Source organism: Cygnus atratus, chromosome 16, assembly GCF_013377495.2.
Source record: "Cygnus atratus isolate AKBS03 ecotype Queensland, Australia chromosome 16, CAtr_DNAZoo_HiC_assembly, whole genome shotgun sequence".
NCBI classification, from domain to species: domain Eukaryota; kingdom Metazoa; phylum Chordata; class Aves; order Anseriformes; family Anatidae; genus Cygnus; species Cygnus atratus.
In genome coordinates this window covers 589,609-727,182 of record NC_066377.1, presented here as the reverse complement: position 1 = coordinate 727,182, position 137,574 = coordinate 589,609, and the positions used below count along the sequence as shown (strand labels likewise).

Below are 137,574 nucleotides of genomic sequence, written 5' to 3'. Positions count from 1 at the left end.
ATGTGCATCTGGAAATGGTTAAAATAATGTGCAGGACTAGCCATGGGTCAGCTCTTTGCATGTTTGCAGTGGGGCAAAATTTCAGTCTCAAATCTGGGCACAGATTTACCATTAACAATCAGATTTCGCTAAGCAGATACTAAAAGTCCTGAGCACCTATAATTCCTGCTAAAGCCTGGGGGAGCTGTGGGCTTGCAGCATCTTTTAACATCAGAGAGAAGAGAAGAGAATGCGTGTTCATCTTCGGTGCTCACAGCATCGCAACCCAGCGTTGTGCTTCAGATTTGTCTTGATTCTGAGACCTGGGTTTTGTCAGCCTCCTTGGTAATTCCTGCCTTTTTCCCTTTCCAGCCTCTTCACCAATTTGGTGAGCGGTTTGCTGAACTCTTCTCTTCGGTATTTCCTACCTGCACTGGTGAGTGCAAGAAATTCTGCCATGTAAGAAGGTTTGACTGAAATCAGTGTTCTTCCCATAACCGTGCAGCAGATTTACATATCCATATCCATATATGTGTGCATGTACAGACACACACCCACGTTCTATAACTGAATTCTGCAAACTTCCTTGATCTTTCTTACAGTCAGAATTTATTTGTTAGAAGCAATTCAAATTCCATCATGCAATGTTACGGGATAATTTGTAACCAATTGCTTTGTGAAATGCCTTTTCGTACAGAGAAGGTACGGTAAACAGAAGTGACAGCCTCACTTAGAAAAAAGGTGCTTGTTAGAAAATCTTTTATTCTGTTAAACAGAAGCTGTGCTGTTTCGAGAAGTAGGCTGAACAGTTTATATTGCTCTTTTTCCGTGGAGGAAACTATGCTCTAGGAGCTGATTGCTCCATCTTGATTTAAAGTCTGTGAGACTCAAAAGCTGTTAGTGAAACGTATTGCTACAACTACGATATTCTCACCAAGGTTGTTCCACTTATTACCATTGCAGTTTTGCCCATTAGTGAATATTTGGTTCAGCATCATCAATATCAAACTACAATTTCTCAACCGTAAGTTGCGAACTTTTCTATATAATTTTTATAGCAACACATGGCTTTTCTGTGACTGGTGTTTCTGCCGGCAGAGAATGCCCTCAGCAGAGCAGGGGACATGGGGAAGGAGCCGCTCTGCTCGTGGCAGGGGCAGCTCTGGTCCCCCCCCACCAAGCAGTGTGTTGGGGTCCTGGCCATGGCTCTGCTCCCGCTGCCCGCCGTGGTGAGAGCGCCACGGACGGACCCTGCTGTCCTTACTGTGAGGTTTATAATTAGGACCAGACCCGGACTGCTGCAGCGAGGCAGCCCCGGCGCGTGGCCCCCAGAGCCATGTCTGTCCCTCCCCAGCTCTGCTCGCCTCGAGCCAGGCACAGGCGCCGTTGCTGCTTCACTCCATGGAAAGTTTTCACGATGTCACCAAAACATTTCATACGCAAGATAACTCCAGAACAGCAGCTTTCACCACCTGTGAACCCAGGGGGTTTGAGACCCACAGGAAAGATGAGAATTGGGAACACCTAGGGGCAGGGACAGCATTTCCCAGGCACTGCACCAGCCCTGGGGGCTCTGGGCAGGACAGGGCTCTGCAGGCAGCTCTGTGAGCCTGGTGGCCTCTGCCTCTCCTTCTCTCTCTCTCTCTCTCCACAGGCTTTGTCTTTTTTGGACTCCTTGGGAAAATCCAGTCTGCCCTCTCCAGTTTCCCGGTGACCTTGGAGCATTCTGTGGAGCTGGACTTGCAGGTGCTGCCAGCGCCAGGTGTAGCCCTGGGACCTGGCTTTAGGGATGGTTCTAGATGCAGGCTCCCGTGCTCCCCAGCCTTCTCCCACACCCTTGTCTCCTCCCGTGGCCGTGTCCCCACCGATAACAGAGCAATGGGACCTGCTCTACCCACATGCTCTGCCGGGTCTGGCCCCGACCCATCCCTCACCTTTCCTCGCCTTCCTGCCTTCCCACAGCCGCAGCACCTGCATTCACACCCGTTAACATCTCCTTCATTTTTTGCAGAATTACCCCTTTCCAGCTGTCTTCATCGACTGGCTCCTGCAGAGTAAGTGCAGCCCCAGGGGCAGCCCTGGGCTCTGCAGGGTGCCAGGAGCGGGGTGGCAGTGGGGGCAGCGGGTGGGATGGGGACATGGTCCTGGCACAGGTACAGCCAGGAGCAGGTCCTGCGGCTATGGGCGGATGCAGTTGCACCGTAAAACGAGGTCTGTGTGCTCCTGCTCATGCTCTGTATGGCCCTGGAAAAGTCACTTCACCTCTCATAAAAGGATTTAATAATATTTACTTAGTAGGAGTGAATAATGGTTCTCAGGATGCTGTGAGGATTAATTAATATTTGCAGAGGTGATTGTAAGAGCTTTAAGCTTCATATGCATGCGAAGTTAATATATAGAGGAGGGAAGAAAGAGTTGGAAGCCATCCCAGCTTCCCCAGAGGTGAATTCCTCAGGGCACTAAATCATCTCTGCCCATAATGCCAGGGCTCCCCGGCACAGGCGGTGCACAGCAGGGCCCCGGGACAGGACTGCGGGGCTCAGCTGGGCCGGGGGCTCTCACATGGCTCCGTCTCTCCCAGTTGCAGGCATCGATGCCAGGAGCATGCAGTAGGCACAGGGCCAGCAGTGCCTCAGGTAAGGATTTGCTCACTGGCGACAGGGCTCAGAGCTGGGCGTGCTGGTGCTGGTGCTGGTGCTGGTGCTAGGCAAGGTGAGCCCGATGGGGTGAGCCTGGTGCCATTGTTGGGAGGCAACAGCGGCTGCTGCACTGAGCTGAGCTGCTCCCGCGCTGCCCCTGAGCTGCCTCAGCTCCAGCATCCCCCAGGTGCCCCCTGGACCATTCCCACTGCTGCACCGGGAGGAGGAGGAGCGAAGGGAGGAGGATGATATGATGCACAGAGAATAGACATGAAAATGGGAACAATACAACCAAGAAAATACGCTATTTCTTCTACCTTACATTTCAGCCTCACCAGGATTTGGTGGCTCTGCCAGGCTGAGCCGTGCCAACTGCAGTGCTGCCGCAGTGCCAGTGGCAGGAGCTGTGGGTCTTGCCCGTGTGATCTCCTGGCTGTCGTGGCCGTATGTTCACCAACAGACAGTGGCCTGATCCACAAGTCCTCCCCAGTCAACTGGGGCTGGGTTCAGGGCTGGTGATAGCCATGGCACGGGGACACGTCTCCAGTGCATGACCGAGGCAGCCGGCAGCTGGCGGCGAGTCTTTCCACATGCACTGGTCCCACGTGAATGTTGTGAGCATGCACCACGTGCACCAAATCCACAGAAAGGAAAGAAAGAAAAGGGACTGACACTGATGAAATGTAAAGTCTTTGTCTTTGCTCTCCTCCTGCTTTGTGATTAGTTGACCACTTGAAAAGGAAATTTTCCTGTTTCCAGTGATTTCATATTGTTAAAAAGTAGGAAGAAAGGCCTACAATCTAATCTAAACGTGTACGTAGCTGATTTGTTCACAGTTACGCTTTGAACTGATCAGAGTACATGCTATCCTGTCTTGTAATCTCCAAGTGGGTTTGGATGTGCTGCATTGTGGGTGAGGCTGATCCACATCCCTTCTGTTACTCCTCGCAATAAAAAGGACTTTTCTTCATCTGCATTCAGCATGTGATTTGGTTTCTTTCCAAACTGCCAAAGGAGTTTTGCATTTGCAAGGGTTTTGTTATTTATCTCCCCTATCAGCTACAGGAGTAACTTGCCTGCAAAGAATATTTAATAGGCAAGTCTGCTGGAAAGGTGGGGAGCCACGACGAGCTGCAGCCCCAGAGTTGGGCCTAAACCCTGCCCAGAGCTGCAGGACCATGCCTCCCTCGCAATTTAAAGTAGCTGCAGAAATGTGGTCAATGAGAGGAATAAATATTCCCCTCATTTGTATTTATGCAGATTTATTCTGCCCTTGTCCCTGAGCTGCTGGTTCTTTTATTCCCTTTTCCTGCTCCCTGCTTGTTCCCAGCGATCCGGCAGCTGTTTTGACATGAACAAACGCGTTCCTCGCATGCTGACAGGGTCGGGGCTGGGACCCCCGGGACCCCCCCAGGCGTGCGGCCGCAGAGTGCAGGGGCTTGGGAGGGGCTCCCTGTAGCTGAGGCGGTTTCCTGGATGCTCGCTGTGCCAAGAGGCTTCGTGGGGGCTGCTGCACTGCCAGCGGGCCCCTGCCCCGATGCGCCTGGTGCCGGAGGATGTCACCAGCTTCTCTCCTGGCAGTTGTGTTCGGCCTTTCATCAGGCAACGTGCCTGCTGCTAGCAGCGTTCTGCAGCTCCAGGCATCGGCACTGTCCCAGGGTGCTGGTGGGACGCATCCTGCACCCAGCGAGCACAGAGGCGCTGGTACGGATGTGTGACGAGCAGGTGGTCCTTCCACTGAGAGGGCCTGCTGCAGTAAATGCTGATGTGCTGGGGGCTTGCACTTCGTGTCAGTGATGTGTGCGTTCAGCAGCAGGATGAACCCGTGCGGCTGGCTGCCCCTTGACAGCGCCGTGAGGAGGCTGCAGAGCTCAGTGGTGCAAGGGAGAGACAGAGCTCACTGCCATGGCCAAATTGCCCAATATGCAACGCCTCGCCAGGTACATTTGGCTTCCAGTCCTAAGGAAACAGGAGGAACAGGATGAAAGAAACTGCCAGTTCTCAATTCAAGCTCACCGTCTGTGAATAATTTCAAAGACAGGTGAAAAGATCTCCTCCATAATCCTAGAAAGAAAATGCCAAAAAGCAAATCCGTCCAGGTGGCCTGGCACAGCCCAGGCTGCTGCTCTCCCTGCTGCTGCAGGGGCAGGGCGAGGGCTGCGGGGGCCCTGCGAGCTGCACGGGGCCGGGGCTGGGCGGGCACCTGGAGCCTGCAGCTGCAACCCCTCTGCAGGGGCAGGAGGGTGGCTTTGTGTGGAACTTCCCCGCCGGCCCCGAGCAGCAGCGATGGAGGGACCAGGAGGCTTCATCTCACCACCACAGCTGGTCCGTGTCACAGGTGACACGCTGCAGATGACACTGCCATTTGCAGCTGCTGCTGGAGCAGTGCTGCTGCCACGTCCCTGTCACTGGCCGGTGCATCCAGAGTCCTCGGGGCTGGCCGTGTCTGGCTGGAGCACGGCTCAGACCATGCCAGCTCTTCATGTCCAGCAGCACCTCGGATGTGCGTCTGAGTTTGCAGGCTTTGCTTTGACAGCGTGCCACCCAGCCTCCATCCGGCTTCTGTTGACACAACAGAGAGACACGAGGTCTGGGACTACGGGTGAAGGTTTCCTTTGGCGCACAGACCTGCAGAGCCAAAACACTGAAGGCAAACAGTGGCCTCAGCTTCTATTGTGTCTCCACTTTCCCGGTTCACAGGCTGGTGTCATTGCACAAGAGCATCCAGTCCCACCGCAACCAGCCAGGTCTGGGCACCGAGGGGGGGCTCTCCCACCGAGCAAGGCGAGGGGACGACCGTGGGAGGGAAACAGGCAAAGCCCTCGCCCATGGCCAGGGCAGAGCAGGGGGCTCCAAAGAGAGCGCTGGCATGGGGAGGGGAGCCTGCAGGCCCTCACTGTGTGCACCCAAAGACTGAAAAGGCTCAGGGTGCGGGGGGGCTGGGGGCTGGGGGCACCCCAGGTGGCGAGTAACTTGGATCTCATGTTCGGGGACACCAAGCTGTATTCGTTCCATTCAGTGGGTGCCACCTCCTTGACTGAGCCCCCCCCCCCGCCGTCCCTCCTGAGGTGCCACCAGCTCCAGGAGCTTCTTGCGTTGTCCAAGCCCTGGACTCTTCCCTGCTTCCGTGGGCAGCGCTGTGCCGAGCTGTGCCGTGCTTCCTTCCAAGCTCCGCACGGGGACAGTTTTCCCACAGTCTGTACAAGGGCTTTTCAAATGGAGCTCTGATCAAATAGTCATGGGAAAGTGTTTTTAATAATGTCAGAAAAATTCCCTTTTTTAAAAGAGAAACTGTTTTTGGAAATGCCTAATGTTTTGTTCTGGTAGCTTCAAAGAAAATCTTTTACTATTCTTTTTTAAACATCCTGTAATTGAATGACGGAAGGAAAGAAAAAGAAAGTAAGAAACAGGTTAAAAGATGAGGCTAAATAACCTGAAGAGAATGGAATATTTTTTTGTAGCTCAAAAACAAACCTGCATCAGCTTGACCAAAAGTGAATCTTGTTTTTGTTTCCTTGCTTCAGCCATTACCCTTGGCATCTTCATGGATGCAGAAAGGGGAGGAGGACAATTCTGTCTGGCTTTTCATTTTCACAGCAGTGCGCTGAATAGTAATCAGCCTAAAAACAGTGCTGTAGGCACTGCTGCAAATTACAGATTCTGCACTTGGTACTAGTTTGCTGTGTAATTTTTGCATGCAAGTCAACAGCAGGGGTTGAGCAAGCTAATTCTCCTTTGTGACCTGACTTTGCAGATAGCAGACATAACACCGAACTTGAGTGTCCCTGAAGCACCCTGATATCTTTATTAGAAATGCCACTGTGCATCAGTTTGTTTTCATGCCAGGGGTTCCTGTCAAGGAACCAGGCACCCTTCTCCTCATTAACGTGAGGACTGCAAGCAGGGAAGCAGGGCTTTCCCCGCGGCGCCTGGCCCAGCCCGGTGTCCTGCCCCTGACCTGCCTTGTACCTTGCCCGTGGGACCTGGGAATGAAACCCAGGCATGGATGTTGCTGTTCTTACGGAGGCTACAGATCAGGCACTGTGGTCTGTGGGCTTCGGCAGGTGAGGGGATGCTCAGGGAAAGCTCAGCCGTCACTTACAGCAATCTAGGCAGAAAACAGTAACTTTTCTGTTTTAATTTCCATCAAACTTTAATCAGGTGAAAGGAGGAGAAAAGTCCTTGCAGGTGTCCAGCTGCCTGATGTAAGTATAAAGTTGTCATTAATTCAGGTGCTCGTTAGTGCCACTCTCAGGGCTGGTAGCAGCCACGCATGCAGGCAGCCCCTGCCGTGACCTACACGGATACAGCCTGGGTATGAAAGCTGTGAATGGTCGCCTGGATGCACCAGCAAGCACGAAGGAGATGCTTTCTGACACCCCCAGGGCACTGTGTGCTGTGGCCTCTGTGCAGCGTGTCGGTGCGGGGCTGAGCAGAGATGTGCCCCCCTTCCCCAGCTCCGCTGGGAGCCGCTGTCCAAGGCTGCCCCAACTTCCTTTCCTCTGTGCTCTTTTGGAAACACAAAATCCTCTTGGAACTGCCTTGGCAAAGCATCCACCTGGCTACACACTCCAGGTGCAGCAGCCGCTTTGGCCGAGCCCCACGGGGACAGGGCGGCTGCTGACGGGGCAGCACAAGCGGCTGCAGTGGCCACGGAGCAGCGCAGCGGGACAGAGCTGTGCCAGACACAAGCGCCTGTCCCAGAGCTGTGCACTCCAGCAGATGGTGCTCCAGAGTGCCACAGCTGCTTTATGGGTGTGCTTCCATGTCCTCACACAAGGACAGGATTTATCTTTGGCTCCACCGAAGGCACAATGAGAGCATCCCAGTAGGCCAAAGCGCTGGAAGGTTTCGCAGCCCTGGGCAGTCTCTGCAGCAGCAGCTCCTGCCAGCCTGGCTGCAGTGAGGTGGTTTGGGTCCCTGCTCACACACAGCCTTGGAATAATGTGAAAGAATTCCCCTTCACTTCCAGTTTTCTAGAGGAAGTCTTGCCAGCAGGGAAGGGAACCTGTCAGGTATGTGAGGCACCGCAGAGCCTCCCTGCAGCCGGCACATAGCTGTAATACAGCACTGCGTGCAGTCATTCTTTGCACAGTTCTCAGTCCAAGAGCGGCTGCTGCCAGAGGAAGATGGCAATAGCTTTGGCCATGCTGTGATTTCCCTTCTGCAGGCAAGCAGCTGACATTGTTTCAGTTAAACGATCATCTGCAATGTTGTACTTTCACCGCACTTTTGTCTTTTCCCCAGTGCAAACAAGTTCCCAGATTTCCCCATTTCCCAGTGACGTTTGCACTGTGGAGAAGAAGCTGCAGTGTCTCCAGCACAGGAAATGTTTGTCAATGCTCTTTGTGTTTCAAAATGCCCCACTGCTGTGTTGACATTTTAGGCAAAATGCTGTTTTGAATCCCACTTAATTGTTTGCTCTCGCAAGTTTTCCAGGTAAAACATCAAATTGCTGTTAGTCCCTGTGCTGGAATCAAGGGGCACGAGGCAGTATTTTTCCCTCCAGCAGCTACGCGGCTCAGTCTGTGCTCCTGCACTTAGCGGCTGCTCCAGCTTTCCCCAGACCCCTGAGCTGTGAGTCCACGCTCCAGGGCCTGACCCCTCAACTGCAAAACAAGACCTCAAATCACACATGCACACAATGCTTCCTTTCCAAACCAGCTTTCCAAAAGCTTGTGAGTGTTCCAGACCTGCTTGACACAGCCCATGCCAGCAGCGTATTTACTGCAGGGGAGCCTGGTACTTCTGCAGCCCCATCTGTGGGAGCTGCAGGGCATCTCCCTGGCTCCATGCAGGGCTTGGTTGCAGGGACCAAAGGGGGTAGAGAGAGTCCAATACGGTTGTCCAAATGAATTGCACCATCATGCCTCACAGGAGGCATTTTAATTACCCTATTGATCGACGTTCCTGAGAGCAACCACCATGACACAGCTCAGCCCAGGATCAAAGGGATGCAGCGAGAGCAGGAGCGAGGGAGCCCGTGGCCATCCCGCTTCACCTCCAGCCCTCCCCTCTGCACACATCGGGCTGGCGGGCATGGGGCTGCTCCACGCACATCTCTTAGCCATGCCTGACGGCTGAATAATGCAGCCAGTGGAGGAAAAACATCCGAAAATGTATGTGGAAGATACAGAGCCATTAATGAAAAACATCAGAAAACAGATATCAGGTAATGACACCATGGCAAGAGCTTATTAATAGGAAAGTCTAAAGATAAAACTAATTTAAACCTGATGAGACAGGACACCTCATCTTCACGAGAATGAGAAGTCAATAGTGAGCTGTCAGTAAAGGAAATAAATTGCTCACAAGGGAGGAGGAGAAGCCACAGGATGCCCAGGCCCCAGAGGATAGCAGGTACTCTGACAGGCTTGTGAGATATGCCAAATCCACAGACCCCTGAAAAATCAGATATGCCACTCAGCAGCAGCCCCTCTGTCATTGAAATGCAGCCCACAGCTCCAGGAGCGCCAGGAAGGCACCTGCAGCGGGGAGGGACTGGCAGCGGGCAGAAAGCAGGCGGGGGGCTCCCGGTGCGGGTGGGCTGAGCAGCCGGAGGGGCGGACGGACTGACAGCAGCGCTGCGACGCGAGGGACAGACGGCGCTGGGAGGTCCCAGAGCAGCCATCTGTCCCCTGTGCTTGGGACCACACGGGACTCCTGCTGCTGGCACCCACAGCAGCCAGTTTAAGAAACAAGTGAACTACATTTACAGCTGATTTTAGAGATGGAAGACACTCCAGAAGTATTGTTGATGTTGTGCTAAATCCCTAGGGTCTACCCAAAAAGCAGGCTCCAGAGGCGATGATGAAAAGCCAGCAAAGGAAAGCCCATGGGGCCTCCAGCCCACAGCAGCAGCCCACAGTGGAGGAGCAGGTCCAGGGACACGGCTCGGCAAAGCTGCCACGAGGCCATCGCTCACGCAGCCAGCAGAGGCGTGAGACCACCGAGAAGGGAAGGAAAAGCCTCACCCTCAGCACGGCCCGGCAGGCTGCCTGGATTGTCACCGGGAGGCAATGCCTCTCGTCACCTGCCACTCTTTTAGCTGCATGGACTCTTCAGCTAACCTAAAGCAAACTGCCTACAAGCTGCCGCTGGGGAAAGCGTCGATTTTTCCCTTCAGCTTCATTGTTATCCAGAGTGAGAGCAGATTGCAGCCTGCTGGCATCCTGGGGCAAGACGCGGCACCACAGACAGCTCTGGCAGTGGGAGAAACCCAACTGCCAACCTTAGCTGCTGAGGAATTCTTGGAGAAGGGAGCAAGGCTGGATAGGGAGGGTACAGATGATGATGGGAAGGTACTGAGATTGTCTTCAGGCTAAAAAACTGCAGTGGTGAGCAGATGAGCACTGGCTCAACACACTCACTGCAGTCTGTCCCTCCTCCCTGTAAGCACAGGCAAGACCCGAGGACAAACAGGTTTGTGCTTTAGGGCTGTTGAGATGTGAGTCCAGAGAACAAGGGTCCTTCTGTTCACTGTGACAGCGACCTTCCTACAACTCTGTAACATCGCGTTTGTGTTCACACCCAGCCTCACTCAACTGCAACACACACTGCAAGCAGAAAGAGTGCAGTTTGCACGTGGCATGAAATCCTCGTGCCAGGAGGCGCCTCATGGCATGGCTAAAACCTGAAAGCAAACATCATCCCAGCACTTCGGGTTTGTGCTTGAAAAACTCATCTGTCAAATGCTTCGTGAGGTGTTTGCCAGCTGATGACTGCAGGGCCTCATCAGAACCAAAGAAAGAATTGCAGCTGTACCTGGGGTACAACCGGCCCCTCAGAAGCACAAAAAGGTCCAGAGGGACCCTAGGACAATTGCTGAGGACCCGCGAAAGGATGAGCTGTTGGAAACCCCGACAGGGCAGGCCACTGTTTTGGTTTGGAACTACAGTTGTGTGATCCCAGCAAATCAAATCGTTTTGATCACTGAGATATACTGAAATACCAAAACACTTAACTTCCAATTCGAGAAGGCCCAAGTCTAAATCAGCATGGGTGATTTAAATTCCTGAGGAGTTCAGGACTCTTGTCCCTGTTCAGGCTGGGAAAAGAAACATAAAACAATGAGCATGAGGCAGAATGACACGAGACAGAAGTTCAGCTTTCCCAACAGCCAAACGCAAGGACATCTTCTGACGTGCAATACAGAAACTGCATAACACCTCTAGTCCCTGAGAGGAAAACAAAAACAAAAGTCCTGCTTTCAGGCAGTGTCAAATGACTAACAGCCTCCAAGGTCATTGTAAGCGCTTCCTAATGGATGCTTTGGTGCCTTAAAGCCTCAGCCTTCATTCCTGAGGCCTATAAAAACTAAGGAGGCAAGGTAAATGGTAAGCACTATGGCTCCTTGGGGAGTCTGTGCAGTGAGCATTATCACCTCCTCATCAAAATGTAAAACCCAGCTTTCCTCCTCGTTAGTCTCCCACTCTTAAAATAATGATTGTAAAAAGACCACAGCTGGCTTCAAAGCTGGATGGAGCGGGGGAGGGCACACTGAGGTCTGCATTTCTCACTTAGCAATAGGTGCTTGTGGGGAACAGCTCAAAACAAGCAGGGAAAGGCACTTGTCAGCCCTTTTCACGGGGTCCTGGCTTGGGCCACGGTTTCAAGACACATCAGAAAGTGTGAGCTGAAGGAGATGCTACAGGGCTGTTAAAACTGGGCCACTTACTGAAGCAAACACAGGTTGGCTTCAGTACCCGTCACTGCTGAGGGATGATGCTTATACATCCTGCCCCTTCCTTTGGTATTTCGAACCCAATAGCTTCTTGCTGCCTCTTCCTTAAGAGCCTGCTGGTCAAAGGCTTACACTCACCGGACAGCAGAGGTCTAAGACTTGATTTGTGAATTTGGGCCTAAGACACTTTCCCACGTGGAGGCAGGATAGCAGAATGACACATTTGTCACCACCTCAAAACCCACACTGATCAGTGCTGACCACGCAGATTCACTTCCATGAGAAGAGAATCAACTCTGAGATAATCAGCAAAACATTTTGTTTCTTAAACTAAGGTCTAACGAACATTCAGTGAACCATGCTGGTTTCAAAGAGATTATATCCCAGATAGTCTTCTCTCCTGTTCAGCTCTATCTAGCAAAATGCCTACATGCTTATTTAAAAATTCTGCAGATTCATGCAGTGACTGCTCTACTGAGTTGATCAGCTGCTCCTTCAAAATCTCTCTGGACAGTCTTTTACAATAATTTTTTAGTTGCATGATAATCAATATTAAAAGTTGTGATTCTGTCTCACGTCTCAGAAGAGAGTTTGCTTACAAGTGTAGGTTGCACACACTTGCTTTAATTTAGCAGTCCAAGCTGGAATACGACACAATGCAGCCACAGTTAACCGCAGGCTCTGATAAAAATAAGGAACTGTAAGATGCACTTATGAAGTTATTGGCCTTTTAAATCGGCACAACAATTTCTTCCTTCTCATGAACCAAAGGGAAGGACGTACCACAGGACAGGAGTACAATGCTGTAGCTAAAGATTTAACAGGCTAGAGAGATAATGCTAAGGTGGAAGCTATGTCCTTCCAGTGCATTCCCTTAGGCCTGGAGACAGGGAAAACCTAGAATCAAATAACACCAGAGCAAGGGCAAGGCTGCATTCCTTCAGCCTCAGATACAACAGATTAACCACCACTCATGCTCATTAAACATCATTTTATATTCCACAGTTTGGTGTTACATTCCATCATAAAGGCACAGTGCAAGTTCTTACTTCCCCCTTCCAAACATTTTGCAGTTGAGGAATTTATTATTTGGAAAGAATTCATCACAATCTTCTCAACGATCTTGTTCTTCAAGTTGTTCATCCCTTTGGCAGTTCTCCTCCGACTCTCCAGCAGTTACTAGAGTTGTGTTTTCTAGGTTCTCCCAGTTTTTGCAGCTCCTAAATTCAGCGGAGCTATTAGGAATGATCTGCCCTGCGGACATAAATTTCTCAGGCTGGGCTGCGTCAGAGGACAGGCCTGCAGCACTTCAAGGGTGGGCCAAGCCTGACAGCAAGTGAAAACACTAGATCACGCAGTACTTGGCTTTGGCGCATCCATGCACAGCTTCCGTCCCTTTTGTCTACAAACTTGCACAGATCTACGGGGGCAGGTTGTACCCAAAATGTAGATATACCTAATATGCATAGATAAAATACAACACATCGCTGTTTCTGCCCCATCTCCACCTGTCCAAACTTTGTTGTCTCCTCCTGGGGAAAACGTGCTACTTTTGAGTTATCCCTGCTGCCACTGGACAGTGTCAAGCTGTAGAGCAGGCAAGGGTGGTACGACAAAGCGGAACTCCCTTCAAGGTCTGAGAACTGGCAGAGGTTACCTGAAAGAAACAGCACAACATTCCTCAGGAACAAAAAGGCTGAGGAGGATCCATTCTAATTTTAGGCTCTCTGGGCAGCAGCTCTTGTATGAAACAGCACTGCGCAGAAAAAAGAGCCTAAGGAAACAACAATTACGGGCAGGTCACCTTCACCAAAACATAGTCCCCTGGCTGGGCTCTGACCAGAGCCTTGCAGCCTGCGGCATCCTTTATCTCAGCATCAGGGAAGATCACTTTGATGTTGCCATCGTTCCTCCCACACAACTCCGAGGCAGAGCGCTTGCTGGGCTGGAGGGAAGACAGGGAACATTACCTGCATGGCAATAGCTCTGATTCACTGCAGGGTTTTATTGTATCAGAAATTAATTGAGCACTATTGTCAGTATTAAAATCCACGTTCCACACTTAAGCATGACATGTAACAAAGGCCTATGGCCTGAGCCGTTGCTAAGAGCCACGCAAAGACAACGTTTGAAAGCCTACACTAATTCCGTGCTTGGCCAGACATGTCCCTAACCTATCCCACCCCTTTCCAGGACTGCCAGGCCTTCAGAAAGGAGCCTCACTTTCACAAGCGCCTGAAAGACCCACTGTGTTGTTTGTGCCTAGCTATCAAGCCGTAATTGATCAGCCTCATCCAGTTACCTCTTTCGAGCGTGTGCTATACAACATTCCAACTCTGGTGACTTCCCCGATGCCTGCCTTTGTATTTGGTCCAAGGATTTTAGAAGCAAAGTGGCTAAAGCCCTAAACCAAAGGGACTGCGAATTTACTTGGCACCACTTTTTGCTCAGCTCAGGGCTCTGGAAAACCAGGCTGACCACTTAAGTGTGTGCACGTGGTCTTGGAGTCTCCGGATTGTGTGGGGAAAGATGAGAAGTGAAGGCAGAAGTGATGACTGTGGTCTATAGCCTAAGAGTCTCTTGTACCACAAGAGGGGAGAAAGACAACTGTTTCAGGCGTGCTCACCCCTTCCACCAGCACCAGCTGAGACTGGCCCACCATCGCCTCATTCACTCTTGCAGCCTCCTCTCGAAAGACAGCAATGAGCTCCTCCAGACGCCTCTGCTTTACATCTGCACGCACATCGTCCTGCAGCCGGTGATACGCCCGGGTTTTCTGCAAACAGACAAAGCAAGCGCGGCTTTTCAACAACTAGACAATCTGAGATCAGAGCCATGTCTAACCAGTAGATATACAGAGAAAAGACTCTTCTTCGCCAGGTCTTGCACTCACCTGTCTCATGCTGTAAGCGAACAGGAAGCCTACGTTGTAGCGGACTTCCCGCAGCAAGGACACGGTCTGCTGGTGATCTTCTTCTGTCTCCCCACAGAAACCCGCAATGAAATCGCTGCTTAAACTCACTCCTGTCACAGAGACACAGACCTACAGCTCACTCGAGGAAGAGAGGAACATTTCACTCAAGAAAGGACAGTAAGATACAGCCGTGCTGAGCTCAGATCAACCCAAAGGGAGCCCCTACCTGGAATGGAGTCACGCACGTGGTGTACAAGCTCTAAATACGCTTCCCTTGTGTATCTACAATGAACAACACGCGGATTTGCTGATCAGAAAACCCAGATGTTGGTGAGGAGAAACCAGCACCCTAACTCAGGGATCAGCTCATCGGGCTCCCCGTGGCCATCACTCACCCTCGTCGCATGGCCTCCAGGACTCGTGTGCTTCCACTCTGGGCTGGGAGATGGAGCTGTTTGCAGATGTTGTGTCGCTCCTGGATAAGCTGCAGGACCTGTGACGGGCATTCAGGAGACAACGTCACGGACAGCTCAACTCTACCAGAATGCCAAAGCGAAGAGTCTCCCCCAGGTAAAATTCAGCAAGTTGAAAACCTGCCAGCTTTAGCACACACATCCCCCTTCCCAGGAGCTGCCGTTCCCATTCTGTGACTCTCTGGTTCCCTTTGGCAAGGAAGCACAGCCCACGTCTAACGGATCACAGATGCCTGCCTGCAAGCAGAGGTCCAGGTATTTATTTCACACTTGCCTCATCAGGAAAATCCTTGGGGTGTGGAGAAGTGAAACGGATCCTCATTTCTGGATCAATTCTGGAAACCTGGTCTAGAAGATGTGCAAAACGCAATCCTCCTGGCTTAGCTTTGTAGACGGTGCTAAAGCCACGACTGAGGACAGGGGCAGCGGCTGTCTGAAACTGCACCTCAGACATATCTCGAAAGCTGTTGACATTCTGACCCAAAAGAGTCACTTCTTTCACCCCCTATAAAGATAAATAGAGAGGGAAAAATATAACCATACAGGACTGCACTGTTTGTCCATACAGGAGCTGCAATGGCAGCCATGGTTCTGCTTTTACTTGAGGAAGAGCCCCCAGGGGGAACCCTCCCCTGCCCTGTCTGTCTCAGAGCACTGCAACGGAAATCAAACAGCAACTGGAGGAGCCCTACAGCAACGTTACCTCCAGAGGCGAAGGCTGTGTCATCAGTCACAGGTATCACTGAAAATACGGTCACTGAGAACCGGCCCACGATTTGGGACGGGTGGGAAGCGAGCTCTGCCTCACCTGATCTGAGAGCATCTTCACCTCCTGCAGAATGGAAGCAATGGGGCGGCTCCTTTCGCGGCCACGGGTGAAGGGCACAATGCAATAGCTACACATGTTGTCACAGCCCCGCATGATAGACCTGCCGGGAGGTGAAGCACAGGTCACAATACGATCTCTCCGGAAGAGTCATCCACGTTGCATCCTGCCCTGCTTTGGCCTGGCCCAGCACTGCTGCCTTCAGCCAACTTACTTGTCTGCAGCACACACAGCACCAACTCTGAACGCAGCTTTGCAGCTCTCCCTTACGCACCATTCCAATCAGAGCTGGCTTCTACTTGCCCCCTAGCTGACACCTCCTGATTTTCCATGCACATTTCCAAGAAACTCGGAAAGCAACTTACGGGATGCAGACTTGCACTGCAACCTGGCAGTGATGAAAGATCCTTCCGCACTCTGCTCCTCCAGAGGGTGACAACTGTCCCTCTGTACACTATGGCCACACTGAGCAGAATCTGACTTCATTGTTTGGGAATCTGACTATCAAATCCAGACAAATGGAAACAAACCCCACAAAAACTACAACGCACGGAGCATTAGAAGAGTTATACATAACCTGGGACAGCACATAGCAGAAGGCAGGGGATGAGAGAGGCACAAACGTCAGTGGGACAGAAATCACTCGGTGCAGCAACAGGCTTAGACAACCAACATCCTCAAAGGACGGTGAGAGGAGCCTGCAGCCAGCCAGAGCACAGGGCAGTCTCTCCAGGGCTCAGTCACACAGCAAAGAGACAGCAAACAGAGTCTAGTAAACCGCTGCCTCTGGGAGTGAGTGCGGCCAGGCATTGCCTGCTTTGGGTAGCTGCTGTCACTGGCATGTCTGTTCTGGACAGCAGTATTTCCAAACAAAAGAAAACACAGAAATGTGCACAGGAAATAAGGTACTTACACAAATGCTGTCGTGCCACCTGCGCTAGTCTGGACAGGCAGAATATCTGCGTAAGTCTCATCTAGCGACAGCAGGACGTTAGCAGCTTGCTGGCCAGACTCAGCCACGGCCAGCAGCCGAGGAAGGTCACGGTACGCATCGGGGCCTGCCACGATATCGACTAGCTTCTCCCTGTGCAGAATCTCCTCCTTAAGCCTCTCAGCCATGCATCCTGCCACCAAAGGAGAAGGGTCCTTGTGAGGACGTGCCCACCCTCAGTTAGCCTGCTGCACCCCTTCGCTAGCTGCTTTCACCCCGTGGCAAAGGCCTGATGCCACCAGAGGCGAAGAGGAAGCGCAGCATAATGGGATGTGGCACAACAGCGTGCGCTCCCCACCGCCGCACAGCCCAGCAGGTACCTAGGATCCCGATGCGGAGAGGCAGGCGACCCTGGTGCCGCCGCGCTTTCAGTGCCTTGAGGTGCCGCAGGCGATTCCAGATAGCCTGCTCAGCCTTCTCCCTGGGAAACAGGAAAACAGGGGTTATTCCCATTGCTGCACTTCAACAGTCCTCCAGCTCAAAGCAGCTCAAGGGCTTTCAGGGGAGAACTGAACTAAAGACAGGGAACCAAGAATCATCCTCCTGATGGATCTGATGGTACATGGACGCGCTTTCTGTGGTGTGTAGATTACGTCTTGACTCATCTGCTGCCATTTTGCTTGCCTAGGAACCTCAGCACTTCAGAAACAACTCCCAGACTAAGCTCTCGCAGAGAAAAAGTCTGCCTTAGCCAGCAAATATCAGCTACCTTGCGAGAGACAGTGCACGTTCAACATCTGCATGCAGGAAAAAACCAAGCAAAGTTCCCTATATAGTTTATCCCAAATATACCCTAAATGGGTTTCCCTATTTTTTGCAGTACAGGCCTTGTACTAAAGAGACAGGCACTTCAACCGAACACAAGAGTCAAAAAGTAAAAAAGCAAAAATCATCCAAGCACAAGTGTGTGTGAGTCTCTCACTGCCCATGAGATACAGACACAGCGTACACTACCAAGGAGCTTTTTCTCACTCTACAGTAATTAACTGCACAATTAGCGTTACGTATCATAACATCAACTAGCTCTAGCCTAAGCTAAATGGGCAGTTTCACATCTGCCTGCTGTTTTCATTACACGATGTATTTATCTCCTCAGTTTTCAAATTGCAATTCCTTTAAAACCATCCAAAAAACAGCAGTGACAAAAGTTTCCTTACCTCACAGAACAGGTAACAAGCAGAATCACATCGGCCTAAATTGAGGATGACACAGAAGGAAGGAGAAATTGTAAAAACTGCACACACAACCTGAACAGGCAGACCACAAAACTCACTTAACTTAGCAAAAAGGATCTGTCTAAAAACACTCTGGGTTTCAACGACCAAAGTTGCAAGAAACCTTAGCAGAAAACAAGCAGAGCCTTCCACAAAGCAGCAGAAGTAAACTCAGGTAAGGGTAAGTCAGGAGCATCCCACTGTGCCCAGTCCCCCCCCAGCTGAGAGGGAACCCACCAGTTTAAAGGAGAACAAAACAAAACAAAAACCCTGCAGCTTTCTCGCATGCTTGTTAAGCAGCTTCCTTCACTGCACACAACTCATACTGCACAAATCCCACCAGCCTGTGGGACGGCACTCCAGATAAAACCTGGGACTTGGTGGTGGTGTGAAGCTCTCCCAGGCCTGCTTTACAGAAGAGCTGCCAAGGCACCTCACCTCATCCACGTCCTTCGTCCTCGTGTAGCCGTTCTTTTGCAGGATAGCCCAAGCGATCTCTGTGTCACTGACGTTCATCTGGCACCCATAGGTCTCCAGGTACACTGCAACAAAGACAGATGTGGGGGTGACACAGACGTCTGCCTTGAATCAACCTCTCATTTACAAGCTCTTTCCGCGATCTCCTCCACAGGAAGGAAGCTGCAGTCCCGCAACAGGCGAGCTGCAGAAAAGGCGCTTTCCCTTCCAGCCCATACAGAAAAGGCAAGCCAAAATTAAAGGCAGGCTCTGCTAGCGGCACTGGGAAACCCGAGCGCCTCCGAGCACGCCATTCCAGCACCAGAGGTCTGGACGGCGGCTTGCGGAGAGGCTGAAGCTACTGTGCTGCTCAGACACAGCACTCGGTGCAACAAACGCCCCTCTCCTCCGGGCACCGCAGCCTGGAAGCTCTGCCACAGCTGCTGCTGGCACCCAGGGCGTCACGGGAGGCACGGCGCAGGCCGCTGCCCTGTGCACCTCCGTGGAGCGGGGAGGCACGGCAGCGAGCATGCGGCCGCCGAGCTGGCCTCCTCCTCGCGCCAGGGTCGCTCTCAGAGCCCCCAGCCCCGCAGCTCTTCCGCCGCGAGCCCCACCGGAGCTTCAGGCTGGCCTTGGCCTGGCTGGCAGGGCCGCAAGGCGCGGCCGGCCCCGGCGGCCCCAGGGCTGGCGGTGGTGGCAGGGCAGGGCAGGGCAGGGCCCGGCGGCACCGACCTCTGCCGGGCCCGGCGGCAGCGCCCCGCTCCGGCTCGGGCCGCGGCTCCCCGGCGGGTGGCGGCACGGCGGCGGCTCTCAGGAAGTGCCGCAGGTCCGGCCCCGCGGGCAGCGCGGCCCCGCGCCCCCCCGGCCGCTCGCCGGGCCCGCAGCTCGCTCCGCGGGCGGCCCCGGGGCTGGCAGCGACCGAGCGGAGGCGCCCGGCCGCCCGCAGCACGCGGCCCCAGCCCTGCATGGCCGAGCCCGGCGGGGAGCCCGCGCTAGGCCGCGGGGCCGGGGCCGGGGCCGGGGCCGGGATGGGGACCGGGACCGGGACCGGGACCGGGACCGGGAGCGGGACGGGGCGGAGGCGGCGCGGGCCGGGCCGGGCCGAGCCGAGCGGCCCCGGTGCGCGCCGCCAGCAGCGGCCCCGCCGCGTCCCCGCCCCGCGGCCCCGCGTTCCGCGCCGGCACCGTTCCGGCGGGGCTGGCCCGGTCCCTGCGGCGCTCCCCCCCCGGGATAGAATAAATAAAGGGAAAAGCGTGCTTGTCCGCCGTGTTTTGTCGCGGCAAGGGGGATGAAGGTGTCCTGAAAGGCCCTCCCGGCCGCCTCTCCGCCCCGGTGGGAGGTGCACGAAGGGCGTTATAACAACGCGGTAACGGGAGCGATTTCCATGTTGCATTTTATATCAAAGGCTCAGAGCGGGGCGCAGCCCCCGCGAGGGCGCTGGAAGCCCCCCGACTGAGCAAGGCTTTGTACAGCACCGCGGGGAAGCGCTCGGTGAAGGTGAAGCACGTGCAGGAGGGGAAGCCGCCGCCGCCAGGCCTCGTCCCGAGCCTCGGCTCCGTCGGCCCCAGCAGCGTGGTGGTCGGTGGCCCCTCGGGGCCAGGGCAGGAGAGGGCCCAGGACCCGCAGCAGCGGCGATTTGGGGTGGGCAGGGACCCCCGGGCTCCCGCGGTCCCCTCAGCCCAGCCCGGGCCGTGGGGCTCGGCCCCTCGGGCGGTTCTGGCCCTGGCCTGCGCGTCTGCGGTTTGTCCTCTGGCTGCTCGGGCTGGGGCGGCCGATGAGTCACGTTCTGGCAGAACCGTTTGTTTGCCGTCTCGGCGGCGGGGACGGCGGGGGGGAGCCGGGGTTGGGAGCCAGGGGTGCGGGACGGGAACCGGGTCCCCTCGGAGGGGCAGCACGGGGCAGGCGAGAGGGGGGCGTTGTCGGTGCTGAAGGTCGCTTTGGTCATCTATCTGCCTTGCCTGGGCTGGTAGCGAACGTTTGCTCCAAACAGCAGGAAATTCTAGGAGAAGGAGAGGGGAAGTCTGTGATGCATCCTTGCAGCTGCTTTGCTGTTAGAGCCAGCCCTGCTCATCACCCGCCCGCTTTGGGGAGGGAGCGTGGGCATTGTGGTTCTGCCATCCTTGGTGGCTAATTTTAGCTCCGGAAGGGCTCCGAAGATGTTTCACAGCCACACCCCGCCATAAACATCCAGCATCCAGTCAGTGGCACTCCTCCGGGGCCTCCCCAGGCCCCCCGAAGCGCAGGATTCCTCCCTCCTGCCTGGGTCCCACCGCACGCAGCCGCATCCTGGGCTGAAGCTACTCAGCCGCCACACGCAGAGCCCCGTCAGGCTTGGGGCCGAGCTGCCGCAGAGCTCTGCTTACTATAAAAAGCGTCGTGGGAAATTCAGGCCCCGGTCTTAAAATCTGCAGAACGCAGCCCTGCCTGAGCCACTGCTGTGCATGAAATTTGCTTCCTCCCCCTTCTCAGGGCACCTCGCCTGACCCCTGCCTCTCGGGGACGAGTGGCAGGACAGGCTCCGGACCCTCCACTCACCTCATGAAACTGCACGAGGAGATCGGAGAGCTGTACTTGGGCTGGTAGTGGCAGAGGGAAGCCCTTACCTAATCTCTCTGGAAGAGAAAACACACACAGCTGTGTTGGAACGAGAAGCAAGAGGGAGCAAGGGGCTGTGCAAAGCAGGAGGCCACTTCCTACCCCCGGCCCTTCCTTTGCCCCCCCATGCCCTGGGAAGGCAGAGGGAGTTCCTCCGGGCTACGCTAAGGTCTGGGGGCTTCACGTTGTGCTGGGCCCCTGGGGCCCCTGGCAGCCTCCAGCCCAGCTCTGGGCTGATTTGTTCAGCTGTAATGAGAAGCAGCGAGCGGGGGAGAGGGCCTGGAACGCATTAGGATGTGTGTCAGGCTCATTTTTTCCATTGCGTTCACTTCTGGATGCGTGTCACAGTGCGGAGAGGCTCCCGCACTCAGTTACCCACAGCCCTCCTCTGCCAACCCCAAACACGCCAGGCGCTGCTGCCTCCTCTCTGCAGGTTTTACCTTCTGAGCAGGCCTGGCAACAGGGGCTTAGTTAACAAACTGGGCCTGCCCTGATAGAGTGACCTGACTGGTGTCTGTTCCAGCAGCCCCTTTCCCCTCAGCAGGTTATTACCATTAAGACGTGGGAGCAGGATACTGGAGGCAACTATGTTCATTATTGACTGCATCATTTTCACCTGGAGATGCAGAGAGAGGGAGAAGGAAAAGAGCCTTAGTCTGTGGGAGAGCAGGTGACCAGATCCCAGAGGTTAATTAGGAAGAGTAAAATAAAGGAGAAGCTGGGATGGGTGCACGCTTCACCAGAGACTTGTGGTTTTGCCTGTGCCATGCTGGTGGAGTAGGAAGCATAGGGGTGAAAAAGGGGATAGTGGCCGGCTCTGCTCCCTCGCCCAGTCTCACAGGCTGGTACGGGAGGTGCCCGTGGGGTCAGCATCCCTTGGTGGTGCGTGTGAGGGGGTGAGTCCCTTCCTCAGCACCTGGCAGGCTCCCACCTCCATGCTGGGGTCTCTGGTCGTGGTCAGGGACAGCTTACCTTGAAAGTGCCAGTGCCGACATCTGAATGCTTCAGCGTGAGCTTCATCCTGTGCGGAGAGAAGCGGTGCTTTGCAGTGCCTGTGCCCTTCCCGCTCCCTCCAGCCCCAGCTCATCCCCTCTGCCCCAGGTCCCCATCCCCGGCACCCCCCTCAGCAGCAGCTTCACCGGGACCTGCAGCTCACCTGCCCAGGGCCAGGCTCCCAACCATGCGGCCGGACCTCACGTCCGCGGTGGCAGACACGTTGCCTGTCTGGGGAAAGAGGCGGAGCTCTGGCAGTGCCCACCCGGCTCCCCCCGAAACAGGCACAGGGGGAATGGCTCAGAGCAGCCCAAAGGCAGCCAGACCACCCTGCAGTCAGGGCCCCGCTCGCACCCAGCGTGAAAACCGGCGTTTGTGAGCTCGGGCATTTCTGCTGGGGTGCTCCATGTACCCGACTGGGCTGGTTTCAGGAGGCACCTCTCAGCAGGAGCACGGCACGGATGGCACAGGATCGCCAAACATGATGGGAGGGTGCGGCACAGCTCGGGAGCTCCCACCGTTGCTCACTGAGGTGCAGGCAGTGCTCATGGGGCACCACAGCAGACTGAGGCTGTGCGAGGGGCTCCCAGCCGGGACCAGTGACCCCACCGCAGCCCTGGACCCCAACTCACCAAGCTGAGGAGGAAGAGGGGGGCCAGGTTGCCGTTGGGATAGATGGCGTAAGCCTGGATGTCCACAACAGGCTGGAGCGAGACCCCGTTTGTTCCAATGCTCAGGAACGGGGCGGAGGGAGCGGACAGCCTCAACTTCATCGGCATGTTGGGGTACATCTTGTCCAGCTGCAAAGGAGCAGGGAGAGGGGAGGAACCGCAGCACAAAATCTCCCGTGGCTCTGCAGCCTGCTGCTGCCGAGCTCCTTCCCATGCCAGCAGCCCACGGAGTGCAGGGATGCAGCACCCAGAGCACGGCCCCGCTGCGGCTCCCCCTCGCTGGGAACCTGGGGCTGGGCTCTCTGGAGGGCCGCCTCGCACAGAGCCTGTGCCGGGCAGGGCTGGGGCTCACCTGGGGAAGGAAGGCCGCAAAGGTGGAGGTGTTCAAACGGAATTCGATGTCCTTCGGGATCTGCGGGTGGAGGACGGTTACTGCCCGGCAACGCAGCATGGCGCTGGGGCAGGATCAGCCCCTCGTGCACCTCGTGCGTGCAGCAAGGACACCTCAGCCCCTGCTCTGCGCCCAGAGCAGCTCCGTTGAAAAGTGTGGAGGAGACGGTGGCAGAGGAGCCCTGCGAGTCTGCCAGCCGCTGACCCCATCCCACCTCGCCTCCTTACCATGGAGTCTGTGATTTCAAAGACCAGTGCCCCAGCCGTGTGGTAGGCGAAGCTGGCGGTGTTGAAGAAGTAGCTGGAGACCCCGAAGTAAACCATGCGGCTGTGATCAGGAGGAAAGGCCAGCGCTGGCGGCGTGAAGGGGATGGCGGTGTGTTGTGCCAGGGAGAAGCATTCGCCCTGGAAGGACGGGAGTGGGTGAAGCAGGGCTGGTGGGGCTCAGCCAGGCTGGGGAATGGCATTTGCAGGCGGTGACTGACCCCCGCCTCCCTCCTGCCCCCTGCAACGGCATCAGCCACACTGAGCTTCCCGAGGGCAGCCTCTCACCTTCAGGTCCGCATTGAGGAACTGGGCAGTGGCAACCGGGGGTGCTGTCAAGGAGTAATCGATCCCAGCCACGGCATCTATCTTGGCTGTTACTGCAAGACACGGGGCAGAGGGTGAGCGAGAGCCAGGAGCAGCTTGCCTCCGCTGACGCCTGGGCAGAGCCTTGCCCCGGCTCCCTGGTACAACAGCACTATAGCAGTTTCACGTGCGTTTGCTTCTGTTTGGAAATAAAAATTGCATTTTCCTCTTCACTCTGTTTCTCAGCCATGCAAACTAATTCCTGGACCTGGGACACCATCCGGGTCCCCTTGCCGAGGCAGCCCGTGCTCCACCAGCCCTGGGGCACGGCTCAGGGGAGGCTGCGTGCGGGTGCCCTGTCTTGGCACCGTCTCTCCCTGTGGGAGGACTGAGTGCATGGTGACAACTCTGCTGTGTGGTGCTCCCCAACTCCCGGCACGTGTGTGGAAATACAAAGAAATGGAGAGTGGGCACAAGGTAAAACACCATCCCCGTGGCCAGGAAATGCTAGGAAAAAACGCTCCCCAAGCCCCGTGCAGTGCTCGTGCAGTACCTGGTACGGTCTGGAGGTAAGGCTGTAGGTATCTTCTGACAGAGCTACTCAGGCTTTCGCAGACCTGCGGAAACAAAGGCAAGGGAGCTCAGCAGCCTGGCTCTGCTGGGGCACACAGCCCCGGGTGGAAGCCTCGGGCACGTGCTCTGCTGCCCAGTGCTGTTTGTGTTCTTTGCCAAAGCCTGCTTAAATAAAAGAGCACACAGTGATGTTCTTCTCTATTCATCAGACAGTACTTAAGTATCTGAGATACAGGCAGGGTTTATACCTGCAAACATCTGCTTACAGCAGGTTCCCCACATATTTTAGCTGCATTGAGGCCCTTTGAAGGATTCTCAGCTGTGCCCTCAGACTTCCTACAGTCTCTGCTGGAATGCTTTGTGCTGAGCGGCCAAGACTTAGCAGAAGCAGAGCAACTGGAAGAGTTAATCTGCCCCTGAAGGGCAGGAGCACTCCTACCTGTGCACCCACAAAGCACAGCTGTGGAGTTGGGGCTGCGTCGTGCTGCCAGGGGAGCAGAGCAAATGCCTCTGCCACTGTCATCCACAGGCAAAGCCTCAGCATTAGTGGAGGATTCAAATGCAGTCTAAATGCTGGCTCAGGAATTTACTGCAGGGGGCAGTCCTGTAGACGGCCGAGATAATCTGCACAATCTCTCTTCCAACGCCATACTGGCACAAGAACCCCCACGCAGGATGAGGCCATCATCTGCCTGACCAGGCAGCCAGCTGGCAGCAGCTGACAGCGAGACGCGGAGCTCTGGAGGAGCAGCGGCCGCGCTGGCAACACCCGGTGGCTGGCTGCACTGCCGGGAGGAAGAGGAGGGATGGAGCCTTGGGCATGACTTTACCAGCAGAGGCTTGCTGGTAAGCTGCTTGTCCCCCTGCCTAGTAGAATAGAATCATAGACTCATAGAACAGAACTGAACGGGACAGAACTGTTCACTTGGAAGGGACCTACAGAGATCATCAAGTCCGTATTTGTCTGCAGGTGCTGGACCCCCAGGTCCCTCCTGGCCCCTGGGGCAGGGCACTGCCCAGCCCCGCAGCAAGAGCTGCAGGTGCCCACAGGTGGCTGGAGCAAGATCGGGGCAGGGACAGGGCTGAGCAGGGTCCTGCAGCACTCCCAGCCCTGGCCTCTCCTCTGCTCCATCTCAAGCAGGGAGAAAGCCCCTAGAGAAACGCGTGTCTGGCAAAGGGGCTCGGCCGGGCTGCTGGGGCAGATTCCCCGGCTGCCTCCTTCCAGGAGATACCGCAGCATGAAAGCCTTTCTGCCCGGCCCCAGCCTCGCTCCTGCTGCCAGCCCATCTGCTGCCAGGGCTCCAGGTGGCCCCCAGGCAGCACGAGATGGCATCGGCCAGAGCCAAATGCGCCGCGGCCGGGACCCGACCTGCGGCAGGGTGGGATTCGCCTGCTCTCCAACTGCCTCCTTCCTGAGCAAGGTTCACGGCCGGGGAGGTTGTAGCTCATGCCAGCGAGCCTTGTAGTAATTATTGCTAACAGCTTGTTTCCATGTCTTGACGCGAGTCTCCTGCATGTAGGCTTTTGTACAGGGCTGAAGGTACCAGGGCTTCCCTGGTGCACCCCATTACAACAAGACGGCAAGCAGCTGAAATCCAGAGAAGAGGATGTCTAACCTGTTGCTCCCAAAAGCACGTATGCGCGCAGGCCATTTCAAGGGCAGCTCTGAGCGGGTTTCCTCTGTTACAATGAGTTTGGCCGAGGCATAAGATCTAACTAACTGACCACATGGAAAGAGAAGCATTTGTTAATTGGGAACCAATTATACTGGGCTTTGGCAAACGCTGCAGGTTTAGAATCCAGCCCGAGCCACATGATGCTATGGGGGCTGCACTTAGCATGTGCCCATTCCTCACAGCTTCCACCAAATCAGCAATGTGCCCGCACGCTCTGGCCCTGCTTAAATCCGTAGGTGTGACCTGAGCCCTTGAAACACCTGCTACAAGTGAGGGCTACAGATCACCAGAAAGCCTGGAGCTCTACCGAGCTTCTTTCACGTACCTTGTCCTCCAAGTTTTTCTTGAATTTGGACTCAATGGTTTTGTGGAAGAGGTTGTAAAGCCAACTGCAGAGAAAAACAGAGAGGGAGTCATTTTTGCTCTATCTCAGAGGATGCTGCAGAAGTATTTGTGCAGGAAAGGGAGACACTGGAGCTGTGGGACACTAGGGAACGCCATTCCCATGCCAGCCTGGAGTCAAGCTTTGACTCAGGGTTTACATTTGCAAACAAACCTGCTCGTAAACAACATGCATACAAGTCTCGTGACTGCCCCAGAACTTCTCCCTTAAATGTGCAACCACAGCAGGACAAACTCAGAGCAGATTCAAGCACCTACTGCGCCTGGCAGCCACCTTCCCACCTCAGCTGGGCTAACACGCAGGATTTCTAGGCCTTCACGGTGATGTTACCTCAATTTGCCTGAAAAGCGTACGCGGACATTGGAGATACTGGTGCTGCAGGCAGAGACATCAATCGTTGGCTTCCCAGAGGCATCTCTGCCCAGCTTCAGGGTGGTCTTGATGTATATGTGCTCCACGTTCAGGTTGAATGACCCATGGTGCCGGCTGCAGGGAGAGGGAGGACAAGAAAGGGGACAGGTGTCACCGGTGGGTCCTGTTGCAGGGACCCGGAGCTTCCAGAGGGGTCTGTCTGCCTCAGGCTCTGCTTGCAGTGAGCATCCGGAGGAGACCGAGAAGGCTTTTAAACTCAGGGAAACTGAATTTCATTGCAATATAAACTAGGCAAGGGAGCCTTTAAACAGAAAGATCTGAAAGTAAGCAGGGGAGATGGCAGAGAGCGGGAGAGTTCACACACAGCTCTCAGCATCCGCCTAGCTCTTCCTTCCCAGCCCGTTTCATCCATTTCCACAGCTTTCTGAGCAGCAGTACCCTGTGCACAGGCTGTTCCCGTGGGTGCTCAGGGGGCTGCTTCCCAGCCCCAGCCCAGCTCAAACAAGCAGGAGGGACCAACCCCATGTGCCCAGGTGCCATGAGAGGGGAGATGGCGCTCACGTTATCTCCCCGACCATTTGCAAGAGGCATGACTGCTGCCTGGCCAGCCGCGGGTGCCCTGGCATGGGGAGAGGGACCTTGCGGTGCTCCCCCACGGCTAGGGGCTCACAGGCGGCGGGACTAAAGCAGCTGCAGCCCAGCTGGGGGGGTCAGGACATCTGCAGGTAACAAAGCAAGAGTTGCCCAAACCACGAAGGAGGCAGAGGAGGGAAAAAAGCCTGTCCAGATTCAGAGAGGGAAATGCAGAGTGAGGTGCCTGAGCCAGGGAAGCGGCTGTGCGCAGGGACAGCCGAGTACCCACAGGAAGCGCAGCTTCACACGCCAGTTCCCGTCCAGCTCAGCAAAGGCGTTGGAGATGGAGACTTGCAGGCCCTGGTTGGGGACCAGGGAAATCTGCGAGTGCGGCAACTGGAAATTGCGAAGGTTCAGTCTAAAACATAAAAAATAAAATAAAAGTAAAGGCGTGTGAGAGGGGGTGCCTCACGCTGGGTGCCCAGCTGGGGAGGGCAGGAGTGAAGGCACTGTGCCAGCAGCATCCCCAGCTCCCATCCTGCCAAGGAACAGCACTGCGTGGGCAGAGCAGTGCCTTTGGGAGCACGGTCCCTGTGGCACCGTGAGAGCAGCTCCTCAGTGCTGGAAACCCAGGGCAGCAGCGGGAGGAGAGCTGCAAGGGGGTGGCAAGGAGCTGGGACCCCAGGACCCCGCAGGCTGGGCTCATGCTAGGTGGGTTCCTGAGGTGAGGCATCCCTTCACCGAGGACAGGGCCAACATTTTGGGAGCTGCAGGGCAGAGGACAGCCCTCACTGCTCCGGCACCCCCTGCTCCCCCGAGGCCCTCCAGGCTCCCCGCAGGGCTGGGAGGGCAGCAAGTCGCTCTAAGCCACTGGCAGGGCTCACCTGGAGATCTCGTAGCGCACCTTCCCCAAGATCCGGATTCGGGATTCACCTGAGATGTCTTGCAGCTTCAGCTGGGCCAGCTCCTTCTCCAAGACAGCAACCCCGTGCTGCTTGGCTGCGGGGGCAAAGGGACAGCATCATGGTCATGCGCCTCCCAAGGGAGCCAGGAGCGTGCAACAGGAGCATGGCAAAAGGGTTAAAGGAAACACCAGTGGCCTGGCTGCTCTCCACTGTGCAAGCTGTTGCTGAAGCTAATCTTGGTGCAGCACAGAGCCCTGCAAGTGTGCAGGCATCGCCTGGTGTCTGCCCACTTGCAAGCCCTGCGGAAGGTGGCAGCTGGGCAGCCCGGTGTGGCCAGGCAGCAGGAGAAAGGAGGAGCTGGTCCCGTGCAGGAGGTGCCCAGGCTCTGTGCTGCTCCGTGCCCGGTGCCAGCGGGCAAAGCCAGGTGGAGCCCCTGTCCTGGGGTGTGGGCGAGTGCTGCAGCCCTGCGTCCATCTGGGAAGGGGAGTCACGTCCTCCTCTCCCGACAGCTAGCAAAGCCGCTGGGTAAATGAGCTGTTTCTCACACAGTGTATTTCAATCCATAACAGCGCTCCGCTGGAGCCTGGGCCCTGCCTGCCTCAATAAACCCAACACAGAGCCCATCCATCTCCGTCACCGCCCTCCTGGCACCTCCCCACCGCCTCCCTCCACCGCAGCTCGCTCCTCCGGGGCTCGGGCTCGGCTGCCTGGATGCGTGCCATGAGCACAGCACCGTCCCGCCCCGCCAGCCCTGTGCCTCCTCGAGCCGGGGTCTCCCCCATCGGCACCTGGGTGCAGCCCCCAGCCCCCCGCAGGGTCTGGCTGCTCTGCACAGACTCGATGGAGACAGCGGCAGGGGCAGATGGGGACATCAGGGCGATGCTGCCTTTGGCACGCATGGCCGAGGCTGTCTCTGTCCTGCCCTGGAACTGCACGAGCACCCGGCTCTGCACCTCAGCCGCCAGCACCTGCAAGAGAGGAGGGAGATCAGGAGCCGAACCCACCGTAGTCCAAGCCTGCCTGGGTGATCCTGACCACAAAGCCAGGGTTGGTGGCCCCAGTGAGCGCCAGACCCAAAGCCAGCACCGTGCTGGCCACCAAAAGGCTCCGCACTCCCATCCTGGCTGCCCGACGCTGCCGTGCTGCTGCCTGGCTCTCTCTGCCCACACCGCCTTTATATCCACACCAAAAGGGGAACTGCGGACGACGCAGGATGCAGATCCGCTTTTGCAGCCCACACGGGGCATCCCCTCAGCCTGGTGCTTCCTGCTTGGCCGCTGCCCCGCTTCCAGAGCAGCAGGGAAGGCCGGCAAGGACCAGGAGGTAACGGCCCCAGCCCCGTGCCAGGGGCACACAGCCCCTCCCCACAGCAGCAGCCACCCGGGGCACAGACGAGCCGCTGGCTTCGGCTCCCTGCTGCTGGCCTCAGCTCCCTGCTTCTGGCTGAGTTGATAAGGCAGTTGTTTGCTTTTTGCCCTGCCCGGTTGCTTTGCCCTCTACCCAGCAAAGGCTGCCCCTGTCCTGCCCCACGGGGCCCCTACTCTGCCCTAATAGCTGCCACCAGCACGACCCAGACCCGTCCAAGGCGCTGGTTGTAGCATTACCAGTGGAACAGCCTTGGGGCACAACAAGCGCTAAAGTTACGTCTTTTTGCCTCCTGCAAGAAAATCCCAAGTCACCTCACACCCAGGGGCTGGCCAAGAGGCCCTCACCTCAGGTTGGGTGGCCACAACGGGGCCGAGGGGTGACGAAATCGAGCATTGAAGGGTGCCCGCGCACCTCCCGACCCCAGCCCCAGAGCTCTGCCCAGCAGCAGCCATGCCCAGGAGATGTCTCTTGTACCACAAATGAGCACCAGATGCAAAATTTCTGGGGTCCCAGGTGCCACAGCTCTTGGGCTCACGACGGGCGCACGAGGGGGTGCAGCGAGGCGGGGAGGCAGCAGTCTGTGGGGCAGGGGTGGGCAGGGCAGAGCCCCCCTGCTGCCTTGGGCTTTCTGCAGAGCCCAGCAGCCCTGCTGCTCCCTGGCCACCACTACGAGAGCTGGTGGAAGAAACAGTGATTTAGAAGTGTTTTGCTTTTATTTTCCTTTCTGGAAGCAGCAAAGGAAGTCCTCAGCAGCTGATGCGGGCAGATCTCTCCCTGTATCCAGGGAAGTCCTAGTTCACAGAATCATAGAATCACAGAATACCCCGAGTTGGAAGGGACCCATAAGGATCACCAAGTCCAACTCCTGGCACCGCACAGGTCTACCCAAAAGTTTAGACCATATGTCTAAGTGCATAGTCCAATCTCTTCTTAAATTCAGACAGGCTTGGTGCAGTGACTCCTTCCCTGGGGAGCCTGTTCCAGTGTGCGACCACCCTCTCGGTGAAGAACCTCTTCCTGATGTCCAGCCTAAACTTCTCCTGCCTCAGCTTAACACCGTTCCCGCAGGTCCTATCACTGGTGTTTATGGAGAATAGGTCACCTGCCCCGCAACCCCCCCTCGCCACGAAGCTGTAGGCCGCAGTGAGGTCTCCCCTCAGCCTCCTCTTCTCCAGGCTGAACAGGCCCAGTGACCTCAGCCACTCCTCTTATGTCTTCCCCTCTAGGCCCTTCACCATCTTCGTCGCCCTCCTCTGGACACTCTCCAACAGTTTAATGTCCTTTTTGTACTGTGGTGCCCAGAACTGCACACAGTACTCGAGGTGAGGCCGCACCAGCGCAGAGTAGAGCGGGACAATCACTTCCCTCGACCGACTCGCAATGCCGTGCTTGATGCACCCCAGGATACGGTTGGCCCTCCTGGCTGCCAGGGCACACTGCTGGCTCATATTCAACTTGCTGTCAACCACAACCCCCAGATCCCTCTCTGCGGGGCTGCTCTCCAGCATCTCGTCTCCCAGTCTGTACGTATAGCCAGGGTTACCCCGTCTCAGGTGCAGGACCCGGCACTTGCTTTCGTTAAACTTCATGTGACTGGTGATCGCCCAGCTCTCCTATCTGTCCAGAGGCAACATCCCTTCATTAAGCACTTGTGAAATCCAGCTATTGCTCAAGCACAGCGGCCTGGCATGACTGTGCCACGGAGCCTGGAGAGCAGCTGCCTGCCCAGCGCAGCCCAGGCAGGGCCGCAGAGCCTGGGATGCCTTTGCTGGAGGCTCCGGCACAGGGAGGCTCAGCGCTGGCGAGACCGGGACCTCAGATCCTTTTGTCTTTCTTCCCCATAGTTGCAGGCTGCCTCGCCCGCGCGCGACAAGCGCACACCAAACTTGCAGACGAGGCTTTGGGGAGCAGGACCGCAGTCTCCGTGTCCCCGAGCCGCCGGTTTGGTGAGCGTGATGGGCCAGCCCTGCCCCTTCGGGTCTGGCTGCTGGGGCTGTGCCACAAGGCAGCAGCAGCAGCAGGAGCCCACACGGGACCCAGTGGCCCGGCAGGCCGGGTGGTGACAGTGCCTGCCAGCACAGGGCACACGGCCTGGGGGAGAGCCGCGTCCCACGGGATGCTCCGTGGGCTGCCTGGAGCCATCAGCACCGGCCCCAAGACATCCCTGGTGCCCAGGAGCCCCAGGGCAGAACTCGTTGTACACAAAAGAGGAAGCCTAGAGCAGAGGAGAAGGTTCAAGAGCCAAAGCCCTATTTCAGCTTTTTGCTGAGTCTTGCTCGCAGTGAAGGAGGAACTCCCCGGAGCTGCACGTTTGTGGCACGGCATCTCTGCGGGGCAGTTTCAAAATGATATTTAAGACACTCAGGGTGAGCATTAAGGAACCAGAACCTCTTCCGTGAGGAGAAATGAAATTTCATGGGGGGCAGCATGCTGAGGAAGCACAAACACGACGTTTTCCTTCTGGCTTTGAGCAAATTTTAAAGTTGAACTGAAAAAACACAGCACGAAGCCTGACCAAACAATCCCGTGTTTGTCAAGGAACAGTTGGAACCACTTCTAACACCCAACACCAAGGGCTAGTCCCAGCAGTGCTTCCTGCTGGGGGTGACAGCAGTGAATTAACTGCAAAACCCGGCCCAGGACCCTCTGCCCAGGACCTGGGGCCACCATGGATGTCCCTGGAGCTGCAGGGATGTCACCCACACCTCTGCGAAATGCCGTCAGCATTGGGGTGCCGGGGGCTGTGGCTCCAGCCCGTGTGCCAAATCACCGCCACTTCCCACCCTCACCTGCTGCTGTGAGCCCCCCGCAGCCTTCAATCCAGCAGCACCTAAAAATACAGTCAGGCAGCGTGGGGGCTCCCCCGACACTGTTTTCCCAGCTGCAGGACCGGCGTGACCCAGCTCCGGCTGTTCCTGGGAGGCAGGGAAGGCTCTCAGCCAGCGCAGGGTCACCAGCTGACGCCAGCCCTGACGGCTGCATCAAAGACAAGTGACCGGACACGCTCGGGGACACAAGAGCTAAAAACGGGGGGCGCAGCGAGAAGTGTCAATTTGCAGATGAGGACCCTGGGTGCAGGGGTTTGGCCGCAAGCAATGAGGCTCCCAGCGGGAGCTTGGCCCCCGGGACCTTCCCCACCGCCGGGCTCACCACCCGCGCTCTGCCTCTGCCCCAGCGTCCTGGTGCTGTCCCAGGGCCCCCCAGAGCAGCTCCACAGCCAGGGCGTCCCCCACCCACCGGGGGCTGCCAGCACCCCAACACGCTGCCCCCCCCCCAGGGCACGCCACCTCCCGGCACGATGTCTGGGAGCCTCGGGGAGACAAAAGGGGACGCGGAGAGCAGAGGGGGTGATTTTGCAGAAAAGTAAAAATAAAAATGCAGGAATGATGACCTCGGGCAGAGCCAGGGCTGGGGAGGGGGGGTCTGAATGGTGGCTCTGTGCCGCCAGAGGGGCAGGGCGAGAGGCCACATGCAGCCTGCCCCAGCAGCTGCTCGGGCAAAACAGGAGGTGGAGAAAGGGAGCCGAAGAGGAGGGTGAGCTCATGGGGCCAGGGGTCCCGGGAGGCCCCCAGAAGCTCTGCCCTTTGCTGGGCAGGCCTGGCCCCTGCCCCCCTGCCCCCCACCTGGCCGTCCCAGGGCAGCAGGAGGGTGCAGGGAGCTGCTCTGCGGGGTGCGGGGCCAGACCCTGCCATGCTGGGGGCATTCACAGGGCGAGCACCCCAGAAAAGAGGAACCCACGGCCAGGCAGGGAGCTGCTGGCCTCAGGGACGCTGCAGGGCCCAGGGTGGGAGTCCCACCAGGGTGGGGGTCCCACCAGGCTTCACATCAGGCCGTCCTCTCCTGCTCGCCCCAGTTGCTGGTGCGGGACCCCTCAGCCACCCCCCGCCTGCGTGCAGCAGCTTTCAGAAGGCACAGAAGCCAAAGCGAGTTCTTGGGCTCGCTTCAGAGGTAACCAGGCAATTAGAGAAGGCCAGAGCATGATCTCATGCTCCCTCCTACCCCACGCTCAGGGAATCTGTAAAAAGGCTGAAGCAGAGTATGTGAACTAACGCAATTAAAGGAGCAATTGGCGGCTGGTGGGGAAGGGAGGAGCTGGCCCAGTGGGCCCCAATTGGCGTGAGGGTTCCTGGGCAGACGGCTGGGGCCGTGGGCCAGCTGTGTGCCAGTGTCGATGAAGCTGCGGCAGTGCCTGGGGGTCTGGAGCCGAGCAGGGGGCTGCAGGGGGCTGCAGCGGGCGCCCCGGCCCCGCTCCCCACGGCTGAGCCGCTGCCCGCACACAGCCGCTGGCGCCTGAGCCCTGCAGCACTCGTGATCTGCACTGGCGACAAAAGGGCTCTCGCTTGCTCCCACGGAAATGGGAGGCAAACGCAGAAAGCCCTCCCTCGCACCGTTCCTCCCTTCAAGCTCTCCAGCTGTACCTCCTCCCGCCTCGGCTTGTTTTCACAGCGTGTCCTTCGGCTGCTCGCTAATCCCTGGAGAAATCTTTGTTACCGAGACTGCCCCGGCAGCCCACGGCCCACGCTGCAGCCGGCCCAGCCATCCCCGGTCTCGTCTCCATCCCAGCCCTGGCCAGCCCTGAGCCTTTGCCTGCAAACACGAGGGTGGGCACGGCTTCAGCCTGAGCGGGGAGCAGAGGGCAGGTGGGCACCTGGTGCTGTGCCTGGGGGACTGGAGAGCTGTGCCAAACGGCCGTGCTTTGCACTGCGAGATACCAGACCTGAAGCTCTGGCTCTTGCACTGATTGGTTTTGTACGACTTCTGGCTGCCTAATCACCCGCTCTGCTCTGCCCCCAGATAGGTACTTTCCATTGCTGAATCATCCCAAAGAGCTGTCAAAGGCACTTTGCTGCTGCTCTACCTTTGGGCCAATCCAGAAATAAAAACTCGGAGTGCTGCGAAGTGCTCTCTTTGGCAGCCACCAGCCCGTATTTATTTAAAAAGGGGAAATCCACCACAATCAGCGTACGCCTGCACGTATGAACACTCGCACACACGCGCTGTACGCATGCACGTGCACACGCAGAGACTTTTGCAGGTCCCAGGTGCTGGGAAGGACGGCGATGTGCAGCGGGACGCAGCCGGGCACGGGGCTGGCCGGGGGCTTTGCAGCCCCGCTGCCCCCCGAGCTGCGGCACGGAGCAGCCCCGGGCAGCGCGGCCCCGCAGTGGGGGCTCGGTGGGGGGGGAGCGGAGCGGGTGGGAGCGTGGCCCCCGTGGGCACCTTCGCTCGTCGGGGCTGGCACCGGGACAGCTCTGCACCGGGACTGTGGGCGTCCCACGGCCACCCCAGGGCCACCCCACTCGGCGCCCCGTGGCCGGGCAGCACTGGCAGCCGGAGCCACCGAGCCCGAGCGCCGCGTCCCACGGGCAGCCCCTGCTGCGCCCCCTTTCCTTTCCTTGCCTTGCCTTGCCTTTCCTTGCCTTGCCTTGCCTTGCCTTGCCTTCCCTCCCCTCCCCTCCCCTCCCCTCTCCTCCGCTCCCCTCCCTCTCCTCCCCTCCGCCCTCCCCTCCCCTCCCCCGCCAGCGGGGCTCGCTCTTTTTCTTCTTCTTTTCTTTCTTTCTGTTTTTTTTCCCACATTGACGCGGCCGGTGGGAGGGAGCCTGCCCGGCCGACGGCCCGGGCGCGCCGATGGGGCCGGGGGTGGCGGCAGCCCCGCAGCGCCCGCGGGGCACCGGGACCGCGTCGCGGGGCACCGGGACCTCGTCGAGGAGCCACCAGCCGGGGAGAAGCCGCAGCGGAGCGGCGGAGCGCGGCGGGAGAGCCGCGGGCAATAAGGCAGCGCTCGGGCCCCGAGGAAGGAGGAGGGAAGGGACAGTTATTGCCGCGGTCTCCCCCGGGCCCTCTGCCACTTCCCATTAAGCATGGTAATGCCTTCTGCTTTCCTATCCTTTACGCTGCCGCTGCCCCGAGCACCTGCTGCCCGCGCCCCGCGCGCCCGAGCACGAGGCTGGCACCGAGCGCGGAGGCGTCGGGTGGCAGCGGGCTCGAGGCGAGGCGTGCGCGGGGCCCGAGGGCTTCAACGTCCCCGCAAAACTTGGGGTGCAACAAGTGGGTGCCGCTGCCCGAGCCGTGCCGGCCTGGTGGGCACAGGGACGTGCGGCACATGCCCCCCGGGCCGTCCGTCCGTCCGTCTGTCGCCGCAGCCGCACGCGCCGTTGCCTTGGGCTCCCGGGCGATGCTGCGCTGAGCGCTGGCCTGCGGCTCCTCCGTGCCGGGGCTGTGGGTGAGCGTTTGCATCCTGCCCTGCCAAACTCGCCGATGGGGAGCTGCGGAAGAGGGAGAGGAGTTGTTATTCGCTGCCGGCCCTAGTGTTCAAAGCTCGCTCCCTCCTGAGCTGGGGAGAGGAGAGGGAGCGGAGTCACCCCGTGGCTTTGGGTATGAGTTAAGCAACTTTCCTGCACCAAAACACCAAAGCCCAGCTCGCCGTGTCGGTATAAACCACTTCTGAAAAATATGGGTATTTGGGGAGAAATATCAATCTCTATTTAACAGCACTTTGGCTTATTAAAATGGAAATAGCTTCGCAAATGTAAATCTCCTTATGCTCCCTCATGCCTTTTGTTTCATTTCTGCACTCCCGTGCAGCTGGTGGAGGGAAGTGGGCTAATCGGTTCCTTTTTGATTTCTAATCACTCCCTGGCCAGGCTCGCCTCAGCCTCTCGCACGAACACAAAGCTGCTGCGCCGTGGTTACCCCAAAAACCTCTCGCAGTGATGAAGTGCTTTGTGACACTTAACAAAAACATTTCTAGGAATTCGAGGCCAAAATATTCCTCAGCGCAACCCAGGCTGTATCTGGTGCCTCCATCAGTCAATACTTTTCTCCTGGCTTTGGCTGACACCGTCCCTGCTGCTTTAGGAGGTTCTGTGCGTTTTTATTCCATTTGCAGGAAAGTGGCTCTGTTTATTCAGTGGATCCGTCCCGTAGCAATCCACCTTGGCGCTGGGTTTTGTTGAGGGCGATGAGATTGCCCCCCCTTGCAGCGGGGCTGTCCCCGCTCTGACGCCCCACTTTACCCTGGCTGCGGGTCCACCAGTGACCCCCACTCTCCACTGGCTCGGCACCTTCCCCGCAGCGAGTGGCAGCCTGGCAGGACGGGGAGGGCAGCGTGGGTCTCAGGGGACGGCACTGGGGTGTCAGTGGGTTTGGGACAGGGCTGCTGGCAGCGTGCACGCCCTCGCCCCTCCGGACCACCGCCTGCACCCCCCGCCCCTCAGAGACCCCCCTGCGGCTGCGGGGGGAACGGCCGGGCTGGGGGCTGCCCGTGGCACAGAGCAGCCCCGTGGCTGAGCGGGACCAGGCTTCTCTTTCTGATTTCTTTTGCTTTTTCATCAGTGCCAAATGAGCTTGGCCAGGGAGATTTGGTTTGGTTTCAGAAGAGCTGGTTTTGGGACGTGCCAGGGCTGTGCAGGGCTGGCCCATCCCTGGCCCCGCTCTGCGCCGCCACAGCGGGACGGGAAGGAGCCGAGCTCGGGGTGTTGGGGCAGGAGGCCCCCTGGCCGAGGTCCCCCAGGAAGGGATGTCGTGCAGGCAGACCAAGCGTGAGAAAAGTGGCGTTCAATGGCACGTGCTAGGGGAAATCCGCAGGGAGCGCACATGCAGACCACGCAGTGAGCAGGGCCTCGCTTTCCTCCCTCTCTGCCCTGGCCCCTGTGCAGAATCTCCTCCTTAAGCCTCTCAGCCATGCATCCTGCCACCAAAGGAGAAGGGTCCTTGTGAGGACGTGCCCACCCTCAGTTAGCCTGCTGCACCCCTTCGCTAGCTGCTTTCACCCCGTGGCAAAGGCCTGATGCCACCAGAGGCGAAGAGGAAGCGCAGCATAATGGGATGTGGCACAACAGCGTGCGCTCCCCACCGCCGCACAGCCCAGCAGGTACCTAGGATCCCGATGCGGAGAGGCAGGCGACCCTGGTGCCGCCGCGCTTTCAGTGCCTTGAGGTGCCGCAGGCGATTCCAGATAGCCTGCTCAGCCTTCTCCCTGGGAAACAGGAAAACAGGGGTTATTCCCATTGCTGCACTTCAACAGTCCTCCAGCTCAAAGCAGCTCAAGGGCTTTCAGGGGAGAACTGAACTAAAGACAGGGAACCAAGAATCATCCTCCTGATGGATCTGATGGTACATGGACGTGCTTTCTGTGGTGTGTAGATTACGTCTTGACTCATCTGCTGCCATTTTGCTTGCCTAGGAACCTCAGCACTTCAGAAACAACTCCCAGACTAAGCTCTCGCAGAGAAAAAGTCTGCCTTAGCCAGCAAATATCAGCTACCTTGCGAGAGACAGTGCACGTTCAACATCTGCATGCAGGAAAAAACCAAGCAAAGTTCCCTATATAGTTTATCCCAAATATACCCTAAATGGGTTTCCCTATTTTTTGCAGTACAGGCCTTGTACTAAAGAGACAGGCACTTCAACCGAACACAAGAGTCAAAAAGTAAAAAAGCAAAAATCATCCAAGCACAAGTGTGTGTGAGTCTCTCACTGCCCATGAGATACAGACACAGCGTACACTACCAAGGAGCTTTTTCTCACTCTACAGTAATTAACTGCACAATTAGCGTTACGTATCATAACATCAACTAGCTCTAGCCTAAGCTAAATGGGCAGTTTCACATCTGCCTGCTGTTTTCATTACACGATGTATTTATCTCCTCAGTTTTCAAATTGCAATTCCTTTAAAACCATCCAAAAAACAGCAGTGACAAAAGTTTCCTTACCTCACAGAACAGGTAACAAGCAGAATCACATCGGCCTAAATTGAGGATGACACAGAAGGAAGGAGAAATTGTAAAAACTGCACACACAACCTGAACAGGCAGACCACAAAACTCACTTAACTTAGCAAAAAGGATCTGTCTAAAAACACTCTGGGTTTCAACGACCAAAGTTGCAAGAAACCTTAGCAGAAAACAAGCAGAGCCTTCCACAAAGCAGCAGAAGTAAACTCAGGTAAGGGTAAGTCAGGAGCATCCCACTGTGCCCAGTCCCCCCCCAGCTGAGAGGGAACCCACCAGTTTAAAGGAGAACAAAACAAAACAAAAACCCTGCAGCTTTCTCGCATGCTTGTTAAGCAGCTTCCTTCACTGCACACAACTCATACTGCACAAATCCCACCAGCCTGTGGGACGGCACTCCAGATAAAACCTGGGACTTGGTGGTGGTGTGAAGCTCTCCCAGGCCTGCTTTACAGAAGAGCTGCCAAGGCAGCTCACCTCATCCACGTCCTTCGTCCTCGTGTAGCCGTTCTTTTGCAGGATAGCCCAAGCGATCTCTGTGTCACTGACGTTCATCTGGCACCCATAGGTCTCCAGGTACACTGCAACAAAGACAGATGTGGGGGTGACACAGACGTCTGCCTTGAATCAACCTCTCATTTACAAGCTCTTTCCGCGATCTCCTCCACAGGAAGGAAGCTGCAGTCCCGCAACAGGCGAGCTGCAGAAAAGGCGCTTTCCCTTCCAGCCCATACAGAAAAGGCAAGCCAAAATTAAAGGCAGGCTCTGCTAGCGGCACTGGGAAACCCAAGCGCCTCCGAGCACGCCATTCCAGCACCAGAGGTCTGGACGGCGGCTTGCGGAGAGGCTGAAGCTACTGTGCTGCTCAGACACAGCACTCGGTGCAACGAACGCCCCTCTCCTCCGGGCACCGCAGCCTGGAAGCTCTGCCACAGCTGCTGCTGGCACCCAGGGCGTCACGGGAGGCACGGCGCAGGCCGCTGCCCTGTGCACCTCCGTGGAGCGGGGAGGCACGGCAGCGAGCATGCGGCCGCCGAGCTGGCCTCCTCCTCGCGCCAGGGTCGCTCTCAGAGCCCCCAGCCCCGCAGCTCTTCCGCCGCGAGCCCCACCGGAGCTTCAGGCTGGCCTTGGCCTGGCTGGCAGGGCCGCAAGGCGCGGCCGGCCCCGGCGGCCCCAGGGCTGGCGGTGGTGGCAGGGCAGGGCAGGGCAGGGCAGGGCAGGGCAGGGCAGGGCAGGGCAGGGCAGGGCAGGGCCCGGCGGCACCGACCTCTGCCGGGCCCGGCGGCAGCGCCCCGCTCCGGCTCGGGCCGCGGCTCCCCGGCGGGTGGCGGCACGGCGGCGGCTCTCAGGAAGTGCCGCAGGTCCGGCCCCGCGGGCAGCGCGGCCCCGCGCCCCCCCGGCCGCTCGCCGGGCCCGCAGCTCGCTCCGCGGGCGGCCCCGGGGCTGGCAGCGACCGAGCGGAGGCGCCCGGCCGCCCGCAGCACGCGGCCCCAGCCCTGCATGGCCGAGCCCGGCGGGGAGCCCGCGCTAGGCCGCGGGGCCGGGGCCGGGGCCGGGGCCGGGGCCGGGATGGGGACCGGGACCGGGACCGGGACCGGGACCGGGAGCGGGACGGGGCGGAGGCGGCGCGGGCCGGGCCGGGCCGAGCCGAGCGGCCCCGGTGCGCGCCGCCAGCAGCGGCCCCGCCGCGTCCCCGCCCCGCGGCCCCGCGTTCCGCGCCGGCACCGTTCCGGCGGGGCTGGCCCGGTCCCTGCGGCGCTCCCCCCCCGGGATAGAATAAATAAAGGGAAAAGCGTGCTTGTCCGCCGTGTTTTGTCGCGGCAAGGGGGATGAAGGTGTCCTGAAAGGCCCTCCCGGCCGCCTCTCCGCCCCGGTGGGAGGTGCACGAAGGGCGTTATAACAACGCGGTAACGGGAGCGATTTCCATGTTGTATTTTATATCAAAGGCTCAGAGCGGGGCGCAGCCCCCGCGAGGGCGCTGGAAGCCCCCCGACTGAGCAAGGCTTTGTACAGCACCGCGGGGAAGCGCTCGGTGAAGGTGAAGCACGTGCAGGAGGGGAAGCCGCCGCCGCCAGGCCTCGTCCCGAGCCTCGGCTCCGTCGGCCCCAGCAGCGTGGTGGTCGGTGGCCCCTCGGGGCCAGGGCAGGAGAGGGCCCAGGACCCGCAGCAGCGGCGATTTGGGGTGGGCAGGGACCCCCGGGCTCCCGCGGTCCCCTCAGCCCAGCCCGGGCCGTGGGGCTCGGCCCCTCGGGCGGTTCTGGCCCTGGCCTGCGCGTCTGCGGTTTGTCCTCTGGCTGCTCGGGCTGGGGCGGCCGATGAGTCACGTTCTGGCAGAACCGTTTGTTTGCCGTCTCGGCGGCGGGGACGGCGGGGGGGAGCCAGGGGTGCGGGACGGGAACCGGGTCCCCTCGGAGGGGCAGCACGGGGCAGGCGAGAGGGGGGCGTTGTCGGTGCTGAAGGTCGCTTTGGTCATCTATCTGCCTTGCCTGGGCTGGTAGCGAACGTTTGCTCCAAACAGCAGGAAATTCTAGGAGAAGGAGAGGGGAAGTCTGTGATGCATCCTTGCAGCTGCTTTGCTGTTAGAGCCAGCCCTGCTCATCACCCGCCCGCTTTGGGGAGGGAGCGTGGGCATTGTGGTTCTGCCATCCTTGGTGGCTAATTTTAGCTCCGGAAGGGCTCCGAAGATGTTTCACAGCCACACCCCGCCATAAACATCCAGCATCCAGTCAGTGGCACTCCTCCGGGGCCTCCCCAGGCCCCCCGAAGCGCAGGATTCCTCCCTCCTGCCTGGGTCCCACCGCACGCAGCCGCATCCTGGGCTGCAGCTACTCAGCCGCCACACGCAGAGCCCCGTCAGGCTTGGGGCCGAGCTGCCGCGGAGCTCTGCTTACTATAAAAAGCGTCGTGGGAAATTCAGGCCCCGGTCTTAAAATCTGCGGAACGCAGCCCTGCCTGAGCCACCGCTGTGCATGAAATTTGCTTCCTCCCCCTTCTCAGGGCACCTCGCCTGACCCCTGCCTCTCGGGGACGAGTGGCAGGACAGGCTCCGGACCCTCCACTCACCTCATGAAACTGCACGAGGAGATCGGAGAGCTGTACTTGGGCTGGTAGTGGCAGAGGGAAGCCCTTACCTAGTCTCTCTGGAAAAGAAAACACACACAGCTGTGTTGGAACGAGAAGCAAGAGGGAGCAAGGGGCTGTGCAAAGCAGGAGGCCACTTCCTACCCCCGGCCCTTCCTTTGCCCCCCCATGCCCTGGGAAGGCAGAGGGAGTTCCTCCGGGCTACACTAAGGTCTGGGGGCTTCACGTTGTGCTGGGCCCCTGGCAGCCTCCAGCCCAGCTCTGGGCTGATTTGTTCAGCTGTAATGAGAAGCAGCGAGCGGGGGAGAGGGCCTGGAACGCATTAGGATGTGTGTCAGGCTCATTTTTTCCATTGCGTTCACTTCTGGATGCGTGTCACAGTGCGGAGAGGCTCCCGCACTCAGTTACCCACAGCCCTCCTCTGCCAACCCCAAACACGCCAGGCGCTGCTGCCTCCTCTCTGCAGGTTTTACCTTCTGAGCAGGCCTGGCAACAGGGGCTTAGTTAACAAACTGGGCCTGCCCTGATAGAGTGACCTGACTGGTGTCTGTTCCAGCAGCCCCTTTCCCCTCAGCAGGTTATTACCATTAAGACGTGGGAGCAGGATACTGGAGGCAACTATGTTCATTATTGACTGCACCGTTTTCACCTGGAGATGCAGAGAGAGGGAGAAGGAAAAGAGCCTTAGTCTGTGGGAGAGCAGGTGACCAGATCCCAGAGGTTAATTAGGAAGAGTAAAATAAAGGAGAAGCTGGGATGGGTGCACGCTTCACCAGAGACTTGTGGTTTTGCCTGTGCCATGCTGGTGGAGTAGGAAGCATAGGGGTGAAAAAGGGGATAGTGGCCGGCTCTGCTCCCTCGCCCAGTCTCACAGGCTGGTACGGGAGGTGCCCGTGGGGTCAGCATCCCTAGGTGGTGCGTGTGAGGGGGTGAGTCCCTTCCTCAGCACCTGGCAGGCTCCCACCTCCATGCTGGGGTCTCTGGTCATGGTCAGGGACAGCTTACCTCGAAAGTGCCAGTGCCGACATTTGAATGCTTCAGCGTGAGCTTCATCCTGTGCGGAGAGAAGCGGTGCTTTGCAGTGCCTGTGCCCTTCCCGCTCCCTCCAGCCCCAGCTCATCCCCTCTGCCCCAGGTCCCCATCCCCGGCACCCCCCTCAGCAGCAGCTTCACCGGGACCTGCAGCTCACCTGCCCAGGGCCAGGCTCCCAACCATGCGGCCGGACCTCACGTCCGCGGTGGCAGACACGTTGCCTGTCTGGGGAAAGAGGCAGAGCTCTGGCAGTGCCCACCCGGCTCCCCCCGAAACAGGCACAGGGGGAATGGCTCAGAGCAGCCCAAAGGCAGCCAGACCGCCCTGCAGTCAGGGCCCCGCTCGCACCCAGCGTGAAAACCGGCGTTTGTGAGCTCGGGCATTTCTGCTGGGGTGCTCCATGTACCCGACTGGGCTGGTTTCAGGAGGCACCTCTCAAGCAGGAGCACGGCACGGATGGCACAGGATCGCCAAACATGACGGGAGGGTGCTGCACAGCTCGGGAGCTCCCACCGTTGCTCACTGAGGTGCAGGCAGTGCTCATGGGGCACCACGGCAGACTGAGGCTGTGCGAGGGGCTCCCAGCCGGGACCAGTGACCCCACCGCAGCCCTGGACCCCAACTCACCAAGCTGAGGAGGAAGAGGGGGGCCAGGTTGCCGTTGGGATAGATGGCGTAAGCCTGGATGTCCACAACAGGCTGGAGCGAGACCCCGTTTGTTCCGATGCTCAGGAACGGGGCGGAGGGAGCGGACAGCCTCAACTTCATTGGCATGTTGGGGTACATCTCGTCCAGCTGCAAAGGAGCAGGGAGAGGGGAGGAACCGCAGCACAAAACCTCCCGTGGCTCTGCAGCCTGCTGCTGCCGAGCTCCTTCCCATGCCAGCAGCCCACGGAGTGCAGGGATGCAGCACCCAGAGCACGGCCCCGCTGCGGCTCCCCCTCGCTGGGAACCTGGGGCTGGGCTCTCTGGGGGGCCGCCTCGCACAGAGCCTGTGCCGGGCAGGGCTGGGGCTCACCTGGGGAAGGAAGGCCGCAAAGGTGGAGGTGTTCAAACGGAATTCGATGTCCTTCGGGATCTGCGGGTGGAGGACGGTTACTGCCCGGCAACGCAGCATGGCGCTGGGGCAGGATCAGCCCCTCGTGCACCTCGTGCGTGCAGCAAGGACACCTCAGCCCCTGCTCTGCGCCCAGAGCAGCTCCGTTGAAAAGTGTGGAGGAGACGGTGGCAGAGGAGCCCTGCGAGTCTGCCAGCCGCTGACCCCATCCCACCTCGCCTCCTTACCATGGAGTCTGTGATTTCAAAGACCAGTGCCCCAGCCGTGTGGTAGGCGAAGCTGGCGGTGTTGAAGAAGTAGCTGGAGACCCCGAAGTAAACCATGCGGCTGTGATCAGGAGGAAAGGCCAGCGCTGGCGGCGTGAAGGGGATGGCGGTGTGTTGTGCCAGGGAGAAGCATTCGCCCTGGAAGGACGGGAGTGGGTGAAGCAGGGCTGGTGGGGCTCAGCCAGGCTGGGGAATGGCATTTGCAGGCGGTGACTGACCCCCGCCTCCCTCCTGCCCCCTGCAACGGCATCAGCCACACTGAGCTTCCCGAGGGCAGCCTCTCACCTTCAGGTCCGCATTGAGGAACTGGGCAGTGGCAACCGGGGGTGCTGTCAAGGAGTAATCGATCCCAGCCACGGCATCTATCTTGGCTGTTACTGCAAGACACGGGGCAGAGGGTGAGCGAGAGCCAGGAGCAGCTTGCCTCCGCTGATGCCTGGGCAGAGCCTTGCCCCGGCTCCCTGGTACAACAGCACTATAGCAGTTTCACGTGCGTTTGCTTCTGTTTAGAAATAAAAATTGCATTTTCCTCTTCACTCTGTTTCTCAGCCATGCAAACTAATTCCTGGACCTGGGACACCATCCGGGTCCCCTTGCCGAGGCAGCCCGTGCTCCACCAGCCCTGGGGCACGGCTCAGGGGAGGCTGCGTGCGGGTGCCCTGTCTTGGCACCGTCTCTCCCTGTGGGAGGACTGAGTGCATGGTGACAACTCTGCTGTGTGGTGCTCCCCAGCTCCCGGCACGTGTGTGGAAATACAAAGAAATGGAGAGTGGGCACAAGGTAAAACACCATCCCCGTGGCCAGGAAATGCTAGGAAAAAACGCTCCCCAAGCCCCGTGCAGTGCTTGTGCAGTACCTGGTACGGTCTGGAGGTAAGGCTGTAGGTATCTTCTGACAGAGCTACTCAGGCTTCCGCAGACCTGGGGAAACAAAGGCAAGGGAGCTCAGCAGCCTGGCTCTGCTGGGGCACACAGCCCCGGGTGGAAGCCTCGGGCACGTGCTCTGCTGCCCAGTGCTGTTTGTATTCTTTGCAAAAGCCTGCTCGCTTCCAACGCCATACTGGCACAAGAACCCCCACGCAGGATGAGGCCATCATCTGCCTGACCAGGCAGCCAGCTGGCAGCAGCTGACAGCGAGACGCGGAGCTCTGGAGGAGCAGCGGCCGCGCTGGCAACACCCGGTGGCTGGCTGCACTGCCGGGAGGAAGAGGAGGGATGGAGCCTTGGGCATGACTTTACCAGCAGAGGCTTGCTGGTAAGCTGCTTGTCCCCCTGCCTAGTAGAACAGAATCATAGACTCATAGAACAGAACTGAACGGGACAGAACTGTTCACTTGGAAGGGACCTACAGAGATCATCAAGTCCGTATTTGTCTGCAGGTGCTGGACCCCCAGGTCCCTCCTGGCCCCTGGGGCAGGGCACTGCCCAGCCCCGCAGCAAGAGCTGCAGGTGCCCACAGGTGGCTGGAGCAAGATCGGGGCAGGGACAGGGCTGAGCAGGGTCCTGCAGCACTCCCAGCCCTGGCCTCTCCTCTGCTCCATCTCAAGCAGGGAGAAAGCCCCTGGAGAAACGCGTGTCTGGCGAAGGGGCTCGGCCGGGCTGCTGGGGCAGATTCCCCGGCTGCCTCCTTCCAGGAGATACCGCAGCATGAAAGCCTTTCTGCCCGGCCCCAGCCTCGCTCCTGCTGCCAGCCCATCTGCTGCCAGGGCTCCAGGTGGCCCCCAGGCAGCACGAGATGGCATCGGCCAGAGCCAAATGCGCCGCGGCCGGGACCCGACCTGCGGCAGGGTGGGATTCGCCTGCTCTCCAACTGCCTCCTTCCTGAGCAAGGTTCACGGCCGGGGAGGTTGTAGCTCATGCCAGCGAGCCTTGTAGTAATTATTGCTAACAGCTTGTTTCCATGTCTTGACGCGAGTCTCCTGCATGTAGGCTTTTGTACAGGGCTGAAGGTACCAGGGCTTCCCTGGTGCACCCCATTACAACAAGACGGCAAGCAGCTGAAATCCAGAGAAGAGGATGTCTAACCTGTTGCTCCCAAAAGCACGTATGCGCGCAGGCCATTTAAAGGGCAGCTCTGAGCGGGTTTCCTCTGTTACAATGAGTTTGGCCGAGGCATAAGATCTAACTAACTGACCACATGGAAAGAGAAGCATTTGTTAATTGGGAACCAATTATACTGGGCTTTGGCAAACGCTGCAGGTTTAGAATCCAGCCCGAGCCACATGATGCTATGGGGGCTGCACTTAGCATGTGCCCATTCCTCACAGCTTCCACCAAATCAGCAATGTGCCCGCACGCTCTGGCCCTGCTTAAATCCGTAGGTGTGACCTGAGCCCTTGAAACACCTGCTACAAGTGAGGGCTACAGATCACCAGAAAGCCTGGAGCTCTACCGAGCTTCTTTCACGTACCTTGTCCTCCAAGTTTTTCTTGAATTTGGACTCAATGGTTTTGTGGAAGAGGTTGTAAAGCCAACTGCAGAGAAAAACAGAGAGGGAGTCATTTTTGCTCTATCTCAGAGGATGCTGCAGAAGTATTTGTGCAGGAAAGGGAGACACTGGAGCTGTGGGACACTAGGGAACGCCATTCCCATGCCAGCCTGGAGTCAAGCTTTGACTCAGGGTTTACATTTGCAAACAAACCTGCTCGTAAACAACATGCATACAAGTCTCGTGACTGCCCCAGAACTTCTCCCTTAAATGTGCAACCACAGCAGGACAAACTCAGAGCAGATTCAAGCACCTACTGCGCCTGGCAGCCACCTTCCCACCTCAGCTTTGCTAACACGCAGGATTTCTAGGCCTTCACGGTGATGTTACCTCAATCTGCCTGAAAAGCGTATGCGGACATTGGAGACACTGGTGCTGCAGGCAGAGATATCAATTGTTGGCTTCCCAGAGGCATCTCTGCCCAGCTTCAGGATGGTCTTGATGTAGACGTGCGACAGCTTCAGGTTGAATGACCCATGCTGCCGGCTGCAGGGAGAGGGAGGACAAGAAAGGGGACGAGAGGGGAGATGGCGCTCACGTTATCTCCCCGACCATTTGCAAGAGGCATGGCTGCTGCCTGGCCAGCCGTGGGTGCCCTGGCATGGGGAGAGGGACCTTGCGGTGCTCCCCCACGGCTAGGGGCTCACAGGCGGCGGGACTAAAGCAGCTGCAGCCCAGCTGGGGGGGTCAGGACATCTGCAGGTAACAAAGCAAGAGCTGCCCAAACCACGAAGGAGGCAGAGGAGGGAAAAAAGCCTGTCCAGATTCAGAGAGGGAAATGCAGAGTGAGGTGCCTGAGCCAGGGAAGGGGCTGTGCGCAGGGACAGCCGAGTACCCACAGGAAGCGCAGCTTCACACGCCAGTTCCCGTCCAGCTCAGCAAAGGCGTTGGAGATGGAGACTTGCAGGCCCTGGTTGGGGACCAGGGAAATCTGCGAGTGCGGCAACTGGAAATTGCGAAGGTTCAGTCTAAAACATAAAAAATAAAATAAAAGTAAAGGCGTGTGAGAGGGGGTGCCTCACGCTGGGTGCCCAGCTGGGGAGGGCAGGAGTGAAGGCACCGTGCCAGCAGCATCCCCAGCTCCCATCCTGCCAAGGAACAGCACTGCGTGGGCAGAGCAGTGCCTTTGGGAGCACGGTCCCTGTGGCACCGTGAGAGCAGCTCCTCAGTGCTGGACACCCAGGGCAGCAGCGGGAGGAGAGCTGCAAGGGGGTGGCAAGGAGCTGGGACCCCAGGACCCCGCAGGCTGGGCTCATGCTAGGTGGGTTCCTGAGGTGAGGCATCCCTTCACCGAGGACAGGGCCAACATTTTGGGAGCTGCAGGGCAGAGGACAGCCCTCACTGCTCCGGCGCCCCCTGCTCCCCCGAGGCCCTCCAGGCTCCCCGCAGGGGCTGGGAGGGCAGCAAGTCGCTCTAAGCCACTGGCAGGGCTCACCTGGAGATCTCGTAGCGCACCTTCCCCAAGATCCGGATTCGGGATTCACCTGAGATGTCTTGCAGCTTCAGCTGGGCCAGCTCCTTCTCCAACATAGCAACCCCGTGCTGCTTGGCTGCGGGGGCAAAGGGACAGCATCATGGTCACGCGCCTCCCAAGGGAGCCAGGAGCGTGCAACAGGAGCATGGCAAAAGGGTTAAAGGAAACACCAGTGGCCTGGCTGCTCTCCACTGTGCAAGCTGTTGCTGAAGCTAATCTTGGTGCAGCACAGAGCCCTGCAAGTGTGCAGGCATCGCCTGGTGTCTGCCCACTTGCAAGCCCTGCGGAAGGTGGCAGCTGGGCAGCCCGGTGTGGCCAGGCAGCAGGAGAAAGGAGGAGCTGGTCCCGTGCAGGAGGTGCCCAGGCTCTGTGCTGCTCCGTGCCCGGTGCCAGCGGGCAAAGCCAGGTGGAGCCCCTGTCCTGGGGTGTGGGCGAGTGCTGCAGCCCTGCGTCCATCTGGGAAGGGGAGTCACGTCCTCCTCTCCCGACAGCTAGCAAAGCCGCTGGGTAAATGAGCTGTTTCTCACACAGTGTATTTCAATCCATAACAGCGCTCCGCTGGAGCCGGGGCCCTGCCTGCCTCAATAAACCCAACACAGAGCCCATCCATCTCCGTCACTGCCCTCCTGGCACCTCCCCACCGCCTCCCTCCACCGCAGCTCTCTCCTCCGGGGCTCGGGCTCGGCTGCCTGGATGCGTGCCATGAGCACAGCACCGTCCCGCCCCGCCAGCCCTGTGCCTCCTCGAGCCGGGGTCTCCCCCATCGGCACCTGGGTGCAGCCCCCAGCCCCCCGCAGGGTCTGGCTGCTCTGCACAGACTCGATGGAGACAGCGGCAGGGGCAGATGGGGACATCAGGGCGATGCTGCCTTTGGCACGCATGGCCGAGGCTGTCTCTGTCCTGCCCTGGAACTGCACGAGCACCCGGCTCTGCACCTCAGCCGCCAGCACCTGCAAGAGAGGAGGGAGATCAGGAGCCGAACCCACCGTAGTCCAAGCCTGCCTGGGTGATCCTGACCACAAAGCCAGGGTTGGTGGCCCCAGTGAGCGCCAGACCCAAAGCCAGCACCGTGCTGGCCACCAAAATGCTCCGCACTCCCATCCTGGCTGCCCGATGCTGCCGTGCTGCTGCCTGGCTCTCTCTGCCCACACCGCCTTTATATCCACACCAAAAGGGGAACTGCGGACGAAGCAGGATGCAGATCCGCTTTTGCAGCCCACACGGGGCATCCCCTCAGCCTGGTGCTTCCTGCTTGGCCGCTGCCCCGCTTCCAGAGCAGCAGGGAAGGCCGGCAAGGACCAGGAGGTAACGGCCCCAGCCCCGTGCCAGGGGCACGCAGCCCCTCCCCACAGCAGCAGCCACCCGGGGCACAGACGAGCCGCTGGCTTCGGCTCCCTGCTGCTGGCTGAGTTTATGGGGCAGTTGTTTGCTTTTTGCCCTGCCCGGTTGCTTTGCCCTCTACCCAGCAAAGGCTGCCCCTGTCCTGCCCCACGGGGCCCCTACTCTGCCCTAATAGCTGCCACCAGCACGACCCAGACCCGTCCAAGGCGCTGGTTGTAGCATTACCAGTGGAACAGCCTTGGGGCACAACAAGCGCTAAAGTTACGTCTTTTTGCCTCCTGCAAGAAAATCCCAAGTCACCTCACACCCAGGGGCTGGCCAAGAGGCCCTCACCTCAGGTTGGGTGGCCACAACGGGGCCGAGGGGTGACGGAATCGAGCATTGAAGGGTGCCCGCGCACCTCCCGACCCCAGCCCCAGAGCTCTGCCCAGCAGCAGCCATGCCCAGGAGATGTCTCTTGTACCACAAATGAGCACCAGATGCAAAATTTCTGGGGTCCCAGGTGCCACAGCTCTTGGGCTCACGACGGGCGCACGAGGGGGTGCAGCGAGGCGGGGAGGCAGCAGTCTGTGGGGCAGGGGTGGGCAGGGCAGAGCCCCCCTGCTGCCTTGGGCTTTCTGCAGAGCCCAGCAGCCCTGCTGCTCCCTGGCCACCACTACGAGAGCTGGTGGAAGAAACAGTGATTTAGAAGTGTTTGGCTTTTATTTTCCTTTCTGGAAGCAGCAAAGGAAGTCCTCAGCAGCTGATGCGGGCAGATCTCTCCCTGTATCCAGGGAAGTCCTAGTTCACAGAATCATAGAATCACAGAATATCCCGAGTTGGAAGGGACCCATAAGGATCACCAAGTCCAACTCCTGGCACCGCATAGGTCTACCCAAAAGTTTAGACCATATGTCTAAGTGCATAGTCCAATCTCTTCTTAAATTCAGACAGGCTTGGTGCAGTGACTCCTTCCCTGGGGAGCCTGTTCCAGTGTGCGACCACCCTCTCGGTGAAGAACCTCTTCCTGATGTCCAGCCTAAACTTCTCCTGCCTCAGCTTAACACCGTTCCCGCAGGTCCTATCACTGGTGTTTATGGAGAATAGGTCACCTGCCCCGCAACTCCCCCTCGCCACGAAGCTGTAGGCCGCAGTGAGGTCTCCCCTCAGCCTCCTCTTCTCCAGGCTGAACAGGCCCAGTGACCTCAGCCACTCCTCTTATGTCTTCCCCTCTAGGCCCTTCACCATCTTCGTCGCCCTCCTCTGGACACTCTCCAACAGTTTAATGTCCTTTTTGTACTGTGGTGCCCAGAACTGCACACAGTACTCGAGGTGAGGCCGCACCAGCGCAGAGTAGAGCGGGACAATCACTTCCCTCGACCGACTCGCAATGCCGTGCTTGATGCACCCCAGGATACGGTTGGCCCTCCTGGCTGCCAGGGCACACTGCTGGCTCATATTCAACTTGCTGTCAACCACAACCCCCAGATCCCTCTCTGCGGGGCTGCTCTCCAGCATCTCGTCTCCCAGTCTGTACGTATAGCCAGGGTTACCCCGTCTCAGGTGCAGGACCCGGCACTTGCTTTCGTTAAACTTCATGTGACTGGTGATCGCCCAGCTCTCCTATCTGTCCAGAGGCAACATCCCTTCATTAAGCACTTGTGAAATCCAGCTATTGCTCAAGCACAGCGGCCTGGCATGACTGTGCCACGGAGCCTGGAGAGCAGCTGCCTGCCCAGCGCAGCCCAGGCAGGGCCGCAGAGCCTGGGATGCCTTTGCTGGAGGCTCCGGCACAGGGAGGCTCAGCGCTGGCGAGACCGGGGACCTCAGATCCTTTTGTCTTTCTTCCCCATAGTTGCAGGCTGCCTCGCCCGCGCGCGACAAGCGCACACCAAACTTGCAGACGAGGCTTTGGGGAGCAGGACCGCAGTCTCCGTGTCCCCGAGCCGCCGGTTTGGTGAGCGTGATGGGCCAGCCCTGCCCCTTCGGGTCTGGCTGCTGGGGCTGTGCCACAAGGCAGCAGCAGCAGCAGGAGCCCACACGGGACCCAGTGGCCCGGCAGGCCGGGTGGTGACAGTGCCTGCCAGCACAGGGCACACGGCCTGGGGGAGAGCCGCGTCCCACGGGATGCTCCGTGGGCTGCCTGGAGCCATCAGCACCGGCCCCAACACATCCCTGGTGCCCAGGAGCCCCAGGGCAGAACTCGTTGTACACAAAAAGAGGAAGCCTAGAGCAGAGGAGAAGGTTCAAGAGCCAAAGCCCTATTTCAGCTTTTTGCTGAGTCTTGCTCGCAGTGAAGGAGGAACTCCCCGGAGCTGCACGTTTGTGGCACGGCATCTCTGCGGGGCAGTTTCAAAATGATATTTAAGACACTCAGGGTGAGCATTAAGGAACCAGAACCTCTTCCGTGAGGAGAAATGAAATTTCATGGGGGGCAGCATGCTGAGGAAGCACAAACACGACGTTTTCCTTCTGGCTTTGAGCAAATTTTAAAGTTGAACTGAAAAAACACAGCACGAAGCCTGACCAAACAATCCCGTGTTTGTCAAGGAACAGTTGGAACCACTTCTAACACCCAACACCAAGGGCTAGTCCCGGCAGTGCTTCCTGCTGGGGGTGACAGCAGTGAATTAACTGCAAAACCCGGGCCGGCCCGGCCACTTGGCGGGGAAAGGCTCGGGGGGCTGCTCTGCTCCCCAGGGCTGCCAGAGCTGGGCCTGGCCACCCCACGGGGGCACGGGGCTTGCTGGGCAGTGCACAGCATTGCCTGGCAAAGCCAGGAGGTTCCTCTCTGCCAGCTGCCCTGGGACACGGCTCAGGACCTGTGTGCTGCCGTCCCCCTGCCATCCTTCTCCCCCATCACGTTGTCCTATGGCCGCACATGCTCCTTGCCACGTGCAGGCAGTTCCCGGTCCTGCTCACAGCTCTTTCCACATCTCCTACGTGATGCAATGGCCAAACCCATCCTGCAATTGTGTCCTTGGGCTCTCAGAGGGGACCCGGGCTTTGGCTGCGGCCCTGCTCCATCCCCAGCATTGCTGGTGTGGCCACGGTGGGTGCACGGCCTGTGCCCCACTGCTGCTGGCAAAGGCAGCATGTGCGGCCAGGCCACCACTCTTTAGGCAGCGAGCAGGACACCCAGGCACGAGACTTTGGTGAGGAAACCCATCCACATCTATTGTGTGCGGTGCCACAAACACCACGGGACTTCCCCGTGGCGATGGCTCTCTGCCAGCACCCGGTCACCAGCTGACGCCAGCCCGGACGGCCACATCAAAGACGAGCAGCGCTGGTGCCAGAGGTATCTCTGCTGCTGGCTTATCTGGCTTTTATTTGTGGCCACAAAGCCCAGCTGTGGTCTGGCAAACGCTCTAATGGGGAAACTGTGGGGAAACCCCGGGGGCACTCAGCAAAAAAGTGAGAGCAACCCAGCCAGTTTCAGAGGGAACCTGGAACAAGGGAAGTCCACAGCCAGGAATAAAACCCTCCCTCTATCCACAACTCCCCTTTGCCACCAACAGGGCCAGAGGGCTCTGCCCAGGACCTGGGGCCACCATGGATGTCCCTGGAGCTGCAGGGATGTCACCCACACCTCTGCGAAATGCCGTCAGCATTGGGGTGCCGGGGGCTGTGGCTCCAGCCCGTGTGCCGAATCACCGCCACTTCCCACCCTCACCTGCTGCTGTGAGCCCCCCTCAGCCTTCAATCCAGCAGCACCTAAAAATACAGTCAGGCAGCGTGGGGGCTCCCCCGACGCTGTTTTCCCAGCTGCAGGACCGGCGTGACCCAGCTCCGGCTGTTCCTGGGAGGCAGGGAAGGCTCTCAGCCAGCGCAGGGTCACCAGCTGACGCCAGCCCTGACGGCTGCATCAAAGACAAGTGACCGGACACGCTCGGGGACACAAGAGCTAAAAACGGGGGGGCGCAGCGAGAAGTGTCAATTTGCAGATGAGGACCCTGGGTGCAGGGGTTTGGCCGCAAGCAATGAGGCTCCCAGCGGGAGCTTGGCCCCCGGGACCTTCCCCACCGCCGGGCTCACCACCCGCGCTCTGCCTCTGCCCCAGCGTCCTGGTGCTGTCCCAGGGCCCCCCAGAGCAGCTCCACAGCCAGGGCGTCCCCCACCCACCGGGGGCTGCCAGCACCCCAACACGCTGCCCCCCCCCCCAGGGCACGCCACCTCCCGGCACGATGTCTGGGAGCCTCGGGGAGACAAAAGGGGACGCGGAGAGCAGAGGGGGTGATTTTGCAGAAAAGTAAAAATAAAAATGCAGGAATGATGACCTCGGGCAGAGCCAGGGCTGGGGAGGGGGGGTCTGAATGGTGGCTCTGTGCCGCCGGAGGGGCAGGGCGAGAGGCCACATGCAGCCTGCCCCAGCAGCTGCTCGGGCAAAACAGGAGGTGGAGAAAGGGAGCCGAAGAGGAGGGTGAGCTCATGGGGCCAGGGGTCCCGGGAGGCCCCCAGAAGCTCTGCCCTTTGCTGGGCAGGCCTGGCCCCTGCCCCCCTGCCCCCCACCTGGCTGTCCCAGGGCAGCAGGAGGGTGCAGGGAGCTGCTCTGCGGGGTGCGGGGCCAGACCCTGCCATGCTGGGGGCATTCACAGGGCGAGCACCCCAGAAAAGAGGAACCCACGGCCAGGCAGGGAGCTGCTGGCCTCAGGGACGCTGCAGGGCCCAGGGTGGGAGTCCCACCAGGGTGGGGGTCCCACCAGGCTTCACATCAGGCCGTCCTCTCCTGCTCGCCCCAGTTGCTGGTGCGGGACCCCTCAGCCACCCCCCGCCTGCGTGCAGCAGCTTTCAGAAGGCACAGAAGCCAAAGCGAGTTCTTGGGCTCGCTTCAGAGGTAACCAGGCAATTAGAGAAGGCCAGAGCATGATCTCATGCTCCCTCCTACCCCACGCTCAGGCAATCTGTAAAAAGGCTGAAGCAGAGTATGTGAACTAACGCAATTAAAGGAGCAATTGGCGGCTGGTGGGGAAGGGAGGAGCTGGCCCAGTGGGCCCCAACTGGCGTGAGGGTTCCTGGGCAGACGGCTGGGGCCGTGGGCCAGCTGTGTGCCAGTGTCGATGAAGCTGCGGCAGTGCCTGGGGGTCTGGAGCCGAGCAGGGGGCTGCAGGGGGCTGCAGCGGGCGCCCCGGCCCCGCTCCCCACGGCTGAGCCGCTGCCCGCACACAGCCGCTGGCGCCTGAGCCCTGCAGCACTCGTGATCTGCACTGGCGACAAAAGGGCTCTCGCTTGCTCCCACGGAAATGGGAGGCAAACGCAGAAAGCCCTCCCTCGCACCGTTCCTCCCTCCAAGCTCTCCAGCTGTACCTCCTCCCGCCTCGGCTTGTTTTCACAGCGTGTCCTTCGGCTGCTCGCTAATCCCTGGAGAAATCTTTGTTACCGAGACTGCCCCGGCAGCCCACGGCCCACGCTGCAGCCGGCCAGCCATCCCCGGTCTCGTCTCCATCCCAGCCCTGGCCAGCCCTGAGCCTTTGCCTGCAAACACGAGGGTGGGCACGGCTTCAGCCTGAGCGGGGAGCAGAGGGCAGGTGGGCACCTGGTGCTGTGCCTGGGGGACTGGAGAGCTGTGCCAAACGGCCGTGCTTTGCACTGCGAGATACCGGACCTGAAGCTCTGGCTCTTGCACTGATTGTTTTTGTACGACTTCTGGCTGCCTAATCACCCGCTCTGCTCTGCCCCCCAGATAGGTACTTTCCATTGCTGAATCATCCCAAAGAGCTGTCAAAGGCACTTGCTGCTGCTCTACCTTTGGGCCAATCCAGAAATAAAAACTCGGAGTGCTGCGAAGTGCTCTCTTTGGCAGCCACCAGCCCGTATTTATTTAAAAAGGGGAAATCCACCACAATCAGCGTACGCCTGCACGTATGAACACTCGCACACACGCGCTGTACGCATGCACGTGCACACGCAGAGACTTTTGCAGGTCCCAGGTGCTGGGAAGGACGGCGATGTGCAGCGGGACGCAGCCGGGCACGGGGCTGGCCGGGGGCTTTGCAGCCCCGCTGCCCCCCGAGCTGCGGCACGGAGCAGCCCCGGACAGCGCGGCCCCGCAGTGGGGGCTCGGTGGGGGGGGAGCGGAGCGGGTGGGAGCGTGGCCCCCGTGGGCACCTTCGCTCGTCGGGGCTGGCACCGGGACAGCTCCACACCGGGACTGTGGGCGTCCCACGGCCACCCCAGGGCCACCCCACTCGGCACCCCGTGGCCGGGCAGCACTGGCAGCCGGAGCCACCGAGCCCGAGCGCCGCGTCCCATGGGCAGCCCCTGCTGCGCCCCCTTCCCTTCCCTTCCCTTCCCTTCCCTTCCCTTCCCTTCCCTTCCCTTCCCTTCCCTTCCCTTCCCTTCCTTCCCTTCCCTTCCCTTCCCTTCCCTTCCCTTCCCTTCCCTTCCCTTCCCTTCCCTTCCCTTCCCTTCCCTTCCCTTCCCTTCCCTTCCCTTCCCTTCCCTTCCCTTCCCTTCCCTTCCCTTCCCTTCCCTTCCCTTCCCTTCCCTTCCCTTCCCTTCCCTTCCCTTCCCTTCCCTTCCCCTCCCTTCCCTCCCCTCCCCCTCCCCTCCCCTCCCCTCCCCTCTCCTCCGCTCCCCTCCCTCTCCTCCCCTCCGCCCTCCCCTCCCCTCCCCCGCCAGCGGGGCTCGCTCTTTTTCTTCTTCTTTTCTTTCTTTCTGTTTTTTTCCCACATTGACGCAGCCGGTGGGAGGGAGCCTGCCCGGCCGACGGCCTGGGCGCGCCGATGGGGCAGGGGGTGGCGGCAGCCCCGCAGCGCCTGCGGGGCACCGGGACCGCGTCGCGGGGCACCGGGACCTCGTCGAGGAGCCACCAGCCGGGGAGAAGCCGCAGCGGAGCGGCGGAGCGCGGCGGGAGAGCCGCGGGCAATAAGGCAGCGCTCGGGCCCCGAGGAAGGAAGAGGGAAGGGACAGTTATTGCCGCGGTCTCCCCCGGGCCCTCTGCCACTTCCCATTAAGCATGGTAATGCCTTCTGCTTTCCTATCCTTTACGCTGCCGCTGCCCCGAGCACCTGCTGCCCGCGCCCCGCGCGCCCGAGCACGAGGCTGGCACCGAGCGCGGAGGCGTCGGGTGGCAGCGGGCTCGAGGCGAGGCGTGCGCGGGGCCCGAGGGCTTCAACGTCCCCGCAAAACTTGGGGTGCAACAAGTGGGTGCCGCTGCCCGAGCCGTGCCGGCCTGGTGGGCACAGGGACGTGCGGCACATGCCCCCCGGGCCGTCCGTCCGTCCGTCTGTCGCCGCAGCCGCACGCGCCGTTGCCTTGGGCTCCCGGGCGATGCTGCGCTGAGCGCTGGCCTGCGGCTCCTCCGTGCCGGGGCTGTGGGTGAGCGTTTGCATCCTGCCCTGCCAAACTCGCCGATGGGGAGCTGCGGAAGAGGGAGAGGAGTTGTTATTCGCTGCCGGCCCTAGTGTTCAAAGCTCGCTCCCTCCTGAGCTGGGGAGAGGAGAGGGAGCGGAGTCACCCTGTGGCTTTGGGTATGAGTTAAGCAACTTTCCTGCACCAAAACACCAAAGCCCAGCTCGCCGTGTCGGTATAAACCACTTCTGAAAAATATGGGTATTTGGGGAGAAATATCAATCTCTATTTAACAGCACTTTGGCTTATTAAAATGGAAATAGCTTCGCAAATGTAAATCTCCTTATGCTCCCTCATGCCTTTTGTTTCATTTCTGCACTCCCGTGCAGCTGGTGGAGGGAAGTGGGCTAATCGGTTCCTTTTTGATTTCTAATCACTCCCTGGCCAGGCTCGCCTCAGCCTCTCGCACGAACACAAAGCTGCTGCGCCGTGGTTACCCCAAAAACCTCTCGCAGTGATGAAGTGCTTTGTGACACTTAACAAAAACATTTCTAGGAATTCGAGGCCAAAATATTCCTCAGCGCAACCCAGGCTGTCTCTGGTGCCTCCATCAGTCAATACTTTTCTCCTGGCTTTGGCTGACACCGTCCCTGCTGCTTTAGGAGGTTCTGTGCGTTTTTATTCCATTTGCAGGAAAGTGGCTCTGTTTATTCAGTGGATCCGTCCCGTAGCAATCCACCTTGGCGCTGGGTTTTGTTGAGGGCGATGAGATTGCCCCCCCTTGCAGCGGGGCTGTCCCCGCTCTGACGCCCCACTTTACCCTGGCTGCGGGTCCACCAGTGACCCCCACTCTCCACTGGCTCGGCACCTTCCCCGCAGCGAGTGGCAGCCTGGCAGGACGGGGAGGGCAGCGTGGGTCTCAGGGGACGGCACTGGGGTGTCAGTGGGTTTGGGACAGGGCTGCTGGCAGCGTGCACGCCCTCGCCCCTCCGGACCACCGCCTGCACCCCCCGCCCCTCAGAGACCCCCCTGCGGCTGCGGGGGGAACGGCCGGGCTGGGGGCTGCCCGTGGCACGGAGCAGCCCCGTGGCTGAGCGGGACCAGGCTTCTCTTTCTGATTTCTTTTGCTTTTTCATCAGTGCCAAATGAGCTTGGCCAGGGAGATTTGGTTTGGTTTCAGAAGAGCTGGTTTTGGGACGTGCCAGGGCTGTGCAGGGCTGGCCCATCCCTGGCCCCGCTCTGCGCCGCCACAGCGGGACGGGAAGGAGCCGAGCTCGGGGTGTTGGGGCAGGAGGCCCCCTGGCCGAGGTCCCCCAGGAAGGGATGTCGTGCAGGCAGACCAAGCGTGAGAAAAGTGGCGTTCAATGGCACGTGCTAGGGGAAATCCGCAGGGAGCGCACATGTAGACCACGCAGTGAGCAGGGCCTCGCTTTCCTCCCTCTCTGCCCAGGCCCCGCAGCTTCTCCTTCCAGGCCCGACGGCGGCAGATTTCTGGGTACAGACACAGAAAACGTCAAGGAGAATTAACCAAAGTGTGACTGCAAAGTGCTTTAGCTAAAGCACATTAAAGCTAATTAAGCTGCATTAACCTACGCCACGTTGTCTCTGGGTGGGCTCCCAGACCCGCCGTTGGCTGCCCAAAGCCCATTCCCAACTCCGGCTCGTGCCCAGCCCCACGGTGCCATGGAGCACACCTTCTCTGTGCACTGCAGGGCCAAGGATGAGCTGCAGCTGGCCAGGGAGGGGATCTGCCCTGCTGCCCGCCACCGGGAAACATGCTGGTCCTGGGGGCACTGAGATCTCCCCACTCTTACACCTGGAGCCCAGCCCCGGGTCAGGGGCTCAGCTTCACCATCGGCTGAGCCTGATGCCAGAGCCTGGGTAGCTGGGCTGGGCAGGGCCACACGCGGCGCTGGACACACAGAAGGAGCAGGGGAAGCGTGCAGAGGCAGAGGGCAGAGGACAGACCCCCCCAAAACAGGCTGGCCGGCCCCTATCCCGCACAGAAAGGCACAGCTCGCCCACCCGCCGGCCAGGATCGAGCCCCCACCAGCCTTGTCTTGGTGCTTCTTGGAGCCTCTCCGGCAGAAATACCCCCAAACGAGCTGGTGACATCGACATCTCTGTCATCCTTGCTCACTGGCACAGCGTTCTTTTCTGCAGCCATGTTTATATTCACCCTTGCGCTCTCTGTGGTGCAGCTGAGATTTAATATGAATGCTCTGAATGCTTCCTTCCATGTACCATTGCATCCGTGAGCTCTGTGTAACTAATGTCTTCTGCAAAGCTGGGAGAGCAAACTCAGGCGATCTTACGCACGGCACAAAACCTGGCGTTCTTGACCCAGTCTGGAAGTCTTTGGCAGGATGGGGCTCTGACCCAGCAGAGCACTTCCCAGAAAACACTCTGGTGATTAACTTTGAGTTCATCGTATCCAACAACGGGTCTGAACTGAAACACTCCATCCATCTTCAGATGTTTGTCCTTTCTCCATCTCCCTCCGGCCACTGCATTCCTACAAGTTGCTGAGTGCGGCACATCTCCAGGGCTCAGCTTAACCCCTCAGCTGCTGCGCGGCCGGCTGTCTGAGCAGGGCAGCGGGCTGCACTCGGGGCTTCTCTCAGGCTCATTAAACCACAGCCAAACCCAGAGAGCTCCAGGAGCTTGTGCCCCCAGCTCTGCGGTGCTCTGTGCGCTGTGCCCGCTTTCTCCCCAGCTCCCAGCACAGGAAGGGTTTGAGCCTCAAGCTCAGCCACGCTGCAGGTGGATGTGGCATGGGATGGTGGCACAGGCTCCGAGGGGTGACGGCATCCCACCCCGGGGCCGCTCTCCCCATCAGCGACATTTTCCTCCCGCAGGACGCGCAGTCCCTGGACGCAGCGGTGCAGGGCGCCCTCCGTGCCCTCTACCCGCCCTTCGAAGCCACGGCCCCGACGGTGCTGGGCCAGGTCTTCCGCCTGCTGGAGACCAGCTACCGCGGGGACGGGCTCTGCTGCCTGCTCGAGTTCCTCATCCCAGCCAAGCGCCTCTTCGAGCACGTGCGGCAGGCGGCCTGTGTAAGCTCGCGCACCGCCCCACGCCTCGCTTCCGTGCCCAGTTTTGCCCTCATGCATGATGCCCTGTGGGGCTGGGCCCTGCCCCGAGCTGTGCCTCCCTGTCTGCACATCCCCATCCCTGCCCCTGTGCCCTCCCCACAGAGCGGGTGCTGTGGTGTGCCTGGCACAGACCCCAGCACGCACCGTCCCCCTGACACTGCAAGGTGGCCCTCCAGCACTGCCTCGCCCCATTAGCATGGGGGGAGCGCGCAGCACCCCCCGGAACGGCCACAGGCTGAGCATTGATGGGTGGGCTCCGCTCAGGGGCATCCTGGTGGGTCTGTGGGTTCTTCAGTCTCCATCCCAGGAAGAGCACGCGGGGCCCAGCTGGGAGGGCATGGGAGCAGGCGGAGGCTCTTGCTGATGCCCTGTGTTCTTCCTCCCTCCCAGGCTCCCTACTTTAACTGCATCTTTCTCCATGAAGGCTGGCCCTTGTGTCTGCACGAGAAAGTGGTCGTCCACCTCGCGCCGCTCAACCCCCTCCTGCTGCGCTCCGGGGACTTCTACCTGCAAGCGGAGCCGTGCGAGGAGCACTCGGCGCGCATCACCGTCAAGCACCTCTCGCAGGACCTGCGCAGCGTGGAGGAGACGCCCATCCCCGAGGCCACCTACGCGCTGCTCTTCACCAACGAGTGGCTGGAGGAAATTAATTGCGACCATGCCGGGCCCCCCCTGCACACCTGCCTGGTGGCCACTGAGAATGGCATTGCCCCGCTGCCGTGGAGCAAGATCGCCACGCCAGAGTTCATTGACAAGCCCAAGGCTGGACCCGACACCGTGCCCACGGGTGCCCCAGATGTCCCAGCTCCTGAGCCTGCAGCAGCAATCACACCCGTGCCCCGCGGCACGGCAGGCACCCCCGAGCCCTACAGCAACATCACAGGCACCATCCCAGGCTGCAAGGACGCCTCCTGGAAGTCAAACCAGGGGAGATATCCGGGGCTGATCAAGGTGGACCAAGCTGGTTCGCGGCATACGCCAGCCACGCTGGCTGTGCCAAGCCTCCAGGAGATCGTCAGCCAGAACCTGGAGGGGGAGTACGTGGACCTGCTGGACCTCTCCCAGGAGAAGCTGGACCTCCTGGCCAGGTCCCTGCCGCCCGCCCACCCAGTGGGGCAGGGGGCTGCGGCGGTGCTGCCCTGGGCGAGCGGAGGCCCAGGGGTGGGCTCCTGGCCCCGTGGGGGGTGGCCGAGCTCGCCGGAGGGTCCCTGCAGCCCATGCCAGAAGAGGAGGCTGAGCGGGGAGCCGGGGCTGCACGGCCCACGGTGCCGCCACCGCGACTCCTACCTGGCCGCCCTGCAGAACCCGGTGAGCTTCGGCCCCGGGCTGATGGCAGCCATCCTGGAGGAGCCAGACAGCCCCGTGCCCCCTGCTGCCCCATGTAAGACCCCCGCACCAAGTGGCAGCAGGGCTGGCCACCCCAGCAGCCCCCCGCTGCTCACCCACCGCCCCCGCGGGGCCAGTCCAGGGGTGACAGGGGGAGAGGCGGCCGGGCCGGGCAGCCCCCGGCTCCCCCCGGCCCCTGCTCGCTCAGAGGCGGCAGGCTCTGGCCACAAGTTCTCCTTCCTGAAGGGCCCGCGGCTGGGGACAGCACCCGGGGACGGCTCCACCAGCCAGCACGAAGGGGGCTGGAAGAAGGTGTCAGCCATTTACTCGCCCAGGATGGGCAGAGCCAAGCCAGCTGGGAAAGGTGACGACCGAGCGGGACGGCGGGCTGCGCAGAGGGGTTGCATCTCATTGCCCCACTGCACTTTGCCAGCTCCTCTCCTCTCTTCCCACGGGCAGGTACGGATGCAGCGGCTGCAGCCCCCACGGAGGACGGGCCCCTGCAGAGCATGGGCAGCCAGAACGGCCCCTCGGTGCCACGGAGCCGGCAGCCACCAGCCTGGCAGGAGCTGCACACCGGGCTCCTGCGCTCCGGCATCATCTGCCTGCCAGGTACCGCCAGCCGCGGGGGCTGGAGGGGACTTTCTGCTGGAGAGGGGGTCTGGAGGGAGGTCTCAGGGCTTTGCTAGAGTCCAGAAAGCCCCCAGGTGGAAAATTTCCTTTCAGCTGGGAAAAAAATAAAATAAAATAAAAAGACGTTAAAAAGGCAGTCTGCTCTGAGCAGCTGACACTGTGCTCAGCTGCACGGAGCCCTCCCACACCATTCCTCAGAAATGAAGCTTTTCAGCTTTTAGCTGCCAAATGCCAAATGTTTGGATTCTTCCTTTTCCCAAGAGCTGGAATACTCTGGCAAAACTGTCTTTTTTTTTTTTTTTAAGGAAAACCATCCCCAGCAGCTCAGCCCTGGAAATGCCAGGGCTGGTGCTGGTGCGAGAGCCCTCGCGGGCTGGCATGGCTCTCGCTGCCCCTGCTGAAGGGCTGGGAGGGAGCTGGAGCCAGGCAGCCACCGCACCGGCTGCGGGAGCCCCTCGGTGCCGACCGGGCAGAGCTGTCTCGGTGTGGGCTGTGCACCCACGGAGGGGGTCACTCACCCACCTTCCCCCGCAGGTGGCACGGACAAGCTGGGCAGGGCCCTCCTGCAGGTGACCACCAGCGGCAGCGCCTGGGGGGCCGCCTGGTGCTCTGCTGCTGAGCTGGCGAGGCTCCTCCTCTGCCTCTGCTCCCTCCCCAGGTAAGGGCCGCGCGGACCTGATGGGACCCTCCTGGTTGCTTCCTGGCTCGGGGGCTGCAGCAGCCCCAGGACGCAGCTGGGACAGGTGCCCTGTGTCCTGCATGCTCTGCTTTGGGCACACCCTGCACACACTCATTGGGCACATCCTGCACACTCATCATCGTGTCCTCAGTCCCCACCACAGTCCCCCTGGGGCAGGGGTGAGGACCCTGTGTCCCTGCCGAGGGCTGGCGGTGCTGGCCATCCAGCGCTGCCCCGGGCTGGGGCTCAGCCGCAGGGATGAGGCCATGGCCCCCGTGCTGCTGTTCCTCCAGGGGGATGTGCTGCCATGTTTCCAGTGGGTCTAGTCCAAGGGGAACACCCACTGCCGACCAGCAGAATTTGCCCCCTTGTCACTGTGCTTTATTTCCCTGGGCTAGGAAGGATGCGAAGGACAGCGGGCTGACAGCCGTGGTGGACGCCAGGAGGCAGCCTCCCTCCCCGGCTCTGTTCTCTGCTCTCCGCTCCATCCAGGTACGTGGGGCCGAGCGCTCGGTGGCAGGTAAATGCTGGGAGGCCCTGTCCCTCGGGGGCCAAGGTGCCAGCCCTCCTATGATGGGATCCTGAGAGCCACATACAGACCCTCCAGCTCAGAGCAGCTTTGCTGGCAGCCCGTCCCTGGGATGCCCGAGGTCGTTTTTGTATCTCACTCACAGATTTTTACCTGTAAGCACCATGGTGCGGGCTTACTGGGACAGATCTCAGCTGCCTGCTGCTGCATCACAATATATTTATCTAGAAAAACCACATCTCTCTTGCTGCTTTCTCCCCAACAGACATTCTCATCTCCTGCCAGGCTGGCGACACTTAAACAACCGCCCCTTTGTTCCCAAAGTTGCTGTTAAGTCTCTAATTTCTGGGCACGTCCACAGCAGCGCGGACAGTCCCCGACCAGGACAGAGTCCCCTGCTCCCAAAGAGAGCCCACACCAGGCACTTGCATCTCTGTGACCCCAGAAATGCCAGCCCCGCTGCCCCAGCCGTTCAGGATCAAAGGTCCCTCCTCAGCCCTGGCAGGATCCATCCTCTGTGCCCGCACAGAGAAGCATCGCTGGTGCTAGGGAGGGACTTGCTGGCTGGTTCCTTTCCATGGGTCCTTTCTGCCGGGGAAGCTGCCATGCTGGCTGGGGACAGGGCTGTGCCCTGAGCAATTGGTTGCCATTCCACGTGCCAGCGAGCCCGGGAGCCTTTTCCTTTGTTTCCCCATGGCTTCAGCAGACCTGGGCCCTGGCATCGCCATGGGCAGCCCGCGGGCAGCGCGCTGGGGTTTGCCCCAGGTCACTCTTCCCTGCCTCCGCAGAGCGTCTCGCCAGGCTGCATCCACAGCGTGCTGCTGCTGGCCGACAAGGAGCTGGGTGCCCACCGCGAGAGGCTGCCCGGCATGCAGGTGAGGGCCACCCGTCCCCATCCCGTCCCTGTCCCCTCCTCAGGGTCCCCCTGCTTGGGGACCCCAGGCAGGTCCCCACCACACCGGGGCTGCTGCCCTTGGGTCTGCCGGGCAGCGCTAGCAGGTGCTTCCCCAATCACTGCCACTGGCCGGACACAGGTGTCAGGATAATAAATCTAAGCTTGTCAGGGCTTATTCTTCTTCTAGTGCTGCTCTGTTTAATTAATACAATGTGAAATATTAATGAGCTTGATTACCTAGCATGGCTGTCGTGGCAGATTATTGCAGTCCTGGTGATCTCCCGTGCATCCAAACGCGGCGGAGCTGCAGGGAGATGCAGCCGGAGCTGCTGCTCAGCGTGCTCAGCCCCGCGGGAGCACCGAGCTCATGGCTTCGGCCTCCAGCTCCATGCTGTCCCTGGGGATTCTCAGGGGAAGGACCCAGCATGGTCCTGCGGCGCTCACGAGCTTCCTGCCCCGCAGGTGGAGACCCTGACGTCGCTGAAGGCCCTGGGCCGCTACGTCGACAGCTCCCAGGTGACAGCGGAGCTGGACGGCACCTTCCCCTACTGCCACGGCGAGTGGGTTCAGTTCTTCCAGGTGTCTGTGATCACGCCGTCAGCTGTCTCCTCACCTTCCCGCGGTGCCCCTCTGTCCCCGAGGCTCAAAGCACGGAGCAGCTTTTGTGTCTCACGGGCATCCCCAGGAAAGCAATAGGAAAGCTTGCTTTTGGCTTCGCACCCACATCCACCTCCACTCCCTTCCTCGCTGGCCTTCATGCAGTGTCCCCAGAATATTCCCCACTGGCCTGGTAGTGCCGGTCCTCCTCCTTCTGCACCTCCTCCTCCTCCCTGCAGCCTCTGCTCCTGTCCCACCACCCGTGCAGCCGCCCAGCCCCGCTCACCCCGGTGCTTCCCCCCGCAGAAGCTGCATCCCTTCGCGGCCAGCCTCAGGCGGGCGTCGGAGCTGCTGCAGAGCTGCATCCAGGAGCTGCGGAGCGCCGACGGCCTGGCGGGGACGCAGGTACCGGGGCTGTCCCCATCCCTCTTCCCTCATGGCACAGCCCCGAGCTGCCCATCCCGAGGCCCCAGGTGAGGCCCATGTCCGTCCCTTGGCAGGATGCGGCCACATGCATCGGGCGGCACCAGGAGCTGATGCGCAGGGTGCTGAGCGACCCGCAGCTGGTCCTCCTGCAGCGCGAGGGGGGGGCCGTGCTGGCACGGCTGCGGAGGGAGGCCGCCCGGCTCAGCACCTCGCCCCACGTCAGGTAGGAGCGGGGCGGTTGCGATGGCGAGGTGGGGGACTGGGACCCGTGGCCGGCAGAGCCACCTGCCCGGGGACAGCCCGGGCTCCACCAGCCCCGGCATCTTCCCAGCGCGTCCCAGCGCTGGCTCCGTGCCCGCTCCTGCCCCGCAACCTCCCTGCGGCCTGCAGCTGGACGGCACTTTGTAGGATTTCCGCCGTCATCCCACGGCCGTGGGACCGGGCTCTGGGCTGTTCGACGACGCCTGCAGCGAGCCCCGCGGGCTGGTCTCAGACAAAGCCGCTAGATGGGGCCAGGCCCCGGCGGTGCCGCACGTGTGCGTGGTGCTGCACACATGCAGCAGCGCCGTGTCCAGGAATGCTGGTCTCGCTCGGCGGCGCACGCACGCCTGCAGCACTGATCCCACTGCTGCCCCCTGCTCCCTTCCCTCGGCTGGGCCGGGCAGCCCCGCAGCAAACCCCGTCCCGTCGCCTGACGCCGTCAGCCCCGTTCGCCCCGCGGGACGGGGAGCTCAGGACGCGGCAGTGCCCCTCGTGCTCCCCTGCGGCACGCGCGGTGATGGGGCTGGCGCGTGTTGCCCACTGCCCAGTGCGCCCCCAGCCTGGGAATGCCTTTGTGCGGGTCCCACACGTCACGGGTGGGCTGTGAGGGGGCTCAGGGTCGGGGTGAGGAGGCAGCTTGCCCGGCTCCTGCTGCGGGCACCCACTGGGCTCCCACCAGCCGCACGTGCTGCGTCGCTCCCCGCCTGCTCCACGGGTGCCGGCTGCCCAGGGCAGTGCAGGCAAAGGCTCCTGCCCAGCGAGAGCTGCCTCGGCCAGAGGCTTTGGGAGGCACGGAGCAGCCGAGGAGCCAGCGCTGTGCCTGGGGCACCCAGCCCTGCACCCTGCCACAGGGCAGAGGCAGCACCACCGCCCCCCACCCACCAACAGCCCCATCTCCCCATCTCTCCCCCCAATCAGGGCCAGCATGGAGGCAGCCGAGGGGCTGTACAACCAGCTGGAGGAGGAGGTTCACGACCTGGTGTCGCAGTCCAACAGCTGCCTGGAGCGCCTGGAGTTCCTCCGAAAGGTCCGGGAGCTGGAGGCCGAGTTCGGCAAGGTGAGCGGAGCAGCCCCAGAAGCTGGCCGGAGCCAGAGCCCCCCCAGGCACAGCACATTAGAGCTGTCCAGCCAGGGGAATGCCACAGAGACATTTTCACATTTCCTCAGTTTGATGATGAAGGAAGTGCAGATAATAACAGGATTGCCTGAGCTTTGATTTTAATTGCGGGGCTGCCACGCATAACCAGTCTGTGAGCTGGGTGGTGCAGGGAAGGAAAGGGAGGTGCCGGGGGGGCCGGTCCCGCCTGACCCCCGCCCGTCTCCCCTGCAGCTCGGGCGCTGGCTGGACGGGGAGGGAGCGGCACGGCTGCAGGAGATGGGTGCTGAGGAGTGGAGCCCCGACAGCTTCGAGAAGTCCTTCGAGCGCTTTAACGAGTTCCTCCGTCAGGCCACAGTATGTTGGGAGGGGGTTTCCATAGCACTTATCCATGGATCATTGATTGCTACCAACAGTGCTGGTACCTGGCCCAGGTGCTCTGCCGGGCACTTGGCAGAAATCGGAACGTGCAATATTAGAAGTGTTCAAACATCATTGCAAAGTTTGATACACTGAGCCCAAGTCCTCCCACTCTTGCCAGCCCCTTTGCAGCCTCGCTGCCCTGGGGGTGCTGCCCGCTGCTCCCTGCTGTGGGTTGGGCTGAGGCTGCTGTTCCTGAACCCCGAAATCCTTCCTTCACAGCCCCCTCCCCTGCAGGGCCATGCTGCAGAGCCCACAAGTGCATCTGACAGTGATGTGGAGACAGATTTGTTCTTCGCATCCCCTGCAGTGTGAAGGCCCTTTGGGTACATGCACTGCATGGGGGAAGAAGCAAAGCGAATCTGCAGGGGCCAGGATGATCCACGTTGTGTGAGGAGCCAAGCCAGGGCAAAGCAGAGATTTTGGGAATCCCCATTTTCTTTGCTATTTCTCACATGCCCAGAACAGTTTTGGCACGAGCACTGAGCACGCAGCTTTGATGGCGGTGCTGTGACCCGCAGAGAATCTCACCCTGAGCAGCCAGGTCCCGGGCAGCAGGTCAGCGCTGTGCTGCGAGCGGGCACCGTGCTTCCTTCCTTCCTTCCTACCACCCCGCAGGCTCAGTACCGGCACGGCCTGGCTCTGTGTCAGGAAGCGGCTGAGGTCCAGGATTCGGTGTTCCCCGAGGCAGACCCCTTCCAGGTGGCTGCAGCCCTTTTCCAGACGAAGCTGGTGAGCTTCTACAGGCACGTGGAGCGGCGGCAGGCAGAGCTGGAGATGCTGCGCGAGCTCTGCAGGTTCTCCAGCAAGGTGGGTGCATGGCTCCTCTCAGGGACCAGGCATGGGTGGGCAGCAGAACACCAGCGGCTCTCGTCTTGTTTCCTAGATCACGTGGCTGAACGTGGGCTGCAGGCAGTGCTCAGCACGGGTGAAGCATGGGGGGAGCCCAGCAGGGTGCCCGGAGGCTCTGCAGTGCCTGGAGAGCTCCTTCCAGAAGCTGTCGGTGGAGTTCTCCATGGAGAAGCTGCAGGAGATGCAGGCGCAGGTGCGCAGGATGCAGAGCAGCAGCGGGCTGGGAGCCTGGACTGAGGCGTGGCACAAGTACCAGGAGACCCGGCAGATCCTCGAGGAGATGCTGGCAGAGCTGCGGGAGGCCTGGGGAGCACAGGCTGATGGGCAGGGGGGTGCCCCCGGCTCCTCGGGGTCTGCAGCCCCAGCCCACCCAGCAGCTCCCAGCCCTGAGCGAGCTGCGGCCGAGGGAGCGGCGCAGGACTCGGGGCAGCCCACAGCCAGCAGCGCTCCTAGCCCTGCTGTGGGCACGGAGCCAGGTGAAGCCACCTGCTCAATGCCGAAATCCCCGCAGCCACACTGCGAGGGGGTGCAGGAGGGCGAGCACACATCGCGGTGCCGTGGGGCGGCAGGCGGCTCCCTCCCAAAATGTGACAGCAGAGCCCGGCGGGGGACTGGAGGAAACCCGTCCCAGGAGCTCAGCCCACCCCGTCAGACGCATCCCTCCACGCCTCCTCCCCAGGCGGGTCTTCTGGGTGCTGCCCGCTTGTGTCCCCCCCTTCCAAGCAAGACCCTGGGGCATGGGACGGTGGCAGCCCCCAGCACGCGAGGCCAGCCGGCGGCTCAGAGGGCGGACACCACCCAGTACTTCCAGGTTTCCAGCCACAGCAGTTTCTCCTCCGAAGACTCAGACTCACAGACCTCCACCGAGGAAGCCCCAGCGGCGAGCCTGGCTGTGCCCCGGGACCTGCCGAGCCCCCGGCTGCCCAGCGCCTCTGAAAAGCCCCCCCAGATTGTTTACCTGGAAAACCACTGCACCGAGGGGCTGGGTAAAGCAAATGCCAAGTAAAAGCAGTCCCTTTCCGTCCGGGCTGTCTCTGCCCGGCTGTGGATATCTCGATCCCTGACTGGGGCGTCCCCTGCTTGGAGCTGGGGCACTGGGACCCACTGCCCAACACTGAGTCTCAGATTCCTTCATTTTTTTTCAGTTTCTCAGCATTTAACACTCACCCCTCTGTGAAACAGCAGTAACCTGATTTACCAGAACTCACAAGATTAATCAATAATCCTCTAGCTGTGTAGCAATCATCATGTAAAGTGCATTTATCCGTGCAAGGGCCGGGTTTGCATCATGCCAGCAGCCCAGGTGCCCAGCAGCTGTGCCGGGGCACTGCGGGGGGCCCGTGCCCAGAGCTGCCGTGCAACCCCCCATGTGCCACTGCTGCAGCCCAGTCCCAGCGACGACAACGGGCACTTCGTTTGTGGGCGTTCGTTAACACGCGACTAACTTCATTAATGGTAATAAACCTGCAGAGCAGTGCCCAGAGTGGTCGTTGTGGAGCACGTTGGGAAGCTGCACCCCACTGCCAGCCAGGCCACTCACCCGAGCTCCCCACCATGAAACCCAGGGTGCCGGTGCCCTGCAGCAGCTTGCAGAAGAGCCCTCTCCCTTTTTTTAAGGGTTGAGAGAAATGCCTCTGTCTGCAGCCTCAGCGCCGTCCCACCCACTCCCCTGGTACGTGGGAGAGGTTGGTGTCATCCTGCTCAGCGGCCCCTTGCTGGGAGCGCGCTGCCCAAAGCCCCGGGGACCTGGCGGGGCCGGGCGCGACCCATTCCATCACCATCCCAGTCGGCCCTCGGGATCCCATCCTCAGCTGCACGGCTCGCGTCTCGCCTGCTGAGACGCCCTGCTGCGGGTGAGAGCAGGCAGGGACGGGCTGTCTGGGACGGCAACCCGCTGCCCACCCCCCGGCAGCCGCACCATGAGCTAATCGGGAGCCATCTGACAAAATGCGCTATTTCACGTCGCAGACAAGCACTGCCCTACTCCCAGCCGTCATGCGGGCACGGCTCGCAGTCCCACGCGGTGCTGCTCCGCAGCTTAAAGGGCACTTGCCCATCCCAGAGTTTGTAAGCATCAGTCACACCCCCTCCGGCCTTGTTTTTGCCAAATTCACCAAGACGAGCTTTTCTGACCTCGTCCCTTGGGGCAGGCCCGGCAGCCCCCCGCCCACGGGCAGTGCTCTGACCCTCTGGTGCTGGCACCCGCCGCCAGCCTGCCGTGCGCTGCCCTGCGCTCCTCTCGCAGTCGTGCTGGGTCCCCGCTCCTACTCGCAGTCCTTTTAAACCCCATCTGCTCCTGCTTAAATGCTAATTTCCCTAGTAGCACTTCTATCTCTGCCTTTCTGAAACCCAGATAGCTGAGGTCTGTCCCATTCCTTTTGGCTTAAAAGTAATTATCATGCAGAGATACCGGGTGATGTCTGCCTGACCCATTTTGGGTTAAACCCAGACAATTTTGCTCCATTTTCCAATTATCTCCATGTCCTGAATTTCACTGAGGTCACACCAGCCAGGCCACTTTTCTACTTCTTCGTATTATGATATTTACCCTTTCCCAATCATCTGGCCCTGGACCAGGTCTGAGGGCTTCAGAAAGCCCTTTACTTCAGAGCTGACTCAGTGCATAAATGAGGGCACGGAGAGCAGCGGCTCTCACCGTGGGCTCTGCGAACTCTGCCCCCACCTATGCTGTGAAATCCTACTCCGTGCCCTGCTTTACCCGCCTTGCACAAACACTGCATTTCCCTCAAGTGTTTCCTACGAGCAGCTGGCCAAGACTTTGTGGATGTGTGGGTGCCCGAGGGCAGAGCGGCCCCGGCCCCTTGCTCAGCTCCCGCAGGGGCAGCCCCGCACCCTGGGCTGCAGGACCCCGTGGGACCGGAGCGAGGCAGGGCAGCTGGCAGCTGCACCCAGCCAGCGGGATGCCCGGGGCCGCCGCTGCACCCTGCCCAGGCACACACGGCTCGTCCCTCCCGTGCCAGCCCCGTACGGGCGCTGCCCGACCACCAGGACTCCCTTCTGAAGACTCATCCCAACCAGGAGGGATCAGCTTGGCCCAGCACGGTCTGTTATCGAAAATGAACCACTGAGTACGTGAAACGAGAGCAGAGAAGAGGAATTAGAATATTATTACTGAAATGCTATAACGTGGAAGCATTTGGGCGATGCCATCCTTGCACATAGCCCCCTCGATGCTGCGCTGTCACACTGTGTCCCTGGGTAAGCGTCCTCCCTCCAGAGCAGGAGCTGCTTTTTATCACTTTTGCAATACTGCTGGAGTCACAGCCCTGCCAAGCTGTGAGGAGACAAAAATGCTAATCAATACTTTTGTCATTTTTAGGATTGATTATTCTAATTAATTCTGGGAGCCTTTCAGCCCGGCTGTGAACAGATAGCTGTGGATACACGAGGTGGCAGCCGGATTGGGATCTCGTTTATCCCATCATATAATTCAAGAGATGAAATCTCTCTAGCGGCCACGAGTAAAACTCCTTATTGATTCTGAAGTGCTTTGCTTGTTTATAAGAATAACACCTACAGTGCTCCAGAAGATGCTTTATGCTTTGCTGTTTCCCTATGCCATTTCCAGTGGTTATATGAGGTCAGAGCACCGAAACAACCCAGACACATGAAGGGCAGAAATGATGAGGGACAGAGCCTTGGGCTTTATGACCCTCTTTTGGAAAGTCGCCTCTTTGCTTATCTGTAGCAAGCAATGTCTGTTTTAGCTTCCATGTTGAAAAGAAAAAGATGCTCACCATTTTTCATTTATTTTCCTTGTGTTTAAATAAATAGTTTCCTGGGAGCCCTTTGAAAAGGCACTAAAATCCATTCTGTTGTTCTTTATTATCATCACATGAGGAGCAAAGCCATTTTCTGCTTCTGAGTGTCCCTTAACCTTGCCTAGAGAGATGCTGGTGCCCGGCCCCCAGTTTGGCAGCCAGAGCACGCACTTTACACCCATCATGCAGGCAACAGCCGGGCCTCACCTTTAAAATGAGCCTGTGGGGAAGGGAGGGAGAGCACAGGCTGCCCGAGGAACCAGAGGCAGGTCCAGGGAGTCCCCAGCCTGAGATGCAAGAAATGAGTGCAGGCAAAGCAAGTGGCGGAAGGCTGGGATTGGTGATGGGGAGGGAAAGAGAAGAGTCGAGCTGGAGACCGAGAGGCACAAACCCTGCAGCAGGACGGGTGCTGGGGGTGATGCTGAGCCCCTGACTGCAGCATCAGGCCGGCACAGCCTGGCGATCGATGGCTGCATTGGGACAGAGCAGGCAGTGAGGGGGCTGCAGGGGGCACGTGGGGAGGTGGGGGGCTGACCGTGGCCAGCCCAGCACCTCGGGAACCCGTCAGCCAGGAACGTTTTCTACTTTGCCATTGTGAGGAGCAGCAGTGCGGCAGCGGTAGTGGGGATGTCTGGAGTGTCTTTTCGCGATTCCTCATATTAACATCCTAATTCCTCAATAGAGTGCTGGGGAGAATCAGAGAAGAAATAACTACCGACTTCAATAATACATGCCTCACAGCTGTGCCCGTCTCCCCTCCCCGCTCCCCGCGCTTGGCCAGCGGAGCCGCCGCACGCCTCGCCCGCCGCACGCTCAGGGTCCCACGGGCACCTCGCACTCCCCTGGGGCTTTGGTTCCCAGGGATGGCAAGAGGCCAGCCAGGTTCCTCACCCCGTGCTCGCAGCCAGCGGTGCCCATCACAGAGCAGCGAGGAAGAGGAGGAGGATTTCAGCCTCACTGCAACACGGGGCGATCTGCCCCAAATTCCCTGCAATGCCCGGCGGAGGCGGGCTGCCCGGTGCGAGGCATCCTCCCGCGCCCCGTGGGATGCACGGCACCTTTCCGACCGGCCTGCAGCAGGGAGGAGCGGCCGGTCTGGGTGGCCTTTTCCACTGCTTGGGAGTACAAGCTGTGCTCTGCCCTGGTGGGAAAAGCCTTTTTCTTCCTTCTCCACTCCTTCCTCTGCTAGGAAAATGTTGTGGGTTTTTTGGTTTTGTTTTTTAAGTTAGAGGGGAGCAGCATTTCCCATGGAGAAAGAGAATAATCTTCCAAAATGGGGTTAAAATCTCTTCTTCTGAATCAAACAAACAATGGCTTTCCTGTTTTTCTTTTTTTCCAAAAGAAAAGAATAATAAAAAAAATATATTTTGCAAATCCTGAGATTAACTGATAGCAGAACTGAGAATTTCCTGCTCCTCAGCAGACGGAAAAAGTTTTCTCCTGATGCTCTCGCTGCCCTTGGCACCCCAGCCCTTCATGGGCACAGCTGGATGCATCCTACCAATAAGTGTTTTTGCAACATTCTGCAAAACTTTTCTTAGCTATGCTGATCCTTCAGCGCCTGATTTATGACTCTGAGTCTGACCAATTAAGCTATAACCTTTCCAGAAAGGCAAGTGCAGGAGTTAATCAATGTCTCTTTCCCACCCATGAAATGGCAAAGCCATTTGTCAGGGAACGCAGGGGGTCCCTGTGGGGCCGCGCTCCCACGCGGGGCTCCTGGGGCTGCAGCGGCTTTGTCAGCCCATGAGCACTGCTCCCGGGAGGCCTTCTGAAAATGCTTCTTTTCCAAACCCAAAAAGCTAATAAATTTTACATGCAGAAGGAGACAAAAACAGCCTGGAGACAGAAATGGGTCACTTGGGTCAGACAAAGCAGCGGGGCAAGAACTCCCCGAGCCTGGCATCGGCTGCAGCAAGTGGCTTTTAATAGAAAGCACCGCACGTGGGACAGGAGAGGCTGTGCACAGGGCTGGGAGAGCCACCGGGTGGCCCTGCTCAATCCTCCCATCCCACGCCAGCCTCGCCCAGTGCTCAAGGACCCCCTGCTCCTCCTGGAGACCCGGCGGGATCCCCAGGGCAGGACCAGGAGCAGCCGCACGAGGAGCACGGATGCGCACACAGCAGGACCTGGGCGCGTGCCCCGGCTCAGCTTGTGTGCGTGTCGGTGTGCTCCGCGAGGGGCAGGGCTGGCTCGGTGTCCGCATGTGGTGGTGGCCAGAGCAGAGCCACGAGCTCCCTGCCCCGGCAGAGCAGGCAGCACCAGTGCCAGAGCTAAGCAGGGGGCTTGGTCTGCAGGTGGGGTCCTCCTCCTCATCATCATCTTCCTTAATCACCATCGTCATCATCGTTATCCTCCTCCTCCTCTTCCTCTTCATCCTCCTCCTTCTCTCCACCCAGTTCTCATGATCCCGGCCTTGCAGACTGCGGGGGCGGGAGGGATGTTGAGTTATCAACCGCAGAGAGACAGAGGGAAGAGGAAGGAAGAAAGAGGCAGAGCAAGAGGCACCGGGGCTGGGAAGCTCTCCAGGCAGAGCTGCAGCTGTGCCCTTGTCCAGGGCTAGGAGAAATGCACCAGCTGAGGCAAGGCAAAGGCTCAAGGACAACAGCTACAGGCACAAGCCCAAGCCCCTTCTGGACCAGGGCGCAGCTCGCTGGTGCCAGTGGAGCTGCCACGGGCTCCATTCCCATCACAACAGCCTCTTGGCGCTATGTAAGCTGCTAATGGCCAAAGGCATTTTGAAGCATGGGGGAAAAAAAAGAAAAAAAAAAAAAAGAGAACAAAACTAGAGTGAAGGACAAACAAATCCCAGAAAACAGGGCCATAGATGGTTCCAAAGGGTTGAACACCAAGGCCCAAGCACAACTCAAGCCTGACCCCCGCCAACCCAGGGACTGAGGGACCGGTGGGAACCTGCATGTGATGGCCCTCGCCCAGAGCCCATGGCTGGGAGCTGCCCCGGACGGGGCGGATGGGGCAGAAGGCGCTGAGCCTGCCCCGGTCACCGTTTGCCACCAGAGACGTGAGCACGTCACTCGTCCTGCAGGGATCCTGCAGATTCGGGTGTTTAATTCTGGAAATTTGCACTCTGAGAGGTGCATGAGCATTGTTACAAATCAAAGCCATGAACGAGGCTGAGATACCATCTTGATTTCCTCATGAGGACACCCATCAAAATTCGTGTAGGTGTAGGATTACTGGGGAAATGCGCCTCAGCGACACAAAGGCCCTGTCAGGGAAGCAGGGTTGAGGTTTTTCCAGCAAGATGATTGGAAATTACATTTGAAGACTGGAATTCAACTCAGATCAGGGTGAAGCAGTTCAGTTTGCAAAAGGAATGCTGTGCCCCGCTCACGCTTCCTCCTGCCTGCGCAGCCCCGCTGCCCGGGGAGCCCCTGCTCCGCACCGCCGACACCCAGCCCATGCTGCCCACCCGGCCCCATACCCCGGTCCCAGCCCAGAGCTTGGATCTGGATAAATGGTGATGTGAAAGGTTGGCTTCTGCTTTTCTTAAACGGTAAACACAGGCTCGGCTTGAGAACAAAGGCTGTGAAATCATGAATTCCTCTTCATACTTCCCTCTACAAACATGGCAGAGCGCTTTGCCCCCAGGTTTTCCAGACAAGCTGCTTATCATCTGCCTGCCTCATCACCTCTGAGGTTGATTCCACATTTTTGCACTCGGCAATTCTCAGAAATATCTTCTCTTGGCTGATTTTATGCCGAGAGCCTGATTCCATGTCTGATGTATCCAAAGGCATCCTCCTCGGTGCGGGAGGGGATCCAGGCAAACATGCAGATCGGTTAGGAGTCAGTTGCCGATTTAGCATCAGCTCAGGGGAAGACACTGTCCCTTTTCATGGGCTTGTTTATTTGCCTGCACAAGAAAGAGCCTGAGTCAGGGTGTGCTGGTGTGCTTGTGCAGCTGAACGCCTGCAAGCTGGTGACCAGCGCACACACCCAGGAAAGCAAACAGCCCGGCTCTGCCTGTGCCGTGACCTCGGGGGCCAGGAACCAGCCCGCTTTGAAGCTGCTCCAGGACCAGGGTGGGAGCAAGGGAAGGCTCAACCCTCCACTGAACACCTTGAGCAAATGAGTTATTTTGGGCATCCAGCAGTGCAAATACCCTCTTAATGCAACCTTGTCTTGCTAAAGAGAGTAAAAATAACAGGATTGGTGTGGCTGGCCTCCTATGTGCAGCATTTTCCAGTGCCTGGGCAGACAGAAGCCTCCCCTGTATGCGGTGTAAATGGAGCAGGCACCGGAAACAAGGGGGGATTCCTTCTGCTGGGATGCTGGGATCAGACCTGGACTCTCTGTGCCTCTTGCTCTTTTCCCACAGCAAAGAGCTGCAGAGGAACTGGCAAAAGCTGTGGCCAGCACAGGCTCAGCCCAGTGCTGCTGGCTGAGACTCCTGGTGTCTACGCTGAGCCTTCAGACTGCCTCTGAGACCCACGGCCAGGGCCAGATGCTGCCCAGCATTCCTGCTCCGTGCTTGGCCTGAAAACCAGACAAAAACCATGTCAGTCCCTGAAGCCCCACCAGCCTCAGGCCCCACTTGCCTGGCTTCTTGCCCCCAAGGGCACAGACCCACTGCAGGCAGCAGGCAGCTCCTGCCCCCGAGCCAGGGGGAGCTGGGTGAGAAAAATGTTTCAGACTGCTCTGAGAAGGCAGTGCCGTTAAGTGGCTATTTGTCACACATTAACCAGAGCAAATTAAGCACTTTCAGAGAGCAGGACCTGAGGACCTGAGGCTAACGAGTTTATCCAAAGTTCACCTGCGGTAAGACAGGAAGAGAGGGCTTGTGTGGGCAGAGCTGAGCCTGGCACCCCGAACGTGAGCCCAGACATGTTTGCACGTGTCACCGCTGGTGGCAAAGGCTCCGGTGCCCCGGAGGCAGAGCTGGGAGCAGGGCCAGCAGAAACCACCTGCTGCCAGGGGGTCTCCGGGCCACCGGCACGGGTCCCAGCTCCTGCGCGCAGGGCAGCACGGGGCAGCGCTGCTGCAGAACCGTCCCCATGCCCCTGGAGCCCCGCAGTGGGGCCACAACCAGCCACACCGTCAGGCTCTGGCTCCTGGGGGTTTTCCCAGCTCCGCTCTGCCACAGAAAAAGGCTCTTTGTGGAGCTGGAAGAGGCTGCATGGTTCGTTGCAACCCTTCCCAGCACAAACACTGCCTGCTGCCAGGGGCCCCTCTCCAGCAGCGCCCCAGTGCCGGGGCCGATCCGGCTGTGCCGGGGGCAGCAACAGGGCCGAGCCCGGGGCTCAGCACCGCAGGACACAGCAGGAGCTGGGGGCCGGCATGGTCCTGGGGTGGTGGTGGCCCTGAGCTCACCAAGTGACGGAGCCCAGCAGCTCTCAGGACATTGCCACCCCCGGGAAGATCCTTTTAGCCCCAGCAGCTGCCGAGACGCAGCGAGCTTCCAGCCCCGGGCACTCTGGAAGGGGAACGAGGGAAGGCTCCGGGGGCGGGCAGCCCCCCCGGCCCCGCTGGCAGAGCGGGACAAGGGCTGCAGGGCACGGGGCAGCGGTCCGGGGGGGGGCAGCAGGCTTCCAGCACGTTTGCCTCTGGCCGGGGCAGCGCCGAGGGATGCGCTTACGGGAAGGGGGCTGGCAGCTGCGGCCCCGAGGCAGCCTCGGCCCTTGCCAGAAATGGCCGCGGACGGAGATAAGGGAAGGGGGAAGAAAACTTTATAAGGAGAAAGCATTCCTCAAACTTCTGGCATCTCGGTGGGAACTGCGCGGCCCCCTCCCCTCCCCTCCCCTCCCCTCCCCCGCTGCTTCGCTCCCGACCCAGCGCCGCCGCTCCCCGGAGGCTGCTCGGGGGGGGCGCACGGGGGGGCTGCGGCCGCAGGTGCCGGGACCAGCCCCGCTCCTGCCCCCGCGGATTTTTTTTTTTAATTTATTTTTCGGTTGTTGTTTAAAATAGGTGGGACCAGAACCGCTGTTTCCTGGAAACTTTGTTTTTCCTTTCTTTCCCCCCAGCCGGCCCCGGCCGCGGGGGGGGGACGCTGCGCCCGCTCTATAAAGGCAGCGAGCGGCGGGGCCGGGCGGGGGTGGTCGCTTCGCCCGCACCGGCACCGGCACCGGCACCGGCACCGGCACCGGCACCGGCACCGGCACCGGCACCGGCACCGGCACCGGCACCATGGCCGAAGGTAAGGGCCCCGAAGCTGGGAGCGAGCCGAAGGCTGGAGCGGGTGGCGGGGGCAGCCCGGGGGCTGGGGGCAGCGTGAGCCCCCGCCTCGCCCCGCTGCGAGGGCTCCTGGAAGCTCGGGCCGAGGCGGCGAGCATCCCCTGCCTTCGGAAACGCTCCTCGCGGGGGCTGCTCGGGGTGGGCGGGGGGCAGGGGTAAGGCGCCGTCCCGGGGGGAGCCCCCGGCCGTGCCCCGGGTGCCCGCGAGCGGAGGCCCCCGGGAGAGCTGAGCCGAGCCGAGCCGAGCCGTGCTGGGCACCGCAGGCATCCCACCGCCCTCCTGGCGCTGACCAGCCGGGGAGGAGACACCTCCGCTTCGAAAGAGTCGCTGCTTTTTGCTCGGACCGCCGAGGATGGTAACCCTCACGGAGACATGGGGGGACCTGAGCTCCTGCTCCCGCACGCAGCTCATCTCCAAAGTCCCAAACACAACTTCTCACGTAGCTCGGTGTCAGCGAGGCTCGCACTCAGTTTGCGTGGCGTAGCACCGAGCAGTGTTTCTGCTCACAAAGCTGGACGTGACAAGGACAAGGTCCTTTCTGTGCTCTGTCCCCACTGCAGGGTCCCAGGGGACCAGCTGGGTGAGCCTTGCCCTCATTTACAGGCAGGCGGCCCCAGCTCTGCATCTGCACGCAAGTGTGCGCTGCGGGCTGCCCGTGCCCGGAGGAGCAGGCATGGGGATTGCATTTCGCTCCGGGAATGCAGGGCTCAGGGTCAGCTCTTTGCATCCAGCACCAGCCCAAGGAGGGCTCGAGAGCACCGCTCCCAGCACACGGGCAGTGGGAAGGGCACAGCCAGGGAGAGCTGCAGCAAGCCCAGCATCGCCCCAGCCACCCGCCCCACGGTTCCTGGCTGGTGCTGAGCTTGCACTGTGATCTCCAACGTTAAATGCTTTCATTTATTCTGGCAACTAATCAGTCTGCCGCCAGAGCGTTCAAGGGTCACTGGTCTTGAACGATGATGAACGATATTGCATTGCTGCAGCGTGCTGCCTGGGGCGGCGGGGCTGCGGCCGCTGGCCCTCCGGCACAGAGCCCTGCCTGCATCAGCGTCTCAGCTGGGAGGCAGAGCGGAGCTGAGCGCCCGAGGCCAGGGAATCGAACGCTGCCTCTGTCACTGAATTTATGCTTGGTCTCTCCAATTTCTCAGCAATCACAGAGCAGGAAATCTGCCCAGCGCCTTGCTGAAGCACAGAAACATCGCTGGCATTCCCCAAGCTCAGCAATGTTCCTCTTCTGAGGGGTTTGGAGGGGACAGACAGCAAACCCCAGCACACAGGCCCAAAGCCTCCCAGAACGTAAAAACGGGCACTGGGCTTTTCTCTGGTGTTGGATGCTGTCCCTCCTCCATGCTGACAGCATGGATGGCAGCACCGTGGTGTGAGAAATGGGGCACAGACCTGGGCCAGCAGAGCAGCGCTTCACTGGGAGCTCGGCTGGCTGCAGGGCTTCTGCCCCCATCCCAGCTCGCTCCCAGTGGCGATCCCGCTCCGTCCGGTGCAGCCCTCCAGGAGGGGTGCTTGTAGCCCGGGCACGGATGTGCTGGGCACACCAGGGGGCACGGGGCTGGGTGGAGGAGGCTGCCGGAGCCCCATATCAAGGCCCCGGGCTCAGGGTGAGGTTAATGAGAAATCACTCCCAGACTGAGCGCAGGGCGATGTGCGGGGCACATCCACGTCCCGGGGCCGGGATCTCTCTCTCTGCAAGGGAAGACGCTGCAGAGGGGAAAGCTTCACCCACTGCTGCCTCTGCAGAGCTGGAGCTGGAGACGTGGGACCTGCAGTGCGAGAGCAATGGCCGGGAGCACCGGACGGCAGAGATGGGCTGCCAGCAGCTGGTGGTGCGGCGGGGGCAGCCCTTCACCATCACCCTGCACTTCTCCGGCAGGGGCTACGAGGAGGGGGTGGACAAACTGGCCTTCAACGTCGAGACGGGTGAGTACCGCTGCGCCCCGCGGGAGAACCCCCAGCCGCACACAGCCCAGAGAGGGGCCTTCTGCCTGAGCCTTTCCCCGCTGCAAGCCCCCGCTTCCTCCCGGCAGAGGAGGTGGCAGGGAAATAAAGCAAGAAGAGGGTCAGGGTGGGACCCTCCTCCCTCAGGCTGTGCTGATGATCATCTGATACTGCCCCCCCACATCACCCCGGGGTCAGAGGAGTTTCCCACCGCTGCTTTTAGCTCCAGCGAGAGCCTGCTCAGGGCAGCAGGGGACAGGGACAGGGACACTGCTCCCATGGCCACCAGCTGGGTACAAGCACCCTGCACAGGGGTTAGGCCAGCCACGGGCAAAAGAAGAGGAAACTCTTTCTTGGACAAGAGCTATTTTAGGGAGACCGTATCCTGCTGAGTCAACCAGGCCAGAATTCAAAGCAAAAGTGCACCAGGGGTTCCCCACAGGGTAAAGCATTATTTTTCCGGGAAGCTGAGCTCCTCCCTTGGGGTGACGGAGGCTGTGAAGCCAGGACCCCCAGCTCCCGCACCGCTCCTGGCACGCTGGCACAGGCTGGCGGAGCCGGCTGCAGGTGGGACGGAGCACGGCTGCAGCACTTGCAAAAAAAAGGGCAAAGGAGCTTCAGCTCCAGCCAAGACACGGCCGCACAGCCCTGCTGGCAGTGGCCCCAGCCAGGACGCTCACCGGGAGCTGGACCCACAGCCCCGTGGGGCTGGAGAGGAGCAGGGAGCAGGAGCTGCCAGGCCTGACCCATCCGCATGGGACAGCGAAACCGCCCGAGGACACGTGCCACCTCCTGTGCCACCTCCGGCAGGAGAGAGGGGAATGGCTCGGTGCAAAAATAGAGCCTGTATTTTTAGATTAGCTGCATTTTAAGAGCCCTGCCCTGGCCCCTGGGGCGCAGGGATGCTGCTGCAGGACAGCAGGTTTCGCAGCGGGGAGGAGGTGGAGGCAGGCTCCCAGCAGGGGCCTTGCCAAAAGGACACGGATAGCTCAGCCTGGCCTTCCCTAAAGGACACGGAGGAGAAGCTGTGTCACTCTCATGAGTTCATGAGTATTTTTGGTGGCTCGCCTGGTGTCCCGCCCTCGCTGTGGGCGCGGGCTGGCAGGGGCCCAGCACACGGCCGCTCCCCGGGGAGGAGCAGGCGGCACCGGCCCTGCTGCCTGGCTGCCAGCCCGCCCCGTGCAGGCACCAGCATCACCGGCGGGGCCAGGCAACCCCACTCCCAGGGGAGCGGCGTTTGGAGCCGGCCTCGGCACAGGTGGCTTGGACACACGCGTGAAGGCTCGTGGCCCCACGCAGCCGAGGGCTCGGGGGGCCAGCGCAGATCGCTCTGTCCTCGGCTCGAGCGCCGCAGCCGCTGATGTAACGGCTAACTGGGGTGTTTGGAGCCGCGCCTGAGGCTGCGCGTGCTTAGCAGAGCTCCTGCTGAAAGTAGCCCCGTGGTGAGGGCTCCAGCTGCGTGCCAAGGGCTGTGGCAGGACCCGTGCTCGCACCAGGACCTGGCTGCTTGGCTGGGGAGGAGAAGCCCAGCAAAGCCTCGCCCTCCTCTCCTCCTGGGCTGCATGCGTGCCCCCTGAAACAAAGCCTGCTGTCTGTCCCAGGAGGGAGCAGGGCCCCCTCCATCCCAAAGCATCCCAGCTCAGGTGGCTTCTGTGAGTTTTTTCCATCTGCCCAGCTCGGCAGGGCATCGCCCTTGGGTGAGCATCTCTGCCACCATCCTGGCCCCCAGGGACCCAATGGGTTGAGTCCCTGTCCCCTCCCAAACAGGGACAGAGCCACCCCTGGGCTTTACCAAGCAGGGCACTGCACACCCCTCTGTGTGGGAAGCCAGAGCCTGGGTTGAGCTGATGTCTTCTTGCTTGGCAGGGCCCTGCCCCATCGAGACGTCGGGAACCAGGTCCCACTTTGCCCTGACCGACTTCCCCGAGGAGGGGGCCTGGAGCGCCGTGGTGCAGCAGCAGGACGGGGCCGCGCTCTGCGTCTCGCTCTGCTCCCCTGCCAGTGCCTGCGTCGGCCGCTACAGCCTGACGCTGGAGGCCTCCACCGGCTACCAGGGCTCCAGCTTCCGCATTGGGGACTTCGTTCTGCTCTTCAACGCCTGGCACCCAGGTGAGGCTTTTGCCTTTCCGACACCGGAGCTTCCAGAGCTGAGTTTCCCTGCTCTGTGGGCCCCCGTAGCAGGCCGTGAGCCCCGTCCCGTGCCCCAGGACACACAGCTCCTCTGACCAGCACCCCGAACACCCAGTGCCCCATCCGGGAAGCCCCTGACAGCAGCTCCTGGCTGGGGAGAAGCCCCCAGCTCCCCCCACGCTGCGCCTCCTGGGCTGGTGCCTGCTGGGCACGCTGCAGTGTGCGGGGGCTCAAAGTTGCTATTGTACAGGTGAAATTCGGGTGGCAGGACACAGAAGGGAGAATGTGTGCTGCAGTGTTTAATTACAGTTGGGCAAACAACAGTTGAGATTCTCATCTGTTCAGATTCTCATCTGTTCACGTCCTTCCTCTGCCCCGAGGAGCAGCCCCACGCTGTCCTGCTCCCGAGACCTTGGCTGAAACGAGTGATTTCCTGAATCCCAAACGCTTTGTGCTGGCTCCAGAGATAAGGGCTTTTAGGAAGCTTCACATACCCGGGGCTGTGCTGAACGCTGATGCTGGAGATGTATGGTTTTGGTCCCTGAAAACATTTCCAGTAAAGAGCATTTTTTCCAGCAGTAGTTTCTATGCGAGTCGTGACCTCAGCCAGCACTCCCAGTTCCCACTGCTCATTTCTCAGGCCAGGGAGATTTCCACTCCTGGGAAAAAAAAAAAGCCACTACATAAAACAAAAGGGGAGAGAAATAAGAGAGTTATAAGTAAAGAATGAAAAAGGGAAACACAAGCCCACTGAAATTTTCCCATCTTCTCAGATCTAACCGGGTCAAAAGCTCTTCAGGCAGGAGCAGCTCCAGCCCCAGCCCCTGCTGCTTCCTTCCCCACCAGCTCTGTCTCAGTGGCTGCCCGTGGCATGTCCTGGGGGGGGCTCTGAGTAGGGAGCACCAGAAGGTGTGTGGCAGAGTCCCCATCCCCGTCCCCATCTGTTTTTCCCCCTGCAGAGGACACGGTCTACCTCCGAGACGAGGACGAGCGCCGCGAGTACGTGCTGTCTCAGCAGGGGCTCATCTACCAGGGCGCCCGGGACTACATCACCTCCACCCCCTGGAACTTCGGCCAGGTGCGTGGGGCACGGCCCCCCAGGACCCCAGGCTGCCGCAGCCCTCGGCTTCACAGGGCACGGGAGCCACACGTGCTCCCCAGACGGCACGCACCCTGCACCCCAAACCCAGCCAGCACTTTGGGGAGGAAGCGGTGCCACTGTGTGCCCACAGAGCAAATACACGAAAATCTCATTTCCGAGCGGGAATGTGCCAACTTCAAAGCCTGGAAGAACATGGGGAGCGTTGCTGCCCGGCTTGGGGCCGCACACTTCTAATCGGTGCCGCCGGGGAGCTGCTGCTCGATAAAGCGCTCCCCAGAGCCGTGCCGGCCGCACAGATAAGACAGCGCCTGTGCCCCGAGCTGCATCACCCAGAGCCAAGCTGCGGGCCCTGGGTGCTGGGGGGGGCCCAGCTGCCCCCCAAGCTCAAGCTGGGGCTCTATGCAGCACCCCCATGGGCTGTGGGGCGGGGGCTCACGGCTCTCAGGAGATCCACATCTCAATTCAGGGAAGCCCTGACTCATCGGATGATGGGGAAATAGGTGGTTTTCCCCCAGAGATTTATTTTCTGCCCATGCCTGACCTCTGTGCAGCAGCAGCTGCAGGAAGCAGGATCCGGCCCCAGCATGAGGGCGGGAGCTTGCTCCTGAGCCGAGCCTCCTGCTGGTGTCAGCCCCAGCCCCTTATCGTGGTGCCACAAACGGGACAAAGTCATCTGGCCGCTGCCACGCTGCCCCCGCCACAGCTGCACAACCTCACATGTGTTTTCTCCCCTCCCTCTGCACCAGTTTGAAGATGACATCTTGGCCATCTGCCTCAACCTGCTGGACACAAACCCCAAGTTCCTGAGGGACCAGAACCGGGACTGCTCCCGCCGCAACGACCCTGTTTACATCGGCAGGGTGGTGAGCGCCATGGTGAGTCCCACAGGGCTCTGGCCAACACGACGCCTCCAGGCTGGCCACCAAACAGCCCCTCCACTGCAGCCGTGATGCATAAGTGCACTGCGATGCATCAGTTGTGCACACTTCAGTATGCCCATGCACCCCGGTGTGCCCGTGCACGCCGCTGCAGCACCAGCACTGTGGCCATGCACGTCCCGCTGCAGCTCTTGCATCCCTACCTGCTGAGGGTGGCAGCCCACACGAGCTGGAGGAAGGCATTCCTTCCCCTGCCACGGCAGCCTGCTGCTGCCCCAGGGAGCTTTGTCCCTTCGTGCCAGGCCACCCAGGGCTGTCCGGCGGCATTTCCTCCTGTCGCAGCCCGCCCTGTCGCACCGCAGGTCAACTGTAACGATGAGGACCGCGGGGTGCTGCTGGGACGGTGGGACGATCATTACGACGACGGGATGAGCCCGATGGCCTGGATTGGCAGCGTGGATATTCTGAAGCGGTGGAAGAAGTTTGGGTGCCAGCCAGTCAAGTATGGCCAGTGCTGGGTCTTCGCTGCCGTGGCGTGTACCGGTGAGAGCAGGATCCCACCCGGCCCCTTCACTGGCTCCCGTCTCCCACCCGTGGGAGGGGGCAGCCCCGTGCCCCCAGCCTCGTGCTGCAGCGGGGGAGCTGCCCGGGCTGGCTGCAGTCAGCCTGCAATGAATGCTTAGCAATTAAGCTCTGTTATTCCAATTTGTCAGGAAAGGGAGGGAAAAAATGATAAAGAACCTCTCTGGCTTTTCAATTAGCTCTCCGTGCCCTGGCAGGGACAGCCCAGCCAGGAGGGAGGGGCTGAATTCACGGCTTGGGAGAAGGAAAGTGGCTTTAAGGTCAAGTTTGCAATGAAGTAATGAATCCACTCAGATCAAAATAATTTCACTGCCACCAAGACAGTCAATCTGGGGCAAAAGCAAAGAAAAATTCAAGGCTATCCTCTTGTTAAGGAGCGCACAGACACACGTGCGTGCTTGCGCAGTTTTGCCCTGAGCACAACGCTTGGCCTTGCTCTCTGGGTTGCACGAGAGTGTGTGCGTTCATTTATATATTTCATGTGTATGAGGTTCTTTTTAGAGGAGAGAAATAGCAGAGAACTTAAGTGGATTTTCTGTGAATCACAGAAGTTTATAGCCTTCCTTTGAAACATTATAACTGCCTCCCTGCTCCCCAGGGTGCCCCGCTCGCAGTAAAAGGCAGCTATGAGATTAAATATGAGGCTGCTGCGTGCTGCCTGGCTGTGCACTCCCTTAAAAGCACTTCCAGCCTCTTTTGTGCCTTTTTTCTACTGCGACATCAAACTGACTGTCAGTGCACCACCCGTCTCGCCCGTGGCTCGCCAAGACTGGCAGCGTCTTGCAGGGTCCCAGGGCTGGCGCTGCAGAAGGGCTGAGCAGGGGCAGGGGCAGCGCCCCGGGGACCCGCAGCCGACTCTGCCCCGCTTCCCCGCAGTCATGCGCTGCCTGGGCATCCCCAGCCGGGTGGTGACCAACTACAACTCAGCCCACGACACCAACGGCAACCTGGTCATCGACCGCTACATGAACGAGACGGGGGTGGAGGAGAGGCGCTCCAAGGACATGATATGGTGAGCGGCAGCGGGGACCACAGCCCACCCCAGCACGCCCTGACCCCGCAGAGTCCCCGGCCACCAGCTCTGCAGGGCTGGAGCTGCTCAGCCCTGTGCCCGTGCTTCCCTTGCAGGAACTTCCACTGCTGGGTTGAATCCTGGATGGCCCGACCAGACCTGGCAGCTGGCTACGACGGGTGGCAGGCGCTGGACCCGACCCCCCAGGAAAAGAGCGAAGGTGCGATGCGGCCGCGCGCCCTCCCTGCCCTCCCCGTGCCCTGCGCTCAGCAGGGGCCGGTGGGGTCTCCCCTCCGGGTCCCGGGCAATAGCAGTGACCCCGCTCCCCGCAGGGGTTTACTGCTGCGGGCCGGCCCCCGTCAAGGCCATCAAGGAGGGCGACCTGCAGATGAAGTACGACATCCCCTTTATCTTCGCCGAGGTGAACGCCGACGTGGTGTACTGGATCGTGCAGCGCGACGGCTCGCAGAGGAAGAGCACGCACTCCTCGGTGGTGGGGAAGAACATCAGCACCAAGAGCGTGGGCAGGGACAGCCGCGAGGACATCACCCACAACTACAAGTACCCGGAGGGTACGGGGGCCTGGGGGCAGCCAGGAGGGAGGGGGCAGCCGTCAGGGGTCGGGGGGGACATTTCATTAGCGCAGCAGCCACGCCAAGACAGCTCCAGCAAGGAGGGTGAACACCAGCCAAAGCCGGCCCCGCTGCCTCCCCGCTAACAGGATGTTTTTCTTGCACCCCAGGGTCTGAAAAGGAGAGAGAAGTGTTTGCCAAGGCAGAGCACGAGAAGAGCTCCCTCAGCGAGGGCGACGAGGGGCTGCACGTCAAGATCAAGCTGTCGGAGGGCGCAAACAACGGCTCCGACTTCGACGTCTTCGCCGTCATCAGCAACGACACGGACACGGAGCGCGTGTGCAGGCTCATGCTGTGCGCTCGCACCGCCAGCTACAACGGCACAGTGGGCCCGCAGTGCGGCATGAAGGACCTGCTCAACCTCACCCTCGGGCCCCGCACGGGTAAGAGCGATGCCGGCGCTGAGCTCAGCGGTGTTCCCAGGCTCAGACAGAGCCGCGGGGCTGTGAGGCGGCGGTGCCGGGCAGGGGTGGCTGTGCCACCCGGCAGAGCCTCGCCGTGCCTGCAGCGCTCACACCCCGCCTGAGGGAGCTGCCAGCTCCAAGTCCATGCTGGCAGCCTCCCAAAGAGGAAATTCTTCATCCCAGCTGCCAACCGCACGCTTTGTGCACACAATGGCTTGAGCAAAAATAATGCCTGTGCAAACCTCGTCCCTGGATGCAGGCCAGGGCACAGCGGGACAAGCAGAAACCGCTGCAAGCACGCGCAAGGCACCGAGCCGCTACGAGGCCCTGGGTGCCTATGCTAGCCCCCAACACACGAAGCATGAGCCACGGGCAGGGTTTCGCCTGCAGCTCTCCCCCTCCTGGCTTTTCCAGCCTGCTGAGAGCACTGCCTGACCCTGCGCATGTTGTACCCACCCGCGTTATACAACCACCCGGAGGGTCACCAGGTCCACACTGGGGCTGGCACAGCGCAGCGCTTTGAGCTTTGTTTGATCCCATGTTATCACGGCGGCATTAAGGCCCCGCTTGGGACCGGCTGGCAGAGTGGGGGGCAGATATCCCACGGGCAGCCCATGGTGTGCTCACCCGTGGCACGTCCCAGTGCAAACCGCGCCACACACGGGAGCCTGTGCGAGCTGCAGCGCTGTCACACGGCTGCGCAGTGATCGATGCCTCCTTCGGGGGCTTTGTCCTTATTTATTTACCACTGTGGGTTTTTAATCTTTGATGAAAGGATAAAGAACATTACTCAGGCAGGGGGCTGGAAATGCATTCAGAGCAGGACAAAAGTTACTGCTCTTGCATTCTTTATGCGGAGGAAGCAAGCCGTGCTATAGGCAGGGCTCTCCTCCCAGGGCTGCACCGCACTCATCACGTCCCCCTCGTACCGCTCAGTGCGAGATTGCACAGTGGAGGCCATGGCTTCTCCCACAGGGCTGTGCAGGATTTCCCCCAGGGAGGGCAGCGCCTGGTCCCGGACGGCTCCGTTACTGCCATCCCCGGGCTGGGGGGCCCAGTGCCCAGCGCCGCAGTCCCCCACTGCTGCCCGCAGCGCTGACATTCCCAGCCCTCCTCCTGGGGAGGGCACGGCCGCTCCCACCCTCGCGTTATTTTGGCCCCTGAGCTGTCCTGGCACCAGCCCAGCGCACAAAAACCTGAACCTTGGTTTGCGGTTGTTACAAATTAACATTGCTGCCTGGTAATTAAACAGTTTAGATTTAGATCATTTTTCTACAAACCTTCAGGGCCTGGAGATGTAGTACAGCTGATGTGCTGGAACAGACTTATTTTTAGCCTGAGCCAAGCTCTGATCTCCTAATGGGGCCCATAACAAATGCAGCAGTCAGCTGTGTGCTGTTTGTTAAGCGAATAAGGGACGGGGCTGCTCTCCCTGCCTCGAAGGGAAGCGGGGCGCTGCCTTTGCCCTGCAGGCACCTTCACACTTGCAAAACCTCCCACAGCACCAGCACTGGGCACTTAGCAGCTTCTCTGGGTGCCTACAAAGCTGCTCCTGAGCCTGCTGCCTGGGCTGGATGGGAGCAGCGTTCGAAAGCCTTAATCCAACCTTCCCCGGTGCGTGCTGGGCTCAGGGGGCAAGCGCTGACCCTGCTCTGCTTCGCCTCCCAGTGCAGAGCGTGCCCTTGCGCATCCTCTACGAGAAGTACGGGCCGTGCCTGACCCAGGACAACATCATCAAGGTGGTGGCCCTCCTGACCGAGTATGAGACGGGTGACGTTGTGCTGGCCATCAGGGACGTCTACATCCAGAATCCGGAGATCAAGATCAGGGTGAGGGCTCGGCCCCGGGAGGGTCGGTCCCAGGGAGCGGGGCTGGGACAGTCCCAGCACGCTGGTGCTTGCACAGCGCTGCCGGGTGGCTCAGTGCCCTTTACTCGCAGGTTTTAGGGGAGCCGATGCAGAATCGGAAGCTGGTGGCAGAGATCACGCTGGTGAACCCCCTCGCAGTCCCGCTGAACAACTGCGTGTTCGTGGTGGAGGGAGCTGGCCTCACCGAAGGGCAGAGGATCAAGGAGTTGTAAGAGCTTTCTCTCCCATTCCCCAGCCGGGCAGTGGGGAAGGGGCTGGGGGGGTGTGGGGGGATTGCACGTGGAGACTCCAGGAGAGGCAGCCTGGGGCCCAGCTCCACGTGGGCATCGTGGGAGCAGGGGGCTGAGCTGGTCAGGGGGCGTGGGGGCTCAGCCGTGCTGCAGGGGGTCCCATGGGTCCCACAGCACCGCCACTGCCCTGTGTCAGCACCAGCACGGGGCAGGTGGTGGCACGGGGAGGTCCGTGCCCCACTGACCCCCCCCCGCCCCACAGCGAGGACCCTGTCGAGCCCCAGGCAGAGGCCAAGTTCAGGCTGGATTTCGTGCCGCGCCAGGCGGGCCTGCGCAAGCTGATGGTGGACTTCGAGAGCGACAAGCTGACGGGGGTGAAGGGCTACCGCAACGTCATCATCGCACCCCTGCCCAAGTGAGGGGCCCTGTCCCCCCCCAGGCCATCGCCACCCCTCACACCGAGCCCCTGCCTCCCTGCTGCAGCGAGGGCTGGCCGGCCCCCCTCAGTTCAGCCCAGGACGATGCTGCGGACCCACAGAACGACTGCAAAACCCTGCCTGAGCCACCCCAAGGCTGCAGTGCCACGCTCCTGCCCGGGAGCGCTCAGTGCTGTGGGGGAGGCAGCAGGAGGGGAGCAGGGCAGAGGGGCCAGGGGCTCCTGCAGCAGCCGCCCACCCGCTGCCCACCACCCTGGTGCCCACTGAGCCCCTCTCCAGCCACTGGCCTGGGCCAGCGCTGCCAACCCCACACCGTGGGGAACGGGCAGGCAGACATTGACATGGCCCAGGCGGGATAACAGTGATAACCCCGGCTGAGTTCCCCTGGGGAGCAGGGTCTGAGCCCCCCCCCTCACCACCTCTCCCTCACCGTGCAGAGGTGGAAGCGTCCCCATCCACCTGTCCCTGCTCAGGGCGTAGGGGAGCCCTGGGGTCCCCTCCCGCAGCAGCCAGGCGGCAGCGAGGCTCGCTCCTTTTTCTGCAGCTCTAAACATACCCCTGGGAAGCAGAGCACATTTTATAAAGCAAACAATAGAAAGACAATCTTCTCCAGCACTGATTGCGCAGCAGCAGCGTTCACACGTGCCAGTTAAAACTCTCTGAATGCAATTTGGTAGAGAAAAGATTGTATACTGTGAGCACAAGGCTGCTTATATGCTATATAGGCATATGGCATAAACCTATTTATGGCTATATAAATACATACTGCATAGAGCCCTACTGCATAGGTAAAGCAGGTTATTTGCTTTAACGACTGTTCCTGTCACTGCAGAGACTGTGTGGTGAGGAATGGGACGTTACCTTTACATGAATTAACTATGCAAGCACTGAATAAAAACTCTATTTTTCACTTCTAAAGCCAGACCTGGCTCTCGAGCATCCTTTCCCCAGGGAGGCACCCAGCAGGTCCTCGCCCAGTGCTGGGGCAGGTGGGGGTGAAGCCCTGACCTCCGCCAGGCTTCTCCGCATCCATGTCCAGCCCAGTGCCAACGCTGGGGATTCAGTTTGGCGCTTTGCTGCACAGTGCCTTCCCGGGGTCCCAGGGCCATTGGGGCTGCATCATGGCCAGGGCCCTGCAGCTCGCCTGCACCCATCACGTGGCTCCCAGCAGCACCTGCCACAGGGGGTAAATTGCAGCAGAGACAACCCCGCAGAGGAAATTACAGGAATACCTTCTGCACGGTACAGCTCTTGGCCAGGCCAGGCCAGGGCTGCTGGATGCTTGCACTGCGCTGCGGGGGCAGCGGCCAAGCTCCATCTCCTGCTGGAGCCTAAGACCAGGCTCTGCCCTGCAGCGTGCTGGAGAAGCTCATCAGCATGGTCCCGCGGGTCCAGCTGGCTCCGGCAGAGATGGGGAGTGCCCACCCCACCGTGCACGAACCAGACAGGAGCTCTGGCATCCATGGGATGGGGATTTTGTCCTCCCACAACCGGGAGAACCAGCAGTGGATCTGAAGCCAGCCCCCAGCACCGCGGAGCCTCTGGGCCGGGAGCCGCAGAGTTCAGCCCCGAGGAGCAGCGGTGCCACACAGGGGTTAACAGGCACCAGCCCCACGCTGCTTTCCCTTGTCAGGAATATTGCTCAGAGCCAGGGATGATGCACAGCCTTACTTTAAAGAGCATTTGTTACACACAGCTCTGCTGAGCCAGGCTTCAAGCTGCTCAATGCCTGGTTTAAAAATAACCATCTCCTCTGGTTCGAAGCTGGGTCCTGATAAAATAAACATTAGCACAGCTATTTCTGAAGGTCACTCCTATCCATCTGAAGCATGGTGGAGCAAGGCTGCTTTGACAAGGAACAAAGCTCGTATGACAGACACCAAATGCTGCATTTATGATCTCGCTCTGGGGTTTGGCTCTCTCCAAGGCTGGTTTCTCCCACATTAACCCCCACCCCACCCCACCCTCCTTCCACACTGTTTGTAGAGCCCAATGAATCACTTAAGGCACCTCTGAGCCCATGGGTGTTTGCCCCACACATTTTCTAAGATGTTTTCCATGGACCGAGAGCACTGCGACCAGCCCTGAAGCTCTGCTGGGGGAGCACGCCACCGGCCGCAGGCGCCTGCCCGAGCTTCCCTCAGCACCTCCCGGGGACAAGGCTGCAGCCCTGAGACTCCTTGCATTAGGCACTGCTGCTATGCAAGCAATAAATTATGAAATGAACATTTAAAGCACTCTTTGCGCAGGAAAAGATATAATTCAGCATTAGCCCAAGTTCCAAAGCAAGGCGAGACTGTTTACATGTGGAGGAGAGGTTATTAATACATCTCAGCTGGCTGGAGATGCTGACTTACCAAGAAACAACTGTAAACTCATTTTAGACTTGAGGACCTCCAATTTACCTTTGCTGATGGACCGAGACTAGGAAAAACCTACCTTAAATTAGAGTGCGCACACACACACTTCTGTGAGATTTTCAAGTCTCACCAAAGGTCTGCCCCCTCGACAAACACAGATGCATTTTTACACTCCCCGAACAAGCCGGGTACCTGGGGCCTGGCAGGGGAGAGAGAGCAGCAAACAAGAAGCCACAGCTGGCGAGAGCTCCTCGGGAAGCCGGCCTGCGTTCACGGGAGCCACAGGGAACGGCGCTGAGCAGCCCCTCTGTCAGCGCGGCCGTTTCGGCCAGGTGACAATGGGGACACACAGCCCGGTGCCTGCCATGCCCGCCCTGTGTGGCCCTGGGAGGCAGAAGCCGACACGGCGGTGCCGGGGCTCGCCCCAGGCTGTCGGTGCTGTGCCCCGGTTGTGCTGCTTGCAGTGCCGCAGGTAGCGCTGCTCTCACAGGGCCGGACTCAGCCCCAAACCAGCGAGGACCCTGTGGGAGCCACCCAGCACCCATGGACAAGGTGAGTGTCTCCTGTCAGCCACTCGTTCGTCCCCAGAAAGAAACAGCCCCAAATCAGCTTAGGATTGATCGTCAGCTCCCACACTGACCCATTTCAGCAGCAGCACCGAGCTTGACTATAAGGAGCCGGTCAGGCTGCAGTGCCACGTTAATTCCACGAGCAGAGGAAAACTCAGAGGTGCATTTACAATCATTTTCAGGGCTTCGGGCTCCAGCTGGGGCCGTAAAACACCTGCAATCAGACTGGTGCGTGCTGGGCACCGTTCAGGTGCACAAAGTGCTCATTCCCCCACGCAAACCTCTGCAGACAGCGCCGCCACCACTGCCAGAAGCGGGGCGGGCACGGGGAGGCCGAAGGAGGCCAAAGGCTGCCTCCGCTCACCAGCAACCGTGCAAGGCTTCGAGAGGCCCGTAGGCCCCGGAGCACCACGCTGCTAGAACCTGCGCGCTGGCTGTCGCGAGCCACCTGCTCTGCTGCCACAGCGGTGCCAAGCAGCGGCCGCGGTGCCTGCGGGGCTCTGCCTGGCCAGGTTCCTCCCCAGCACCCCCTCTGCAACCAGGTTGGAGCCAGGTGTGGGTTTTGCTCGCCCCCCCCAAGCTGCTGGCAGTAGAGCTAATCCAAAAGAAAACAGGAGACCTATCCGAAGCCATCCAAGTCCCAAAACAAACGTTAATCTTCCCTAGCCCCAGAGCATCACAGAAACTAAAACACTTAAACAACATTAGGTGAAGAAAACCATTTCATAGCCTCTGCCAAATTATACGCAAGGCAGGTGCGGGACAGTGCAACGTGGGTGTCCTATACTGACACATGCTTTCCCCTCAGTTCCCTGGACAGCACACAAAATATCTCTAAAACCGTATTTGACTACTGCAGTAGAGTAGATGATAGTCATCTGCTGTAGCAATTACAGTGGCAGATGTCCCACCATCTCGCTGGAACGGCCGCGTCATTGATTCGCACAGCAGAAGCCTGCTCAGGAGCAGGAGGAAGGCAGTCACAGACTCGGGCATTCTCGAGGCCGGGCTCCGTGCTGCCTCCCGCACCCCGCGGCTGCGCAGGGCTCCTGCGGCCGCCAGCCCCGTCCCCTCCGCACGGACACTGCTGGCAGCGTCCTGCGTTCTGCTCCAGCACAGCCTCGATGTTTCATCTGCTCCAGCATACGCCAAGGAGAGGCTCGGTATGGTGTCAGCCTTCATTAAGCTTGTCACTTAGCGGTGCTGTGTGAAGCTCCTACTGAAAATGCAAATAAACAAACAATTTGCTGCCTACACCAGACGTTTCACATGAAGTGGAAAGAGAGAAAAGGAGCAGGGTACTGGGAACTGCAGCAGCTCCCTGCAAGACACAAAAAGCATATATGTTATAATTTGCACCCCTTTCCTTTCAATCCTCTTTCCACAAGCACTCGCTCTTCGCAGAATAATCCCTGCAAGAAGCTTTCTTGCTTCTTGGACACCCTCGAGGGGCCCTGAGCTGGCCGCCTCACCAGGACTCGCCGTGGCTCAGCCGCTCTCCCCTGCAGGGCCTAGCACTCAGCAGCACAGTAAATCCCCCAAATGCAGGCCTGCAGGTAGGCAGAAGCTCAACCATGATTATTCCATCCCAAATCAGGTGCCACTCATCACAACCAGATTCCTTCACTCCCAGCCCTCCCTGCCATCCATCAAACTGCCTTCTGCATTGTGAAACCCTCTGGTATTTCCTGCATCACAAAGCTGGGAATTTGAAACTCTTTACTTGCCATGTTTGAGGGGGAACATTCCATTCCTTCTTCCCTGTGAAGAACTGATTCCATTTTACTCGGCTATTCAAACAAGAACTTTCTAAGATGATACAAAGATAACACATTCAGTGCTAACGCGAATTTAGTTATCTTTTTGTTGCAGTAAAACTAAGCCTCCTGTTCTTCCAGCTTCCCTGTTCTTCTGGATATGGCTCGCTCTCCTTCCTTGTTTATCCAAAAATCTCCAGCTAATTAGCCCCAGGAAATTTGGTGGGTCCCAAACTTGCAGGTGATAGCAAAGTCCAGGTAGGAAAAAAGCAGCTGATGCCTCTGGCACTTCCCTGAAGTGGAATTATTGGAAAATGCTTATCCCGACCTCACTCCTCTTAAGAGGCCGTCAAAACTCAACACCTACGTGGTGTTTCACTCAAGTGGTTCATGAGGCCTTTTTTTTGTTTTGTTTTTGATGGCATGAGGTACATTTTATATTTTTTCCATCTAGTCTTAAAGACTAACATCCACAGGCTGTAGAACTGACAGGCAACTGTCAGCAGCCGGCCCAAGCAAGGGGCTGGGAAGAGGCTGCAGCCCTTGTGCCCTGGGCAGGCAGCCTACGGCTCAGCCCTGCGAGGGGACGGGGAGCACATGGTGACGCTCACAGGCACAGCATGCCTCGCCACTTCTCTCACCAGCTTTCTTCTGAAGCTATTTCTACAGCCCTGGACAGGCTCTGACCTATAAAACGTTGCCCGAGGTATGAAACCTGTTGATACATACCAACCTTGTGAAGTATTTAGGGCATTTTCTTGGCCTCCAGTTTCCAGAGAACTGCCTGTCTCCGCGATTCTCCCCTTGTAGGCACCTGGCAGCAGTACTCACCTTCCTTTTGGTGCCACAGCATTCACTTCTCTCAACACAGATTGTCAATTTACCCCCCCGCTGCTGTTCATAATGAGATTAATTTCAACTCTTTAATACACAAGAGTCAAAGCTTGCAGTTATCCCCAGGAGTTTTTTTGGTTGCTTTTAATGCAATCCAAAAGTTACAACTTTCATTCCCTCTGACGATTATTTTTTCACCTCTATTTCATGTTAGTCTTTCCTTCATCCCCTGAAAGTAAGATGTTGCTTCAGCTGTATTACAGACAAGCCCAAATCTGAGGATCTTCCCTTACACTCTCTGCAGACAGTTTTCACAGAAGACTGGTAGGCAGACTGGCACAGGCTATGCCAGCATTGCTTTATCCTCATTATAACCTGTCATCCCACAGACTTGAGCATTAGCTAACTAGGATCAAGTTTTCACCTTCTACAGATGTGTAAGCTGCCATTAATTCATTATACAGAAATACCTCGAGCACGCAGAGTGAAGGGAATACCCCAATGCACTTAAGTAGGTAATTGCATAGAAAGCTGAAAAATAGGCAGATAATTTTGGAGGAATTTGTTTCGGTTCCGGAAAAAAAAATCTCAAAGGCAAGAAAGGACATCCAGTACCTAGTCATGTTCTAGGTCATCAAAAACCCTACAAACCCCATACAAAGGTTTTTCACTGGAAGGAATTGCATCAGACTCCCTCCTACTCACAGAACGCTGTAGATCAAACTTCCTGCAAGCTTCTTACAAAAGTAGCGCTAAATATAGCCTCTGTAATGGAAGATTTGTAAATTGCTATGAAAACGTACACAGCTTTACTGATACTCTCCAGGGCATAAGAAACAATTACCAAGTTCACCCAGAGACTATTGTATAGTAGTTAATTGGAGCAAAGAACTCAAAAGCCCTGCCCTCCCTCCCCACCCCCCAAAAAAATACTCTAGGAGAATTAATACATAAGATGCAAAGATCCTTGTACTCTAAAGCAGAAATACTTCAATTATACAGCATCAAAAACGCTGCTGTAAAAGCAGCCCCTGATGCTTGCACAGGAAAGCCAGCTTCCTGGCTTCTAGGTTTGGCATCTGTTTGACCATTTCAAGACTAATTATTTACTTGTCCTCCATAAAACCTAAATTAATTCACAAAAAAAAAAAACACAAGAAACTAGTATTCTATATCTTGTGCCCCTCACATCTGAGGTTAGTCCTGGGGAACATATTTTATTTTTGTTGCAGAAATGACCTGAGAAAGTTGTACATTGATTTGGTTTATATGCTGTTAGAAAATGTAACTACCAATTTGACAAATGATAACCTACAGCTACAAATATTAACATACGGTCTGTTCAGCAGTCACTACTCTCTTTATTGCTTAAAAAGAAAAAACCAGAGCAAAACCCACGGCGTGCCAGAGCAACACCTGCATTGTGAATAAAAAAGTAAAACCACTACTATTCAACGACACCCTCTTTATTCAAAAATATATATCTATGAGACATTTCAGAATATACTGCTGTCACAAATAGCAGCCTATATGTCTAAATTCCTAAATCAATTAATATACAGATTTAAACTTTTGTTAAAAAAGGACGCACCTCAGGGAAATCTGTTTTAACCTTGAGAGAATGTTAACCCACTTCACCAGAGGCCCTTTGCCCCAAAAGTAAAACAAATAAAATTAAAAACCATGAGACTTCTTTTAAATTAAGCAAAATAAAACACACACATATATTTGGAAAAAAAATCAAAACATTTCAATTAAAAAAAGAAAAAAAAAGACATACAACTTTCTCACACGAGATCTGCCCAAAAAAACAGCATGAGATGTCAACACGTCTACATTTTTTTTTATAACAGCTTTTTTTTTTTTTCTGTCTTATAATGGACACATTCAATCCATAGTCAAAACAATAACTGGTTAAAACAATCTCAGGGTAACTCCATGAGTTGATACAGGATAGAAATTAATCTTTTTGTTTGGGTTTGATTTGGGGGGGGGGGGTTGTTGTTTTTTGGCAAAAGCAAAAAGAATATACAGTGCTTTATCTAAATATTGTTTGGACCATAAATGGTTTTATGATCAAACCAATTCATGGAAAAAATAGTTTTGCCACTAGAAAATTTCCTGTAAACTAAAAAGAAAAGCACGTTTCTTGGCTGGGCAGTATGGATGCAAGAAGTTTCTTTTTTTAAAAGAAAGAAAAGAGGGACAGTGAAGTGTCGGTAAGAAAAAGCACATGAGCTTTTTAACAATTAAATGATCAAAAATGTATTATTTGCTTTAACTGAATGCTGAATAGGCGACTGAATACCCTGTAAAATAAATTAATGCGAACACAGAACAAGATTTGCATTTCTGTAGGTTTCCTCTCATGTCTTTGAGAACAGCAGCTTAAGACTATAGGGAGGCACAAACACAGCACATCACTTTGACTAATTTCAGCCTCTGTGTTACAGAGCCTGTGTTGTCAGATCAAGTGTTTCCAGAAGCTTAAGGTGTTTTAGAGTGACAGATAAATTTAAGCAGAATTGTTATCCAAATTGGAATGCTTTTCAGTGATCAGAATCCAGCTTGATAGACCTAACACACAAACCGAAATTTAACTACATCCATGGCAGCTAAAACGTTAGCTAGCAAGTTAATGGAATTAAGAGTATTTTAAATTTTCTTTTCCCCCTAGTATTAAAATCAACTCACAATAATCTGTGACACAAAATTAAGTACATCCTAATATCTACATGCATGGACATGGCACATGTGCATGCAGGGTATGTGCATATATATGGGTCTGTTTTCTATATAAATATTTATAACACATTTAACTTCTGTTCATCAAATAAAATCACTAAAGCTACAGAGAGCAGACAGTGCCTGTCACTGGAATATCACCAGTTGCAGTCCACCATTCTAACCTCTCAGGTAAACCAAAGCTTCTGTGACCATTTACGTTTGTGTAATGAAGAAGAAAAATGTGGTATAAATCTAAGGTAGCTAGAACAAAATCTACTTCCACTCTTGTTTAGGTAATATCCAGTTCTGCATTGCTCAGCAGAGTGTAAATTATGAAGCTCTCTAATTCACAAAGAAAAGCTGTTTATTTTTATTGCCTGTGGTGAGTTTCAATTTATGTTCATGCCAAATAGGCACTACCTTTTATGTCAGGCCTAAAACAGTATGAAGAACTGTAGATTTAAGAAAAATATTTCTGTGCTATTGTTCAGTAGATGCCTTCATCTTTCACTGACATGGTACAGTACCTGCATACACACACACACACACGCACCCCTATGAAGCCCACTAGCCACTCTACTGCTTTCAGATATGAGGTTCAGAAACCCAACTAAAACAGACAAGACATTCGGAAATAATACAATACTTTTACAGAGAAAAATGTTATATGGTCAACATTTCCTTGAAAACTTTCCAGATATATACGTACATGATTCTCATGACTTTTGTGGGGGTAACAAGTGCTAAGAGCAAACAAACTAAAGGAGTATGGAAAAAACATGAAAAAGGTTTGCCTATATGGACTGTCCCCACTCCCTTCAGAGCTCACAAAAGCTCGCTCTTTATCCTCCCCTCAGTGTGAGCCAGTGTACACAGAGAGAGTGTGAGCACGAGCAGCCAAGAGGTTCAAAGCAGGGTCTGCAAGTTCCTTCCTACGGTAGATCTTGGAAGACTGGATTTCAAGCCAACACCAGTCTTCTTACTTTTGCTGGTAATAATGGAAACTGGGGGACATCATTTGTTCTAGTCTGTTGAAAACAGGTCACCAGCAGATGGCAGAGGTGCCAGACCTCCTGTGACATTGGGCAGCAGTGACAGATCTGGAAGGCTCTGGATGTGGGATTTCAGCTCCTTGCGGACCTGGGTTACCCGAGCAAGCTTCTGTTTATATTCCTGAGGAAACGAAGAGAGAAGAGACCAAAAATTAAAAACAAAGTTAATTTACAGTGTTTTTAGCTAAGCATGGCACACCTAGCATCTGCACCCAAATTCATAACCTGGTATCAACGGGAAGTCCACAAGCTTTGGCATCCCAGAACCCTTATTCTTGATGTGTTACTTCAACAGAAAGCATGTAAAGGCTCAAAAATTTGCACCCACTGGGGCCTGGTAGAATATTTGATAGAACTGTCATTATATAGCTGCTCTATTCTTATGTTCTTCCCAGACAACTGACTTTTGCCCACAGCCAAAGGAGCAACACAGACATACCGCTGCTCAGATACATCCTACTGACAAAGGCAGCAGGATGAGGAATACCAGAGGTATTACTATTATGCTGAAATGCTCCCCCCTCCAACTTGATCAATTTTGAATATTCAGATAATCAGATCTTCTATTTTCAGTCATTAAATCTAAAACATTTGTTGTGAAATACGGTCTCTTCTTGCCATCAGATAGAAGACTCACGTTAGCAACCACAACGGCTCTAGCATTAGACTGGCACGTTAGCAAACAACACAGAAATAAATGTATGATCACAAAATGTAAATCAGAGAAAGATATGTGCACACTAGGTTAAAACCAAGCAAAATATACTCGCCAAAGTTTTCAGAATTCTACTACAAAGAGAGAAAAGCAGTAAGTTAAAGACCCCTGACAAAACTTGCAAGCATTTTTTTTTTTCCACAAACAAGGTTTGGATTGAACATTCAAACTCCCATTTTACATCCAGTGCTCCTCACTGTTTTTATAAACAACCTGGACACAGGACCCAAATGCACACTAAGCAAGTTTGTGGATGATGCTGAATTAGGAGGAGCTGTTGACTCCCTCGAGAGTAGAGAGGGCTTGCAGAGAGATCTTGATAGATTAGAATGCCAGGCAATCACCAACCGCAGGAAGTTCAACGGAGCAAGTGGTGAATTCTGCACCTGGGACGGGACAGCCCTGGGTCTATGTTCAGACTGGGGAACAAGAGGCTGGAGAGCAGCCCCACGGAAAGGGATCTGGGGGCTCCGTCAGGCAGTGAGCTGCAGGGGTGGCACCCCGGGACAAGGACATAAAGCTGTTAGAGAGGGACAGGACCCGAGGGAACGGCACGGAGCTGCGGCAGGGGAGGGTCAGGTGGGTGTCAGGGGAAGGTTCTGCACCCAGAGGTGGTCGGGCACCAAACAGGCTCCCCAGGTGACAGCACCGAGCTGCCAGAGTTCAAGGAGCGTTTGGACAGCGCTCAGACACGGGGTCTGGTTTTGGGTGGTCCTGTGCGGAGCCAGGAGTGGGACTTGGTGATCCTGGGGGGTCTGTTCCAACTCAGGACATTCTATGGTTCTATGAAATTTCTACCTATTCTCAGAAGTCTCTACAATCTAAAAGAAACCAGATAACAGTGATCTGTATTTCATAATGAGAAGACAGAGGAAGAGTTTGGACCCTGAAAATGAAAGAAAGTATGTTACCTTGTTAAATTATGTTTAAAGGCAGTTTAAGAACAGGCAAACACATACTCAAGTTATCAAATACAGAATCACAATTAAAGATTGATATTTGTATCATTTTCAAAGTTCTGAAATATTTTGAGTTATGTAAGTGTTTGGAATCACAAAAAACAGCTCTTTAAATAATTAAAACAACAGTATTACGTCATTTCTTCTCGAATGCACCAGCTTTTACTTGATTAGGCATGTCATTTGGCAGGGGGCATCCCCAAAATGCAGGAAACAATGAAACTAAGAAAAAAGTACATAAAATGTTTCCATAAAGCCAGTTGTAGCATTAACATACTTTATTTCTTAGTTATTTGGCAAAGAGAAGCCAGTTTACCAGAGAACAAAATTTCATCTTTGAAGATCAAATAAAACTAGGTGCACATTTAATCAAAACGTCTTTCTGAAGGGTTTACAACTTTAATCCAATCTTTCTAACCTTCTCAATGATGGAAATTCTCTTCACCTCCTCCCAAATATCAAAGCGAGCAGATCCTGCAGGGTTACAAGCAATGAGTTTACATTCTCTTTGTTTCATTACTTTGAATTAGAATAGTGAGAAGCAAAACCGATTGCAACAACTCAGAATACACCTGGAATGGCTATGTAAATACATTCTGTAAATTCCCAGCCAGCCCCACATAAGAATATCCTTTAACAGCCTATTTCAAACCTATATCCTACCAGAAATACCTTCTTACTTTGAACAGTCTTTAATACATATGATGACAAAAAAAATCAAGTCACCTTGAAAACCACATCTGTGCGATTCTACCTTACGAGTTGATTAATGCAGTTGTTAACTAGTCTACACGAAAGCTTTGGTTAAAGCAGGAAGGCCTAAATCCTTTCAAGAAAAACAAACTCACAAGAAAGTAGTAGCACCAGCCTCAAATACATTAAACACTGGCTCAGGAAAAAGGTCACTACATTCAGGAATGGGAACAACGTTCTAAGGGAGTAATCCAGGAATCAAGATTTCCTAGCAGAGATGAACACTTGCTGGACAGATCTGATACACACCACAGACTGCGTTCTGAGAACTGTCTCCTATGTGCTTAACACTTTCCATCTACTCTGGTACCGAAACGTGCTGACAACCGCAGAGCGGCGAAGGAGAGCGGCTGGGGAGCACCCCTGGGCCAGGGGCTGCTGACTGAGCTGAAGCACCTGGGAGGAACAGAGCAGGCACAAGGCAATGACCTAAAGGCAGGGTGTCAGAGACAGAGCCCAGACGCAGCCATTGCTTCTGGACAGCTGCTCGCTGAGGTCCCTCTGCGACATGGAAGAAATGCTACCAGCAAGATGTTATCCTGGATCCTGTTATCTCCGTAGGCAGAGCAAGGCACGCTCATCTGCATTTGCCATTTGTCATCTTCAGGAGCACGCGTAAGAAGCAGGGACACGTAACCTCCTTTCAGGCTCACGGGCTTTTCTTTTTCCACAACCCAAGTCGCGGCCAGATTCTGCAACACAGACTCTGGAAGCAAGTTTAAATTCAGCCACCTTACATGACATGCTTTGAAACTGCACATTGCAGATTTCTGCATAAAGTCCACCTAGCCTATAAACCCCACCCAAAAATGAAGTGCACTTAGAAGAAATCGCTGCTTTCTGAGGTCTTAGTTTGTCCTCCATGAGTCTAGCTAACTGCCTTGCTGCGTAGTAGGCTTTTATTAAGATTAATAGTATTTGGATGCTGTTTGCCTTTTTTAGGCAAAATAATGAGATCTTTGCTGTGAGCAGGACTTTGATACAGAAAATCTGGCACTGCGCTACATGAATGCCTTCACTAATCAACACTCCCTTTCAGTATGCTGGATTCTACATCCCCACTGTCCAAGTGAATTAGATGCTCAGTCCTTGAAACAATCACAAAATCAGAATTAAACACCCCTGAATGAACCTGAGGGAAGCGTTTCATTCAAAAGCCGCCTTACTAGAACACTACAAAACTGGCTCATATCAACATGACAGAAAAAAAAAAAAAACAGCATTTTCCACATCAGTTATAACCAACCAAACCTCACAGAATGCAAATTTTAAAGGGCTTGTCTGCAAGCAGAGGAGACATGATTTTGCCTCGTACGGAAACCCTACGGTCCTAGGGACAGAAGCAGTCTTAGTCAAAAGAAGGTAGCTGACAAGCATTTACACAAAAATCAAGAGAGAAAAGAACAGGAAACAAAACATGAATTACCCATAAACTTGCTTATTTCTATCCGAATCCAACTGCACAGCAGTGAGAGATGAGACACATTTAAGGTCTGATCCAGAGCCCAAGGTCCTCAGGCACAGTTTGTCTGGACACTACGAAACAGCCCTCCCTTCTCATCCCACACCCACACCCATGACCGTGGCTCACAGCTCGGAGTACCGACACACCGTCAGTCACTCCTGACCACGTTACCCAGGCAGTTCAGTTCCACCAACTCTAGCACAACGCTGCCTGGGTGTTCCTCTGCACTGCCCTCTCGCCCCAGCAGGGTGCAGAGCAGGGGACCTCTCTGCTGCCTGGCTCCCACAGCCACCTCCTGCTCCTCGCATGGATGCCAGATGCTGACACCCGTTTCCCGGTCAAAAAACTAAAACTTCGACATTTGTTCCCCGCATAGACCACTGAAATTAATACACCACAGCCCAAAATTCTTGTCTGCGAGGAAACAAAGACGTGGCAACAGTGACAAGCAACAAAAACCTAAGCACTGGAAGCAATACGACAATAAATTGCATATTAACCTGCAGAACTAAAATATATTCCAAGAAAGCTGTTGTGCAGGGTAGTCCAGAGAACCCTGAGACTGCTGAGGTACTTCACCCTTCAGAGGTCCATTAGCAAAGAGGATTTGGAAATTCACGTGGGCGCAGCTCAAACACCTCAAAGATGCCTTGAAACCATGACCATTAAGAAAAGCCCAAAACTAAGAACACCCACAGCTCTAAGCAAGATTTTAAGTCACAATTTTTCTGGTGTAGTGAACTATCAAAAATATTCCTCTAAACTGGATTTTAAATACGCTATGTTACACTATGTTCTTTTATATTTATATTTCTATGTATACACACATACACCCCCCTATATACCACGGCATGTTCCTCACTTCACCTTTTTTTTTTTTTTTTTTTTTTTTACAAACACAGGCACAGAAGACATGTGGAAGGCCTGCAGAAAAAAAAAAACAACTCAGCACCACTGGCTGCAAGCCAAAGTAAGAATTCTGAATGCACATGCTCCTCTCTCCTTTTTTCCTTCTCCCCATAAGACTGAAATACCCATCTTCGCCTACTCTGAATTTTCTATTGTCAGCAGTTATTTCAACTAACCACCAGGCTTCCAGGATTTGCCATGTTCTAGCACTACTTTCACTTGAATCTTCCAGTCCCATCTATTTAGTTGACTTAATTTCAGTCATTTGGTACAGCATCATGGGAGTGCTCTCAGATCTCCCCCACATTTCAGCTCTTACACAAACTGATTCCCTGGATTTTTTCTATTTGCCTGCCATGCATTTACAAAGAATGCACCAACTTCATTTTTCCCTTATTCTCCAATCAAATCACCACAATCTTTTTTCAATAAAGCAACCCTAATTATTACACTTCCAAGTTTTCAGCTGCACCCTGGAAATCGCTATCTCAAAAGCAGAGTTCGTATGTAAGTTATGACCTCCAGGCTCTGCCTTAGATTTCTCCCTTCAAACTACCAGTGTTTCTTAGTGCTATGCTGGTTCGACCCTTACTCATGGTAGTCTTCATCTATGCTGCAGAGTGATTCATTGTCCAAGACCACCTTGCTCAGCATACTGTCCTTTGATAATCAGCTTTGCTACAACTGATGACAAGAGCTCTGCATCTCAGCGTTTTGGCATCACACAGTATTTTCAGCACTAGCTCAGTAGGCATAAACATACTGAGTTTATGTATATGCTTTGAGAATTTGCTGTGTTTCGTGAGGGATAGCATTAACAGGATTAGTGAACGACTGCAGCTCTTTATACAGCAAAAGCTGCTTTTCAATAGATAAGGATTACCTACCTTCTTTACTATCACAGTGAAAGACTTCACTGTGCATGCAAATAGAATGCAAGCAATATCCACGGTGATTTTTGAATCAGGCACTTACATACCTTAAAATAAAACCCTGAGTCACATTAACACCAGAAACCCCCATTCCCCAACTAGCAGCCCTGACTAGATTTGGATAGTGAAGTAAACAATCCACTTTCTATCTGAAAGTGCTGTCTCATTCGAGAGTTAGGAAACTTACTTCACAAGAAGCAAAACTTACAGTCAATAGCACCAAAGATTCTGGGAAAGATATCTTGAGAGCAAGCCATTCAGTAAGAAGATATTTAAAATTAGAACGTTTTAAATTATTTCCTTATTTCAGCCTTTCCTTAAAAAAATGTTTGGGGTTTTAATACACTCCCTAATTGCTGCAAGAATTTTGGTACTTCTATTAAAATGCTTATTAGTGCTACAAAGAAAAATCCAGGCCCTTATCAATTGCGTTTCCGTGAGAACATCAAACAAAACTGATAAGTAGATATGGCCTGCCACATCTGTAACCAACACTTTCCGTTATTTATTAACCCTCCACCACTCAAGAACAACAGAGTGCTTTAATCAGGCAATATGCCTCAGCTAAGATATGAGATTTGACATGAATTGTGCCCTCATGCTGAATAAATACTGGAGTTGCATTTCTTGCAAAGAATTTTAGACTTCTACAGTACTAAGACCACCTTGTTTCAGCAGAATGACAGACTATCCGAACGATTTAATAAAATCATTCTTTAGTTTCCAACATAGTAAAAAATGTGTTTTTACTCAAAAGGGTACAAGCAACCCATCCCGTTACCACCCACAGGATTATTCCTATCAACAAAGCAGCTTGCTCAGGGAACTGCTAAATTTTCAGGATTCCATTTCTGCCTCTGCCAGAGTTACGGTTTTCAAATAACAACAGCACCAACTTACCAACAGCACATTTTCAAAAACAAACAAAAACCAACAATTTCAGGTTGTGCACTAGAGAGTTTAACATTGTACCAAGCCAACTCAAATGTATGTACAGATTGTTTAGGGCTTTTGAAAACATTGCTGCGCATTAGGTTGCCATTTGCCTTTAAAAAAATAAACAGCAATATGTAGCACATTTTCATTTATGTATATAAAAATAAAAAAGTTTCTATTAGCCAGGTGTCCTCCTTTCAGCAAGGAAATAAAACTGACCCAAGATTTCCACTAGTATTCAGCAAATCTGTGCCAAAAAGTATTTGTTTTTATGGCATCTTTCTTATCTGTGTCTGAAAGTGCCTTTTAATATCTCAATCATAAGACAGATGCTACAGTTGAAGAAATTCAAGCTAACAGAATTATTAACCATCAACTCTAATTCTGAATACAGCATCAGCACTTGTTTGGCTGATTTGGAAAAAATGTTGCTCTGGAAAAGCAATGTTCACAGTCATAAGACATTCAGAAACTGTATAACCACACATGACAAAGAATACATTCAAAATGAAGTTTACCTCGGAACAATGTTGCCTAGCTGTTACAGAATTAGGTTTGTCATGACAGTAAACAGAACTTGCAATTGCTACACAGTCTCCTTCCAGAAGACTTTGTCCTCTACAGCAACTCATGTCCCACCCAGCAACAGCTGTTCCTAATAATCAGCAGCCGACAGTGTAGAGGAAGCCCTTAATGTGTCGCCAAGGGGCAGTTTAACAGATGGTAGAGTGACATACAACCAAAATCATTAATTAAACTTCCATACTAGTCCCAGGGTGCAGTGCTGAAAGAACTTCCTCTGAGAAAGAGCATTCAGATAAAATGTCTGTCAGCTGCAGCCTGTGCACGCTCACTCTAGGGCTTGTAGCTGATGGCCAGGTCCAGCCAGAGCAGTCCCATTTTTAGTTTCATGCCCTCTTTACTCAAGAGAGCTGCGGCAGGAAATGCAAGTCATCATCCTTTGGTATCAGCCCAATTTATATTCTACCATAGAAGCTGTAGGTAAAAGCGTCTGTTAAAGACTGGAAGAGCTTGCTTAAACTGCGCCTCTTTTGTCAAGTCGAGGCTAGGAAGGCAGATGAAGAGCATGCAGTCATAAGGAAAATAAACAACACACCAACCAAAAAAACAGCTGATTACGGCAAAGATCTTGGCTTCTTGGGAATGGGGGTTTCATTTGGAAAGGGGGATTTCATTAAAAAATTAATATACCTGAAAGAAAAGCACTGTTAAATGAGCCTACTTTTCTTGATCGGTTTTTAAAGTTCTGGGCCTCCCAAAGTCGATGTGTAGTAAAACATTAATAGTGTGAACATCAGAACCAATATGTTTTCTTCAGAGTTTTCACACCACTTTCCTCCCAGTTTTACTCCAAATGGAAACATAACACCTACAATTATCATCCTTTAGATACACACATACATTTGGAGTCAACTGGGACTATTTGGTGAGACAATCGGCTTGCTGGCGCTGGTTTAACCCGTACTCACTTCTAGTTTCTTCTCCTTCTCTGTCAATACATCCTTCTGATTCTGCGTGTACTCGATCAGCATGCGTGCCAGCTGGCGCCGGTCCTCCAGCTCTGCTGCCAGCCGGCCATTGTACTCCGCTAGTAACAGACATGCTTCATCCACAGTCTTCGAAAGACGTTCGGCTGCCTCTTTGTCTACATGAAAAAGTGTTTGGTAATTTAGAGGACAAAGTTAAAACCTTCTGTCTTTGGAAGAAGGGCCACAATTCACCAACAACACGCACATTAACATTTCATTCAAACACACTTCTGGCTTGATAGGAAAATAAGAGTTCTAATCACAGGGGATATAAAGGAAATGGGCAGGACTAGAAACTCAAGAATGGTGGGTTTCAGACACTGATGCAATCAGGTGCATCTTGCAGAGATGTCAATGATATGGGGTGGGGAAAAGCTATGAAGTTATTCTCTATAACCAGGTTAATTAAACGCTTCAGGCTGTACTTCTGGAAATTAAATGAGATGGTATGCACATTTTAATTCCTCTTTTCTCTGAATAACTCCTAATGAGTCAATACAAGCAAACATACGAATTGCACACCACTCTTCACTGTTGGGACACAGTAAGATTATATTATAAAGGACTGAAAAAGTGACAGTTCATAATGAGTTCTGAATTAAACTACTTCCAGGAATAAAGTCAAATCAGTTCAAGATTACTTTTCAAATAAAATTGCAAAAGTCAGTTTAAATAAAGACTGACTAAATAAAGACTTATGGGAGTAGTGAGTTTCCTTTTCTGTAACAATCAGTGAGTATGTGTACACTAGGATAGTCTGATAACACTCAAGAATATTTATTTAACAGTCAAGGTGTTCAATATCAAACACATCCATTTGAGAACTCGGGCCATATTTCCCTTACATTCTTGCAAAATGCTGTTGATGTTCTCCGAGCACAAAAATCTTGGTCCATGCAGGAAAAAAAAATTAGATAAGCTTCATTTAAAATCCTATGAAGTAAAATCAAAAGCCATTAATTACCCAAAGAACTACAAAACAAGGACATAAAAGCAGAAGTTTGCTCCCTGTATACTGTAATTCTTTAGAAATCAAAGATTTTCTTACAGTTATTCTTTGGATCCATTGCTCTTCCAGTTTCATACCTGTAATTTTCTCCAGTAATGAAACGTCTTGAACTTCCTGAGGCAGGGAAGCAATTTTTTGCCGCACTGTTGCGTCTCCTGATGCTGCATTTTCCAAGTCTTGTAGGGCTTTGATCAAATCCTCAGTCTACAAGGCAAGTTAGCTAACATTAAAACCAGGTTTACTGCTCTGCCATTTCCTGTGCATGTAGCCACTCCATGTGAAGTCACCTACTTTTAAAACCAACCATTTTCAGAATATTTTTTGCAAGTGACTTTTAAACAGGTACTTCCTTAAAGAGAGGATATTCACTAAGTTTACAATATTCTAGCGTTTAGTGACATGCATAATTGGAGTAGGATCATCTTTTTCAAGATTCTGCAGTGGAAAACCTCTCATTCTAATTAAGAGCAGTGACCATTCAAGACATAGCCTAGAAGTACACCATCAGGCCAGTTTGAGGAACAACCACCTGACTTTCGTGTAGCATGAAATGTGGACTATTTCTGTTAGCCGAACATCTTTTTGACACTCTCTTAAACTGGCTGGAGCATAAATGCACCTTGTTGTTAACTTCCACAGGTGCATTACAACTTGGAAAAACACAGCTTTGTATCAGTCCAAGTAAAACTGTGTCAAATGCCTACAGCTACAAGTTTTAGAATTTCGTAACTGGTTACTAACCAGAACTACAGCTACAATGAAAGACATCGCTGTTAAAGCACACTTCATACTGTCCCTGTTTTGCAAAGACATCACTATCCTCATTTAGCAGAACTGGCTCCTTGGAAGCACGCTACACTCCACTGTATCCCTCAATTTCAGTTCTCAACTGTTTTAATGCATTGAGAAAAACATCAGTTTAAATGAATACACTCAAAAAATATCCTAGTTTAAAAAGAACATGGATGAGGACAGCATTAAGAGCACCTCCCCTGACCCAACATATCTCCTCTATGCTCTGGAATGGTGGGGGGAAGATTCCATAAGCAGAAATAAAAAGCACTCCATTTCTTTGTTTAATAGGAGGTTTTTGGATTTGGAATGCCTGCCCTGTAAACAACACTGATGTTTAAACAGCTTTTCAATAGTTAGTTTGAAAAACTAATAAAAACATTGAAAAAAATTAAATAAATATTTATGGGAGTCTTACAGTTTCATCTGAACATTAGAGTCCGTTGCCTAATAGTTACTACTAATTTGCAAACTACTAATGCTTTCCAACAGTAACAAATACAATGTTTATCATCAAAAGAAACCATAAGCTGTAATGCATCTGGAGGTAAAAACAACAAAAAACACTCGCTCATTTCTTTGACAACCATGATTTATTTTTATTTTTCAAAGTTTACAGTCTACCAGATGGACGGTGTAATTTCTTGCATCCTTCTCAAATAGGACAAAGATTTAACATATGTTCATTTTGCAGCCGTAAATGGTCAGAATGATCCTCTCATTCCTATTATTTCCACACCACTAATAAGTCAGCCTCAAAAAAGTCTTCAAAATTGATTTTCCTAACCAACTTCCATAAAAATCTATCGAAGGTTGAGCTTTTTAATACACACCTGGAGAGATATGTCCTACCCACCCCACCCCCAAAAAAAAAACGTTCTGTGTTACAGCTTTGGCTTTGAGAGATTGCACTCTGATCTTAGAAATAATTAAAAATATAGTTTGTTCTACCACCAGTCCTTTGAGATTCTTTACTGGCAGCAATATTCAGACCTTAGTTTGGACTACATGAAATCACTCAGAACTGGCAGTTTCAACATGAAAAAAGAATCTGTTCCATGTCACACTGATGTCTCAACCCCCAACAGAACTTCTCCATTAAACATTTTACTTGTTGGCAGCTCCACCTGGTGGTGGTACCACACAGGAGGTGGCTCTCAGAACTTCTCCCACTGTCCACCCCGTCCTACATACCAGCAGTGGCCCAGCACTAGGGTCTTGGGGTGAATAGCTCCCAGGGTAATCATCATCTTCCTCCTCTTGTATTTGCTGAAAAGTCCGCTTTAAAGACTTCTTCTCCTCTGCAACTAAAGACACACATAAGCAACTCATTTGGACACGAGATCTGCCCACCGTAACCATCTCTACTTCAAATAAGCTGTACCAGGTGCTCTGATGATAAGGCTCCTCTAAAGTGAAAGATGACCACGGATGGACTCTAACATTGGCATCATACTCCAAATAATCAAATAAAAAACAGCAAGAAAAGGCTGTTTTTGCCCACACAGGTATCTCTGTGCATGCATGTACTCTAACTACAAGGATACAGTCTTCATATCAGTATGCACTGTACACAGCTTTGTGTCTTCTACAGTGGAAGTAGGAAAGACAAGTAAATGTCCTAACTTGTCAGTAAATGGCAGGTCTTCAACGCTGCTCGGATTCCCTGGTTAATACCCTGCATGCAGGTAAGGATTTTCTACCAGTAGAAATGAAGCAAGGATCTAGGATACATATGGACAGAAGAATTTCAAGTTGTTTTTTGCACCAAGCATATGCTTGCTGTAGTCCCACAATGAACTGAATAGCTGCTGGTTATTCAACCTTTTGCTCTTCCATCAAAATAGACTTCAGAACAGCTTTGTCAAACTAAAGCTCTGTAGCATGGTGTGACAGCAGCAGCAGTTATGGACTGAGCATGAACCAGTCTCCAAGGCAACCCATAACACTTCAGAAATAAATTCCATAAAGCAAGACAAAGTATGAATGAACCTTAGTATACTGCATCTTAGCTTGAAAGAGAAGACAGTTTATTTAATGAGTCAGAAGTCTTAACACAGCCTTTGATCCAGTTACAGAGCCTTCAGAAGACAGACCATTGTCCAGACTTGCCACCACAATTCGTAAGAGTTGGGGTAAATTGGAAAAAAAAAAAAAGCTGAGTCCTGAGAACATCTCTTGAACGGAATCAAATCTCACCAGGATAATCACAGAGTTAAAGAGAAACAATCTGTATACACTTTGAACCACAGAAAGATCTGAGATCACTTAATTCAACACGAAATCAGTCTGCCTAGATATTAAGGAAGCATAGAAAGGTGCCTTTAATGCCAAATTTTGTGTGCCTTGTCATGTGGGACATATATCTGAAAAACATTACTTTAATGGAGGGAAAGTCAAAGGAAATCCTGCTCGTGTGAAAAAGGTGAATGACCTTCATGAGGCAAATATAAATGCATCCGTTAGAGAACATATTAACTGTTTTCTGTGGTTCTTTACCGTCCATTGAGTTATCTTCAACCAAATTAATTTTTAATGTATGCTAGAGCAAAGCTACCTAGGCTAGAAAAACCAACCAGTCTAACTACTGTGTGCGTACAACTGATGAAGAGTGCTTGGTAATATGGCCAACAAGCAAGATACCAGATTCACAAGAGAAATGGCTGTTGGCCAGATGCACAGAGCTGAACAGAAGATGTGCAGACAGCAAAACGGGCAAACAGAATACATGAAGTTACACAGCCCAGTGCAATGTGCCGTCAGTACTTACACACACTTACAAGTGCACTTGTATGCACTTAGCACAAAGTAATTAACCAACAGAAGATAAACACACGATAACCAATATAGGAACGCATGACCACAGAGAGCACAGAAGAGAAAACATGAATGAGAATTGGGATTCAAATTGCTGAAGAACTGTTCCTGCTGTGCTGCCAGCTGTCCTACCACAAGACAACTTTATGCTCGCTTATGACTAACAGAGGATCAGGCAGTCCATTGAATTCTCTGTCTCGATGAGATCAAACGAGTTTGATTGGAAAGACTTTGCAGCAGAAGATAGGTGCACAAACACCTGCAGTCCTATGCGCCAGCAGCCAGCGTGCCCAAAAAACAGCCGCTCCCCGAGCATGCGAACGGCAGCCAAGGGACTCGGCAGCCGGAGGAACAAGGAGCCCAGAGCGAGCAGGCACTTTGGAGCAGAAGTTGCATGAGGCCGATGTGGACTGTGTCATCCCTGGCACCGGTAAACATGGGCAGCAGAAGACCTCCCTGAAGAATCCTGCAAACACCATCTCTATTCCTTAAAAATAGGAAAAAAAATCTATTTTCAAACTCACGAGCACACGGTAGAAAGGGACCACTGAAATATAATTTACGTCTGGCATCCTGTTCTAACGTACCCTGCCTGGGTGGCAGTCAAAAATCTACTAGCCAGAAGTAATTTAACCGCTGCTACACATCTGAAAGAGCCTGTCAAATCCAACAAGAGAAGAGGAAAGAAACATTAAGAGCATCTAAAACTGATCAGAATTCAACAGTGGTATATAACAGCTTCTGAAACAACCAAAATACCCTCGGAGAAGATGGACAGCTTCCTCCAGGAAAATCAAGAAAACGCTCCTGACACTGACATAAAAAAGATAAAGAAGCCACTACTAGAGTGGAAGTCAGCTTTCCTGCTTCCTTTGGGGTCTTCTTCACAGTTCAGAAATTGAACTGCTCCCTAAAAGCCTTCAAAGAGTAAAGCACCTTTTTTCTCCACAACAACTGACAACTGCTGACATAACAGCTTTGCAGTGAAATGCCAGCTTGTTGTTGATCTTGTTGCTGCTGCACTGTCAGGAGCATCCAGAGAGAATCGTAAGGATATTTCTCCACTGACTGACTTTTCAGTCTTCAAACTGCATCTGGTGGCTTGAGAAGATGTATAGTGTCAAATACTTTAGTGATAAAGTGAGTTTTCCTATAAGCTGGCAAAGGGGGAGATCTTCCCATCTAGGGTCTTCACCGTGTTTTCATTTCTTGCCACTAGTTTTAGTTGTAAAGAAGCTTCTTTGATTTGACTCCAGGATCAAATTCACGGTAAAGAGGAACTGACTGTGGAATCTGTGTACATGTATTCACAAGGAGAACTAGGAAGTTCAAACTTTGTTCTAATAAAAACATTAATGTTACGTTTGCTTGGGCTTTTTTTTAATCTCAAGGTGATATAAAATGAACACATTGTCTTTACTCATGAGCACTTGGTTAAGTTCACTTCCTCATTCAAGAAGCAGCCAAACAACCTGTAAGGAACTCCTGACGTAAGTAATGCATTTCTCTGGAGGGAACTACACAAGGGGTTCAGATTTTTTATTAAAAAAAAATCAAGCAGCCCTTAATTTACACGACTTATCTGTCTCAGCTACGCCACGTGACTTTTCTGACAGTTAAGCATACAGCTATACGACAAGTTGCATGAGCAGAAAATTGTCTACAGGCAAACACACACAGTGACCCCACTAAATCAGATACTCAGTTCCTAGAACAGGCAAATTTGTAAAACAGGAGGGTTCTACTTCCAAATTTCTATAGATAACTGTTTACTTAAATTCAGCTGTTTTGCCTTTCAAGAGCTTTGTTTGCATGTTGGCAGAGCTATCATCCTCAATCTGCATAACCAAAAAACCCTCCCAAAGCTGTAACTAAAACAAAACTTTTGTAATTTTTAGGTTCTAAATTCCAGGAATTTGGAAACTCAGGCAAGATCCAAGAAACCTTGTATGAAAGACACGCTTTTGGAAAGCAATTTAGGACAAAACATCAAATACAACAACTACAATAAACAGTCTTCCTAAAGAAAACAGAAGACCATCACAGAACACCAGAAGATGCAAAATAAAAGAAACCTAATGGTCCAGTATACCTTCCAACTATTCTAACCCATTTTTTTCCTTGCAAGCATCGCTGCTGGCTCCCCTCTGATGTTTTTCTCCGTATTTTAGTATGGGTCTTACTTCCTATGCCTGAATTTGCAATATAAGCGCAGACATCACAGATGGGTAGCAGTTCAGTTCTGTGTTACACGGTGGCATTCCTACATCAGAGCACATTCAAGGACTTCCTTCATCTGCTTATTACAATGACAGTGAAAAGAGAACGCCAGCTATATAGATAATATTACCTAAAGGATTTTGCATCAAACCTCTAGAGACCTAGTTTTCCCATGCTTTAAGATAAATGGGTTCTTCTTCTCTTCCCTACTCCTTGTAAAAAGAAACCTTCCAATAAAAATGAGATTAATGAGAAAGCAAATTCAAGCTTGATGAACACACTGAGAGTTGAAAACAAAATACCAGTATTCAGAAAGTTTGTTTCCATGTATATGCATATTTCCTTAAGTAACCTGAAGGACTACGGAACGGTAGTAAGCTGTACCAATGAAAAGTAAAAACTGGGGAATACAACGATTAGAGAGAGCTGGTGCTGTCACCTCTTCCCCTCTCTTAACGGCCAGCTTCATTATTCATTAAATCAATTCTGTTCTGCAGCAGGTATCCAGCAAGTGCCTCCAGCTGACACCATACACACATTTATCTGAGGCCCTGCTACTACTCAAGCAAGCAGTGGGTTGCACCATCGAAACATGCACCAAGCTTTAAGGATGTCTTTCCTCACTGATACAGGACTCTGCTTTAGTTTGGCAAGTTATAACAAGTTATAACCCCAAGTGTAACTGGTGCTCTGAACGCAAAGCAGAGCCAGCCATCCTCTTCTGAAAGCAGCACCTGCCGACCCAATAACGTAAGACACTGCAATATGAAAAACACAGAACTATCTGCATACGCTTGTTGCCATGTGTTAGGCTGAAGAAGAGAGTGCTCCTTCTCATAACACCACATACTCTTAAGGTGCTTCAAAATTTTAACAGCATAGCCTTGCACCAATCTAAAGACACTAATACTAAGTATTTCTAAGCGACATCTCCTTGGATGAACACAAAAAGAGGAAGTCAGAAGGGTTCTGGAGGAGTGGTACACCATCATTTTCCACTTCTATGATAAACATTATGTCTGTAAAACAAGACATCATTTGTCACTCACTGACGTTCGCCTGTTTGAAAGCAGAATAGAGTAACCGCAAAGCCTTTTGCAACATAGGCAGCTGACCGCCAGACAAAAACCAGTTCATCTTAGAAAGCCATAAAAATCCCTTATGAAAACAGATCTTACGATTATGAAGCTAACTTTAAAACATGCCAGTCAAAACAAAGAAAAAAAGTCAGGAGAACCCCAAGTTTTTAAATTAAGAAAAAAAATGAATTTTTTTATTTTTTTTTTTTACACTACGAATTGACAAGACGACTGCAATATTCACACTCCTGGGAAGCCTGAGCTGGTCTCTCAAGTAGAACACTGTACATTAATGTCTCCGATTACCCAGACAAAAACCTAAGATCCTTGCCAAGTCTAAGTGTGCACAAAGCAGTTCTGCATTTTCATTGTTTCCCCCAAAGTTCCGTTACACTCGGTGTGAGCCTGATTTTGCATCAACACCTTTAAGTTCTGAGGCTAACAGTACAGGGCTGACTGATGCCATCAGCCGATGACACTGAGCACCAGTTCACTGCCGATTCACCTGGCAGTCGCCGCTGTGCTTCTTGGACACGTATCATGTTGTTTAACTAAAAAAAGCGTAATTTACCTAGGTACCTTAATAAATCAACAGTTTCAAACCCTCAGATAATCAGTTTAAAAGGAATTCAGGAACCTAGGCTCTGTCCTTCCACAACAACCAGCTGTCTTATGCATTGCACACAGACAACAGGAAAAAAACACAACATGACCTACTTCATTTACAGACCATACACGTCCCAGCCCTCCAGAACACGCTGCCCCTCTCCTATCACCAGGACAGAGGCGCGTGTGGCAGGTCGCGTCCGCCCCACTGTCCTGACACCGAAGGGACAATCCCTTCGGCTGGGTCAGTCAGTCCTCCCAGCACTTGGGAAAAAGGAAGCAATACTTTCTGAACGTAATACTTAAACTACATTAAGTTGGAAGGTCTCTGTTGTAAGCTGCTAAAGCACCCATTCAGTAATTTTGCCTCAAGAAGCATGTTAAAAAAACACAACTGCAGCCTCAGACGTATGTCTCCATATTCAGCCTGCATTATTACCAACCTCGGCAAAAGGCTTAGACTTATCTTCCCTGTTTTCACCAGGAACAGCCTAGAAGTACTTTACCAATAACTGTCTCACAAAGTACAGTACCTCTGCGTGGAGCTGAGCAAAATTTGGTCAAAGCAACAGTCTGATTCAGGCTAACGTGAAGACAATGACACCATCGTTAACTGCAGAGTAGACAAATATTCTCTTGACCAGAACACTTAATTTTTAATGACGCTCATCTTCCACAGTTTAGGCACCATGCTGCTGCTCCCTGCTTTTCGTTAGGGTACTACTCGTTAAATATTGTCAGTGCTACAGAAGAAGTATGAAAGTATAGTAACCACAAGAAGCTTGCATTGCATGAGACAGATATGAGAAACTGAATACTAAGGGTATAACCACAATGTTCTAACGATGTTAAATGATGAAAAATTATTATGTTTTCTCCAAATGACTTCAGCTGGTAAAAGAAAAAAATAGACCTGACAAGCTTCTGGGCATATATTCCAGCTTTCATGTATTCTATTATAATTCAGCAAGGGCTTTTTAATAAAACTATGTGATATTAAAAATTAATATAATAATGAAAGCACTAACACAATATTGAATAAACCAGTATAATAACCCCGCTGACTACTCTCAGACACTTAGAATAGAACAACATTAACTCTCAGGGTAGACACAACAGTTCTGTGCAACCTACCTACTTCTTTTCACATCAGAAGACAGCCCTGGCATATTCTGTCTGCATGTGCAGAGGCAGAAGTTACTTGATGTTAAGCTTACTGCCAGTCACAAGGAAACACACCTGCAAACTGGAACAACAGGCCTGACAAAATCAGGCTTCTCTCAAGACAATCCTGAAGAATCTCCATGACCAGCTCTGCCAATAACTCAACCACAGTAGCCCAGAGCTTAACGCCTCACTGCTACTCTTTCAGTAAAGCATATACCAATTAAAGAATAAATAAATAAATAAATAAATAAAGCAGTAAAATACTCAACAAGAACAGTACACGTTTACCTTTCGTTTGGGGGCTATTGGAGTCTTCCATAGAAAGCTTCAGTTGTTGTATGAACTCGCTGCCATACACACTCCTTTCTTGCCAAATGTTAAGCAATCGTTCCAAGGGCTTTTTGCAGCCCTCATCTGCTTCTCTGTTCAAAGATTAGAAAATAGTTATAGTTCAGCTGAAAAACATACAGAGTACTTTTAAGAGAGCATCTTCCAAGCTAGCATCTGCATCCATTGCAGTATTTGCATGTACAAGAGAGATTCTCTCGTTGTCTGAGTCAAACTGTGTAAAACACATTTGTGACCATTTTCCCCTTTTACTGGAACCAAAGACAGCCTGAACGTGCCTCACATTCCCTCCCCAGCATGTGGGCAGACGTTTTGAAGGAAGAAATTTGCTATCTTTCAGACCTGCAAGAAGAGCTATAAAACATCTCCAAGTTGACACGTATACAGTTCGGAGTATTAAACTTTAAACAGTTGTTTCAGTCAGTAACATCCCAATTAAAAGGCAGGTTGTTTGGATCATTAGGCACTTAAATGCACTCGTCTAGCACACTGAAAGTCAGCCAGCCATCCAGAGCAGCATACCACTAAACGCAAAGAACATTAAAGTTGTTTAGTTGTGATAATAAGAATTATCATGCTATTTAGAGAAAATTTTAACTAAGCGATAGTTTCTCTTTGATAGGATAGCTGCATCCCTTCTTCCCTTTTAGGGATAAATTCTTCCTTCCCCTAACAAGGAGGCCAATGATCAGACAACCATTAAAACAAGTAATACAAAAAAAGAAACTATGCTCAAGCCAGAATACTGAGGAGGATGCTGTGACCTAAAATACCAGCTCTGTTTTAAAGTCTTCCAGCAACGGGGCATTCATTCATTGAGAGGCTCCAAAAAACAGATGCAACTATTCAGTTTCGCTACCCATGCACAGAGCTGCTAGATCTTTTGGCAACAGTTAAAATAAAGTATATAGAAGTCACACCCAAAGAATGTCCGTATGTCAAATCAGTGCCTCACAACGTTACAAGTTTCCCCAAAGAGAAATATTACCACTAAACAGTTCCTAGGTGCAAAGCAGCCTGAACCTAGTCTTTACTAGAGACAAGGTTTAAACATCCCTGATATTTAAGAACATCCCTGATATTTAAAAACCCAATTGCATTAAGCTTTGCGTAACAAGAATGCAAATCGCTAGAGAGAAAAGTTGAAGAAATACGTAACACAACCACATACCTGGCAACATGAGAAAAAGCATCCACAAGAACAGATTCAAATTCCCTAGTAAATTCGGGACCCTTCCTCTTACTGTTCTGGATGACATCATTTGCTAGATATAGGAAAGTGAGCTTCCTACTTGATTTTGCTGGAGGGAAAAAAAAAGGAGAGAGATTACATTTACTTCTCACTTTTACCTGAAGTCATTAATATGATTTTCAAAGTTGCTTACACGGTTTTAGCCTAAAAAACAAAGGTCAAAATACTTCCATTTTACTATGGCAAGTCAGAGGCTTTCAAGTCAAGTAGCTGTTGATCTCTCAACTTCTGCTGCCTTTTTCCTCTAATTGATTTATAAAGTAATTACGAGCTTAACGCTTTTTGGACGCAACACCTCGACTCTGAAGATAACTGGAATAATTAAATTTTGAACACTTAAAGATTAAAATGAGCTGTTCTAACCTACCAACAAATCAACGCAACAGACATTTTTTATTACTTAGCTCCAGGGACAAAAAAAAAAGTATAGAATTGCTTAATTCAGAACAGAATGAAATTGCATAAAACACTATTGCAGAGACTTAAGTGTTTTTTCTAGACAACACTCTGCAGTACTAACATCCCGCTTCCTCCTTATTCCCTAACTTCCCTCGTCTTACCACCACCAGACCCTATTTCCCCACGGGCAGAAGCCACAGGAGACCCCGTTCCCCAGAGCACAACGACCAAGAACACGCACGCCTGAGAGACAATAAGAGCCCTTAACTCCACAGCAGGCCCCACTGAGATCTTTCAAAAAGTCACTTGATTTAAGTGGCACCAATTAACAAACAGGTAGAAATTAGCCCGACCTGGGCCTCCCATAGCACGATATGCCCCAGGGGCTAACGCTGCTGGCTGCGATGCCTGAGCTCGTGTCACAGCTCCCCTCAGGGAGAGGGGAAACCAAAGCGACACCAGCACCTTCCCAGCCGCACGGGGAGCTCTTTGGGGAGTTACCAGCAGCTAGGGTAGGAAACGAAGTTAATCTCCGAGGTAAGCCAGCGCGGAGCGCTTCTGGGTGACACCACCAGCTCGTAACCGCTCCCCGCTGACCGCTTTTACTTCGCTTAACCCTGACTTCCTTAGCGCAGCTCTATAATGGCTAAATAACGTAGATCTAAAGAAAAACACGGAACCAAAGGCTAAGACCGCCACCAAAACACGCGAGTTACCCGAGGGCGCCGAGCACCGCGCAGCCCTCGCGTTGGGCCCGGCGGGGCAGGACCCCGGCCCCCAGCCCCGGTTCCCGGTTCCCCCTCCCGCTGACCGGCCGGGCCTGCCCCGGCTCCCCCCCGCTCACACCGGGCGGCCCGGCCCGGCCCGGCCCCGCTCCCCGCCCACCTTTGCGGAGCTCCCGGTGCCAGACGGAGACGATGGGCCCGGCGTGCTTGCGGTGGTGGATGAGCCACAGCGACAGCGTCTGCACGCTCTGCTGCGAGTTGCTCAGCTCCGACAGCTTCTTCTCCAGCGCCGACTCGGAGAAGGACGACATGGCGGCGGCGGCGGCCGGCCCCGCGCGGGGCTGCTCGGCCCGGGGGGGGGGGGGGCGCGACGCGGCCTCACCGAGCCCCGAGCCGCCGCCACAAGATGGCGGCCCGGCCCCTCACCGCGCGGGGTCAGAGGGCGCCGAGCTACGGGGCGCCGCGAGGAAAGCGCCGCCCGGGCTGGGAGGGGTCGGGGGAGAGCAGGGCGCATGCGCGGCCTCGCGGGCTGCACCCCGTCCCGCTGTGACAGGCGGCGCGTGCGCAGTGCGAGCGGCCGCGACTCTTCTGGCGGCCCTGTCCCCGCCGGGCCCCTTCGGGCGCTTTGTGGCGCTGAGGGCCCGGGCCGCCCGCGTCACTTCCCGCACGCGGGGAGCGGGGAGCGGGGAGGCGCCCGGCGGGGCCCGGGGCCGGCGGCGGCGGCGGCGGCACCCGCGGGCCTGGCCCCGATCCCGATCCCGGTCCCGGTCCCGGTCCCGTGACGCTGCCGCGGCCCCGCCATGGCCGTGTTCGCCACCCCCCGGGAGGCCTTCGGCGCCCTGCGGCCCGCCTGCGTGCGGCTGACCCAGGCGCAGACCGCCGAGAACGTGGCGCTGCTGCGGGCCCGGCTGGCGGCGGTGGGCGCGGCGGCGCTGCAGGAGCTGCAGGAGTACGTCCTCTTCCCGCTGCGCCTCGCCCTCGCCTCGCCGGGGCCGCGGCGGGAGCGGCTGGCTCAGAGCGCGGCGCGGGGCCTGGCCGCCGTGCTGGGCGCCACCCGCCTGCGGGGCCCGGAGCTGCTGCGGGAGCTGCTGGCCGAGCTCTGCGCCTGCCTCGCCCCCGGCCCCGGCCCCCCGCAGGCCCCGGCCCCGGCCCCGGCCCCGGCCTCGGAGGAGCTGAAGCTGGCCGTGGTGGAGGCGCTGCACGCCCTGATCCATTCCGCAGACGGGGACGTTATCTTGTCGCTGTACCAGCCGCCGGCGCTGCACCTCCTGGGGTTCGCCGTGTCCCTGCTCCTGGGCCTGGCGGAACGGGAAAGAGCAAAGCAGGTCAAGATCTCCGCCCTGAAGTGTCTGCAGGCCCTCGTTCTGCGGTGTGAGTGCCAGCAGCACAGGCGGCTGCGTGAAGATGAGGAGCAGCAATGTGGGGATTCGTTTGCTTCGTTTCTGCCCGGCGTTTCTATTGCGCTGTCTCGAGTTATTACCGCAGACATCAAACAAGGTCACGGAACCACCGTCGCTGCCATCAGAGTGTTTTATCGGGTTGTCGGTTTGGTCATGGCTGATGAACAGCTAGCCAGGATCCCAGAGAATAAAGAGAAGCCGTCAGTGGAACAAAGTGGAGTATCAAAACTGGCGGTCCATAGAGGACCTGACTGGAGTAAAAATACCGCAGAAAAACTCTCTCTCCTCTTACATAAAATTGTTGAACGTTCCTCAGTTCACTCGCACTGGAAAGTGAGACTGGAGCTGGTGGAACTCGTCCATCACTTAGTGAGGAACTGCAGGCAGTCACTGGTGGACTCGTTCACTCATCTTCTAAAGGCCTTGGTCGGGCTGGTTAACTGATGAAAACAGCGAAGTCCAAAGCAGATGTAACGAGGTTCTGCAGCACATTGCAGAGCAGCAGCTGGTAGCACACAACAGGGCTCTTGCTGATGTTCTCTCGGAGAACCTCCATTCCCTCGCCACAGCTCTGCCTCGCCTGATGAACTCTCAGGACGACACGGGCAAGTTTGCCACCTTGAGCTTATTGCTTGGCTACCTGAAGCTGCTGGGCCCCAAGGTTAACATTGTCCTCAACTCCGCATCCCACCTCCAGCGTCTGTCCAAAGCACTGATGCAAGTTCTGGAGCTGGACGTGACAGATGTGAAGATAGTGGAAGACAGGCGCTGGGGCTCTGGGAGCGGGTACGAGGGCTCCTTGCAGCATGGTGTGCAGACGGGCAGATGCCAGAAGAAATACTTCCGCTTCTTCACGGAGGAAAAAGTTTTCCAGCTCCTTCAGCAAGTTTGCCGTGTTCTTGGCTACTATGGAAACCTCTACTTGCTCGTGGATCATTTCATGGGGCTGTACAGCGAGTCTGCCATGTACCGAAAGCAGGCTGCAATGGTCCTCAATGAGCTGATTGCAGGAGCTGCTGGCGTAGGGGTGGATGTCCTTCAGGAAAGGGAAGTTTCACTGAACGTGGATGATATCAAAGGGTCCATAACGTCCATTCTTGATGAGTACACAGACCAGGCAAACTGGTATTTAGTCACCAGCATTGATGCAGAAGAAACCAGCCATGAGCTCTCTGTGAATCATTCAGGACTTGCTGCCCTCCCAGGGGCTGCCTGCGGCAGCGTTCTGCCATCCCCAGACCCGCGTGTAACGACCCGCACCATGAACAGCAACATCTGGCAGATCTGCATCCAGCTGGAAGGGGTCGGCTGCTTCGCTGCGGTCCTTGGGAAAGAATTCCGGTTGCTTCTGCTGTCAGCTCTCTACCCAGTGTTGGAAAAGGCCGGAGACAAGACTCTGCTGATCAGTGAGACGGCGATGGGAACGCTGGTGGACATATGCGAGGCCTGCAGTTACGACTCCGTGCAGTGTTTGATTAATGAGAATTCTGACTACCTGGTGAACGGGATTTCCCTGAATTTGCGCCATTTGGCACATCAGCCGCACGCGTCCCAGGTGCTGGACACTATGCTGAGGCACTCGGATGCCAGCTTGCTGCCGCTGGTAGAAGACGTTATCCAAGACGTCCTGTCGACGCTAGATCAGTCGTATAATCACCAGGCCTCCACCTTCCTCGGGGTCCTCTACTCACTAATGGCAGCTCTAGGTACCTAAGCGATGTTTACTTTGCACAATTCAGTGTTAGTGTAACTGAGGGTACAGCAGGATGACAACTTTGCCTTGCTTGTGGGCCAGTGCTTAAGCAAAGATTGCCAGTAGCGTCCACGCTCCGCAGGCAGTTTCTGTTTGGCCTGTAGTGGCTCAGACAGGATGGGTGTGCTCCTCCCAGAAACGCCCTGCAGAAGCGCTCGGGGCTTATTGCTGCATCCGTCAGGGCTGTAGGAGGTGTGCACCATCAGGGAGGTCACGGTGATGTGACCGCTGGTGCCTGCTCTGTAGCTCAATCCCACGAGACTCGAGAGTCATATTCTTCTCCCAAGGAACCTGTGGTAGCCTGCTGACCTGCAGGAAGGGATCACGAATGCTCGGTGACATCTCAGTTCCTCTTTTGCAGTCAAGTGGTTCGGACCGTCCTGCAGCGAGGAACACCAGCGAAGGCAGGCTGCTGAGTGGCAGAGCGGGACTTTGGCCCAGGTGCAGCCGGCGATAACAAGGCAAGAAGTGGAGCAATTCTTCCTCGACTATGTCAGACAGAAGCAGGTTGCAGAGGGCAATCTTTCTGACTCTGGTGATGAGGAGGCAGGTCAGTACTGTGCGTGACTGACAAAGTGTCTTCAGCTTAGAGACAGACGGTGAGCTGGGAGGCTTCCTTTTGGCGGATGGTGGGGGTAGAACTGGGTTGAAAGACTAACATGCTCACGGTAGTCTCAGATCTGCCTTGAGCCAACCGTAGCTCATGTGAGGTGCTGCTTGGTGTTCTTGCTTTGTTCTGTGCTCAGGGGGAGGGAAAAAAAAAGTAAAATGTTTGCAGATCGAGGCGTGGTCTAGCTCTAAGCCATAAAAACTGGGTATTTTCTCACTCATAAGAGGCATGTGGGGTTCAGGACCCAAACTTGCCTCTTTCCAGAATCCTACTGCATCTTCCTCAGCCTCTCTTGGGAATCTCTGTACCATTTTTTCTTGGCTAATAATGTTGCTGCTTCCTTCCCACCTTGCCTTTAAAGGCCCTGCAGACATTCATATAGGGAACTTTTTAGCCTTTATTGGGCTATGCCGAAATCCTGACCTTTAAATACTTCATCTTTAGATACCCTGGCTTTTCATTTTCAGTAAAAATCAATGGAAAATAAAGAACTCTGTGGTAAAGAGAGACTGCAAATGTCACACCAATTGCATCGTCCAGTAAAGAAAGCAAAACTTCCCCAGTCCCACAATCTGAATCTGCCGCTGAACTCACAGAGCTGAAGCGTATCTGCTTATATCTAAGCATGCTCAAAAATGCCAAAGGTCTCAACTGGGAATTTGCAGAGTAGTTTTGTGTGTGTGTTGTGATCTCCCAGAATCTCCAAGTCGTTTTTATGGCTTCAGTAACAGTTTTGTCTTCCAGATGAGGTTCCCCCTGTTGCTAAACCTGAGCCAAGCAACTCCGACACAGAAGGAGAAACTCCTCTGCCAAGCCATGCTCAGCTGGCCAAAGATGTGATGGAAAGGTGCATCCACTTGCTGTCTGACAGGAACCTCCGTGTGCGGCTGAAGGTGAGCGAACGCCGGCTTTGAGGGGACAGGTGGTGCCGTGGAGGGGGCTGGTAGCTCCTCACCGTGTACATGGTGCCCGTCGGGCCTCCTGCTGTAACGAGGTTAGTGCTGCCATATGCCTGTTCAGGACAGCCCCTCCCAGTGTTGGCAAGAAAAAGGGAGGCAGTTTTCTGAAGGTAGTCTGCTTCAGGAACGGCAGCCAGGCTGAGCGCGATCGTAAGGGTGGCTTCATGGCAGGCACCTTTCCGCGGTGCCCACGACAGTCAAGTCTCCTGCCTCAGCCTGAGGTGAAGGAAGGAGAAGCATCTTTCTCCCATCCTCCTTCCTCACTCAGACTGTAGTGCACAGACTAATGAACATTTCAGAAGTGCCGGGGTTATGATAAGCAGGGCTAAAAGCCTGTTTTTTGTTGTTTTTTTTTTTTAAATTATGAAAATCCTTTGAAGGTGTCCTCCTTTTAAACTGCAAAGCAAGACAGAAAATGCAGCAGTGAGGCATAACCCAGATGCTTAGCGCAGCAGCCCCAGTCCTACAAGGTGATGTTGCTGCTGTGCAACAGGAACAGTAGGGTCCTAGTGCACAGCCCAGCCTGCAGCATCTGGCTGGAAATTGGGCCCTGGTTCCAGCCTGGCCCCATAGCACGGTGCCGGGTTATGTCCCTGGGCTGCTTGGTGCTTTCAGAAGTGGGCCTGTGCTCCGTGCACTGTTCAGTTATCCCAGCTCATGCTGAGGTGTAACTGTACCCTCTTGGATTAGAGCCCTTCTTTTTCCTTGCTCCCTGCTGTGATGCTGGGCACCCACATGAATGCCTCGTGCTGGCACTGCAGCACCCTGAAAGTCTGTCATCTGCCCCTCGTACACAGGTCCTGGATGTGCTGGAGCTCTGCGTAACTGTGCTACATCCTCACGGAAACCATCTGCTTCCCATGGCTCATCGTGTCTGGCCAGCTCTCGTCACCCGGCTGATTAGCGATGACCCTCTGGCAGTGCTGAGAGCCTTCAAGGTACAGCAGTGAATCTTTGCCAGCAGCCTTCCAGCTGGTGCTTAGAAGGCAAGCAGCTCAGGCACTGCTGTGACCAGTGAGAGGAACGCTGAGTTTGGGGGGTGCTTTTTTTTAATGTTCAGAACACAGGGTCACCACCCTGCACTGGGTGGGCTTGTACCGCTCTTAACCACAGCTTGTCCACAGATGAAACCTTGACACTGTTCCTGGGGGAAACAGCAATATTCGTAGTTACTGCAGGGAAGAGGAAAGTGGTTCTTTTACCACCTAAGCAGCTGACTGTCAGAGGCATTATGTAGTACAACTTGCCCGTGCTGGAACTCCAGTCTCACTAACCCCCTGTGGAAGGCTTAGACTGAAGAGAAGGGAACGTTTAGCAATTGAGGCATTGGCAGGGGAGGGGAGAGGTTAAGCAAAGACTTAGCCTCATAATAACACTTCAGAAGAGTTCCTGGCCACATCTACTGACGGCATTCTTCTTCCTGAATCACAAGTTAAACAATAAAACGCGATGCCCGAGGTTGACAGCCCCAGAGTTTCACCGGGCTTCCTGCGCTGTGCAGAATGAAATTCATTTTCAAATCCTTCAGTGTGAATAAAAGGAAAGTTTTGATTCCCCAAATTCAAGAAGCCAGGCACTAGAATTTCAGAGTGCCTGCCCTAAAAAGAAGGACGAGATCACTGCTTAAAAACTAACTCTTGGAAAGTTCAAAGGATAATTACAGTTAACGTTGCATTTGGGTTTTGTTGTGAGAAGTCCCGTGTGAGTGTTACCTTTCTACATCTGAGGACAGTAAGTACAGTGTCAGTATAAGCCAAACACAACACAACCAGGATCTCGGTCCGGCACACTAAGACCACGTAGTGGAACTTCAGTGAAATTCCAAGAGAGAGCCATGTTCTGGCCACTTGGGTGAGCCCTGTAGATTCCCCCCTTCGTTTTCATACCTGTTTAAGGCCATTCTCTAGGCCTGTTTGGATTTTATCCTGGGTGCACACCAGTAGTGCTGGGTGCCCTGTGCTGTAGTGTATTGGCCTTTCTGTTACATGGCATGGTGCTGATGGGCTGTTGCCACCACATAGGTGATTTATATTTTAATAGCATCTTCCATCAGGCTCCTTCAGCACTTCTAAATAGGCCTTCACAAGTCAATCGTACTTTTACCGTGCTGAGGAAAGAAAGGCAGGCCCAGGAGGTTAGCAATGTGAAACGGAACAGCAAGAAGCAGCTCACTCAGCCTCTCCATCAAGCATTTGCCTTCTGCTTCCTGTGGGAAGTAGTGGTAGGTGAGATCACATCGCTTTCAACTGTAAAAAAAGTATCAAAGGAGATGCTTTATCCCCCAGCGTTGCCGAAGGGTGCAGAGAACAATATTCTTGAGTAGCCTACTCACAGATAAGGTGCACTTATCCTCCAGTAACTGATGTTTCTCCACTAGGTGCTGTGTACCCTGGCTCAAACGTGTGGGGACTTTTTGAGACAGAGATTCTCCAAAGATGTCCTGCCTAAGCTGACCAGTTCCCTCCTTAGCCAGGCCCCAGCAAGTGCCAGAGCTGGGCCTGTGTACAACCACACGCTTGCCTTCAAGTTACAGCTGGCTGTGTTGCAGGGACTGGGGTCTCTGTGCGAGAAGCTGGACATGGGTGAGTACCAGGGGAAGTGTAGGTTGTATGAGATCTCTCCCCAACTTGACTTCTCCTTTCATCTTGGCTGACCAGGCCTGTCCTGGTTTCTCATCCTGCTGCTGCCCCATGGGACTGATTTCCAGATCTTCTCCACCCTCATCCCACTCAGGTCCTGCTGGACCTTAATCTGTCCTCTTTCAGAGCTCTGTAAAGAGAAGCTAGTCACTCTTTACTCCCCAAGACACAAATGGGGAGAGAGCTTCCCAGTACCTTGTGGAATCTGACTGCTCATCTCATTTGTGCATGAGAAGTGGGTATAAAGTAGAGTGCTTGAGTTGCTGCAGCCAGATCTGTTGGGTCAGGCTTTGTTTGTAATTAATGGAAGAACTGGAAACAGATGAGACTACTGGCTAAGCTGACTGGTTCCATTCTGGGGCATCTCTCTGGATGACCTTTCACATGCAGCATGTCATACTCTTCTATGGAATAAAACTCTCTGAAATTCTTCTGGGTTAAATTTCTGGAGTTGACTTTGATGAGGGAGAGGGTTTGCTTGCTAGTTGCTGTTTTCCTGTCTCAATGCCCTTGATTGCTTTCCTAGCTCTACAGCAAGATTTTCTAGAGGAGAGGTCATTAGAGCTCTGGGTCAGAAGGTTCAAAGGCTCAGAAGCCACTTGCTGCCAATTTAGAGCAGATTCAATTAGGCGGCAGCAGCTGAGTAGGTTACCTCCTACCCTTCTTTTCTGTTCCATTCTGCAGGTGAGAGTGACCTGAATAAAGTGGCAGATGCTTGCCTGATTTACCTGAGTGCCAAGCAACCCATGAAGTTGCAAGAAGCTGCCCAGAGGTAATGTCTTTTAAATGCAGGTGTATCTGGTGTACAAGTAATGTGGGAAGAGGGGGAGAAAGGTAACCCCTTTCCTTTTGCCCCTTTCTCATTCCTTCCTCCAGCACATCTGTGTCCTGTAGAACAGGGTCTCTCATAGAAGCTAACCCTTGCTCTGAGAAGGCTGGGAGAGGTTAAAAGAGCATAAACAGTTTAGGTGAGCATGCATTTGCCCTATGAAGTGTTGACAGACATACTTGACTAGTTGGTGTTCAAAATCCTGCTCAACATGTTCCTGCTGTCAGGATAAGAAATCGCTGCTGCCATATGTTGTCACCTGGAAACAAGGGCAGAGATTTCAGCAGGCAAAATGAGTCCAGTTACAGAACGCGGGAAATGAAGAAGAAAGCCATGCGTCTCTGTTTCTGCTGAAGGACAAGGAAGAGCCACGCTCTGTCTGTGGCCCACCATCCCTCTCCTAATGGGAGAGGTAGCCAGCTGTGAGCAGGTTCAGCAGGCACTGCGGATTTCGGAGGGCAGAATGTTAAAAAGAGAAAACCTGTCAGCTCCCTTTCACCTGAGTGCAAGCCTCCCAGGGGTGTGCAAGGTGTGAAGAGCTTTTGTGTGGCTGGGCAGCAGCTCAGACAGAGGGAGCTCTCAGAAGCTGTAGCTGTACCTTTGTTTGTATTCCTGAGTTGGTGAGAGTCGGTTTATTTTTACCTTAGTGGCTTTCATTGCATCGCTGCAGGCTTCAGCAGCATTTGTTCTGCAAAGGGGTTCTTTGCTGTAGGCTTGCATACCCTTGATAGAATATAATGTGCATCTGTGTAAGCAATGCTGGCATGGGAAACAGAACACCAGGATTTATCTATTTGGAAACTTAAGCTTTTAAATCGTTAACAAAGCAGGCTGAAGAGCTATGTAATTTCCACCCCCCCACACGACAGGGGTGGGGAGTGAATACTGAATTGGCCCTATGATGCAGTAGGGTTATTAGAAGGTGTGTTATGAAGCAAGCTCACTGGTGTTGGAGAACGGGGAACAAAGCTGTCAGCAAAGACAGTTTTCTCATGTATATATATATATATGTTTTTAAGAGAAAAATGCCACATTACATTGCTCCCCTCATGTCTTTGATGCACCATACGTGACGTATTTTACCTAATGAAACAGGGTCTTCTGTGATCAGTTATCTTTGTTGGCCAGACACATACATGCATCATGTCTGGCCTGATACTAACCATGCAGATGGTAATAATTGCAGTTTTTACAATTTCCCTACAGTCCTTGACACCTTTTTTTTTAAAAATTGTTATTATTTTAGTCCTATCTGACTTGGAGCCAGGCTGGATCAGTGTTAAACATGTCACAATCACTTTTACCTGCAGTATGCATGATTGATAGGAGGTTTCAGCTTGGAAAAGTCAAAATTAGTTTGCACCGTAACAGTCGACTCTAGCACCAGGATAAGAATCACTTCCCAGCCATGCTTCAGCTTCCTTTCGTAGGCTGCTTAACCTCCAGATTCCTGTACGCTCCAGTCCTTTTCTTTGCTCTCCACGTGTCTGAGAGTAGTCCTACAAACTGACTTAGACTGTCACATGTAGGGCCCTTTGCATCGAGGCAAGGGCAAATTATCAGCCTGCTACATGAAATTTTCTGCATTTTAAATGCTTTTAAAAGCAGATAGAACAGAACTAATCTTATCCACACCCTGAGTGCCAACATACATCACATAACTCAGCTTTATCACTACAGAAATCATACGAAGTAAAAGGATGCTTGGAATCAGCTTGCCATATTGATTTATATGAAGTGGCCTTTGCTCACCTTTTTGGATTCTTACACAACTCATGAGTTGTGACCTGCCAGGAGGAAGGTTAGCTCTTACAAAGTCAGTTATAGCTGCAGTAACTCCCTGCATTGACTAAGTTTGATTTTAAAGTGAAGATTCTCTAGGTATGCAAAGGGCTGAGCAGGAATTTTGGGCCAAGGTGCTGGTGTCACCAAAAAAAAAACAAAAAAGAGGCATAGGGTGGGGGGGGTTGTCTGTTTTTCAGGAATGTTATCATGCTCCAGGGAGGCTATTTAATCCCATTTATGGGGCCCTGTAGTTTTATTAGATGAAGCAGTGGGAATAAGAGAATTTGGTAAATGCAGCTTTGTGCAATACTCAAGGCAAAAATAGATGCTGGGAAAAAAAATGAACCCCAGCATGTCTGAGGAAGAGAAAGTGGGACTGTAGGCTTTGTTATGACTGCTGGTAGTATTCCAGGAGAGAAATACTACCAAAATCTTGCTTAAATTTAAAAAAAAAAGAAGAGGCGTTTGGGAATGCCAGGGAACACTAGATACATCTTCGCCTTTATTGAGAATAAACCAGTGTACCTCTGGGTAAAGTGACCAGCAACACTTGAGCAGCTAAGGGGTTGTGTTGTAGGGCCACAGCCTGGGGACAAGGTTGGGGGGGGAGGAAATGGTGTTAACTGGAAGTCGCATTGTGTAAAACTGAGCTTCTGATCAATTTAGTAAGTGGCAACATCTCTGACAAGCTTCTCACTTTGGGGGAAAAAAAAAAACTTTGAAGGAAAAGAGATTAAGAAATTGTCGTTGGCCTATGTCAACACTTTACAAATAGCTCTACAGTTTTTCCAGTTTGAAGTGACTGTTTTGAAATTTACACTTCTTTTCAATAGATGTTTACAGTCTGTGAAGTTTACCATTTGACCTTTCAGTCAGCATTCTGGATAGGAATGTTTTTTCTAGGATGCAGAAATAATTTCTCCAGTTCTTACTGAAGTCTGTGGCGAGCTGTATTTAGTTAAATATCCAGCATAGCTGCAAAAGCCAGAAAGAGTTGTCCTTTTGCCAGCCTGTTCACACTGTGCCGTGACTTCACTTAGAGCTTGGGAAAATACAAGGCACCAGAATAGCCTAACTCTGCTTTGTGCCGGTAGAACAAGTTGTTTAGCACAACTAGAACAAATATGAGCTATTTTGGGATCTTTTTAGTTACCAAATTTGATTACACAGCATTAGACCTCTTTTGGTTTGACTGTGTAGCTTATTGGATACTTATTGACAGCTGTCATTTGCAAGGTGGGCTGAAGTACACTAAAACAGGCACCTGCACAAGGCAAAATTCAATAAAATTATATTTAAGTAAAAAAAAGCCAAAACAGAAAACAAACCTGGATTAACCCTAGGTTTCTTTGCCATGGAAACAGGTTGCTTAGGAACTATCCAAGAGTTAGTTTGGAAATGTTAAAGTCAAGTTGTTCTTTAAGCTGCATAGCACTCCGGGTTATCAGGAGTGAATCACACACCTTAGGCCCTTATGGGCACAAGAGGCAGTGGGGTTCTCCAGGGACCAGCTAATCTCTCGAGGGCTGCCCTCTCCAGACTGAGACGAGGTTGAAGACCAGGGTATTTTAGCTGTGAATGTAAGAGTTAAAGCTGTATACATGCTGGAAAAGCCAATGCCAGCTGAATGCCACTCCCACGTTTACTTCCCAGTGGTTCATCTTTCTTGCCCAGGACTATCCCCCAGCCATAAGGAGTGAGGCTGATCTCTGTGCAGCTGCCCATCACAAGCCAGGGCAAACCACCGGGGACCTGCTGCTCCCTGGCAGGCCGGCAGCTCTGTGCTCCCACCGCCACGGCCAAGCGAGCACCAGGAGAGCACTGGCAGCTGCCGAGGCTTGGAGAGCCAGTGCAGGGCTTTCAGCAGGTGGCAGCTCTAGACCCTGCCCTGGCAAGGCTGCCCATGCTTCTGCTCAGCCTGGCAGCCCTGGGAGACTAGCACTTGGGGCAGGCCAGTTCTCCCTGTCCAGGCAGCGTAGCTGCGATATCAGAGAGCTAGGGGAACAGAGACCCTTGAGTTCACCTGGGCCTGGCTGTGCACCACGAAGAAGGCATTTTGCACTGTTGCCAAACACAGCGATCACATTGGAGCACATTCAGGTTGTATGCCTCTGGAAATGAGGGACAGGCTCTGCAAGCACAAGTCTCACCCACAGAAGATGTGATCCTCTGAGTTTAGCACCCCCTCGTGCGATGCTGAGACCAAAGCCCGGGTCAGGTATTCACCAGCTGCTTGCTTGAGGTCAGTAATGTACCGTGTAGCATAAGAACTATTTCCTGTCACTCAGTGGTAGACTGAAAACACTGAGCTGTCTCTTGGGCACAGGAGCCATCTTAATGACTGTCTAATGAGCCTCCAAACCTATCAATTTGGAGAGGCTGCAGACAATGCCAAAGCTTTCCATAGCTGCCTATAATGACCCTCTTGGGCACAAATCAAAAGGCCTTCTCCTTACTCTTTCTTTTCTTCCCCTTGTTTTCTGAAGTGTTTTCCTCCACTTAATGCATGTGGACCCTGACAGCACCTGGCTCCTCCTGAACGAGATCTGCTGCCCTCACATGTATGAGCCTCCCCACACCAGCTTGCAGCCTGTGAAGCTTCGTGGGATGGGGAGGCAGCGGAATGAGTTCACTGACAACGTCCTGCTCCTGCTGGAGAAGCTGCAGCAACAGGAGAGCAGCGTGCTGCAGGCTGGCACACAAGAGGCATCTCCTGCTTGACAGACCTGCACAGCAGCTGGCAGAGGAAAGAAGAACCACCAGGATAGTTCTCACTTACAGAAATCCTGTCATTTAGGCCCTGATTCATTCCAGGGAAAACCATTGCATGGTCTGGGGGTACTGGCTGAGACACCTTACCCATGGGCAAAAGGTGTGTTTGTGTGGTTTTTTGTTGTTGTTTTTTTTTTTTTTTTTTTTTTTTTAAGTGTATGAAAATGAGGTGGGTACCTTACCCTGGTTCCTTCAGGCTTCTACTTCTCTGCACATGGTGTTGGAGGAAATCCAAGGGTCACAGCACATTTGTTTCTTCCATACAAAGCGTTTTTCCAGAAATGACTTCCCAGCACCTGCTTGTTGGGCGATGCCCCTTCAGCACCTTACACACACACTTCTGACCCTCCTCACTACTGCAGTGTTCTGTCCTGTTCACACCTGGAAAGTCATCTGCCAACCTGAAATGAAAGTTCTTTTCTGGCCTTAACCTTCCAGGAGAGGCATAAATTTTGGGTACATTAGAAATCCTTTTCTGATGTTAACTGATACTAAAAACAAGAGTTAAATGCATTTCCAGTTAATTCCTCACTAGTATTGCTGACAAGAATGGCATCCCCATATCCCTATAGAAATACCAAGGCTCTTCCCTTACAGTTTACAAAAACTGGCCAAACAAATTGTGCTGCTTAATTCTCACTGTTGAGCTGTGAGAGGGTTTTTAAGAAAACGGCCAGCCTTGATTTAGTGATTTAAGAATCCCCCTTATTCCCAGATTGCAGCTATTTTGTGCAGGCTGTTTCTCAGACCTGCCAGATTTTCAACACCCACCCCAAGAACTAGACTTAGCATCTGCCCCTGCCCCAGGACAGGTTACCTGGTGGGTGCCTACCAGGTCAGATGGCAACATTTGGTGTGAGCACGTTGGTGCTGTGCAGTGCCACTGGTTGCCTGAGTGGGTGCAGTACCGTGCAGCAAGTGGGGGAGCAGATGAATCTGCAAGTCCTGCTTTGCCCCTGCCAAGAGACTTCCAGAACCACAGTACAGCCTCACTGCTCGTTCACCTGGAAGCTGCGCTGGGGCACTCCCCAGCACCACGTCCTCTGGGCTCCTTCCCTTGAGGCTGTCTGCAAGTGCTTTGTTTGCTCTCAGACCACACCGTGCCCTGGATTCCTCAGGCTCACCCAGGGTGACTTCTGGCAGCCAGCTACTTTCAGACATGCTTGTGAAAGTTTTATGCTAGTAAAGCGAAAGGACAGATCTTGACTATGAATTTGGAAGCAAGCTGAGAAATACGAAAACCAGTGCAATAAACTGATTGTTAAAGGGAACAGGCTTTGTACGTTACTGTTGGGAATCCCAGGTGAGCATCCAGAAGGCATCTCAACTGTTGGGACCGAGGGGACTGCTGCTGATGCTTGTGCACACCCCTCATTGGAGATGGCTTCCCCTCATCTTCTTGTTCTTATTTATACTTCATTCCTGGTTGTTTTCCCCAGGAAGACACAGCCTGGTGGCTTCGTTCCAAGTAGGACAAGGCTGCAGTTCAGCTTTCACCCCTTATGCTTTTTTAAATAGATATTCAGTGCTTAACATTGGGCTGCATTTTGTAGAAGGAGCCACTCAGAGTTGATCTGACAGGAAGATGGGAGAAGCAGGCAGGTGAAATATTACCTTTGGTCTCCAAAGCACTCGTGGGGTTGCAGAATTTTCTAGATCATTGTAGCACTTTATAAAATTCCTCTGTCAGGTGCAGACATTGCATCAGACCGGCATCAGACGAATCAGCAGCACAGCGATGGCACTCGCTGCTCCTGCCCAAGCCATCTGTTCGGTCTCTCCACCCACTGCTTCTCCCTGCCCTCTCTGTAGCCAGCAGTATGGGGCTGTCACAGGCTTGTCACGGGCTGTGCCTCTTGCCAGAGAGGTACAAGTTAAACATTGCTGTGGGAAACCGATGCCATTCAACGGCTTGATAGCAGCCCCCAGCCAGCCTGGCGAGAAACACCCTTCCCATTACCAGCCTTCACCAGCTCGTCTCAGGCTGCAGATTAATGATCTATCTGCACATGCTCGGCTGCGTTTGGATTTGTCACCTCTGGAAAGCAGAAGTACCCCAGCCTTGCTGGAGTCACTTCAGCTGAGACGCAAGGCAAGCTTAAAAGAAAAACCAGTACCCTTTCTTCTAGGTTTTTTGTAGAAGAAAAGCACACATGTTTCTGAAATTCTGAAAAGAAAAGCATAAAACCGAAGGACAGCTGGCTAGCACTGGCCAGCAGCTCCATTTCTAGAGGTTGCAGGTGTGCCCTGGGGCCGTCACCTGCTTTTAATCCCTTTCCCTTCAGTGCTGTTCTAACAAGCCTGTGTTTCCTGCCACCACAACACAGCCTGTGTGCCCCTCACAGGCTGGGAGCAAGCGCCCTTCAGCCCCCCACAGCCAGAGGCGAGGAGGGCAGACCCAGCACCGCCGTGCCCCCAGAGGAAACCGCTGCAGCCACACGCCTGCCCGGCTGCCTTTCCAGAACCTGCAGTGGAAAAAAGCCTGGGATTTTAACAGCCAGCCTGGCCTGCAGACCTCAGCGGGGTCTTTGAGGATACTGGCCCACACGAAGGCCCGCCCTCACACATGAGGACAGCCACGCTCAAGGGCAGCAGGGTCACAAAGTCCTTGCTCCCACCCCGGGCCTCGCACCAGCTGCTCCGCATTCCCCGCAAGCATGCTAGTTCCCATTCCCGGGGTAACAGCACCTTCGGAGCCTCTTGTTTCCCTCACACAAGTGACCTGGAGCATCTCTGAGTCTCCCCACCAGGCCCACCACGAGGTGCTGGAGGGACCCAGCTTGGGGACGAGCACCCAGGGAGGGGATGCCAGGGAAGGGCTGAGGCTCAGGCCCTGTCTGTGAAAGGGAGCAGTCCCACAGCACCGCTGCTGCTCAGGGCCCAGCCCAGCGGATGACTGCAGGAGCAGAGGGGTGGTGGCACCGCAGCTTCTATGCGCAGCTTCCCAGGAGGTGTTCCTGCACCTCGGGAAGCCACCACACCTCCTGTGGTGCTCCGAGCCCCGGCACAGGCAGGCCCTGGGCCCTGCAGCCATCCCCAAGCTCCTCGCCTGGTGGGGCCGGCACCCTGCGGGCCCCCACTGCTCAAGGCTACCCGAGGGACCGGGCCATCAGTCCCCAATCCCTGCATCCCACCGCCCTGACATCCCTCCCCGACCGCGGGCTGGGCGAGGGAGGCGGCGGCTGCCTTTTCTCAGGAGGATGGCACAACCGGCAGGAGGGCTGCAACAACGGGAGAGGAATGAGCAAAGTTCTAATTACTAACTTCCCCATGTGGCAGAGCTGGTGGCAGGGGAACAACTGGAACCGGCTGCATCAATAGGAGGGGGGGGCCTCGGGCTGTCATTTCAGCCTGGGCTTCCTGGTGACCCAATAAACCAGCCGCCCAGTTCCTGGGCTGAACACACTCACCACAGACAGCCCACCAAGCCGGGGGGGCCGGGTTGGACTCCCCACTGCTGCCACACCAACCCACGGCTGCAGGGACATGGCACAAGGCAGCGGGTCACCCCCAGCAGGCAGGGGTCACGCGGTGGGGCCTGGGCTCCATGCTGTCTGCAGCCATCCCCATGCAGCGAGCAGGTCAGGGTGCTGGATCACTGCACTGTGTGCCCCGGGGCCCAGCCATGTCCCATCCTGCCGGCCAGCCTCTGGCACGAGTGGCGGTGCCGAGACCCCCGGCGCTGCCATCCCCAGGCGTCCCGGCTCTCCTGCAGGCCAGCAGGGAGAGGGGCTGGCCTGCTCCGTCACACGGATGCCTGTCACGGCTCTTCCCAGCTTCATTATCACCCCTGTTTTATTATAGGCAGAGTAAATTGCTTTTGTCTGAAGCAGGATAATGGTCAGAAGAGTGCCTGTGTGGAGATGGCATTTTCACTAGGCTCAGCTCCTCCCCGGCAGTGACTTGCATACTAAGCTCAGCCTGCTCGCCTGGCCCTGTTAGACCCGAGGGCTGCCCAGCTCTGGCAGGGCCGGGGGGGGGCCACGACACCACCCATGGGTGGGGGGGACGGGGCCAGCTGCATCCCAACCACCTCCACGCCTGGGAGCAGCTCTGCACCCCGGGGCTGCTGGAGGTGGGGGCATGGCCCCAGGCAGGCACGCAGCCCCCCAGGGGCCCGTTCTGCTCCTGCTCCCAACATCTCACACAAACTCGGCAAAATGAATCTCTTCCAATAAAACCTGTTATTTTTAAAAGCTTGCCTCTAGGTTTTGCAAATTACTACACCAAACAGCAATTTGTTTGCTCACCATTTGAGGTGATTTGCAGCCTTTCACCCTCCTCAAAGCAGCTCCAGCTCTTCCTTTTCCTCCCCTGTAGACTGTTTTTATTACAGTGGTAGCTGATTCCTCCCAGCCCTTCTCCTCCCACCCCAGAGATACATTTCTCTGACAAGACGCATCAGAGTGCAACACAAGCACGAGCAGCTCCGTCAGGGAGAGATCTACAGAGCCACCACTGTTATTGCTTGTGGCAAGGCAGAATTTCCAACAAAAGCCCCCTTTCCCTGGAGCTGGTTCATATTTCTCTCCTGACAAAGTATCCAGTGTATTTATAGGCTCCTGTGCAGTTTACTCCCGTGTGATCATGGCTCCTGCAAATGAATCCCACAGCAGGCAGCAAAGGGGAGAGCAGCTCTCGTGGCCATCCCCAGCCATGCCCTTCCTCTGCCTCCAGCGCTGGCTGACACCAGGCCAGCAGCTTTTGCTTTTGTTACTCTAATGCATGACAAATTGCTTAATATCAGCACACCAAGAGGCGAGTGCAATGGAGCTCCACAGCTTCATAAACCACAAAGGAGCCAGGGGACACCACAGCGCAGGTGCTCACCCGACAGGCAGCAGGGCTGAGCTGGGCGCTGCTGAAGCCCCGGGAGCTCCTCTCCAACTGATGGGGCAGAGCCTGGCCCCGCTGCACCCACCCCAAGCATCCCTGGTGCAGTACAACCCCCACTTACCACAGCCACATCCTGCACACAGACCAGCACCACGCTGTTGCAGCTCAGCCTCCCTTTTAACACCAAGCCCCAGCTGCGTGCCTGATGCTCGTCTCCACCTGGGCATGTCGCAGTGCTCAGCAGCCCGAGGGCAGCCCCAGCTGGGCCCCTTTTTTTTCCCAAAGACAGTGCCAGAGCCCCTGCCCCGTGCACCCCCCCCTCCCCCCCCCCGCCAAGGACAGAGACCCACATAGGGTTTGTTAAGGAGCTTTATTAGCTGCAGGGAGCTGGGGGTGCAGGCTGGGGGCGAGGGCAGCAGGGAACCCCCAGCCCTCTCCCCTCCACGGCCCCCTCCCCAGCAGCAGAACTTGCCCATGGGGGCCAGACTCTGCCATCTGCCCCCGAGCCGGGCGAGGGGCACGGGACAGTGCGGCGGGAGGGGAGCACGGCCGGGAACAGGGTCACAGGCAGCAGCAGCCCCGGGGATGGAGCAGCAGCAGCCGGGGCTGGCTGTGAGCCCCCGCTTCCCCCGGGAAATGCGGAGGGCAGGGAGCAGCAATGCACGGGAGTGGGCCAGCTCCAGTCCCGGGCTTCCCCGGGCCCCGCGGCCAACGGCTGAGCATGCCGGGAGCGTGCCGTGCCGTCCTTCCTCCGCTGAGCTCAGGCCTCGATGTGCTGGGGCAGCTTTGGGACGGGCAGGGGAGGGAGAGGCGATATATACAGTCCCTAAGAATGGATGCCCTAACTTATAGATGTGCTGTGGGGCTGGAAAAGAGCAACTAAACTGGGCCTCCTACGGGGAAAGGGATGGGGTTCGCTCTGCAAAGCACAAGGGGATGCGCACAAGGGTGTCCCTGCGGGCAGGGACAGAAAGCCGGGGCGTGCAGCACAGCGGGTGGCAGCAAGCAGCAGGGAGTCTGCCCCGCGTGGGGCCAGCGGGGATGGGGACCGCCACGCATGGGCGCATGGCCCTGGCACTGGTCCCAGCCCCAGTGGTGAGCTGGGGGCCCCGGTGTGCCCGTCCTGCTCCCGCGCTCCAGCCCCGGCACCGCCGCGCCATGGGGTGGGGGAAGAAACTGCGGTGGTGACGGGAGGAGGGGGCCCGGGGGGTGGCGGGCGATGCGGGGCGGTGGGGCCAGTCTCTGGTAGCAGCGCAGGACCCTCGACGGCTCCGCTGAGTCCGGGGGCTGGGGGGCTCTGGCATCCCCCCTGGCACCGCCTGCCTACAGCACGCAGGAGGCGTCCACCGAGCGCTTCTTCAGCTCCTTCCCAGCTTTGTGGTGGTGGTGGTGGTGGTGCGCGTGGGCTGAGCCTGGCACGGCGGGGTCCGGGAGCGGGGCGCCCCGCAGCTGGGTGTCCTGGGGGTGCCCCAGGCCCCCCGCCTCCTCCACCCGCAGGTACGCCTTCACCTTGTGGTGCCGCGCCTTGCCATCGCTGGAGTCGATCACCCGGCACTCGTACGTCCCCTCGTCCGCTGGCTTCACCCGGGACAGCCGCAGCTTGTGGGAGATGTTGCTGCCGACCACCTTCACCACCTGCGGCGGAGCAGACGGGGGTTAGGCAGCCCCTGTGCCCCTGGGTGTCCCCAGCCCCACGGTGCCAGCCCCACCCCGTGCCGTGACGCCGTGTGCTGGGTCCCTCCAGGGCAGCAAAGACGGCCCAAGGGCCCCCCCCAGCCCCAGCCCTCGGTCACAATAGGATGAAATCCCCAACGTGCGCCCGGGCGAGCGGGGCTCGAAGATCGATGCGGAACCACGCCGGCTAATTAGCTTTTCTACCAAATTGATTCGCTCTCAGTATTTATCACCCAATGAAATTTAAGACTTACTCACTAGCCAGAGCTGCGGCTGCTATTGGGTTAGGTCAATAAATCAGATTTATAACCCGCCCTGAGGCCCCTGGCTCTGTTCCCTATAATCACGCTGGATGGCAAAGGCCATTT

General features: G+C 55.5%; 8 protein-coding genes across 19 annotated transcripts in view; 3 read left to right on the top strand and 5 right to left on the bottom strand.

Annotated features, from left to right (window-relative positions):
• Positions 1 to 12,277: 12,277 nt before the first annotated feature.
• CDK5RAP1 (CDK5 regulatory subunit associated protein 1) lies at positions 12,278 to 39,813 on the bottom strand. 10 transcript variants are annotated; one of them, XM_050713960.1, is made up of 13 exons: positions 39,795 to 39,813; positions 38,474 to 38,577; positions 37,979 to 38,013; positions 37,142 to 37,242; positions 16,428 to 16,638; positions 15,497 to 15,617; positions 14,963 to 15,193; positions 14,611 to 14,708; positions 14,442 to 14,497; positions 14,195 to 14,325; positions 13,928 to 14,077; positions 13,106 to 13,246; positions 12,278 to 12,958 (listed from the first exon to the last, which is right to left on the bottom strand). In XM_050713960.1, coding segments are annotated over exons 1-13 (1,455 nt in total). In that variant the 5' UTR covers positions 39,796 to 39,813; the 3' UTR covers positions 12,278 to 12,883. The 10 variants fall into 10 exon arrangements, with proteins under 10 accessions (XP_050569917.1, XP_050569916.1, XP_050569915.1 ...); XM_050713959.1 differs by lacking the exon at positions 37,142 to 37,242 and adding an exon at positions 16,826 to 16,926; XM_050713958.1 differs by lacking the exons at positions 37,142 to 37,242; positions 37,979 to 38,013 and adding exons at positions 16,826 to 16,926; positions 17,663 to 17,697.
• Positions 19,362 to 29,015, bottom strand: LOC118258408 (bactericidal permeability-increasing protein-like). Its single transcript, XM_035567182.2, is given in 16 exon segments — positions 19,362 to 20,174; positions 20,711 to 20,787; positions 21,323 to 21,386; positions 21,743 to 21,791; positions 21,927 to 21,994; positions 22,396 to 22,563; positions 22,787 to 22,846; positions 23,053 to 23,229; positions 23,377 to 23,495; positions 23,498 to 23,593; positions 23,948 to 24,011; positions 25,969 to 26,032; positions 26,377 to 26,532; positions 27,281 to 27,409; positions 27,876 to 27,990; positions 28,901 to 29,015. Coding segments are annotated over 16 exon segments (1,575 nt in total). The 3' UTR covers positions 19,362 to 20,120.
• A 99-nt stretch (positions 39,814 to 39,912) lies between the features above and the next one.
• On the bottom strand, positions 39,913 to 48,494 carry LOC118258381 (bactericidal permeability-increasing protein-like). Its single transcript, XM_035567147.1, is given in 16 exon segments — positions 39,913 to 40,523; positions 41,060 to 41,136; positions 41,663 to 41,726; positions 42,083 to 42,131; positions 42,267 to 42,334; positions 42,737 to 42,904; positions 43,128 to 43,187; positions 43,394 to 43,570; positions 43,718 to 43,836; positions 43,839 to 43,934; positions 44,289 to 44,352; positions 45,842 to 45,905; positions 46,250 to 46,405; positions 46,759 to 46,887; positions 47,355 to 47,469; positions 48,380 to 48,494. Coding segments are annotated over 16 exon segments (1,575 nt in total). The 3' UTR covers positions 39,913 to 40,469.
• A 7,013-nt stretch (positions 48,495 to 55,507) lies between these two features.
• On the top strand, positions 55,508 to 68,151 carry KIAA1755 (KIAA1755 ortholog). Its single transcript, XM_035567157.2, has 15 exons — positions 55,508 to 55,674; positions 58,865 to 59,062; positions 59,492 to 60,791; positions 60,887 to 61,039; positions 61,595 to 61,718; positions 62,138 to 62,231; positions 63,057 to 63,143; positions 63,626 to 63,742; positions 64,067 to 64,165; positions 64,261 to 64,409; positions 65,366 to 65,504; positions 65,778 to 65,900; positions 66,582 to 66,773; positions 66,850 to 67,507; positions 67,583 to 68,151. The coding sequence occupies exons 1-15, from the start codon at positions 55,672 to 55,674 to the stop codon at positions 67,819 to 67,821; spliced, it is 3,675 nt and encodes a 1,224-aa protein (XP_035423050.2). The 5' UTR covers positions 55,508 to 55,671; the 3' UTR covers positions 67,822 to 68,151.
• An 8,500-nt stretch (positions 68,152 to 76,651) lies between these two features.
• On the top strand, positions 76,652 to 88,940 carry TGM2 (transglutaminase 2). Its single transcript, XM_035567135.2, has 13 exons — positions 76,652 to 76,754; positions 78,545 to 78,724; positions 80,609 to 80,851; positions 81,832 to 81,950; positions 82,721 to 82,849; positions 83,215 to 83,395; positions 84,311 to 84,446; positions 84,563 to 84,666; positions 84,779 to 85,018; positions 85,189 to 85,461; positions 87,151 to 87,311; positions 87,422 to 87,558; positions 87,843 to 88,940. Exons 1-13 carry the CDS (start codon positions 76,745 to 76,747, stop codon positions 87,997 to 87,999), a joined length of 2,070 nt encoding a protein of 689 aa, XP_035423028.1. The 5' UTR covers positions 76,652 to 76,744; the 3' UTR covers positions 88,000 to 88,940.
• Positions 88,941 to 94,982: 6,042 nt separating this feature from the next.
• On the bottom strand, positions 94,983 to 118,432 carry RPRD1B (regulation of nuclear pre-mRNA domain containing 1B). Of its 3 annotated transcripts, XM_035567133.2 has the most exons (8): positions 118,110 to 118,378; positions 116,745 to 116,874; positions 115,514 to 115,647; positions 108,531 to 108,643; positions 106,622 to 106,748; positions 105,476 to 105,651; positions 99,409 to 99,464; positions 97,354 to 97,437 (listed from the first exon to the last, which is right to left on the bottom strand). In XM_035567133.2, exons 1-7 carry the CDS (start codon positions 118,258 to 118,260, stop codon positions 99,432 to 99,434), a joined length of 864 nt encoding a protein of 287 aa, XP_035423026.1. In that variant the 5' UTR covers positions 118,261 to 118,378; the 3' UTR covers positions 97,354 to 97,437; positions 99,409 to 99,431. The 3 variants fall into 3 exon arrangements, with proteins under 3 accessions (XP_035423025.1, XP_035423024.1, XP_035423026.1); XM_035567132.2 differs by lacking the exon at positions 99,409 to 99,464 and having other exon boundaries at positions 94,983 to 97,437; positions 108,531 to 108,637; positions 118,110 to 118,432; XM_035567131.2 differs by lacking the exon at positions 99,409 to 99,464 and having other exon boundaries at positions 94,983 to 97,437; positions 118,110 to 118,429.
• Positions 118,433 to 118,749: 317 nt separating this feature from the next.
• On the top strand, positions 118,750 to 131,962 carry TTI1 (TELO2 interacting protein 1). The gene is given in 8 exon segments (XM_035567130.2): positions 118,750 to 119,790; positions 119,792 to 121,055; positions 121,464 to 121,652; positions 122,457 to 122,605; positions 123,469 to 123,609; positions 125,049 to 125,253; positions 125,995 to 126,082; positions 130,411 to 131,962. Coding segments are annotated over 8 exon segments (3,312 nt in total). The 3' UTR covers positions 130,646 to 131,962.
• A 4,893-nt stretch (positions 131,963 to 136,855) lies between these two features.
• VSTM2L (V-set and transmembrane domain containing 2 like) overlaps positions 136,856 to 137,574 on the bottom strand; it is a 15,603-nt gene continuing 14,884 nt past the window's right edge. Inside the window, exon 4 of the mRNA XM_035567200.1 lies at positions 136,856 to 137,167. Coding sequence (XP_035423093.1) covers positions 136,856 to 137,167 — 312 coding nt within the window. The remainder of the gene's footprint in view (positions 137,168 to 137,574) is intronic.

What these genes read in the sequence shown, in the direction of transcription:
- CDK5RAP1 (XM_035567183.2), bottom strand. Translation starts at nt 19,142, where the DNA reads ATGCAGGGCTGGGGCCGCGTGCTGCGGGCGGCCGGGCGCCTCCGCTCG. An exon ending in CTTGTTACCTGTTCTGTGAG is followed by an intron (nt 16,927 to 17,662) that starts GTAAGGAAACTT and finishes CCTGTTTCCCAG; the next exon opens with GGAGAAGGCTGAGCAGGCTA. An exon ending in CTGGAGGCCATGCGACGAGG is followed by an intron (nt 14,498 to 14,610) that starts GTGAGTGATGGC and finishes TGTTCATTGTAG; the next exon opens with ATACACAAGGGAAGCGTATT.
- KIAA1755 (XM_035567157.2), top strand. An exon ending in CGGCATCATCTGCCTGCCAG is followed by an intron (nt 61,040 to 61,594) that starts GTACCGCCAGCC and finishes CTTCCCCCGCAG; the next exon opens with GTGGCACGGACAAGCTGGGC. An exon ending in TCTGCAGGTTCTCCAGCAAG is followed by an intron (nt 66,774 to 66,849) that starts GTGGGTGCATGG and finishes CTTGTTTCCTAG; the next exon opens with ATCACGTGGCTGAACGTGGG.
- TGM2 (XM_035567135.2), top strand. An exon ending in GGCCTTCAACGTCGAGACGG is followed by an intron (nt 78,725 to 80,608) that starts GTGAGTACCGCT and finishes CTTGCTTGGCAG; the next exon opens with GGCCCTGCCCCATCGAGACG. An exon ending in CACCCTCGGGCCCCGCACGG is followed by an intron (nt 85,462 to 87,150) that starts GTAAGAGCGATG and finishes TTCGCCTCCCAG; the next exon opens with TGCAGAGCGTGCCCTTGCGC.
- RPRD1B (XM_035567131.2), bottom strand. Translation starts at nt 118,260, where the DNA reads ATGTCGTCCTTCTCCGAGTCGGCGCTGGAGAAGAAGCTGTCGGAGCTG. An exon ending in GCACCGGGAGCTCCGCAAAG is followed by an intron (nt 116,875 to 118,109) that starts GTGGGCGGGGAG and finishes TTTTCCCTCCAG; the next exon opens with CAAAATCAAGTAGGAAGCTC. An exon ending in AGAAGGAGAAGAAACTAGAA is followed by an intron (nt 97,438 to 105,475) that starts GTGAGTACGGGT and finishes TCGTTTCCTCAG; the next exon opens with GAATATAAACAGAAGCTTGC.